The following is a 121,041-nucleotide window of genomic DNA, read 5'->3' on the forward strand; positions in this document are numbered from 1 at the left end:
ATAGCCATATCTAGGAAAACCAAAGTTCCAAAGGCTGGGCCAAATATAGTGCATAAGAGGACATATACATAAAGTTTTGTAGTGATTCATATGTTGATGATGTAAAGAATATTTGCTGGTCTGTGGTGTGTAAGGAGCAACCAGGTGCGGCACTTGACTCATTTATGAAACTACTTATTCCAGTTACTAATAAGCATGCACCCATTAAGAAAATGACTGTAAAAACTGTTAAATCCCATTGGATTGATGCGGAATTGAAAAATTGTATGATTGAGAGGGATGAGGTAAAAGGTATGGCAATTAAGTCTGGCAGCCCAACTGATTGGCAAACGTACTGCAAATTAAGAAATCATGTGACTAAATTAAATTTAAAAAATAAAAAAATAAACTACACTATGAAACAAAGATAAAATATATAAAGAATGATGGTAAAAAGCTTTGGAGCACCTTAAATGATATTTTCGGAAAAAAAAGCTAACCCGGCTCCTTCATGTATTGAATCAGATGGCTCATTCATCACAAAGCCCACTGATATTGCAAACTACTTTAATGACTTTTTAATTGGCAAAATAAGCTAACTTAGGGATGACATGCCAGCAACAAACGCTGACACTACACATCCGAGTATATCGGACCAAATTATGAAAGACAAGAATTGTACTTTTGAATTCCGTAAAGTCAGTGTGGAAGAGGTGAAAAAATGATTGCGGTCTATCAACAATGACAAGACACCAGGTTCTGACAATCTAGATGGAAAGTTACTGAGGATAATAGCAGACAATATTGCCACTTTCCAAATGTTCAATTTAAGCCTACTAGAGAGTGTGTGCCCTCAGGCCTAGAGGGAAGCTAAAGTCATTCCACTTCCCATTAATAGTAAAGCCCCCTTTACTGGCTCAAACAGCCGACCAAACAGCCTGTTACCAACCCTTAGTAAACTTCTGGAAAAAATTGTGTTTGACCAGATACAATGCTATTTTACAGTAAACAAATTGACAACAGCATTTCAGCATGCTTATAGGGAAGGACACTCAACAAGCACAGCACTTACACAAATGGCTGATGATTGGCTGAGATAAATTGATGATAAAATGATTGTGGGGGCTGTCTTGTTAGATTTCAGTGCAGCTTTTGACATTGTTGATCATAGTCTGCTGCTGGAAAAAACATATGTGTTATAGCTTTACACCCCCTGCTACAATGTGGATAAAGAGTTACTTGTCTAACAGAACACAGAGGGTGTTCTTTAATGGAAGCTTATCAAATATAATCCAGTTAGAATCAGATGTTTTCAATTAAGTTAAACATCAAATGAATAACTGTATGTTTATCAGTTTGTTTTGACCAATTCAATTTGTCATATTGTATTTCTAGAAATATTGATAGTGGATTAAGTGTGCGTGGGGAATAGAGTGGCAATGCTGCAGTGCAACAGAGGTAACTCTGGGTGGCGGTCCTTATGACAGCCAGTTTCATCATAGCGCTTGATGATTTTTGCCACTGCACTTGAAGAAACTTTCAAAGTTCTTGACATTTTCCAAATTGACTGACCTTCATGTCTTAAAGTAATGATGCTGTCGTTTCTCTTTGCTTATTTGAGCTGTTCTTGCCATAATATGGACATGGTCTTACCTTGTCACAACACAACTGCTTGGCTCAAACGCATTAAGAATGAAATAAATTCCTCAAATGAACTTTTAACAAGGCACACCTGTTAATTGAATTGCATTCCAGGTGGCTACGTCATAAAGCTGGTTGAGAAAATACCAATAGTGTGCAAAGCTGTCATTAAGGCAAAGGGTGGCTATTTTGAAGAATTTCAAATATAAAATATATTTTCATTTGATAACACTTTTTTGGTTACTACATGATTCCAAATGTGTTATTTCATAGTTTTGATGTCTTCACTATTATTCTACTATGTAGTGTTATGACCATATTATAACAGGTTATGACTGTGAAGTGTCTGTCCTATATCTGAGAGATATAAGAAAGCTCAGGAGTTTTTCCCCCCGAGAAAATACCTGTATACCTTTGACGTGGAAATGCCCTATTCACTTCCATTCCTTTTTGGGCCCGGTACCATGTTACCTTCAGACGAGTCCTGTGACACTTGTGACACACCATTTGGGCGCGGCAGACATTTCAGTGAGAAGACCGATTTTCGAGATGTCTCCTGGTCTGACAAACACCACTGTAGCTTTGTCACCTTCCACCACAGATGCAGAAGGCCCAAATCGGTGGATGCAGTGGATTTTGATGCAGCCCATGCAAAAAAATATATATATCTAGCTTTAACAGATGGATTTTGATGGGTTTTCTTTTTTTTTCATGCATTTTGCCTCGAGCGGAGCATGGGGGGGCTCAAGCTGAGAAATTACTTTTTTTTATGGCCAGCTCATGAGACCCCTTCATGATGTGAGGCCTAAGGCAATCGCCTCTTCTGCCTAATGGTAAGTTTGCCAGTGAGCACAGCAACACTGTCATTTGAAATCTGTTATTCAATTGAACCTTCGCTTTCTATTTATAAAATCAATGCAGTGTGTTGTTTTACAGTTATTCTGCACTGATTCCAATACAGACAAGCTGGTATCGCAGCTTAATCACACAACAAATATTAATGTGTTGTGTAAGGAGTTTATTTCCACAATGGGAGTGAATCCATGTAAGGAGAAGAAACATGAACTGAGCCATATGGAACTGATGCTCATATTCCCGGTGTTATCCCTTGTTTTTGTGATATTTCATTATTATGTCATGTACAATACAGCTGTGGCTGTTGTATATCCTATTCTCTGTTGTGTAGTGTGGGTTAACCCTGAGGAGGTTCTAAGGGCCTCTGCAGCCTGAGTGTGCCTACTGGGCACAGTTCAACATCTAGTTTTGATTTACATTTGGTTCAGGTGTCAACTAATGTGAACTCAATGTGAAATCAACAACAAATGAAGGTTAAAATGTGGGTGAAAAAAAGATGAAATGCCCTTATGTTGATGACTTTTTACAGATCTAATCAGTTTTCCACTTTGATTCAACATCATTGCATAGATTTTGTGGGTTGAAATTACATGGAAACAAAGTTGATTCAACCAGTTTTTGCCCAGTGGGTGAGGTCTTGTCATGCATCTCTAATGGACTATATAGCTTTACTATCCCCAGGTTGTCATGGGGCCATGAAGATGTGTCTGGGGCTGATATGGGATTGGGCTTGAGTCTCAAAAGTCCTCCCTATCTTCCTTGACCTTCCCACATCTCCTTTGTGACGATGAACTAAATGTCTCCATTTGCTTTGGAGGTTGCATTATATTCTATTCAGTCCTTTCACCTTTAAATTGAGCTAAAGATCAAGCATGTCCTGTTAAAACTCACACAGAGAAGGAGTGGTGTCACCTATAAGAGCATGAACAACAGTAGGCTTGCGTTCCAAATGACACCCTATTGCCTATGTAGTGCACTACTTTTGACCTGGGCTCCTAGGGCTCTGGTCAAAAGTAGTGCACTATATAGGGAATAGGGTGCCATTTGGAATATGATGGCATTTGGGAGGCCCCCTATGGAAAATCACATGAATTTCACATGTGAACACGTGATCTCGTGTGATATCAAGTGATTTAATGTGAAGTTAATGTGATAACATGTAAAAACATGTGAAGCAACATGTGATAACCTAAAAATACACGTGACAACATGTGAGCATGTGAGATTAATGTGAAATAAATATGACAACATGGGGATGCAAAATTTCAACATGTGATGCATGACACTACACATGCCAACATTTGAACACGTGAAAACCCAAATGTCTTTTAGAATATTTTAGTTTGAAAGGCATAATTTACATTAATTCAATTTAAACAGTAATGGTCCCATGCAGGTTTTGTCTAGTTCCCAGTTTGTTCCAGGGGCGTACTCAAGGAAGCTTTTAGAATGTTGTGTCATGGTCCCCTGGAGGTTATGGTCCAGTTGCGGTTAAAATATGGGAAATCTAGCCTAGTGGTTAGAGGGTTGGACTACTAACCGGAAGGCTGCAAGTTCAAACCCCCGAGCTGACAAGGTACAAAACTGTCGTTCTGCCCCTGAACAGGCAGTTCCTAGGCTGTCATTGAAAATAAGAATTTGTTCTTAAATCTGACTTGCCTAGTTAAATAAAACATTTAAAAAAAAGTTACAGCAGTTAATGTTAAGACAGTGTGCTGCTTACTTAGGATTTGAATTCACAACCTCTTGGTTGCTACCTGAAGTGCATGCTGTAGCACCAGGTATGTGGTCTATCAGAAATGAGTATTCAACAATGGTATAAAGTATACTACCACACTCAAAAAACAAGGGCAGGATTAGGGTACACTACAGTTTGGTACCTTGTAGGTATACCAGAACATTTTTCCACACAATATTTTAAATATAAGGTAGGATCATCACTGCACTTTGATACGTGGGTGCAATGTATTGGTGGGACTCATTAGCATATTTGGGGGCTTGGTCAAATATGCAGTGTGTGTATTTGTGCCAACCGTCAGTGGAAGTGTTGCAGCAGTTTAAGTGTTTGATGCTTACTCCGATGCAAGTAGAGGACCTCCTTTGACACCGTTTGTTCTGTCAACTTTGTAAGAGAATCTGCCAGTAATGAGTTGCACTCTGAAGAGGTTATTGTGCATTTCCCAGTAGCTTAGCAGCAACTTGTTGCTGTGAACTTGTAATTTCTTAACTGGAAACTACTGGTCAGTAAGTTATTGTAAAAGTCACAATAACTTACTGGCAACATTTTATTTTTGTACACCAGGGAACAACACTGTACCATAACCGTACACTTATTTTTGAGTGTTTGGATATATGTTCTTGGTAACAAATAACCATATGGTGGCACTGCTGCTTAATGTCAAGTGTCCCTGAGCACTGCTTCTTTTTAGTTGGTGTTGTCAAATAATCACACAATTATTGACTTGATTCCAGGCAACTTTCTGCAGAAATGTATTCTTGTCAATAATTCTGTGGCCGATCTCTGTCACAGCCATAGACCTTGCGTCGAAGCAGGAAATTCAGGTTGCTGTCATCTAATGACAGCCTAGATGACAGCCTTTTCTTAAAGTATGGGTTGCGACCTGTTAATAGGGGGTCGCAACGTGCCAGAGTAAATGTGATAATTATTTTATTAATTACTGGAATTGATTTGGCACATGCGCTCTCTGCTTAAGCAGCGGTCTCTGTTTAGTTTGGACATGCCCGTGTGCTTCGCAGTTTACCGGATATTTTTACTTCCGTTTTCTTAAAGATCACTCCGCGACACACACGCTGCAGCGCTGTCCTTCAGCAGCAGATGATGCGCTGTCTGCCACTAACTTGACATTCCCACTTGCCATCACTCACCGCTGTCATCAAATGGACTCATGCTAGCCACAAGTTCTGACTGCGCTCAATTGTCATGAAACGCATATACAGCGATGAGTTTCTCTCTCTTTCATACAAACGTATAACGAGGAGCGCCCACAATGTGTTTTGTGTGTGGAAGTGCTTAGTAATGAGTCTCTCATTACGAATAACTGAATTAAACGACACGTCCTGACAAAACATCCACAGCATGATGGTAAACCCAGGGAGTTCTTTCAGAACAGGGCAGAATGCTCCAGGTAACAGTGCTTCGACAGTGGAAAAGTAAGTCAGCTTGCAAGGCATTGTTGTCATTTTATAACAGGTGATGGATGATAAGCAGAAGTAAGGGAGTACTAACTAACTCTCATAGTAGTAGATGTGAGTTTCTCTTTCAAACAATCCCCTGGCCTTGTACACAGCAAATATTAGCTAACATTCGCCAAAGCAAGCTAGCTACTGATAGTGTAACCCGAGTAACAGTACAGATGAAGATGAAAATTATCAGGCCTACTGTACATCTTACTGTATAAATTATTGTTGAAAACTAGTCTAGGTTGGAACTGTTGCTATTAAAATACAATAATAATTGTTATTTTTAACTGGAATAAACTGATTGAAGCAAGATGTTTTTTGAGGCAAACACTCAACAGCAGGAAGCGGTCTCCTGCCTGACTGAGGAAGCACATACATATACGAGTCAGGGTTCTCAACTCTGACATACTTAAAAAACAAGTACAGAAACCATTTCAAAGCTGAGCATAACCTCAGTGTTGTACTGTCAAAAACGGAGCCCAGAATAGACATGCTCTCATTAGGATTGAGTGTGTTTTTCTGGTCTACATCTGTGATGTGATCGGTCAGAATAGAAAATATGTATTGTATTTTAACAGCAACAGTTCCAACCTAGACAGATATGTAAGTGTTTTAAATGGGGGAAAATAAACATTAATATATATTTATATGGATATTTTATTTAATTGTTATTTGTTTTTGTCTATATTGCATTTGTTTTAGGCATAAGGGCAATGAAATCTACCAATATTTATGTACAGTTGCATATTTTCCTAAACTTGGGTACCAGGAAAACACAGAATTTCTCATTTAGCTCCCAGGCTGAAAAAGTTTAAGAACCACTGATCTAAGAGGTTGTAAGTTCAAATCCCATGGGGGGGGTTGCATCCCAAGTGTGCTAACCAATGTTGAGGTCAATTCCATTTAAGTTCCAGTCAGTTCAGAAAGTGAACCCAATTGTATTTTACAGGTATAATAATTGAATTATAATTGTAATTTCTGTTGTATATTCACAGACAAAATACAGTTCAGCTGTAGAAATACATTAAAACTTGCTTCCACTATTTTCACCACAACTTAGTAGCCGGTAACTTACTTTGACTTACGTTTCACGTGTGAATTCATGTGATTGTCCACATGTGAAATCAAGGGAAAACGTTTTTGGAACACCACGTGACATTTCACAGGTGAAAACATGTGATCACGTTTTCAACTGTGCAATTCCACGTGTTATTGCTGTTCAGCTAAAATAGGACCAGGCCTGGGATTTGAATTTACAACCTGGATTTGAGATCTTTCTGCTGCGCCACAAAGTCTGTAGATTTTCCCTAAACATTCATTACCTACTGTATAATACATCTCTGCATTTAGCAAAAGAGAGCCACTGCTATTTTTCTATTTCTTATTGTTTACTAAAGTTTATTTACTAAATACTTTCTTAACATGTATTTTTTTCTTAAAACTGCATTGTTGGTTAAGGGCTTGTAAGTAAGTGGAACAATGTGCGCTGAGAGTTGGGAAGCAAGTTCAGGGAGTGTTTCAATAAATAAACGCAACATAAAACAAAACAAGAAACATGAACAACGCACAGACTTAACACTGGAACAGAAACAATAATGCCTGGGGAAGGAACCAAAGGGAGAGACATATATAGGGAAGGTAATCAGGGATGTGATGGAGTCCAGGTGAGTCTGATGACGTGCAGGTGCACATAACGATGGTGTGCACCATAACGAGCAGCCTGATGACCTAGAGTCCAGCGAGGGAGCACACATGACAGTAAGCATTTCACTGTAAGTATTTGTTGTATTCGGACATAAAATGTGATTTGTTTTGATTTGAACTGTCATTTATGTTATGGGCTATTCGGACTATTCTCTCATCATTGATTTCATATACTTATTTCAGCAATTTGAGGGTTTTCTCTATAGTTGTCTAATGTTGTGGGCATATTATTCTGTTTTCACATTAGTCCTAAGCCACTGTGATAAATATAATTGTTTTTCTTGAGTGTATTTTTTAACAAAGCTGAGATTTACTTTGAAGAATAAAGTGTATTAATACAGATAAAATCAGTTGCTGACACAGGCATGGTGTCATAGCAGGAAGATGGGAATGTTGTAAATGCAGAGGATGTGAGTTCAACTCCCAGGAAAGGACATGTTAAATAATAATTACTGAACAAATAACCATGCACAATGTAGTCAAAGTATGTCAAATATGTCAGCTGAAAACCCTGTGTATTCTAATGATTAACTTTTGTCTGCAGGGCATCGCCTATGAAATATCGTGAAAATTTGAATCCACGTGTGAAACCTTATATTTTCACACGTAAAAATCCACATTATCACAATTGAAGTGTTCCAAAAACACATGGATTCACATGTGTAAAACAAGAGGAAATGTTACGTGAAATCTTCTGGCAATGAAAACATTTGATTTTCCACATGTGAAATCATGTTGTTTTTCCAGAAGGGGCACACTGAAGGGGCTATAACATGTAAAGTTCCTATATGCACACACTGATGTCTTCAATTAAATTAAACATCAAATTAATAACTGCATGTTTATCAGTTTGACCAATTCAATTTGTCATATTGTCTTTCTATAAATATTGATAGTGGATTATGTGTAAGTAGGGAATAGAGTGGCAATGCTGCAACGCAGACACATTACAGAATGGATTCATCCCTTTTTAATATGGAAAGGCCATGCAGACTAAAGTTTCATTAGCCTACATAATAACTGGGAACTGGCAGTACAGCTCTGTTAGTGTGAGTCCGTTTCAGTGGCTTGCTTCGGGTGACAGCGGGAGATGTCCGGGCATACTGTATGTTGAAAGCAGTGGAGGCTGGTGACTTGGTATAGACGAGGAACGCACAGAGATGATAAAGTGTATTTCAAAAATCGTCAAAGACTAATTATTTTAACCTAAAGCATTTAATAAAGACATTTAAGGTACAATATTATGGGGAATGGGAATGAGAGGGCTACTTACACCGTGTTGAAAAGGGATCACAGCAGTGATTGAATGAGGCATGAGTTGAGGTGTTCAGAGGCTTGACCAGTGCAGTACAGGATTTGACTGGTAAGACAAAAAAACTACAAGACAACACAGTACACAGTTTGACAAAAGAGCTAAGAATGAGTTAGTCCAAGCAAGGAGGAAAATCATTGATGTGTAATAATGTGAGTGTAAGTAATTGACTCTACATACAGTAATGAGAGAAAATTGATAGGGGGTACTCAGTGATTGGAGGGGAAACATTCAATGTGCCAGTGGATGAGCAGGCACATGAGATGTGGCTTCAGTTCATGTCAGGAGAAAGTTGACAATTGTAGTGGAGTCGAGTACTCATCACCTCCTAATCAGGGAACAGGAGGGGACTTCCCTGTAAATACAAATAGCAGATACATTCCATTACATAGTAGGTTTGGACAACAAGTTTCTCTATGAACTTCAACTAAGACACCTCAAAATTCACGAGGTCAAACACAGACTGCGCATCTTGTCCACTTGACACATTAAAGTAGCCCTGTCACGCTCGTCGATGGAAGGATTGGACCACGGTTCCACGTGTTTCATAAATATGAAACTCACCAAAAAACAATCTAGACCGTGACGTTCTGGGCTGCTCACAGGCAGCTACACAAAAACAAGATCCCACAAACAACAGGGGGGAAAAGGCTGCCTAAATATGATCCCCAATCAGAGACAACGATAGACAGCTGCCTCTGATTGGGAACCATACCAGGCCAACAAAGAAATAGAAAACATAGTTTGCCCACCCTAGTCACACCCTAACCAAATAGAGAATTAAAAGGATCTCTAAGGTCAGGGCGTGACAAGCCCAAGAAAAGTTCCTGACTAAAGCCCTGATCTAATGATCTAGATGTCCAATGTTTAGGTGTAGCCTAGGCTGTTGCAACATTTCTGTCATGAGTTTTTGCTTGTGTCTGTCCGGAGTGATTATGTGTTATCATCTTTGCTAAATAAATACCGGAGGAAAGTGGAAAGCCTGAGCGCACGCTAAAAAAATCTGCTGCGTCAACCTCTCTCTTTAATATAACTTTTCATGGATGAGGCGATGGAAGCTATCAAATAATTCGGAATTGTTTTTAACATCCCAGAAGAGACAGTTGAAAGTTCCATATGTTCAGCAAGTAAAGCATCATAACGGGCAATTACCTCTACAAGCTCCTTGTAGTTGCCCTTGTTAATGGAACTTTCCCTCTAGTCTTGTCCTCCTAAAAGCAAATTCTTACATGCCCTGCTTTTGTTTTTTCATTTAGCTGAACGATCGTTGTTCTTCAGGTCACTGCACCCACCTTTCGAGCAAGGCTCAGACGTTACAAAAAGCAGGTAAGGCCAGCAATAGCCTGATGAAAGGCTCCCTGTTAACCAGCTACACTTTTGATTCAAGTTTGTATTGAACGCCCTCACATTTTCATGAAGCTGGTCGACCCTCGCTTTTAATTTGCACCTTTTCCATGTATCCCAGAGAATGAAAGAGGTTCTTCAACAAAAAAGTCCACAACATTTTCGGCAGCGTTAGCCATTCTGGCGTACAAAACTGCACACTTGTGCTGGTAGCTAGCTAGCTACTGAAGTTAGCAAAGCAAAATTAAATAAATTGCACTAACTGAACACAAAAATAAAGTTCTAAAACGAAGAAAACTATTTATAATATACCTCCTCCATCTCATGTAATTTGAAAAAACGATTTAATAAATTTAATAATATCCCAAAAATGCTAAACTATCGCTCTTCACTCATAATCTCTATCCAACAATCTCACCAAGCCTCTCAACACATAGAACCCCCATAATGATCTGTTGGAAAATGGGAAGATTGTTCCTTCTCACTAACTCACTAGGTTCATTCTCTGATCCTAATACTATGATTGGATGGACAACATGTCAGTTCATACTGCAAAAGCTTTGATTGGTTGGAGGACGTCCTCTGGAAGTGGTCAGAATTACCATGTATGTCTATGGAAGGGGGTGAGGCCTACGAGCCTCCTAGGTTTTGTATTGAAGTCAAGGTAGCCAGAAGAGGACAGAAGCTAACACCAGGGTTCTACCCCAGACAGTGCTGTTGAAGTTACTGTAGACCTTCATTGCAAAGTATTTTAATACTTTTTTATGTTTCACAATTTTTATTTTTATGAAATTTCACTGAGGAGGATGGTCCTCCCCTTCCTCCTCTGAGGAGCACCATAACCCTTACCTAACTCCAGCTAGCAATGAGGAATTGGCCCAGAAGCGCCCCACTTCAAAATTAATGACTGCCCAGAATCGGCCCAAGTACATTGGGCCGTTTCTGTCTACCAAAATTCAGCCGACTTTCTCAGCTACTTACCAGAATCCCTCCAGAAGCGGCCCGATGCTAATTTAAATAAATGTATACAAAATTACCTGATTTAGTCATTTTAAATATTACTATTATACATTTTATACATCCACAAAAAAACAAACATTTAGTCTTGGAGGAAACAGTATACACTTGGTGACCGTGTCAGCGGCATGCGCCTAGCCCGACACAGGAGTTGCTACAGTGCGATGGGACAAGGACATCCCGGCCGGCCAAACCCTCCCCTAACTCTCCCGGCCGGCTAAACCCTCCCCTAACTCTGATGACGCTGAGCCCATTGTGCGTCGCCTCATGGGGCGGCAGGGTAGCCTAGTGGTTAGAGCGTTGGACTAGTAACCGGAAGGTTGCGAGTTCAAACCCCCGAGCTGACAAGGTACAAATCTGTCGTTCTGCCCCTGAACAGGCAGTTAACCCACTGTTCCCAGGCCGTCATTGAAAATAAGAATTTGTTCTTAACTGACTTGCCTGGCTAAATAAAGGTAAAATAAAAATAAAAATAAATAAATGGGTCTCGAACCAGCCTCTGTTGAAACAGTTTTCACTGTGACGCAGTGTCTTAGACCGCTGCGCTCCTCGGGAAGTTTCATCCACAAAGTTTTTAATGCTTATCAATTGCCTTGCACAAAGCATGAAAATACTAAAATACTACACAGGACGCCTAAAGAATTTCATTTAAATGTTAATTGTATTTTTTGATCACAGAAACAATGAGAAAATATGAAAAAATAAACAACTAAATGTTAATTATATAAAGCAGCCCATGTAATCATCTGCCAGAGAGTAGCCCCAATCTGCCCGAGCCCCAGGTAATACATTTGGGCCAGATAACTCACACCGGAATCGGTCCGAGCTCAATCCCCGCATCTTAGCAATAAGTAATACTGCAGTAAGTGGCCCAGACTCGGGCCATATGACATCGGCCAAGTCTGACTCTCAACCGAGTGCCCCTACTCTCAGCCGGAATCGGCCAAGATCCACTGTGCTAGCTGGGGACCCTTTTAACCCTCCGGTTGTGTTCGTTTCATGTTAATTAATTCTGTGTTCTCGGTCCAAAATGACCACCCCATCATAATACATACGTATTTTATCACCTAATGTTGTGTTATATATTTTTATTAACTTAAGTTAAATATAAGTTTTGAACTTCTATTAGCTATTATGGTCTGTAGGCCTCATTGACCTGAGCTCATACAACTTGTTTTTGAGTAAAAAAAAAGCATTATGTATGGATTATTTTTACTATAACAAATACTAAGATTAAACATATTGTGCTATTTATCACAGACTACTTCACTGTCAGTTTCCTGGCCTCTCTCTTCCTCACCAGTGTCATGATCAAAGATCTGATCAAGAGCCTCACATACAGTATATCGTTTGGTCATTGTGCTGCCACTGCCACGGACGTTGGAAGAACTGGACCAAGGTGCAGCGTGGTTAGCGTACATTTTCTTTGGAAAAATGACGCCGAACATTACAATAAACACTACAAAAACAAACCGTGAAGCTAAAGGCTATGTGCACTAAACAAAGTCAACTTCCCACAAAGACAGGTGGAAAAAAGGGCTACCTAAGTATGGTTCTTATGGAGAACCCTACCCAGCCAAAACATAGAAATACAAATAATAGAATATAGAATACCCACCAGAACTCACACCCTGACCAAACCAAAATAGAGACATAAACAGGATCTCTAAGGCCAGGGCGCGACAGTACCCCCCCCCCCCCCCAAAGGTGCGGACTCCGGCCACAAAACCTAAACGGGAGGGTCTGGGTGCGCATCTATCCACGGTGGCGGCTCAGGTGCGGGACGCAGACCCCGCTCCACCACTGGCTCACCCCACTTTGGTGGCACCTCTGGTGCGGGGACCCTCGTCATCCGACCCCGGACTGGGGACCCTCGTAGTGGGCCCCGAACTGGGGACCCCCGCAGTGGGCCCCGGACTGGGCGCCCCCACTGCGGGTCCCGGACTGGAGGCCGTCTCTGGAGGCTCCGGGCTGGAGACCGTCTCTGGATGCTCCGGACTGGAGGCCGTCGCTGGAGACTCCGGACTGGAGGCTGTCGCTGGAAGCTCCGGACTGGAGGCCTTCTTTGGAGGCTTCGTGCCATGACTCCTCACTGGAGGCTTCGTGCCATGGATCATCACTGGAGGCTTCTTGCCATGGATCATCACTGGAGGCTTCGTGCCATGGATCATCACTGGAGGCTTCTTGCCATGGATCATCACTGGAGGCTTCGTGCTATGGATCATCACTGGAGGCTTCTTGCCATGGATCACCACTGGAGGCTTCTTGCCATGGATCATCACTGGAGGCTTTGTGCCATGGATCATCACTGGAGGCTTTGTGCCATGGATCATCACTGGAGGCTTCTTGCCATGGATCATCACTGGAGGCTTCTTGCCATGGATCATCACTGGAGTGGAGAGACAAACAGGAGGCCTGGCTCTGGGAGCAGGCACAGGACTCACCAGGCTGGGGAGACATACAAGAGGCTTAGTTCTAGGCGCATGCACAGGACTCACCAGGCTGGGGAGACATACAGGAGGCTTCTTCCTTGGCCGAGGCACCTGATACACTGGGCCGTGGAGGCGGTCTCGAGCGCAGAGCTAGCACAACCCGTTCTGGCTGGATGCCCGCTTCCACCCGGTAAATGCTGGACGCTGGCACAGAGCACACTGGCCTGTGAATGCTCAACCGAAACACTGTGCGCATCACCCCATAACACGGTGCCTGACCAGTCACATGCTCGCCACGGTAAGCACGGGGAGATGGCTCAGGTCTGAATCCTGACTGCCACACTCCCCGTTCCCCCCCCAAATGTTTTTGGAGTGGCCTCCCGTTCTTTAGTGCCAGCCGTGACCCTGTGTAAACCTGAGCCCTCTTTCTCGCTGCCTCCGCCGTCCTCTCTGCTTCCAGCTGCTCCCACGGCAGGCGATCCTTTCCCGCCAGGATCTCCTCCCGTGTCCAGGATCCTTTGCCATTTAGGATGTCCTCCCATGTCCAGTCCTCCTGAACACGCTGCTCCTCCTTACCACGACTCTTGGTCCGTTTGTGGTGGGAGGTTCTGTCACGGCGTTGGAAGAACTGGACCAAGGTGCAGTGTGGTGAGCTTACATTTTCTCTTTATTTGGAAAAAAGACACCGAACAAAACAATAAACACTACAAAAACAAACCGTGAAGCTAAAGGCTATGTGCCCTAAACAAAGTCAACTTCCCACAAAGACAGGTGGAAGAAAGGGTATGGTTCTCAAGCAGAGACAACGATAGACAGCTGTCCCTGATTGAGAACCCTACCCGGCCAAAACATAGAAATACAAATAATAGAATATAGAATACCCACCCCAACTCACACCCTGACCAAACCAAAATTGAGACATAAACAGGATCTCTAAGGTCAGGGCGTGACAGCCACAGAATGAATTGTGAGCAAGGCCTCCAAAAAGCTTTATATACCAGAGCTGCAAGAAAAGTTCTATATATTATTGAAACAATGTTGAGATTGTTTGTGAGAATGCCAACAGGTGAAAGGTTCCCGTGGGGGTTGACATGGAAGCCAAGAAGGGGAGTGAGGTGCGTGTGTGTTTTCTCAAACACACATGCATGTGGGGGTCTGGGAGAGGAAGTGTGTCCATCTGATGAATGGGCATGTGCCTGAACTAAATTTTATTCACTAATTGTAGTCTCACCAGTTCATTTTTATTGACCGGTCAAAAAGTAACACCACAGGTGTACAAAAGTTAAATAAAACACCCAAAATGTTACAAAAATCATCAACATGTATTTTGCGTGCTCAGATGCCCTGCGTGGACAAAGTAATGAACCGTATGACAATCAGATTGAATGAACTACATCTGTCAGAGAGAAAACGTGTAAATTGGTCCAATTCGACCGGAACACAACAGGAGAGTTAAATGACAACGTCAATGGGGTAGGGACGTCCCAAGGATCCCAAATAGCACCGATCGGGAAGAATTGCACTGAAATCCAGATAATATGTGTTTCAGGTGGCTGGAGCAGAGTGAGAGCTGAGTGGGCGACGACAAAACACGTAACAAAAAGCCGCGCGCCATCTGCTGTTGATGTTGCTGCTTCTCCGCGCCGCGGCAGGGACCGGAGGTACCCCAGGGACCCTGGTGCCTCTTACCCCCCTGCGGATCTGAGAGCCAGGTCCCAGCGTGGAGCCCAGGTCCCCCCAGAGACTGGCCCTTATCATCTCAACTTGAGAGGAAGGAGGAATCACAGAGAGAATACTAATGGACCTGCCGTTGCACAGCGCAGCGCAACTTTGAACTGTGAAAATTTGGAAACAAGTGATGCATAATAGCGCTGCTCTTTTCTTATTCTACACGTGCACTTTTCACTTAACTGTACGGCACAACGAGAATCTTAAAGTGGGCATAATCTATCCCTATAAATAGTGTTTGTATGTTTTGTCCACACATTCCGCAACCTCAGTATCTCCACTCAAAAACGAATCAGACCAAGATTAGTTGTAGCAATCCCTCTCTGCGCCCCCGTACATTGGAGGTTGTGTTATTATTAGGTTACATACCTATTCCCGGGTTTTATCAAGCATGTTAAAAATGACAGCTGTGTAGACCCGGAGCTCCCTGCCTGCGTTTTCGCTGCGACGATGACCAACGGTGACTGGGGGCACTGGGCATCAAAACAGCTGTGCAGTTGCTAACCAATGACAATCGGAAGAATCCTCTCGGAGTATAGATTCCCAAGCGGCCGTATTCAAACACAACCTACACATTATCAAACCATCGCAGTTGCAATGCAATGCCTGTCTGAACGCTTGGTTTCCCGTGAGCGAGGAGATGCGTACAAAGCCGTGTGCCTGTAGGTCAACTTAACGAGGCTTTTGGAGTAACTTGTGGAATTTTAGACTTGCACGCATAACGATGCCTTATCTGACTAAATCGCTATTTTTATTCTTCTGTCTGGTGGTTACCGGGGAATGCCGTAATCACGGACACCGAGTACGGAGATGGACGGGTACCGTGGAGACGGCAAAGCATGGCACAGAGACAGCAAATCATGGCACGTAAGTTTGTACTCGATACTGCTCACCCAGGGGTGGTTCTGTGGTGTGCAGTGGTTCAAGATCCGTTGTCTTCTTCTTCATCATCATCATTGAAATTCACAAAACTTGATATGCAAAATTGGACATGGAAAAACGATCTAATAACTAATTATAAAGGACAGAGGGGCGGTGAAAATCCAACAAGACCCAGACAGACAGTGGTAGAAGACACGCAACCTGGTCTCAGAGCATTTCGTATTATTCTGTATGTAAATCCGTGACTCCATTTAGTATGAAATGTTAAGTTTGGTGTGGTTACATAAGACAATGGTTACTTGGGGCAAAAACTATAATGCGAATGTCTAGCTACACAAAGGTTGTGAGTTCAAATCTCATCACGGACAACTATAGCATTTTAGCTAATTAGCACCTTTTCAACTACTTGCTACTTTGCAACTACTTAGGATGTTAGATAACCTTTCTCCTAATCCTAACCTTAACCCTTTTATCTAACTCTTCCCCCAACACTAACCTTAACCCATCATAAGTTTTGCAAATTAGTAACATAAAATATGCTTTGCAATTTCGTAACATATTGTAGGTTTGTAAATTCGTAACATAAAACACGTATTGCTAATTATTAACATATAATACAAATTGTAATTCATAACATATCATACAAAATGGGTGATGGACATCCACAAATGATTACATTCTATACGAAACATAACATATCATACTAAATGGAGTGTCTCTGATTTACATACAGGATAATGTGAAATGCTGTGAGAAAAGGTTGCAACACTAGACATTCAGTGAAGACCCTAGGTATAGCCTACTTGTTGTGCCCACTCATCAATTACAGTTTAGCGGCTGGCTGCCAGTGCCATGAGTAAGATCAGCATGACCACGTGTCTCAAAGCCATCTGTCAAAGCCATCAGGGAGGGAAGCACAGTTATCTGGATGTCACCCAATAGGGGTTGAGAACTGCAGCTACTGTTTTCATTTAATAAGGCAAAGCAACATGAATTTCCATTCCACTTTGATTGTGCTTTATGTTATAGCGAACGTCAGGGCATGAACGTGAACACGGGTCGCTGGTGTAAAAGGCAAACACCCTATGCATTGCGCAAATAGGGTTAGCCCACTTAGCGGCAATTGTAAAGTGGCTCATATAGCGAGGAAAGCACGTCCCCTGTGCTTTGACTACTTAGATGATGGCCTCACAGTCCGCCATCCCACTTCGGACGCCAATGTAGCGAACTGGGCGGTAACTGGCTTGAAAGGCAAGCACCCTACACATCGCGCCAATAGGGTTAACCCACTCGCTACAATATGAATAGGCTCAGAGAGACCAAAGTGAGATATTCTCCACTCATTTAGAGTTGTATTTAATCTCATTCCAGATGTGCTTGTGTCGAGTTAGAAATGAATTATTCCGCCAGACAGTCGTTGTGACTTATTATGGTGTTGTCTTGTGTTGTCTTATACCAGCTCCTTGACAAAGAAGCCTCCGGATGTGACCAAAAATCGCAAGCTGAAGACAGAGCAGCTTCTGAAAGTAGATGATCATGATTTCACCATGAGGCCAGCATTCGGAGGTAGGGGGGATTGCACGCACGCACGCACACACACACACACACACACACACACACACACACACTGGCCGAATGGTAATGCTTTAGTGCTAGTTGACTTCACTCAGTTACTGAGTTCAATGGTTTAGCTGTAAGCCCATTCACAGTCCTGTAACAACTGCAGTCCAACATGACAGGTCAATTAAACACATTAGGTAAAGTGAGAGAACATGATCTCAACTTTTATCCTCCAATTACACACCTTCTCCTGCTTGTTAGAAAAGCAAAACACAAAGTGAGGCTCTTACATCCTGTAAACTATAAATATTTTTGTATAGATACAGTACCTGTGTGTTGGTTAAACAATTAGATTGGCTGAGTTTTAAGCATTTCATATACTTAGAATGATTAGAACGGACATCTCCATTTAAGTCAATGATGCCATAATGGGTGGACTGATTCTATGCCCATTCTACTCTATTCTAATTCTATGGTTGTAAGCCTCTGTTTCGGTACCTCCAAATAACCAAATGTCTTACACCCAGCTACCACACTCTAAAGCATCTGAAGAGGATTTTTAAAAGCCGTCTACTTAGTTTTCAGTTACATACTGTACTCTAGCTTGTTATAGCCTACTAACCTGACTCACCATGTTCTTTGTGCAGCAGCATATTGAGAACAATTCATGAGATGTTTCATGGATTTCCTATGAGTGAACCTAGAGATAATTTCTTAGTGCTTTGAGTAGCAACGCGCAAGGATCTGTCTTTTTCAGCCACAGTGCAGATAGGGTACGGTTAGGTTTTGCAACCACCTAAACCCATGCTCTGTCTACCCTACCTGCACTGTGGCTGAAAAAGACAGATCCATGGGCGTTGCTACTCAAAGCACAAAGAAATTATCTCTGGTGAGTCAGCCCTGTTCCACTTCTTCTTTTTCTTCTTCGATATAATGGCGGTCCGCAAGCAAATATTAAAGGTGCATTCCGCTACCTACTGTATTAGCTGTGTATCAGCCTACTATTCTGTAGTATGAATTCATTACACTTTGTGAAAAAATGGCCCTACCAACTAACTCTGCACCCATTAAAACCTCACCACTATTCCACTACTTTGGCCCTATCTGACCCTACACCAGGCCATCAGCCTGGGAGGACAAGACATTATCATTCAAAACATCTTGTAACTGTGCTGCAGTAAAATCTCATACACCCAAGTACTTCTATGCAGCTGCTACCTTAACATCAATCCTCTGTGATTTACATTCAATACCTGCGGTACAATTATCAACCATGGTCATGAACGCCAAAAAAACAACCTTACTGAAGCACATGTTATTCCTATCACTCTCTATTGGCCTCAGCCTATTCACAGGGATCCTTTTAGGATTCCTCACCCTGGAGCCATCTTCCTCTACTACTCTCTTTACTGCCTCAATATACGACACCTTCTGCACTACTCTGATCCTGGCAACCTCAACATGCCTTTCTCTCAGCAGACACCTCTAATCTCCAGCACCATGGGTACACCTACAGTTGACACACAACTTTTCCCACTGATACTACACATTCCTTTGTCTCATGTCCTTCTGCACACTTCTCACATCTAGACATCTCCCTCCTACACACTGCTGCCACATGACCATAAGCTTGACACCTAAAACACTGTAATGGGTTCGGGACAAAAGCTCTAACGAGATAAGTGACACATTCTAAATTTATTTTATCTGGTAAAGACACTGCATCAAAACTCAGTTGTATAGAAAGTGTCTTCTCTGTTTCACCACGCTCTCCACCAGGTCTGCGTCACACCAAATGGTGGGTGTTACAGACACCGGGAATCTTCAACTTCAATTGATCCTCCTCAACACTTAACGCCACTCCAGTAATCACTCCTTTTAACGGCGCTCTGCTCCAGAGAAGAAAGTATGGGATGTTATGGGATGCATTTTATCCATTGTTTTTGATGGCAGGCCACTCTGGTAGGGCCACAGTATGATGAAACAGCCACAGTAGCCTACTTGGCCACTGTTAAAACTGTCATTTAAAGTGGGTACAGACTCAGTGTTCACAGTAAACTGGAAGTTGCATAGAATTTTCACAACGTTCAAGTTGGCACTCAGCAGAGCTGACATTTGCTCAGTGCCGAAAATAATTAGAGGGAACATTGCTCCTGACCCCAGATCCTCTCAAGCTCTGTCAGGCTGGGTGGGGAGCGTCGCTGTATAGCTATTTTCAGGTCTCTCCAGAGATGTTCAATCGGGTTCAAGTCCGGGCTCTGGCTGGGCCACTCAAGGACATTCAGAGACTTGTCCCGAAGCCACTCCTGTGTTGTCTTAGCTGTGTGCTTTGGGTTGTTGTCCTGTTGGGAGGTGAACCTTCGCCCCAGTCTGAGATCCTGAGCGCGCTGGAGTAGGTTTTCATCAAGGATCTCTCTGTACTTTGCTCTGTTCATCTATCCCCCTGACAAGTCTCCCAGTCCCTGCCACTGAAAAACATCCCTACAGCATGATACTGCTACCACCATGCTTCACTGTAGGGATGGTGCCAGGTTTCCTCCAGACGTGATGCTTGGCATTCAGGCCAAAGAGTTCAATCTTGGTATTATCAGACCAGAGAATCTTGTCTCTCATGGTTCGCGAGTCCTTTAGGTGCCTTTTGGCAAACTCCAAGAGGGCTGTCGTGCCTTTTATTTAGGAGTGGCTTCCGATTGGCCACTCTACCATAAAGGCCTGATTGGTGGAGTGCTGCAGGTTGTCCTTCGGGAAGGTTCTCCCAAAACTCTGGAGCTCTGTCAGGGTGACCATCGATTTATTTGTCACCTCCCTGACCAAGGCCCTTCTCCCACGATTGCTCAGTTTGGCCAGGCGGCCAGCTCTAGGAAAAGTCTTGGTTCCAAACTTCTTTCATATAAGAATGATGGAGGCCACTGTGTTCTTGGGGACCTTCAATGCTGCAGACATTTTTCGGGTTCCCTTCCCCAGATCTGTGCCTCGACAAAATCCTACAGACAATTCCTTTGACATCATGGCTTGGTTTTTGCTCTGACATGCACTGTCAACTGTGGGACCTTATATAGACAGGTGTGTGCCTTTCCACTCAATTTAATTTACCACAGGTGGACTCCAATCAAGTTGTAGAAACATCTTAAGAATGATCAATGGAAACAGAATGCACCTGAGCTCAATTTCCAGTCTCATAGCAAAGGCTCTGAATTCATATTCATAAGGTATTTCTGTTTTTATTTTTTATAAATTTGCAAAAATTTGTCATTATGGGGCATTGTGTTTAGATTGATTAAGATTTTATTGTATATATACATATACATTTTTGAATAAGGCTGTAACATAACAAAATGTGGAAACATGGAAATGTGTCTGAATACTTTCCGAATGTTATACCTTTCTTTATTTTAACACAAAATAGTGTTTAAATGCCTGATACAATAAGAGAGAGTGCATTATAAGAAAATAAAGTCCATTTTGACAATAAACTGAATACCTGAATTACAACCAAAATTCCTGAACTCTATGTCCGTGCCAGTGAAATGTTTAATGTGCTAGAATTCAGTCAATATCTGATGGATTATATCATTCCAAAAGTTGGAGTATCTTCGTCCGTTCAACTGTTGCATTTATTAGAATTGTTTTAAAAAATGACCGTTGCTACCTTTAATGTGTGAAATCTAAGCAGACTTGTATTATTGGATGGGTTCAGATGAGACTTGCTCAGGGCTAGTCTTTGTGTTGACGTACATAAAAGTTTGCTTCGTTTGTTGCAACCGAGAAATCTACCAACTTAAACTTTAGGATTGTTTTCTTCGTGACAAAGGTAGCTTTTTTTTAACAATGTTTGGAGATGCTGCATTTGAAAATGAGAAAAAATATGGAAGAGAGAGAAAGAGCATGAACAAGTTTTCTTTTCTTTTGATGTTTTCATCTCAACTTGTTTCTTGTTTGGAGCTGATCTGATGAAAGTAGGGGGGCTTGTACTGCAGGGGAACGGAGGGGAACATTGATCAGCAGGGGGTCACACACACATACACATGCTGTACACACACACACACACACACACACACACACACACACACACACACACACACCATTCAGCAGGGCGTCACAGTGTCATGCAGAGCTGGAAATAGCCTGAGTACAATCATCCCCAACATCCCAACAGAGGGTACATGGATCTAATCACACTACAATGGGAACTGACTAACTCAGGCTCATACAGTTACAGTCTCCTCTCCTCTCCTTGAAGAGAAACATGTATGTGGAGTTACACAGGACTCGTACAGATGAACTAGTGGTGTGTAACTTTCTGTATGCAAATGGCCCAGTAAAGGAGCTTTCCTTGGACAGGCTTGGCTTATTTTAGTCCCTCCATGCATTTTCAAAGTCTGTGCTTTGTGGGAAGTTTAAAGTGAACGTATGCATGTCGGAACACTGACTTGTAGTGTCACACCCTGACCATAGTTTACTTTGTATATTTCTATGTTTTGGTTGGTCAGGGTGTGATCTGAGTGGGCATTCTATGTTACATGTCTAGTTTGTCCAGTTCTATGTTCGGCCTGATATGGTTCTCAATCAGAGGCAGGTGTTCGTCATTGTCTCTGATTGGGAACCATATTTAGGTAGCCTGGGTTTCACTGTGTGTTTGTGGGTGATTGTTCCTGTCTATGTGTTTTCACCAGATAGGGCTGTTTAGGTTTTTCGTTACGTTCTTTATTTTGTAGTGTTTGTATTGATTCGTGTTTTACGTTTGTTTATTAAAACATGGATCGCGATCGACACGCTGCATTTTGGTCCGACTCTCCTTCTCATATAGAAAATCGTTACAGAATCACCCACCACCAACGGACCAAGCAGCGTGTCAACAGGCAGCAACAGCAGCGAAAAGAGGAGATACATAGTAAGGATTTCTGGACATGGGAGGAAATCCTCGACGGGAGAGGACCCTGGGCTAAACCAGGGGAGTGTAGCCGCATCAAGGTGCAGCAGGAGAAGGAACAGAGGCAGCAGCAGCAGGAGCAGCTGCAGTGGGAGAGGCTGCACCACCTGGAGAAATGGACATGGGAGGAGGAACTGGACGGTAAAGGACCCTGGGCTCAGCCTGGAGAATATCGCCGCCCCAAGGAAGAACTGGAGGCGGCGAAAGCTGAGAGGCGCAGATATGAGGAGGCAGCACGACGTAGCGGATGGAAGCCTGAGAGGCAGCCCCAAAACAGGGGCTGGGGGGGGGGCTAACAGGGAGTATGGCTACGCCAGGTAGGAAACCTGGGCAGACTCCCTGTGCTTACCGGGGGGCTAGAGAGACCGGACAGGCACCGTGTTATGCAGTGGTGCGCACGGTGTCTCCAGTGCGGGTGCATAGCCCGGTGCGGTATATTCCAGCTCCGCGTGTCGGCCGGGCTAGATTGAGCGTCGAGCCTAATGCCATGAAGCCGGCTCTACGCAGCTGGTCCCCAGTGCGTCTCCTTGGGCCGGCTTACATGGCACCAGCCTTGCGCTCGGTGTCTCCGGTTCGCCTGCATAACCCAGTGCGGGCTATTCCACCTCGCCGCACTGGCAGGGCGACCGTGAGCATTCAACCAGGTAAGGTTGGGCAGGCTCGGTGCTCAAGAGCTCCAGTGCGCCTGCCCCGTCCGGTTTTTCCAGTACCACCTCCACACCCCAGCCCTCCGGTAGCAGCTCCCCGCACCAGGCTTCCTGTGCGTGTCCTTGGCCCAGTACCACCAGTGCCAGCACCACGCATCAGGCCTACAGTGCGCCTCGCCTGTCCAGCGCTGTCGGAGCCCTCCTCCTCTCCAGCGCTGTCGGAGTCTCCCGCCTGTTTAGCGCTGTCAGAGCTTTCCGCCTCTACAGCGCTGCCGGAGTCTCCCGCCTGTTCAGAACTGCCAGTCTGCAAGGAGCTGCCAGTCTGCAAGGAGCTGCCAGTCTGCATGGAGCTGCCAGTCTGCATGGAGCTGCCAGTCTGCAAGGAGCTGCCAGTCTGCATGGAGCTGCCAGTCAGCATAGAGCTGCCAGTCTGCATAAACCTGCCAGTCTGCAAGGAGCTGCCAGTCTGCAAGGAGCTGCCAGTCTGCATAGAGCTGCCAGTCTGCAAGGAGCTGCCAGTCTGCATAAACCTGCCAGTCTGCAAGGAGCTGCCAGTCTGCAAGGAGCCGCCAGAGCTGCCAGTCTGCAGGATGCCGTCAAAGCTGCCAGTCTGCAAGGAGCCGCCAGAGCTGCCAGTCTGCAAGGAGCCGCCAGAGCTGGCAGTTAGCATGGAGCAGCCAGAGCCGCCAGTCAGCATGGAGCAGCCAGGGCCGCCAGTCAGCATGGAGCAGCCAGGGCCGCCAGTCAGCATGGAGCAGCCAGGCAGCATGGAGCAGCCAGAGCAGCCAGTCAGCATGGAGCAGCCAGTCAGCATGGAGCAGCCAGAGCAGCCAGTCAGCATGGAGCAGCCAGAGCTGCCAGTCAGCATGGAGCTGCCAGTCAGCATGGAGCAGCCAGAGCTGCCAGTCAGCATGGAGCAGCCAGTCAGCATGGAGCAGCCAGAGCTGCCAGTCAGCATGGAGCAGCCAGTCAGCATGGAGCAGCCAGAGCTGCCAGTCGACCAGACTCTTCCAGATCTGCCAGTCGACCAGACTCTTCCAGATCTGCCAGTCGACCAGACTCTTCCAGATCTGCCAGTCGACCAGACTCTTCCAGATCTGCCAGTCGACCAGACTCTTCCAGATCTGCCAGTCGACCAGACTCTTCCAGATCTGCCAGTCGACCAGACTCTTCCGGATCTGCCAGTCGACCAGACTCTTCCGGATCTGCCAGTCGACCAGACTCTTCCGGATCTGCCAGTTGACCAGACTCTTCCAGATCTGCCAGTTGACCAGACTCTTCCAGATCTGCCAGTCGACCAGACTCTTCCAGATTCTCCAGTCAGCCAGGATCTGCTAGATCCAACTACCTGCCTGGGCTTCCTCTCAGTGCTGAGCTTCCTCTCAGTGCTGAGCTTCCTCTTAGTGCTGAGCTACCCATCAGTCCCGAGCTACCCATCAGTCCCGAGCTACCTCTGTCCCGAGCTGCCCCTCTGTCCCGAGCGGTCATTAAGGAGGGTAACCTATCTAGGGACGCTAAGGAGGTGGACTAAAACTATTATGGAGTGGGGTCCACGTCCAGCGCCAGAGCCGCCACCGCGGACAGATGCCCACCCAGACCCTCCCCTATAGGTTCAGGTTTTGCGGCCGGAGTCCGCACCTTGGGGGGGGGGTACTGTCACACCCTGACCATAGTTTACTTTGTATATTTCTATGTTTTGGTTGGTCAGGGTGTGATCTGAGTGGGCATTCTATGTTACATGTCTAGTTTGTCCAGTTCTATGTTCGGCCTGATATGGTTCTCAATCAGAGGCAGGTGTTCGTCATTGTCTCTGATTGGGAACCATATTTAGGTAGCCTGGGTTTCACTGTGTGTTTGTGGGTGATTGTTCCTGTCTATGTGTTTTCACCAGATAGGGCTGTTTAGGTTTTTCGTTACGTTCTTTATTTTGTAGTGTTTGTATTGATTCGTGTTTTACGTTTGTTTATTAAAACATGGATCGCAATCGACACGCTGCATTTTGGTCCGACTCTCCTTCTCATATAGAAAATCGTTACATGTAGGCTGCATGCAGTTTGTAGACTTACATTATGTATTTGCTTTGCCCTCTCCTAACAATTTTTTTTTTTTCACTATTAAATTGTTTTCCACCACTTCTAGCTACATCTAGTTTCCCATACAGGAACCGAGCAAGCCCGACCCTGCTTAGCTTCAGAGGCAAACCAGTAGTAGTATGCAGGGTGCGATGTGGCTGGAATGAAAGTGCCAAGAATTGTAGCTGGATAAAAGGCAGCAAAAGCAAAAGCCATTGTCACGCCCTGACCTTAGAGATCCTGTTTATGTTTCTATTTTGGTTTGGTCAGGGTGTGAGTTCTGGTGGGTATTCTATATTCTATTATTTGTATTTCTATGTTTTGGCCGGGTAGGGTTCTCAATCAGGGACAGCTGTCTATTGTTGTCTCTGATTGAGAACCATACTTAGGTAGCCCTTTTTTTCCATCTGTCTTTGTGGGAAGTTGACTTTGTTTAGGGCACATAGCCTTTAGCTTCACGGTTTGTTTTTGTAGTGTTTATTGTTTTGTTCGGCGTCATTTTCCAAATAAAGAGAAAATGTACGCTCACCACACTGCACCTTGGTCCTCTTCTTTTAATGTCCGTGACAGCCATGGTAACGTAACCGAATATAGGGAAAATTGCAGGAAAAAGGGGGCCGTTTTATTTAATCGTGTTATTGTTTTACGTGCTCTTAACCAAATGTGTTTGTTTTTTTTGCGTTGTTTGTAACTTAAAAAAAAACGTATTCTGTACATAATATTGCTGCTACCATCTCTTATGACCAAAAATAACTTCTGGACATCAGAAGTGGCAGAAGCTTTTTTTTCCTTTAACGAGTCCAACGAGCCTGACGTGAAGGACATACTGCTTTCCCGGGAACAGGCTCAAATCCCTGTAATTTGCGTGAAGATGGAGAAAAAGAGGATGGAGGTCAGGCTGCCTTCTGAGAATTCGTAGGCGATCGAACAAACCCCCACTGCCTTCCGTTTTACTAGCTAACAAGCAGTCATTGAAAAATAAAATTGACGACCTACGAGGAAGATTAAACTACCAACGGGACATTACAAACTGTAATATCTTGTGCTTCACAGAGTCGTGGCTGAACAACGACATTATCAACATACAGCTGGCTGGTTATACGCTGTTTCGGCAGGATAGAACAGCGGCGTCTGGTAAGACAAGGGGGGTGGACAATGCATATTTGTAAACAACAGCTGGTGCACAATATCTAAGGAAGTATCTCATGATAAGCTGTAAACCACACTATCTACCTAGAGAGTTTATCTGTATTTTTCGTAGCTGTCTACATACCACCACAGACCGATGCTGGCACTTAGACTGCACTCAATGAGATGATTCCGCCATAAGCAAACAGGAAAACGCTCATCCAGAGGCGGCGCTCCTAGTGGCCGAGGACTATAATGCAGGGAAACTTAAATCAGTTTTACCAAATTTCTATCAGCATGTTAAATGTGCAACCAGAGGGAAAAGAACTCTAGACCACCTTTACTCCACACACAGAGACGCGTACAAAGCTCTCCCTGACCCTCCATTTGGCAAATCTGACCATAATTATATCTTCCTGATTCCTGCTTACAAGCAAAAATTAAAGTAGGAAGCAACAGTGACTCGGTCAATAAAAAAGTGTTCATATGAAGCAGATGCTAAGCTACAGGACTGTTTTTCTAGCACAGACTGGAATATGTTCCGGGATTCTTCCGATGGCATTGAGGAATACACCACATCAGTCACTAGCTTTATCAATAAGTGCATTGAGGACGTCGTCCCCACAGTGACTGTACGTACATACCCCAACCAGAAGCCATGGATTAAGGCAACATCTGCACTGAGCTAAAGGCTAGAGCTGCCGTTTTCAAGGAGCGGGACTCTAACCCGGAAAGTTATAAGAAATCCCGCTATGCCCTCAGACGAACCATCAAACATGCAAAGCATCAATACAGGACTAAGATCGAATCGTACTACACCTGCTCCAACGCTCGTCCGATGTACCAGGGCTTGCCAACCATTACAGACTAGAAAGGGAAGCACAGCCGAGAGCTGCCCGGTGACACGAGCCTACCAGACGAGCTAAACTACTTCTATACTCGCTTCGAGGCAAATAACACTGAAACATGCATGAGAGCACCAGCTGTTCCGGACAACTGTGTGATCACATTCTCTGCTACTGATGTGAGTAAGACCTTTAAACAGGTCAACATTCACAAGACAGATTACCAGGACGTGTTCTACAAGCATGCGCTGACTAACTGGGAAGTGTCTTTACTGACTTCTTCAACCTCTCACATGTCCGAGTCTGTAATACCAATATGTTTTAAGCAGACCACCATAGTCCCTGTGCCCAAGAACACTAAGGTAACCTCCCTAAATGACTACCGACCCGTAGCACTCACGTCTGTAGCCATGAAGTGCTTTGAAAGGTTGGTCATGGCTCACATCAACACCATTATCCCAGAAACCCTAGACCCACTCCAATTTGCATACCGCCCTAATAGATCCACAGATGATGCAATCTCTATTGCACTCCACACTGCCCTTTCCCACCTGGACAAAAGATACACCTATGTGAGAATGCTGTTCATTGACTACAGCTCAGCATTCAACACCATAGTGCCCTCAAAGCTCATCACTAAGCTAAGGACCCTGGGACTAAACACCTCCCTCTGCAACTGGATTCTGGACTTCCTGACGGGCCGTCCCCAGGTGGTAAGGGTAGGTAACAACACATCCACCACGCTGATCCTCAACACAGAGTCCCCTTAGGGGTGTTCATTCATGACTGTACGACCAGGCACGACTCCAATACCATCATTAAGTTTGCCGATGACACTACAGTGGTAGGCCTGATCACCGACAACGATGAGACAGCCTATAGGGAGCAGGTCAGAGACCTGGCCGTGTGGTGCCAGGACAACAACCTCTCCCTCAACGTGATCATGACAAAGAAGATGATTGTGGACTACAGGAAAAGGAGGACCGACCACGTCCCCATTCTCATCGACGGGGCTGTAGTAGAGCAGGTTGAGCGCTTCAAGTTCCTTGGTGTCCACATCATCAGAGGACGGCCCTAAAAATTGTCAAAGACCCCAGCCACACTAGTCATAGACTGTTCTCTCTGCTATCGCACGGCAAGCGGTACCAGAGTGCCAAGTTTAGATCCAAGAGGCTTCTAAACAGCTTCTACCCCCAAGCCATAAGACTCCTGAACATCTAATCAAATGGCTACCCAGATATTTGCATTGCCCCCCCCCCCCCGCTTTTACTTAGCTGCTACTCTCTGTTATTATCTATGCATAGTCACTTTAATAAGTCTACCTACATGTACATATTACCTCATTTACCGTGACCAAACTGTTCCCCCGCACATTGACCCTGTTCCTGTACCCCCCGTATATAGTCTCGTATATTGTTATTTTACTGATACTCTTTAATTACCTGTTCCTTTTATTTCTTATTCTTATTCATATTTTTTAAACTGCATTGTTGGTTAGGGCCTTGTAAGTAAGCATTTCACTGTATAGTCTACACCTGTTGTGTTCGGTGCATGTGACTAATACAATTTGATTTGCTACTGTGTACACAGATACATTACTCCTCTATGGCTGGAATATGGCTCTGCTATGACATTCATCTGCCAACTCGGAAATGTCTCGAACAGCAGTGGTCGCTGACATAATGCTGAACCACCCAAGTTGTATGCTATCCTGCATATGTGTGCCCTGTCCTGTGTGTGTGTATTTTTGTGTGCGTATTTGTGCGTCCTGTCCCATGTTTATAGTGTGTCCACTCCTTTGGGAGGAACGCTAGAGTAATCGCCACCCCCAATGGGATGTTTTTGATTAGCGACAAAATAATTTGTCGCCAAGGCTAAGCAATACTCACTGACGGCTGGCTTAACCCGTAGCCATCTGCTGTATACTTAACCCTAGCCTAGCCATCACATCTAGATTTGTATTAGCTGCTGTAGCTAGCTGCTAGCCTTAGCTTACCCTAGCCAGTGATACCTATCCGGCGATGCTAACGATCATGACCAGATTAAACTGGCAGGGGATCCTCCTGCTGACCGTGTGGATTAGCACATAATGCACTAGAGACTTCTGCTGACAGCTGTTTACCATCCATAACACTGTCTCAACAGACAGACCAGATGTGCTGCCAGGCTGGCTCAGTTGGGCACTAAAGGACACAGACAGTACTGAGTAGTACTAAATACTTACAGTACTGAGTAGTACTAAGAACATTACTGTAACATACATTATACTAGCAGTGACATCGTCTTGCTGAACAACAGTTTTGGGGTGATCAGTAGATTTTGTCTGAATCCCAAGTGGCACCTTGTTTCCTACATAATTTATTTGTTTATAGGGGACAATGCACATTAATCAACATCAATATTACAATAATGCAACATCCATGTAAATGTGCCGGGGTTAGCCAAAGCTCATTTGCACCTGTAGTCCCCAGGCAGGTAAGGGCCTTTACACAGCCACTATACAAATACTCACAAAAACAATACAACATACAAATACATTACATCCAATAATATATTATTCTGTTGGGTTCTGAAGGTAGGAAATATACTTATTCATGTCACTGAGGGAGAGAGGGTAATGTATAACATTTACGTTATGTCAGGATATGTTATTGTTAGCCATCAGGGATCCTCTGGGAGGAGAAGAGACAGTCTGGTACCAGTCACCATGACAGCCATGAGTTGGGGAGGAGTGAGCACTTTGGGGCAGAGGTCAGGTCATATGAAGTGAGGAAGAACCGATATCACTAAAGGTTCTGTCTAGCAACAGAGATGCATTGGCTGTTCAGGTGTGTCAGAGGAGACTCAGCATAGGAGAAAGGGTTAAATACTAGTGCTCGTGTGAATATGTTTGATCTTTTGGGAAGAATAGACTTGGTTTAAGCTTTCACAGTGTCCGTCGAGTTCTTACTCTAATAATTAGAATCTAACAATTCTAACAACAACAATAACATTATCATCAAATGTCGTCTTGCATATGAGGAACCATAGATAACTCATGTGTACAGGTTTGGATAGATTTGAGCCATGTTTTCAATTTAAATTAAAAAATACAATGATCAGTGCAGCTTCTCAAGTCCATGGGCATTGCATTCCAGTATATTGTAGCTCTAACAGAGAAGGCAGATTGACCAATTTTACTGTGTGGAAAAGGGACACCAATCCCCTCTAGTTACTGCCCTTGTTATCCTGGAGGGGCTTTCCTTGAGCATGATATTCTGGTATAGGGGTGGAGGGGCAAGACCATGCAGGATCTTAAAGACAAGGCTTGCATCTACATAATGTTTAAAGCTATGCAGACTAAATAAATTATGTTTGTAAATTATATGACAATGGTGGTAGCCGTTTGGTTTGTTATCAAAAATCTTAAGTGTTTGTTTGTATAGTGATTCAATTGGTTTCAGAATATTAGCTCCTGCTTGTGACGAGCATGTGAGGCAATATCTCAGATGTCAGAAGATCATAGCATGCCTATATAGTTTGGCGGCTTCCAGAGGAAGGTCTTATAAACCTAAAGTTGGATAATCCAAACTTGACTGTGTTATAACCACCTTTGTTCACATGTTTCTTAAATGTCAAGTTGGAGTACAAAATGACGCCAAGATACCTGAAGTTAGACACATTAACAAGAACAGCTCATTGGGAATAATCAATGGATTTCTTAGAGAAGTACATACAAACAGTCTTATTTAAATATTTAAATGCAGGCAAGAATTAGTCATCCATTTAGAAACATGTACCATAGCTTCAGTTAACTTGTTAACAACTAGTTGTCTATTTTCTGAGTGTATATACAGAACTGTATCGTCTGCATACATCTACATGTTAACTTGTGGGCAAGCAAGTGGGAGATCATTTATATAGATGGTAAACATAAGGGGGCCTAATATTGACCCTTGTGGGACCCCAATGTTATAGTAAAGAGAGTCTGACTGAGTGTCCCCTAGACGAACCCTTTGACTTCTGTTTGTCAGATAGGAATACATCCAACTAATAACTTCAGTGGACACATTAAGGGAGTATAGTTTGGATAGGAGGACCTCATGATTCACAGTATCAAAGGCCTTTTTAAGATCCAAAAAGACTGACTTCACCACCTATGTCCAGTTTAGATTTAGTGCATTTCAGAAAATAGCAATTGGCTGTTTCGGTAGATTGGTTAGTTCTGAATCCAAATTGCATTTGATGTATGGAGTTGCCCTGATTGAGGTGATCAGTCAGATGATCAGCCACCCATCTTTCAGCTACTTTTGATAGCACTGGAAGAATGCTTATAGGTTGGTAATTTTCCACCAGAGTTGGGTCACCAGATTTTATAACAGGTATGACTGCAGCAGACTTTCAAGCATTGGGGAAGAGCCCATATTTGATGGACAGATTAACTAGATGTACAAGAGGGGCAATCAGAGAATATTTGTGTCTCTTCAAGAATACAGTGCCTAGACCAAATAGATATTTAGTTCTCGAGCTCTTGAAGAAGCTAGTAATACTGCCCACTGCTGACGCTGAGATTTCAGGAATTCTGAATATTGGTTTATTATTATCTATGGGAGTGAGAACTGTAGTCTTGGTTGAAAATCTTTAAGTCAGTTCGCTGACAGTCAACCCCAAAAATTGTTAAAGGTGGTGGATTTGAATATATTTAAAGCGCCCATGAAGATGATCTCCTTCTTTTGATCGTGTTCTTTAAGCATGGAATTTAGATGGTCATAAAACGAGATATCAGATGTTGGTGGTCGATATAATCCAATAATAGTGAGTGATATATGAGGTGAGAGGAAGACATTCAGCCCCATACATTCAAGGTCATTGGCATGTTTCCATATGATACGATTGCATTTAAAGTTAGATTTCATGTACATAAGCAATCCACCCCCTCTGCACTCATTGAAGTCAGAAAAAGGAGAACATTTCTTCAGCCATGTCTCAGAGAAACAGAAAAAAAATCTAGATTAGAGTCATTCAATAAATGTTCTACCTGTTCACTCTTAGAAATAATTCTAAGAATATTCAATTGACATCCCAATATTCCTCTAGGCTTGGAACGAGGGTCCCAGAGTATTTTGGCCTGATTAACGGTTTGAAAAGTTTCATGGTACATTGTTTTCTAATACCTGGCTTAAGGGAAATTAGATTATGGCTCGAACGTGGGTTTTGTTTGGGACATGTATCAAGAGTTGGCATTAAAATGTAATTATCTGCAGATTGCTAATTATTTTGAAAAGCCATGTTAGCGACAGAGGTTATGCTCACATACATAGATGTCCTTCTCTGAACCAGATAATATAGGCTACTCAATGCAAACATAATGCACTACTTGGGAATAGGGTACCATTTGGGATGTAGCCTGAAGACATGACCAGTTTGCAATGCATTTTTGCATGTCTGTAGGTCGACTTGACCTCAATTTTGCTCCACAAAGCACTAGAAGAGGGCAACATGAAGTCGTTTAACAGAAGTGCATGGAGTTTGCATAAAGACATCACTCCGGGATGTCTTTAAAAACCTTTGATATGCAATATGCTGCCAAGTTTTTTTTTTAAGGGGATTTGGAATATTATTTATAATATATCAATATTATTCATTAGTTCATACTATTAAATAATTCAATACAAATTGACTCCAGACAGCTTCTGACTGTAGACAATATAATTATCCTTATAATGACATCTAGGCTGTTGCACTGTTACATTCACCACTTAGTTCAATGAGTTGAGATGTCAATGTAAATTGACTGTAAATCGCCATGTGTTGATTTATCGCAAGTTGTAAAAAGAGAACATTGCATTGATGGCTACTATGCAGAAACAGTCAGAAACTATTGATCTCCTGGGTCTCTTTTAGGCCAAATGTCAGACCGAACTGGGACAAAGTTGGGGCAAATCGAACCAAGGTCAGAGTGACAGAATGCAGATACATACATACATACACACACGCGCACACGCACACACAAACAATAGGCTTATTAATAGGCCTGGGTGTGTTTTTTCGAACATGTACCAGCATTGTTTACCCAATGGACATTAATCTAATCCGATCACAGATGCCCCAGGATAGATAAGTAGATAAATGTTAACAAATGACCAACAGGTTGTAGGATGTGTTGCTGTGTGATATGCAGTAGTATCTCAAGTATGGAGGCGTGAAACCACAATGCATGCAGCTCTAGATTTAGATTCAGATCTTTCCTCTGGCTAAATTTATGCAGTTTATCCACATTATGTTAATGTATGTAACTTAGGTTAGTTATTGTCTATGCAAGTTATCCCAATTAACCAAAGCCTTTATTGCACCCAGTGATGCAAACAGAAATTGGAAATTGCATCATGTAATAGCAAATTAAAAAAAATCTATAATTGTTTCCACAGACAAGCTAATAACTATGCATCTTAAAAGGGAGCGGAGAGCCACTTTGATATCCAGTAAATGGTACCCTATTCTCTATATAGGGCACTGCATACTATATTCTAGTCTATATAATGCCCTATGGGTCCTGGTCAAAAGTAGTGCACTATGAAGGGAATGGGGCGCCATTTGGGATGCAACCCTCATCTTATTCTCAGCTCAGAGACTCTTGATTGAGAATCGAAGACCGATTCAGAAGCAAAACCGTGAAGACGTTCTGCATTAAGTGATTTTGAATCACAGACAATCAAAAAGCAGCTTGCAGGCCAATCCAAATCACAACCTCTTCTGAAATAACATGTCAGCTATGACTCCTAATAATGTCTTCGCTGCAGTGAATCTGTCTCCATACATGGGCATTCTACAGAAGTGGTACAAATTGTAGTCCCACCCCAAAATACTATTTAAAAAAAAAAACAGTTAAGTCTCCAAATTTAGGACATTTATTTACATCATATGTTTTATTTCAATCCAAGGCAACAACAAACATATTATAAAATTAACATTGTACATACTGTATATAGTACATTGTTTATGCACTTATTTCTATTGAGATGTGTTTGAAAATAAAGCATTTCATGAATTTTTAAAACACTATTATTTCAATAGAACATCTTGTAGTTTACTTGTAGATTTTTAACAAATCTTAAAAAAAATAAAAAATGCTGTCCCCTCCGTTGATGTCACTATCGAAACACACACATTGAAAGACTGTAGAATGAATGTGCCTTAAGCCACACCCATACAAATATCACCAGGTGATGGGATTGCACTCCTCTCCAGCATGGCCACATGGTGAGTAGTCTGTTTGCAAACATTTTTGAGAAAATGAGTTAGCAAGTTGATAAATCTTCATGTATTTTTAAGTGTCACTACCGAACACCTAATATACGGCAGTGTTATCGCCATTCTAAAGTTGAATGCACCGTGCTATACCAACTGAACTACAGAGGACTACCATGTGGGTAGTGGACAAGTGCACACTTCAGGAAAAAGTGGAGCCAGCAGTGGGGCTCCAATGCTCCAAGAGCCCAAACATTTACATATATTTGGCAGAAACATAGGTGTCTTTAATGCGCTATACTGTACTGTAATGTACTGGGTTCTACTGTACTGTTTACTTGAGTTTCTTACAATTGAAGAAAAGGCCCATGGACACTTGATCGAGTGGTCTTGGTGTTGGGCCACTCAAGACCACATAAATTCGGTCTTTAATAATCTTTTACTGCAGTGGGTTAAATCAGGGTCACACAGAGTGTTTCTTGGTAGTCTTAAGTCTTAAACAAAGTATTAAAAGTATACACCTCACACACATGGTTATGGGCTTAAAAAAAAGACACCTGTACCATGTCAGAGATGTATATGTATTACATTTTGAGTTTGCATACAAATATTACACTTTATATACATCACAGAAGACTGAAATTTAACAAAACCATTTGACATAGAAACACCAGATTTTCAGTCATTTGACCTCAGGAAAGGGGGACCATGTCATGGCCTCAACTCACTGGGTCTGGATCTTGGGACCAATCCTAACTTCACTTTGTCGGGCAAAGACTCAACTTCAAAACTCAAAAGAAGAGACAATGACTCTTCTGTTTACCCACTCTCGCCACCCTGTCTGTGTCACATCAAACGACGAGCATCACATACACCGGGAATCTTTTCCCCCACAGCTGGTCAACATTTATATCTACTGCTACCCCAGTTATCACTCCTTTAATTTGTGCCCTTTTCTTGAGAACGAAACAATGAACTTTTCTTCCCCCCCATTCGTTTTACTCCAAGCGCATTCCACCTCTGACCAACAGAAACACAAACAATTATCACTAGACCACTTCTGGTTACCCTCACCGATTCCACATTACCCAACTCTTTTTTTCACCCACTGTGAAACCACAAATGGATCAGACAAAAGGCAAGGGTCAAATTTTTCTAAAATAATTTGGAGAAGGGAAAGGTGAAAACAATATACTTCTAACATTCAAAAGTAAACTAAAAACTAAAACTGTACTCCTTCAGTCATATTCAAATGTCTATTTAGATCCCTAAACAGGCCCAGGAACCTGGGAGGGGGAACCTCTTTATTCAGTATTCCCTGAATAAAGAGTTCTGTTTAGGGATCCAGGTGGCCGTTTGAATAATTGTTTATGTCTTGGGGTGGAAGCTGTTAAGGAGACTTTTGAACCTAGACTTGGCGCTCTGGTGCTGCTTGCCATGCGGTAGCAGGGAGAACAGTCTAAGACTTGGGTGACTGGAGTCTGACAATTTTTTTGTACTTTTTCTGACACAGCCGAGTATGTATGTCCTGGATGGCAGGAAGCTTGACCCCAGTGATGTACTGGGCCGTACGCACTACCCTCTGTAGCGTCTTACGGTCGGATTCCGAGCAGTTGCCATACCAGGCGGTGATGCAACCGGTCAGGATTATCTCGATAGTGCAGCTGTAGAACTTTTTGAGGATCTGGGACCAGGCCAAATCTTTTCAGTCTCCTGAGGGGGAAAAGGTGTTGTCGTGCCCTCTTCACAACTGTCTTGGTGTGTTTGTTGGTGATGTGGACACCAAAGAACTTAACTCTCGACCCGCTCCACTACAGCCCTGTCAATGTGAATGGGGGGCGCTTTCAGCCATCCTTTTCCTGTAGTCCACGATCAGCTCCTTTGTCTTGCTCATGTTGAGGGAGAGGTGGTTGTCCTGGCACCACACTCCAAGGCTTGAGAACCTGTTGTGCTTGAGAACCTGTCGAGCAAGCCGAGGCAAGGAAGCCTGATGAGCCAGCTGAGGCATCCCTGTTGCTTCGGCAGTGACACTTGGACCCAAAGTCATCAGTAAAAATATTATTAATCCCTGTTGGTTCCCCTTGGTGAGTTGTTATTCTGTAACGTATACGCTGGGAGTCGGGAAGAAAGTACAGGGAGTGAATTTAATAATAAATGAAACAAAACAAGAAACACAAGTAGCGTACAGAATCAGAGTCAACAACTGAGGAAATAACCAAGGGGAGTGACAGATATAGGGGAGGTAATCAGGAATGTGATGGAGTCCAGGTGAGTGTCATGAGGCACAGGTGCGTGTAACGAGGGTGGCAGGTGAGCATAATGATGAGACAACTGGCGACGTAGAGCACCGGAGAGGGGGAGTGGGAGTAAACGTGACAAAAACTGATTTAAGTTTGCCTACATTAAAGTCCCCGGCCGCTAGGAGTGCCGCATCTGGTTGAGCATTTTCTTGTTTGCTTATGGCCGTATACAGTTCGTTGAGGTCTTAGTGCCAGCATTAGTTTGTGGTGGTAAATAGATGGCTAAAGAAAATCTAAATGAAAACTCTCTTTGTAGATAGTGTGGTCTACAGCTTATTGTTTAAGGAGGTACTCCACCTGAGGCGAGCAATATCTCAAGACTGATCTTGTACTGGTATATAGCTCCATTCTTGTGTATTTTATTTAATTCCTTGTTACAATTTAATTTTTAATTTTTAAACACTGCATCGTTGGTAATCGCTCGTAAGCAAGCATTTTATGATAGTCTACACCAGTTATATTCGGCGCATATGACAAATTTAAGTTGAATATAGGCCTTCGTCCTCTATTGAATTACACAGATTTAAGTGTTACTCACTGCTTGCCACTGTGGGTGGAACAGAGGTACTGCAAGGCCATTACATGAAAGACAGTACAGTCAGAGGTTTTTCGGGTACTTGCCCTACTTTTAGTACCAGAATGCAGTTGCGTAATTTGACCAGCGGAATTTGTACTAAACCCCAACGTTTCCGCTCCCATTTACAGTACCAGTCAAAAGTTTGGACACACCAACTCATTCAAGGTTTTTCTTTCTTTATTTGTACTATTTTCTACATTGTTGAATAATAGTGAAGACATCAAACTATGAAATAACATGAAATCATTTAGTAACCAAAAAAGTGTGAAACAAATCAAAATATACTACCATTCAAAAGCTTGGGGTCACTTAGAAATGTCCTTGTTTTTGAAAGAAAAGCTCATTTTTTGTCCATTAAAATAACATCACATTGATCAGAAATACAATGTAGACACTGTAAATGTTGTAAATGACTATTGTAGCTGGAAACAGCTGATTTTTAATGGAATATCTACATAGGCGTACAGAGGCCCATTATCAGCAACCATTACTCCTGTGTTCCAATGGCACGTTGTGTTAGCTAATCCATCTTTATAATTTTAAAAGGCTAATTGATCATTAGAAAACCCTTTTGCAATTATGTTAGCACAGTTGAAAACTGTTGTTCTGATTAAATAAGCAATACAACTGGCCTTAGACTTGTTGAGTATCTGGAGCATCAGCATTTGTGGGTTCAATCACAGGCTCAAAATGGCCAGAAACAAAGACCTTTCTTCTGAAACTCGTCAGTCTAAACTTGTTGTGAGAAAAGAAGGCTATTATATGCAAGAAATTGCCAAGAAACTAAAGCTTTCGTACAACACTGTGTCCTACTCCCTTCACAGAACAGAGCAAACTAGCTTTAACCAGAATGGAAAGAGGAGTGGGAGGCCCCGGTGCACAACTGAGCAAGGGGACAAGTACATTAGAGTGTCTAGTTTGAGAAACAGATGCCTCACAAGTCCTCAACTGGCAGCTTCATTAAATAGTACCCACAAAACACCAGTCTCAACGTCAACACCGAAGAGGCGACTCCGGGATGCTGGCCTTCTAGGCAGAGTTCCTCTGTCCAGTGTCTGTTCTTTTGCCCATCTTAATCTTTTCTTTTTATTGGCCAGTCGGATGGATTTTTTTCTTTGCAACTCTGCCTATTAGGCCAGCATCCCAGATTTGCCTCTTCACTGTTGACGTAGGGTCAGGTAATGCAACGACAAAGCAATGATTTTGCTTTGAAGTTCAACGCGGATCATTCTCCTAATTGCCTGTGGGAGAATCCAGCTCAATCACTGTAACCAGGTATCACCATCTTTGTGCCACCTGACATGCCATACTGTAGTTTGTAGGAAGCAAAAGAGACTAAGAAATAATACTGAGATATAGGAATGAGAGGCCTGCACAACGAATATTGCTTCTCCCCAGCGCTTTATTTCTGCACCCGAGTATACAAAAGTCTTCATCTTTTTGTATAAATATGTTTTTCTATGTGGTTTCTTTTGTTTTCCAGGCCCGGCTATTCCTGTTGGAGTGGACGTACAAGTGGAAAGCTTGGACAGCATCTCAGAAGTAGACATGGTGGGTTAAGGCTAACCAATTTTTGTACTACCAAGTTATGACACAAACATTTCCAACTGCGCATTGTGGAAATAAACTTATAGTAAATTACCCACATCATTAACACTTATGCCATTTCTTCCTGAATCCAAATGGACACGTTTTGTTTGTATTTTTTTGTCCTGGTAAATCCCTTATGTAACAGACTAACATTTGGATTGTCTTTATTTACCATTGCAGATGGTCATCATAATGATGGGTACTCCCAACTGTTGCAAGTCATTACATGAGGGAGAGGGGTGAAATAGGGAGTGAGAGAGGGATGATCTCTACTTTAGGGGTTTTGTGAGGAGTTGGAGTACACGGAGGGAGATGAGGAGTAGGAAGGGGTAAAAGCTGAGGAGGAGATTTGAGTCTTTTTGTAGTGGAGCTCAACCCCAGAGGCATGAGAGGTTGCAGAGAAATGAAAGAGACTGCTTTGACCATTGACTTTCAGGCTACACTTAATTTCACCCCCAACAGGATTTCAACCCAAAGTGCTGTAAGCACTGACAGCTGGGTTGATTTCTATTTACATGTATAAACTGTAGCACTTTTCTCAAAGTCAAAGCTCCACATAGATTTGTGTAACTTACTCATTGGGATGATTACGATTGGATATATTTTTGCACAATCACTGGGCACTTTCATTTTGGATCATAAAGTTTCTACCTTTTAGACCATTCTATTGGTTCACTCACCCTGGGTACTGGGCAATGCATAACTTTCCCCTTCTCTGTTCCAATAGGACTTCACCATGACTCTGTACCTGAGACACTATTGGAAGGATGAGCGTCTGACCTTCACCAGCTCCACCAATAAGAGCATGACATTTGACGGGCGTCTGGTGAAGAAGATCTGGGTGCCAGATGTGTTCTTTGTCCACTCCAAGAGATCCTTCATCCACGACACCACCACAGACAACATCATGCTCAGGGTCTTTCCCGACGGACACGTCCTCTACAGCCTGAGGTGGGTCTGGGATGCTTTGGGGACTAGGGTTGAAAAATTCCGGTCACTTTTCCAAAATACCCATGATTTCTGGAATGAGATGGAAATAAGCAGGAAATCCAGAATCCTGGAATTTCTGGAAACCTGGGCATTTTTGTAAAGTTACCGGAATTTCACAACCTTATGGTATGGATGGAATGGGATGGAGCAAAAGCATTCACACACTGGGGCCTTCCATTGCCACGATTCGCCTCCCCTGCTACAAAGTGATCGACTCCTAAAATTCTCAATACTGGGATTATGTATTTAGCTGTTGACATGTAAGAACGAAATTTAATCAGTTTAGAATGTTAATAGTATCCTACATTTTAATATTAAAAATAACATGGTTCTGTGCAGGATGTATGATGACATCTAGACAAAAAGATTAATTTGCATTTTGCTTCTGTTTGTTAAGATTTGAAATGTGCTTCTGGCTGATTATTTTTTTTTAAATCAGTTTTTGAAAACTAGGCCAAAATGTGAAGGTGCTACTAAGTTGTTGGTTATGCCAGATTGTTCTATTATGCTTCCAAAAGTCATTCACCAGACATTGGATGCACAAATTGTGTTCTAATGGGTTGAGAACATGTTTATTGTTATTCATGAAAGTGGCCCTGTTTTTTCAGACCATCTACAAAACTCAGCAAAAAAAGACACATCCATTTTTCAGGACTCTGTTGTTTCAAAGATCATTGCAAAAATCCAAATAACTTCACAGATCTTCATTGTAAAGGGGTTAAACACTGTTTCCCATGCTTGTTCAATGAACCATGAACAATTAATGAATATGCACCTGTGGAACGGTCGTTAAGACACTAACAACTTACAGACGGTAGGCAATTAATAAGGTCACAGTTATGAAAACTTAGGCCACTAAAGAGGCCTTTCTACTGACTCTGAAAAACACAAAAAGAAAGATGCCCAGGGTCCCTGCTCATCCGCGTGAACGTGCTTTAGGCATGCTGCAAGGAGGCATGAGGACTGCAGATGTGGCCAGGGCAATAAATTGCAATGTCCGTACTGTGAGACGCCTAAGGCAGCGCTACAGGGAGACAGGACGGACAGCTGATCGTCCTCGCAGTGGCAGACCACGTGTAACAACACCTGCACAGGATCGGTACATCCAAACATCACACCTGCGGTACAGGAAAGCAACTGCCCGAGTTACACCAGGAAAGCACAATCCCTCCATCAGTGCTCAGACTGTCCACAATAGGCTGAGAGAGGCTGGACTGAGGGCTTGTAGGCCTGTTGTAGGGCAGGTCCTCACCAGACATCAACGGGAACAACGTCACCTATGGGCACAAACTCACCGTCGCTGGACCAGACAGGACTGGCAAAAAGTGCTCTTCACTGACAGGTCGTGGTTTTGTCTCACCAGGGGTGATGGTCGGATTCACGTTTATCGTAGACGGAGTGAGCGTTACAGTGAGGCCTGTACTCTTGAGCGGGATCGATTTGGTGGTGGAGAGTCCGTCATGGTCTGGGGCGGTGTGTAACAGTATCATCGGACTGAGCTTGTTGTCATTGCAAGCAATCTCAACGCTGTGCGTTACAGGGAAGACATCCTCCTCCCTCATGTGGTACCCTTCTTGCATGACCCTCCAGCATGACAATGCCACGAGCCATACTGCTCATTCTGTGCATGATTTCCTGCAAGACAGGAATGTCAGTGTTCTGCCATGGCCAGCGAAGAGCCCGGATCTCAATCCCATTGAGCATGTCTGGGACCGGAGGGTGAGGGCTAGGGCCATTCCCCCCAGAAATGTCCAGGAACTTGCAGGTGCCTTGGTGGAAGAGTGGGGTAACATCTCACAGCAAGAACTGGCAAATCTGGTGCAGTTCATGAGGAGGAGATGCACTGCAGTACTTAATGCAGCTGGTGGCCACACCAGATACTGACTGTTACTTTTGAATTTGACCCCCCCTTTGTTCTGGGACACATTATTCCATTTCTGTTAGTCACGTCTGTGGAACTTGTTCAGTTTGTCTCAGTCGTTGAATCTTATGTTCATACAAATATTTACATGTTAAGTTTGCTGAAAATAAACACAGTTGACAGTGAGATTACGTTTCTTTTTCTGCTGAGTTTACATAGTTATAATCAGTATGGAATTGGTTGTATGGAATAATAAGGACAACAGAAAGTACCAACTTCATTTGGTGTTGTAAATAGGTGATGGTGTATGTAGTGAGTCCGCACTCAAAAAATGTGATTTTCAAAGTTATGTCATGCTATTTATTTATTACAAAAGGCAAAAAGAGAAAGTACCATACAACTTTGAAAATCTTGTGCTAGAATACAATAACTTTTTTGAGTGCGGACCCTCTACAAGAATCTTATGTGTTGCAAACAGGCTCATAGGGGAATCTTAGGTTAGTTGATGTCACATCATGGATCTGTGTTGTCCTTACTGTACAGGGTGACAGTGACCGCAGCCTGTAACATGGACTTCAGCCGCTTTCCTCTGGACACCCAGACCTGCTCACTGGAGCTGGAGAGCTGTGAGTAACTGTCATCAACTACTATTAAGGCTGATACTGTCATAACTTCACACAATTTTAATAAGGGGATGAATCCTAACTTAGATACACACAGAAATCTCCATTTGACATCAAAAGATGATGTATTCAAATGCCTACGATATCTCTAGTTAGGATTTTTCCCACTGGGCACAACATTTTGTATTTTTCACTAAAGTAAATACACAAACAGAACAATATTATGGAGAATATATCTAATGTTTGTGCTCCCCAGATGCCTATACGGATGAGGATCTGATGCTGTACTGGAAGAGTGGGGATGAGTCCTTGAGTACGGACGACCGTATCTCCCTTTCTCAGTTCCTCATCCAGAAGTTCCACACCACCTCTCACCTGGCGTTCTACAGCAGCACAGGTACACTAAACTACATTACAGTGCAGTACAGTTAAGACGGCAGATCAACATTACGGACAAATAGGGTAATTTTGGTTGAGCTAAAGGTATTGACTAAGATTAGGGATCACGATCAGTGGTCAATTAGGTATTGGCACAGGGATCAACCACACTACATGATTTGAGTTAAAAACGCAGTCATTTAATACACAGTCGTTTAAGTCATCATCACAATAACCACATGGAGGGAATCATAAGCATTGACATTCCCATGATATTATTGACCCATACTTTCCTTTGGTTTTGTGTCCTCCGGTACAGGCTGGTACAATCGTCTGTACATAAACTTCACCCTGCGGAGACACATCTTCTTCTTCCTGCTTCAGACCTACTTCCCTGCCACCCTCATGGTCATGCTGTCCTGGGTGTCCTTCTGGATCGACCGCAGGGCCGTCCCAGCCCGCGTCTCGCTGGGTAAAATTATGGTGGTGCTACCAATAGCTCAGAAGTCTTACAGTTTGTCGTCTCTAGCGCTGCTTATTCCCCTCATTGTCAAATTTCCGGCATTTGGTGGTATTGTGTAAGTATCACAATGGTTTTCAGCATCGAGCCTTGAACAATAAAGCCCTCTTTGTCAGACCTAATGAAGATATATTGGTGTTGTACGATTACAAGAAAGAATACATATTCTAAAATACTCAGATACTTATAGAAATGTCTGAACTCTATTTTGGTAGCCCCCATTCCATATATAGTTGAAGTCAGAAGTTTACATGCACTTTAGCCAAATACATTTAAACTCAGTTTTTCACAATCCCTGACATTTAATCCTAGTAAAAAATTCCCTGTTTTAGGTCAGTTAGGATCACCACTTTATTTTAAGAATGTGAAATGTAATAGAGAATTATTCATTTCAGCTCTTATTTCTTTCATCACATTCCCAGTGCGTCAGAAGTTTACATACACTCAATTAGTATTTGGTAACATTGCCTTTAAATTGTTTAACTTGGGTCAAATGTTTCAGGTAGCTTTCCACAAGCTTCCCAAAATAATTTGGGTGAATTTTGGCCCATTCCTCCTGACAGAGCTGGTGTAACTGAGTCAGGTTTGTAGGCTACCTTGCTCACACACACTTTTTCAGTTCTGCCCACACCTTTTCTATAGGATTGAGGTCTGGGCTTTGTGATACCACTCCAAAACCTTGACTTTGTTGTCCTTGAGCCATTTTGCTTCAACTTTGGAAGTATATGCTTGGGGTCATTGTCCATTTGGAAGACCCATTTGCGACCAAGCTTTAACTTCCTGACTGATGTCTTGAGATGTTGCTTCAATATATCCACATAATTTTCCTACCTCATGATGCTGTCTATTTTGGGAAGTACACCGGTCCCTCCTGCAGCAAAGCACCCCCACAACATGATGCTGCCACTCCCATGCTTCACGGTTGGGATGGTGTTTTTCGGCTTGCAAGCCTTCTCCTTTTTCCTCCAAACATAACGATAGTCATTATGGCCAAACAGTTATATTTTTGTTTCATCAGACCAGAGGACATTTCTCCAAAATGTACCATCTTTGTCCCCATGTGCAGTTGCAAACCGTAGTCTGGCTTTTTTATGGAGGTTTTGGAGCATTGTTATGTCGATATAGGACTCATTTTACTGTGGATATTGATACTTTTGTACCCGTTTCCTCCAGCATCTTCAAGGTCCTTTGCTGTTGTTCTCGGTTTTATTTGCACATTTCGCACCAAAGTACGTTAATCTCTAGGAGACGACTGCGTCTCCTTCCTGAGCAGTATGACGGCTGTGTGGTCCCATGGTGTTTATACTTGCGTACTATCATTTGTACAGATGAACGTGGTACCTTCAGGCATTTGTAAATTGCTCCCAAGGATGAAACAGACTTGTGAAGGTCTACAATTAGTTTCACTGAGGTCTTGGCTGATTTCTTTCGATTTTCCCATGATGTCAAGCAAAGAGGCACGGAGTTTGAAGGTAGGCCTTGAAATTCATCCACAGGTACACCTCCAATTGACTCAAATGATGTCAATTAGCCTATCAAAAGCTGCTAAAGCCATGTCATCATTTTCTGGAATTTTCCAAGCTGTTTAAAGGCACAGTCAACTTAGTGTATATAAACTCCTGACCCACTGGAATTATACAGTGAATTATAAGTGAAATAATCTGTCTGTAAACAATTGTTGGAATAATTACTTGTGTCATGCACACGTCCTAACCGTCTTGCAAAACTATAGTTCGTTAACAAGAAATTTGTTGAGTGGTTGAAAAATGAGTTTTCATGACTCCAACCTAAGTGTATGTACACTTCCGACACTAACTGTATATATTTTTAATCCAACAGACTTGAGCTTTTGCTATTTCCTTCTTTTTTTCCACTGCAGGTATCACCACAGTGCTCACCATGTCCACCATCATTACTGGAGTGAACGCCTCCATGCCCAGAGTGTCCTACATCAAGGCTGTGGACATCTACCTGTGGGTCAGCTTTGTGTTTGTCTTCCTATCCGTGCTGGAGTACGCTGCCGTCAACTACCTGTCCACCGTGCAGGACCGCAGGGAACGTAAGATGAGAGACGAGATAAGAGAAAGGGCCAGGTCACAGGTAATGAGATGCTACCATAGTACTGTGCATATAAGACAATTTTCAAAGAGTAACTGAATATCTCTTGTGAATACAGTGTGCTCTTAATTTCATGCAACTCGGTTGGACTGCGAGACACTGCTGACACATTACTTCCTCTTCTTTCTTAAGGGCTAACTTAATACATGCTAACACATGAATGTTTGGTCAAATGTCTCATTGACATGCATGATTTAAAAAAATGACAGGCATGCATCTCAAGTTAGTTTAGATCCATTTTTCCTGCCATAACCTCGGTCTTCCCCTTACCTTCTCTCCTTTCCTGCAGTCGCTGCCCTGCACCTGTGGCATGTCCCAGTCCAGGACCATGATATTAGACGGGAACTACAGCGAGGCGGACACCAACAGCCTGGCCGGCTACACCTCGGGAACTATGGTGTCCGAGGAGGATGTGGAGATGCCACATGAGGTGATGAACGAGAAGCAGACTCCTGGGGAGCACATGGTGGTCCACCTGTCTGTCAGTAGCGAGTCCACAACCACCAAGAAGAAAGGTATCCGGGCCCTCAAAATTATCCAGAATACACATGCCATCGACAAGTACTCCAGGATGTTATTCCCTGGCTCCTATATCCTATTCAACTTCATCTACTGGTGTTCATACTGTATAGGAGCGTAGGGTCTACTGTATAGGTGCAGTATGGGCCCTGGTCAAAAGTAATGCACTATGTATTGAATAGGGTGCCATTTTGGGACACAGACTATGTTTATCATACGACTGTGTTTAACACACTCGCCATGGACAAGAGAAAGGCTAAGAGAGACTGCTATATGGGTTTACATGGACATTTTGATACTAATGGCCCATATTTGGATGGACTGCTAACTGGTTTGACTTGGGTACTGGCCCATATGAGACCGATCTATATGGGTTTATGTTTATTATGTATATTAAGGTAAGTGTGACTCACTCACGAATGACGAGGGAGATTGCGAAAGTCTGAGAGACGGAGACTGAGTTCTATGTGGATATTTGCCACTGATGGACAAAGAGAAAAGCCCCAGAGAGAGAGACCGAGACAGTCTTCATCATCCCACTGTAGTTTGTGAATTTCTGTCAATCGATTCCACAGGTTGATTAATAGTTCTGTAAGTACGCATCAGCTGTTGTTTAAAAACTCTTTTGTCCAAATAACTATCATTTCAAGTATTTTGTACTCTGGGCTTGGCATTTGACAACAGAGGTGGTTCTACAATGTTGTTAGCTTTTCATTCAGGTCTATTTGGCATTCAGGTCTAAGTACCAGTTCAGTCTGTTGAAACAGCTCAGTGTTTAACAGAGTTGAGTTTAATGGTTGCGTACAAAATGGCACCCTATACTCTTTATAATGGACTACTCTGGGCAAAAGTAGTGCACTATATAGGAAATAGGGTGCCATTTGGGATGGACATGATGCTTTGAATTAGAGAATCTGCTACATACATATGTGAAATGTTATGATGCAATATACTACAGTGTGTATATATATGTATATATATATATATATATATATATATATATATAATGGTTTGTGGTTCAAGTGAGGTCTTAGTGGTGCTAAAACAGCTGTGAAGTCATTAAAGCACAACAGTAACAATAATGTAGAGCATTTCAAGCTGTGAACAACAGTTACTGGGATATTTGTAGCTTACTGTGTAAAGGAACTGAGGAATTGTGTATAGATATGTATTTTCCTTTCTCTGATACCTCTCATATGGTCATTATTGTATGGTTATATGCCATTGTAAAAAAAGAATGTAGGCCTACAATGTAAATATATAAATCTAAAAACAAATACCTTGTATCGTGCCACTGTAGCACTTAATAAGACTTGTGTAATGAATTACATGTTTAAAAACATCTAAGGTGTCCCATGCCATCGTACCTTAACAAGCTACAGCCACAAAAGGCAGCACATGGCTTTGCTTGAGATATTGACCTTAAATGTACAGTATAGAAGATTTTTGCCTAAAACTAAATATACTTTTATTTTGAGCACTAGAGGCTTTAATAGTCCGGTGAGAAGCTGCAACCCTAAAATTAGATGAACGATTCTATTCTCATTCTAAATACGTGGCTGGAACAGCTTTTAGTAAACACTTTTTTTTTGTCAATTGTGTGAGCAGAAATTGGCTTTAAGTAAATGCAGCTGTAGGCTTTCGTCACTAGACAAGTTCGCATTAGTTTTGTGAAACCATAATACTACTTTAGCCATTCCATTTTAAATAGGGAGTCACTACAGGAAACTATTTTCCTGTATCACCATGTAGATATTTTTCATTATGAAAATAAAATGTATTGTATAATTTGGTGGTATTAAAATATTATTGGTGAAATGTGTTTTATATGTTGCTGTTAGCATTTCTGTTCTGTTTGTTGCAAGCATTACAACTGTTCAGACTATTAAACGTCCCCCCTCCCTTGGCTCCTGCATCCTATTTAATTTACTGGTGTTCCTACTGTATGGCTATGGGAGCCTGGTGGATTGTGTGCCATTTGGGACGCTGACTATGTTGTTCATACTAGTGTGTTTAACACACAGCCAAGGACAAGAGGGACTGAAATTGGTGTCCCCTTCTCTCTCTCTCACACACACACACACACACACACACACACACACACACACACACACACACACACACACTTGCTCTGTCAATCAGACTGAGTCCAGAAGAACACGGTATCTGTCTAGCTCTTCAGCGCGCGCCTTTCCGTTTGAATTGTTGACGTAATACGCTCACGCCCCACGATTATCAATTGCTCTGCGGATTTGCTGCTCTCGTCTGGCTAAATCCGCTAAGGTTAGGCTATGCAGCTATCGCAGAGGCCTCTCCTACACTTCCTGCGTTATGCTAGAAGTTTACAGTGCATATTAGGTCATTTGTGGACAGGAATGCTAGCTGTTACTTTCACCAAATGCGCAGGAATCGGTAAGTCATTTCATATCGTCTATTTCAGTTATTGGTAGGGCTGTTCATGTTATGGTTATTTGTACCTTAAATAGCATGATGACAAAACGTATTATGGACTCCATCGTCACAATGTCACGTTGTCAGACTTCAGTAGTATCATATTATGGATAGACATTTCCCTTTTGTAGACCTATATCCCAATATATTTGAAGTCGAAGTCTCTATTAATATAGGTTTGAAAACGTCCCGAAATAGCTTGCCGTTTCAGTCGTAGGGCTATTTCCATAAAATAGATTTGGATACAGGCAAATTATCAAGTCTTGGGGCAAAGCAACTGGGGAGCGATGCAATGTAACGTTAGTGAGGGCGTGAAAGATATCAATCATGTTGCAAGTCCGTTTACGAAGCGTGAGCTGTCAAAAAAACAGATGGCGGGGCGGGGAGTAATTTACCCGTAAACTCTGAAAGTACATTTTTTAAGTTTTGTCTATTCGACTATTATTGGCTTTGAAACGTAGGTAAAGTTGACTTTCTCCATTAATATAGCGCTTACATTTTTACTATATGTGTTCTTTCCATTTTTCTGTTACTCTATATTGTGGCTCGTTAGAGAACATACAAGAGGCACAGTTTAGTATAACTTCCCTAAAAGGGGGATACGTGGGGAGTTTTGATCTGTCGGGGAAAATGAGTCACTCAGAAAAAATGAGTTTGGCTTCATTTTCTGACCCGTGGAGAAAAAAAGAAAGAGCTGTGGTGCCCATGTGCCTTCAGACCACCCCTCCTTTCCTTCCTAACATTGCGTTATCATGACAAGGCCTACAATTCACTCTATTCTAGTCAAGGATTTCAATCCCCTTGAGAGAGGAGCCTAGTAGAAACAGATTTGAGCCTAGTAGAAACAAAGATTTCTGTGTTTTTAAAAGCACATTTTTTTTACAGACATCACAAGGACAAGGTCTGCAGCGAGACTGAGTTAAGCCATCGTGACAAATACACCTTATTACACTACAAGTATCATTGATATGTAAACACACACTCAACAAGTATGCAAATACATACATATGCTATATTGTCTGGTGAGTGCAATAACATAACACCCTCATTCCATCAAACCAGGAGTCAACAGTGCACCACTGAAGTATGAGGATTACATCAGTTCAATGATTTATTTTGTGGTGGTGTCTCCTTGAAACAGATATGTTGTGGTAGATCCTCCCTAGTAAGGTATTGCCAATCTTCTCTAAAGAAACCGACAAACCAAGAAGTAGGCCTAGACCTATTGTTGTTGTGTAGTTTTACTCACAGAAAAACATGAAGCAGTATAATTTCTCTTCTGTGTTGTGGCCATGTTGAGAGTATAGATTATTTGATGAATTGTGGGTAAATTGTGACTGACTGATCTACAAATAATGAGTAGGTATTTATGATGCAAGGTGATTTGTTGATCAGTCAATCTTCAGTCTCCGATTTCGGCTGCCATGCCAAACAAGCCCATCTCCAGTCCATCACCTGACTAACCTTCGGTTACCAATGCACTATATACAGACTAAACCTCTCTCTCCTCTCTGTGTTTCGCCTCAGTCTGGCTCCCACATGACTGAGCAGGAGCAGCAGGAGTTTATTGATAGCCTGGAGGCAGTTCAGTCCTGGATACATGTCGTTCAGGAGAGGCTCCGGGTCAATGACAACACCCAGGGCCCCCGAGCAGCCCTGCAGGCCAGGCTCAGAGAGACAGAGGTGAAACCTAACCACTGACACAGAACTCTAACCAGGGATGGGAATAAATGACAGTTACAAAATATAACTACAAAATACCTGAAAGACCAATGTATCAAAATATAAGATACTTTTGTATTTAATTCAAATGCATGTATTTTAAAATACAAAATAGATTTGCAAGTAGCTGGCCGAACAGCAACATTCTTAGTAACAGTTAGAGAAAAGTTTTGCTCTGACTAATATGTAGTTTATCTACCTTAGTTGAATGCACTGTCACTCTGGATAAGATTGGCCTTGTTTCTGGGCGGAGCTCATTAGAGTAAAACTCAGAATGCTTTGACATTTTTACATATAGTTACAGTGCATTCAAAGTGTTCAGACCCCTTGACTTTTTCCACATTTTGTTATGTTACAGCCTTATTCTTAAGTTGATTAAATCGTTTTCTACCCCTCAATCTACACACAATACCCCATAATGACAAAGCAAAAACAGGTTTTTAGATTTTCAAATGTAAATGTGATATTAAAAAAAAAAAATGTATACATAAGTATTCAGACACTTTACTCAGTACTTTGTTGAAGCAACTTTGTCAGCGATTGCAGTCTTGAGTCTTCTTGGCACACCTGTATTTGGGGAGTTTCTCCCATTCTTCTGTGCAGATCTTCTCAAGCTCTGTCAGGTTGGATGGGGAGCATCTCTGCACAGCTATTTTCAGGTCTCTCCAGAGATGTTTGATCAGGTTCAAGTCTGGGCTCTGGCTGGGCCATTCAAGGACATTCAGAGACTTGTCCCGAAACCACTCCTGCATTGTGTTGGCTGTGTGCTTAGGGTTGTTGTCCTCTTTGAAGGTGAACCGTTGCCCCCAGTCTGAGGTCCTGAGCGCTCTGGAGCAGGTTTTTATCAAGGATTTCTCTGTACTTTGCTCCGTTAATTTCCCCCTCTATCCCGACTAGTCTCCCAGACCCTGAAAATGAAAAACATTCCCACAGCTTAATGCTGCCACCACCATGCTTCACGGTATTGATGGTATTGGCAAGGTTATGAGCGGTGCCTGCTTTCTTCCAGATGTGACGCTTGATATTCAGGCCGAAGAGTTCAATCTTGGTTTCATCACAATAGAGAATCGTGTTTCTCATGGTCTGAGAGTCCTTTAGGTGCCCTTTGGCAAACTCCAAGTGGGCTGTCATGTGGCTTTTTACTCAGAGTGGCCAGATGGCAGCTACTCCTATCATAAAGGGCTGATTGGTGGAGTGCTGCAGAGATGGTTGTCCTTCTGGAAGGTTCTCCCATCTCCACAGAGGATCTTGTCCAATCAATTGAATTTACCACAGGTGGACTCCAATCAAGTTGTAGAAACAGCTCAAGGGTGATTAATGGAACAGGATGCACCTGAGCTCAATTTCAAGTCTCATAGCAAGGGTCTGAAATACTGAAGTAAATAAGGTATTTCTATTATTTATTTATTTTGAATACATTTGCAAACATTCCTAAAAAAACAGTTTTTGTTTTGTTATTATGGGGTTTTGTGTGTAGATTAAATCAATCTATTTTTAGAACAAGACCATAATCAGTGGAGGCTGCTGAGGGGAGAACGGCTCATAATAATGGCTGTAACGGAGCAAATGGAATGGCATCGAAACCATAAGATTGATGTATTTGATACCATTCCACTGATTCTGCTCCAGTCATTCCATGAGCTGTTTTCCCCAATTAAGGTGCCACCAACCTCCTGTGGCTGTAACGTAACATAATGTGGAAAAAAGTGAACGGGTCTGAATACTTTCCAAATGCACTGTAATGTACCAGATGCTCTTATCACAACATACTGCGATCAGACATTTGATACCAATGCAGGCTGAAAGGGGGCCACAAAATTGTGAACCACTATAGGGGGAAAAAATGGTATAGAAAATTATTTTTTATTTTGAAAATGCATATTACAGCTTTTGAAAGTATTTTGCATTGGAGATACAAAATGCATTGGAGTGTAGTTCAGCCCAGTGTAATTCAACATACAAAATACTCCCAGTCTCTGACCCCAACTAACCACTGACACGGTCTTAGGAGATGATGTAAGCAAAACTCAGCCCTAACTAACCAGTCATACTTACTCAGAGGGGAAAGAGGTGAGACCAAACCCTAACTTCTGAACGAGGGTCAAAGACGTGTTTCACACTATTCAGCCAGTCTGAACCATTCTGTGCAGGCTCAGATAAGTCTTTTCAAATTGTCCTTTCCAACATGGCTGATATGACTGCCCTCAACCGATCCCTCACCTTTAACTCCTGTAATACAGTAGGACACTGGTATGTGACACCAGAGTCCAGTTTTCCTTTTTCGTTCAGATTCTTCCACCACTCACTCAGTTTCATTGCCCCCGAGGGACGCTTCTGTATACTTTTATAATTGTTTTATATATATATATATATATATATATATATATATATATACATACATACATACATACATACAGTTGAAGTCGTAAGTTTACATACACTTAGTTTGGAGTCATGAAAACTCGTTTTTCAACCACTCCACAAATCTCTTGTTAGCAAACTATAGTTTTGGCAAGTTGGTTAGGATATCTACTTTGTGGATGACACAAGTCATTTTTCCAACAAATGTTTACAGACCGATTATTTCACTCATAATGCACTGTATCACAATTCCAGTGTGTCAGAAGTTTACATACACTAAGTTGACTGTGCATTTAAACAGCTTGGAAATTTCCAGAAAATGATGTAATGGCTTTAGAAGCTTCTGATAGGCTAATTGACATAATTTGAGTCAATTGAGGTGTACTTGTGGATGTATTTCAAGGCCTACCTTCAAACTCAGTGCCTCTTTGCTTGACATCATGGGAAAATCTAAAGAAATCAGCTAAGACTTCAGAAAAAAATGGTATACCTCCGCAACTATGATTCATCCTTGGGAGCAATTTCCAAATGCCTGAAGGTACCACGTTCATCTGTACAAACGATAGTACGCAAATATAAACACCATGGGACCATGTAGACGTCATACCGCTCAGGAAGGAGACGCAGTCTGTCTCCTAGAGATTAACGTACTTGGGTGCGAGAAGTGCAAATCAATCCCAGAACAACAGCAAAGGACCTTGTGGAGATGTTGGAGGAAACGGGTACAAAAGTATCAATATCCACAGTAAAACAAGTCCTATATCGACAACCTGAAAGGCCACTCAGCAAGGAAGAAGCCACTGCTTCAAAACCTCCATTAAAAAAAGCCAGACTACAGTTTGCAACTGCACTGCATGCGGACAAAGATGGTACTCTTCGGAGAAATGTCCTCTGGTCTGATGAAACAAAAATAGAACTGTTTGGCCATAATGAGTATCGATATGTTTGGAGGAAAAAGGGGGACACTTGCAAGCCGAAGAACATCATCCCAACCGTGAAGCACGGGGGTGGCAGCATCATGTTGTGGGGGTGCTTTGCTGCAGTAGGGACTGATGCACGTCGCAAAATAGATGGCATCATGAGGAGGGGAAATGATGTGGATATATTGAAGCAACATCTCCAGACATCAGTCAGGAAGTTAAAGCTTGGTCACAAATGGGTCTTCCAAATGGACAATGACCCCAAGCATACTTCCAAAGTTGTGGCAAAATGGCTCAAGGACTACAAAGTCAAGGTATTGGAGTGGCCATCACAAAGCTCTGACCTCATCCTATAGACCATTTGTGGGCAGAACTGAAAAAGTGTGTGCGAGCCAAGAGGCCTACAATCCTGACTCAGTTACAAACCTTTTTCTTTATTTTTACAATTTTTTTTACATTGTAGAATAATAGTGAAGACATCAAAACTATGAAATAACACAAATGGAATCATGTAGTAACCAAAAAATGTAATCCAAATGTATTTGAGTCTTCAAATAGCCACCCTTTGCCTTCATGACAGCTTTGCACACTCTTGGCATTCTCTCAACCAGCTTCCATGAGGTAGTCACCTGGAATGCATTTCAATTAAAGTTTGTAAAAAGTTAATGTGTGGAATTCCGTTCCTCAAATCCAATTGGCTGTGTTGTGACAAGGTAGGGGAGATATACAACATATCGCCGCCGTATTTGGTAAAAGTCCAAGTCCATATTATGGGAAGAACAGCTCAAATAAGCAAAGAGAAATGACAGTCCATCATTACTTTAAGACACGAAGGTCAGTCAATCCAGAAAATGTCAAGAACTTTGAAAGTTTCTTCAAATGCAGTTGCAAAAACCACCAAGTGCTATGATGAAACTGGCTCTCATGAGGACCTCCACAGGAGTGGAAGACCCAGAGTTACCTGTGCTGGAGAGGATAAGTTCAGTAGAGTTATTAGCCTCAGAAATTGCAGCCCAAATAAATGCTTCACAGAGTTCAAATAACAGACACATCTCAACATCAACTGTTCAGAGGAGACTGCTTTAATCAGGCCTTCATGGTCAAATTGCTGCAAAGAAAACACTACTAAAGAACACCAATAAGGAGAAGAGACTTGCTTTGGCCAAGAAACACGAGCAATGAAAATTAGACCGGTGGAAATCTGTCCTTTGGTGTGATTAGTCGAAATATGAGATTTTTGGTTCCAAGCGCCATGTCTTTGTGAGATGTGGTGTGGGTGAACGGATGATCTTCGCATATATATTTCCCACCGTGAAGCATGGAGGAGGAGGTGTGATGGTGTGGGGGTGCTTTGCTGGTGACACTGTCGGTGATTTATTTAGAATTCAAGGCACACTTAACCAGCATGGCTACCACAGCATTCTGCAGCGATACGCCATCCTATCTGGTTTGCGCTTAGTCCCATTATCATTTGTTTTTCAACAGGACAATGACCCAACACACCTCCAGGCGGTGTAAGGGCTATTTTACGAAGGAGAGTGACGGAGTGCTGCATCAGATGACCTGGCCTCCACAATCCCCTGACCTCAGCCCATTTTGAGATGGTTTGGGATGAGTCGGACTGCAGAGTGAAGGAAAAGCAGCCAACAAGTTCTCAGCATATATGGGAACTCCTTCAAGACTGTTGAAAAAGCATTCCAGCTGAAGCTGGTTGAGAGAATGCCAAGGGTGTGCAATGCTGTCATCAAGGCAATGTGTGGCTATTTGACGAATCTCAAATATAAAATATAGTTAAATCAAACTTCTTTCTTTGGATACTACATGATTCCATATGTGTTATTTAATAGTTTTGACGTCTTCACTATTATTCTACAAAGTAGAAAATAGTAAAAATATGGAAAACCTCTTGCATGAGTAGATTTTCTAAAACTTTTGGCTGGTAGTGTATATAGTTAGGGTTTCAAAGAGCCGTAAACCTTCCGAAATTTTCCATGGGAAGTTAAGCCCTGGAATTTGGGGAATTTTGTTTAATTCATAAAAAGTTAGCATTTAACAGTGAACCTTTTTTGTGGGATACAGATGAGGCAATTCTAGGTCTTGTGGCATATTTTGGTTAAACTATCCCCAATTCAATGGTATTTCATCCTTCTGCATGCACAGTGCATGCTTCCATCACATGTACAGCTGTTTCTCAAGATCTTGCACACTAATGAGATGCTATTGAGCCCACACTACTACACTGTCCGAGCCAAGGTTTACATTCTTGCTGGTAAGTTGTGATTACAATACTGGATGGGGTGAAAATATTTTATGACGTACATAATTTTTTTGTTAACTTGTAAATCGTAGCCTACAGCAAAGTGTGATTAAATAATTTCTAACTTGTTAACAATTTCTGTAAGTTAGTTTTTGCCACAATGTAGGTTTTAGCTTGCTTGTAGGTTTTAGCTTGCCTGCTAACTGTGTTAAGTGTTAATTCACCTGTTTCCATACATGTTTCATTTGAAAACATGTATCTTACAGAGGAGTTGTTTAATCTAACTGCTTAACTATTTATCTGTACATGGATTTGTGTGTGTATGTGTATATATATATATATATATATATATTTTTTTTTTATATATATTTTATATATATATATATATATATATTTTTATATATATATATATATATATATTTTATATATATATATATTTTATATATATTTATATATATATTTTATATATTTTTTTTTTATATATATATTTTATATATATATATATATATTTTTATATATATATATATATATATATATAATATATATATTTTATATATATATATTTTATATATATATATATATATATATATATATATATATATATATATATATATATATATATATATATATATATATATATATATATATATATATATATATATATATATATATATATATATATTTTTTTTTAATGCCACAGGCAGTATCTGATGTGTGGACACATTTCACTGCAGCTAATATAGAAGGAAAAGCTGTGTACATTTGCAAATACTGTGCCAAATCATATGTGAAGAATGCAACAAAGATGCAGAATCATCTGGTCAAGTGCACAAAGTTTCCTCAGCACTCACAACATGCAACATCTGACAAAAGTCCCTCTACTTCTATTCGAAGTGAAAATGATGAATCAGACACCTTATCGATAGTGACCGCTCATGGTCCTCCTGAAATCAGAAGTTTTTTTTGACTCAATGGAGGAACAGTCAGAGAAATGCTGATGAATGTCTTGCTTGAGTTGTGTATGCAACTGCTTCACCTCTGATGCTCACAGGCAATGTGGATTGGAAGATATTTCTGAATGTTCTTGGCCCAGCATACACCCCTCCAACCAGACATGCTTTATCTACTCATTTGCTGGATGCAGAGTTCAACAGAGTTCAAGTGAAGGTCAAGCAAATCATAGTGAAAGCAGACTGTATTGCAATCATCGCTGATTGCTACATCTCAACCCCTCAACCTGTATTCTACAAGAGCACAGACACAAGGGTCAACAGACACACTGGTCTCTACATTGCAGATGAGCTGAAGGCAGTCATCAATGACCTTGGACCACAGAAGGTATTTGCACTGCTGACAGACAATGCTGCGAACTTCAAGGCTGCTTGATCTGAAGTGGAAGAATCCTACCCTCACATCACACCCATTGGCTGTGCTGCTCATGCTCATGAAAACAATGAATACACTCTACAAGAGAGGCAAGGAAATGGTTAGGTGTGTGACGGGTCATCAAGATATAGCAGCAATCTACCTCACCAGGCAAAGTGAGAAGAATAAGAGCACCATATTGAAGCTGCCCTGCAACACCCGTTGAGGTGGTTTTGTCATCATGTTTGACAGTCTCCTGGAGGGGAGGAGTCTCTCCAAGAAATGGCCATATCACAGTCTGCTGATATGGACAGCCCCATCAAGAGGATCCTCCTGGATTATGTATTTTGGGAGAGAGTGGTAAGCAGCCTGAAACTCCTGATACCTATAGCGGTAGTCATTGCATGGATTGAGTGTGAAAATGCCATCCTTTCTGATGTTCAGACTCTGCTTGCAGATGTAAGAGAAGAAATCCGTACTGCCCTGCCCACTTCACTGTTGCTCCAAGCAGAGGAAACTGCAGTTCTGAAATACATCAAAAGCGTTAAGACATCTGCCTGAAGCCCATACATGCCGCAGCGTACATGTTGAACCCCATGTATGCTGGCAAGAGCATCCTGTCTGGTGCAGAGATCAACAAGGCCTATGGTGTCATCACTACCGTGGCCTGGATCAGGGCAAGGTTCTTGACAGTCTGGCAAAGTACACTTCCAAGCAAGGGCTTTGGGATGGAGATGTAATATGGCAGTCGTGCCAACATATCTCATCAGCCACCTGGTGGAATGGACTTTGTGGATCTGAGGTTCTTTTCCCTGTTGCCTCCATCATCCTCCAAATCCCACCAACATCAGCTGCCTCAGAGCGCAACTGGTCCTTGTTTGGGAACACACGCACCAAAGCATGCAACAGGCTGACCAATACAAGGGTTGAAAAATTGGTGGCCATCCAGGCAAATTTGAGGCTTTTTGAGCCAGACAGCGAGCCATCCTCAAGGTTGGTAAGTGACAGTGAAGATGAGGCCTCAGAGACTGATGTTCAAGAGGTGGACATTGAGGAGGTCCCGGGAGAAGACATCGAAGCCAACCAACAACTGTCCCAGACTGTTTGGAATATGTATTTCTTGCACAGAATTGAATAGGTCGACTTTTGTACTATGGGGGGATAGTAGATTGACATAGGCTACTTCTTTTGCTGTTTGTTAGGCCTACTCATCTTGTTGGCTGATGAAAAGTAAATGTGGACAGTTCTTCCAATATCTTCAATATGCACCTTGGAATTGGATAAGGACGCACGCAGTTGCGTCCCCGATGTGTCTGTCTTCACTTGTAGCCTGTGAGAAAGACCCGATCACGTGATTGAGAGTCTTGTGAGAGATGCTTCAGATTGCACAGCACACTCGGGAAGAAAGGCAACGCAGCACTCCGGGCCGCAAAATACATGGATTTTTTTAGGATTCATTGTAGACACAAAGGGGATGCCGCTGGGAAATTCGAGGCATTATCAAATGCTTCTCAAATTGTGAATGAGAGACTATTGGAGTATGTACAGCCTGCGCAAAAAAAACAAAGCAGAGCTCATACCTTTTCAAGATACTTTTTTCAAATCATCATTAGTCTCATCATGCAGCCTTACAATGTATTAAAATCTAAATATATAGCCCAATGTTTGTAGAACACCTAAAATTACATAACTATGAATTAAGCATATAGGAGTACCTATTTGTTAACCGCTCAACACAGAATGTGCGCACTCAAATCATTTGGACAAAATATATTTTATTGAGCTTTATTATCTTTTTATACTTATAGTTATAAGCAAATCTTGTCTGCTAAATTAACTACTGTAGTGTAGCACACAGCCATTTGGCATTGCCAGATCAGGACCTAACATAAGGACAACTTAGAGTATGCTATTATTTTCTTCTGAAATAGACTACATTTACTTCATTTCATGTTTCTTTAGACCTGTCTAAAATAAATAATGGATTTATTGTGAAGTTGTAGGCTATATTACATGGATGTATTATACTTTTTTAAATGCCTTGTCTGTGTGGAAACCAGAAGATGCTTAACGTTTGTTTATTTGCTTGACAATCACCGGCTGACAATTTCATGATCGCCATAACCCTATGCTTGACCACATTATCTGTCAGGCCAAAATTCATGATCTCATCAAGCATCTCCTGTGTTACTGGTGGACAGAAAATCCACGAGTCTGAGCATGAGGGTCGCGTGAAGATGGACATGGTGCTGGTGGCTGCTGAGGTCTTACTGCAGAACGGAGACCAGGAGACCAGGAGCAAAACCCACGCCAAACTCAAAGAGCTCAAAGCATCATGGGAGGAGACCTGCACCTTCATAATCCACTGCCACAGGTAGCTAACCCACGACTCCTCTGTGACTTTCTATGACCTCCAATGACTTCTGTGGCAGCTGAAAAGGGCAGGTCAATTACTATGTCTCCTTTTAAAAAGGAATTGCCATCAGTTTTATTGTCTGTCACATGAGCTAATATTACACACCCATGGATAATGTATGCATGAGGGAATACATTCTATTCGTTCAGTAAAAAATATTTGATTGTTAATGGCATGGCAGAAGGCCTTGTTTTTGTTTGGGCCATATCAACACAATTTTCTAAGGTCTTTGTTTTTCTATGGTCGATATTTACTCTTCAACCCACCCTACTACTCTCTTTCCCAGCCGGATAGAGTGGGTGTGGCTGCACTGGAGTGAGTACCTGAAGGCGCACGAGGAGGTTGAGATGTGGCTGGTCCGCATGCGTCGCAGTCTGGAGCCGGAGGTGGAACTACAGCTGGGGGTGAAGGAGAAACTGTGGCAGGTGAGCAAACACACCTGACACTGGCCTGGGTGTCAACAATGGTAATGTCTATGTTTAGCCAGTCTGGAAACTCTCTAGTGTGAGTGAAGAGGGTGGGCCGTGGTTCCAGCGGATACTGAATATAAAGTAATACTACTGATACCATATCAGAAGCCCAACTGTACTGCCATATTTTGAGTCTGGCTGTTTGGTCATAAGAAATAATAAACCTAGCTACATCAAGCTAGCCTTCAAATGCTGCCAATCATTTCTATAGAATGACCACAGTAGCTAACTTGTATGTCTTCCAGGTAGAAAGTATATAATGTAATCTAATGTGTGTGTTCCAGGTGGACCACCAGCATGTCTTGCTGAGTGACGTGCAGAGCCAGGCACTGCTGTTGGAGAGGCTGTTGGATGAGGCTGCAGCGCTGCACAACCGTACCCAGGACCCCAGTGTGGACCAGGAGGCACAGGAGAGACTGCAAGAGGCATACAACAGCATACGGGACAGTGCTGAGGTGTGTGTGTGTGCAGTATAATGGAGGCTTTCTGATGACTTGTTCAAAATCTCCATCTATTCCCTCGAATTCTCTGCACAAAACTCAAGCTAGCATTCTTGTAATGAGCTTAGAGGCCTTAACGGGTCCAAAAAGTAGGACCCATTCCCGAAATGGACCTGGTGCTTTCTCACTCGGAACGAATATGCATGAGTAAATATAGAGACCCGTTCCGAACGGACCCGAAGAAAACTAGACCTGGTCGGATCCAGACCCGGGCCGATCAGAGTGAGGGAAGCAGCGGAAAAGTTCATTTTTAAGATACTTTATTAACCAGAGCTGATAAAGCGTGAGGGAGAGGAGGTAGAGAGAGCAGGGGCCGTGCTGTGTATGTAGGCTACTGTGAGTGTGAGCAAGTGACATGGTGAGCAGGGAGGACGGAGAGAGAGACGAGAGCCAGCAACCAACCAAGCCGACTCGCGCTATAGGAGACTAATAGCTGCCATAGCTAGGTTATTTATAATCAAATATGATTACCTAATACCTGTCTTGACTGCATTAAAATTGGAGAAGCTAGCTAATGTTAGCGAGCTAGGCTAATGGAGGCATGCGCTTTCTCGTCCTACACAGTTACAAACAAGAATAACGCCATTCAAAATATTAAGTAGCAGTCTACCTGTTGGCTCTTGGTTGTTGTAGCCTATCCTTCTTCCTTTTAACTTTTAATTGTCATTTTAATTCCATTTTCCATTGATTAGATATCTAACACTTGCCACACATGTAGGCTCTATGACTGTAGCCTATTGCCACTTTGATGATTAGCCAACAACAACAAGCTACACGTGCCACTGTCATGAAAAGCAAGAGCAGCAGCAAAAATGATTACATCTATTTTTCTCTACTGCAGCAGTCGCGTTCGGACCTGTACTAGTCCACCCGGACAAGTCAATTAAAATTACACATACCCGAGATCCTTGACTGTCATATCTGACCCAGACCCGAGATATTATTTAGAATTTTGGATCTGGACTGGATCTGTAAGCTATATAGCGAACACAATAGAATGATCGAAACCGTGTCGCTGTTATTGAGTGGTATTATTTCCATCCAGACAGACAGGCTGCAGGGTACAGTAACTAACTTCTAGGTTCTCAGAGTCGAGTAACTTGAGTCTCTGAGCGTTGTTGGTGAATACTCTTCAATTTGTGCCGAGCTTCTTTTGTTGTGTACGTCCTTTTTTATTTTTCTGTAGTCACACAATCAAGGCAATGCCGTTCCTGTTTCTTTCTGTTTCATCTAGGTCTTTGAAACATCTAACAGTCCACAACGGTCCTCTCCTCTCCCTGTCTGTCTCTACTTTCAAAGGGAACAGTCTTTTGGTGCTCCTCGCCCGTTTGAACATGCTTAGCTCATGGCAGAGCTGTGCGTTTGGTCCAAAGGGGGAATATCATTCTAATGATTTATATTCTCTTTCATATGGAGTTTGTTGCTCAAAAGAGGAGAACATTTGTTCCCCTACTCTTTGAAAGGAGCTAGAACTAGCTAGTTCTACAGTGCCTTCAGAAAGTATTCACACCCCTTGACGTTTCTACATTTTGTTGTTACAAAGCGGGATTACAATGGATTTAATTGTCACTTTTTGTCAACTATCTACACAACATACTCTGTCAAATTGGATTAAAAAAAGCATTTTGTAAAGAATTCATGAAAAATATAACACTAATAGATCTTGACTAGATATAAGTATTCAAACCCTCTGAGTCAATACATGTTAGAATCACCTGTGGCAGCGATTACAGCTGTGAGTCATTCTGGGTAAGTCTCTCTAAGAGCTTTCCACACCTGGGTTGTGAAACATTTGCCCGTTTTATTATTTTCAAAATTGTTCAATCTCTGTCAATTTGATTGTTGATCATTGCTAGACAACCTTTTTCAGGTCTTGATTTTCAAGTAGATTTCAGTCAAAACTCTAACTAGGCCACTCAGGAACATTCACTGACTTCTTGGTAAGAAACTTCAGTGTAGGTGAATTAATCTCCCAGTGTCTGGTGGAAAGCAGACTGAACCAGATTTTCCTATAGGATTTTGCCTGTGCTTACCCTCTTTGCATCTTTTTTTTTTATCCTGAAAAACTAACCAATCCTTAATGATTACAAATATACCCATAACATGATGCAACCACCACTACTGTGCTAGAAAATATAGAGCGTGGTACTGTTGTAATGTGTTGTATTGGATTTGCTCTAAACATAACGCTTTTTATTCTGAAAAAAAGTACATTTCTTTGCCACATTTAAAAAAAAATCTGTTTATTAAGTTTTACACACACACAGACAAGACAAAGCAATATAAATAATATACTCAACTAGAAAAAAAATACAAATAAAAAAATAGCTTTAAAGATACCATACTTTAGACAAGTTAAACACACCATGCAGAAGGCTACAGAGGTTAAAGGGCAATCTATAGTACAGGGACAGCGCAAACACCTCAACATTGTTCCTGTGAACAGTCAAGGGTGGAGAAATGCAACCACTCACAGAGAGTCATGGCCACAGACCGACCCTCCACTGGACCAAAAATAAAGTTTACAATGCTTTAAAATAAACAATAAAAAAAATAGAATGATTATTCATGTAGGCGTGAACAAAATGTAAAAATAACTGGGAAAAACAAGCTCACACTTCAGTCTCTGCCCGGGCAAGATGAACAAGGCATCTGCGGATCACAATCAATAAGCACATGGACCTTAATGCCCCCCCCCCCCCCAGCAAATACACAGAGAGAAGCTCCTCCAACCCTTAAGTCACAGACTTATTTTAGTATTAATTGGAATGCCATCAGAGGATGGACTGTTTAAAGTAAGACCGGAATGGAGACCAAGCCTCATTAAACAGTTTGGGGTTCCCACGTGAGTTGAATTAAATTTTTTCTAGTTTCAGAGAGCACAACACATCCCTCACCCAATATTTATAAGATGTTGGAGCTGCCATCTTCCAGTTCTGTAGTATTAGCCGTCTAGCTAAAAGAGTTGTATAAGCAACAGTGTCCGACTGGATTCTTGGTAGGGGGGTACCCATGGGCAGTACTCCAAAAAGGGCTGTAAGGGGAGACGGATCTATAACAGTGTCATATATATCAGAGAAACATTTAAATATTAATTCCCAGAAACCTGACAGTTTATGACAGCCCCAAAACATATGCAACAGTGTGGCTGGTTCCACTTTACATCTGACACAGGTAGGATCAAAATCAGAGAATATTCTTCCAAGTTTGGCCCCCGACCAGTGGATACGGTGAACCACCTTGAATTGAATGAGGCTGTGTCTAGTGCTAAAAGAGGACGAGTGCACCCTGTGCAGCACAGATTACCAGGCGTCCTCCCCAAGTTCCTCCCCCAAATCCTTTTCCCATCGAGTCTTTAAAGGCACCAAAGAAGGGTTCTGTAAGTCATGAATGATTGCATATACATCTGAAATTGCGCCCCTAGGAAGCTTGTTCAGCTTCAAGATGCTCTCTATAGCTGTATTCGCAGGCCTATTGGGAAATCCAGGTGTGTTAGCTCTGACAAAGTTTATAGTCTGGAGATAGCGGAAAAAGTGGGATTGGGGGAGATTGAACTTTTCCTGCAGCTGAGAAAAAGAGGCAAATGTATCATCAAAGAATAATTGGGCTAGCGAGGAAAGGCCTAGTGAGTGCCAAATGCCAAAAGCCCCATCATTCAAAGATGGAGGAAATAAAATGTTTTGATTGGGCCTGATAGAGAAAAGCCTCGGAGGCTAAAGGCTAAGCGGAACTGATTCCAAATTTTAAGAGACTGCTTTACAATTGGGTTGACACACCTTTTGCCTAGGGACACTGGGAGAGACGAGCACAGCACAGAGAAAAGTGCTGCAGGTTTACACGATTCAGACTCCATCTGGACCCAGAGTGGTCTAGGGCCAGTAGGATCAGTCTGCAGCCAGTACAGAACAGCTCTGAAATTTGCAGCCCAGTAGTATGTCTGGAAATTTGGTAGAGCTAAACCCCCCAATGACCTAGGCTTCTGTAAATGTTTTCTACCAATCCTTGGTACCTTGCCATCCCAAATAAAATGCATGAATGTTTGATCCAGTGAAATAAAAAAAGATTTTGGAATAAAAATGGGTAAACATTGAAATAAATATGAAAAATTTGGGCAACACATTCATTTTAATGACAATAATCCTTCCGATAAGAGAAAGGGGTAGCGAATTCCAAAAAGTAAAAGATTGTTTCAATCTGTCTGCTAGAGCAACAAAGTTTTCCTGAAACAAATTTGAATATTTCCTTGTCACTTTTACTCCCAAGTAGGTGAATTGATCCCGGACAATCCTAAACTGAGAACTTGTAAAAGAGCACTTTAAAGCAGCCTTGTTTACCGGAAAAAGCTCACTCTTTCCTAGATTCAGCTTGTACACTGAGATTGATCCAAACTTTTTAAGAACAGATAGGGCACGTGGCAATGAGGTATCGGGCTTGGAGATAAACAAAAGGAGGTTGTCAGCATATAGCGAGACTTTCTGCTCCCAGCCCGCCCTGATTATGCCTTGAATGGCATCATTAGAGCGTAGTGCAATGGCGAGAGGCTCGATTGCCAAAGCAAACAACAAGGGGGAGAGTGGGCAACCCTGTCTGGATCCGCGGTGCAAGGGAAAATAGTCAGAGGACAAGTTATTAGTCCGTACCGAAGCCATGGGGGAAAAATAAATAATCTTTATCCACGCAATGAATTTGGGGCCAAAGCCAAATCTATAAAGGGCAGCTGTTAGGTAATCCCACTCAACGCGGTCAAACCCTTTTTCGGCATCAAGTGAGACCACCACCTCCGGGTCCCCCGACGCTGGGGAGTACAGTATATTCATAAGGCGCCTAATATTGAAAAATAAATGCCTATTTCTCACAAAGCCAGTCTGGTCAGAGTGTATTACTTGGTGTAGCAAGCCTTCCATACGGATGGCTAAAAGCTTAGCTAGGATTTTGTAATCACAGTTTAAAAGCGAGATTGGGCGATAGGATCCACATTCCAGGGGGTCTTTGTTTTTCTTTAGTAGTAATGAAATTGAAGCCTGATAAAGACTAGGCGGTAGCTTTGAAGTATTAAGGCACTCTGCAAATAGTCGAGACAAGAATGGACAAAGCAGACCAGAAAACGTCCTGTAGAATTCGGTAGGAAAACCGTCCGGACCCGGTGATTTACCACTTTTCATTGCGGACACTGCTGTTGCAATCTCCTCAAGCGTAAATTCTTCTTCTAGACAGTCATGGGAGTCTGTATCAATTGAAGGCATATTCAAGCCATTAAAGAAGGAGTCAATCAGCAAAGGGTCTTGAGGGGATTCAGGTGTATAGCGCAGAGTAAAATTGTTTAAATTGATCATTGATCTCTTTATGTATAACTGTGGTGGCACCAGACGGGGCCCTTATTTGTGGGATTAAACGTGAGGCCTCAGATTTACGGATCTGATGCGCAAGGAGTTTACTGGCCTTGTCGCCTTGTTCATAGACTTTGTATCGAGCTCGCAAGAGTAACTGTTCAGCTTGCCTGGTAGAAAGCTCATCAAATTCAGATTGGAGTAGTTGGCGCTCTTTATGCAGATCAGAGGAAGGATCCGTAGCATACTTCTCATCCAATGTGGCTATGGACTCGCTCAGGTCCCGAAGTCGCTGGGAGCAAACTCTGTTTTGGTTGGCTGTAGAAATAATTTGGCCACGTAGGTATGCTTTGAGAGACTCCCATATGGTAGAGCAGGACATACCTGGTGTTGAATTAGTTTCTAGGAATAAGGTGATTTCAGAAGAAATGAAATTGACAAACTCCTTATCTGAGAGTAAAATGGGGTTGAGACGCCATTGATAACACATAGGAGGTCGCTGGGGAAACTCTAGTTCAAGCACTAATGGTGAATGGTCAGAGATAACAATACTCTCGTAAGTACACTGCCGAAGGTTAGGCAGAAGTTTTTTGTCCAAAAATAAGTAATCAATCCGGGAGTATGTTTGATGAACATGAGAATAAAAGGAATACTGTCTATCTGTAGGATGTAGGAAACGCCAGGCCTCAAACATAGCACATTTCTGAAGAAAGGTTTGAATAAGTAGGGCACATTTAGATGGGCCTGTATTTGTTTGTGAGGACTTGTCAAGAACAGGGGACATTTTACAGTTGAAATCCCCCCCTAAAATCAACAAATGAGAATCTAAATTGGGAATAGCAGACAGAAAGGAAGAAATGAAACTTGTGTCATCCCAATTGGGAGCATAAACACTAGCCAAAACAAGAGGGGTAGAAAACAGTTCACCGGTTACTATGACGTATCGTCCCTTAGGATCAGCAATAACCTCAGAAGCTACAAAGGGAGTAGCTTTATCAACCAGAATAGCAGCACCTCTTGATTTACTATGAAAGTTCGAGTGGAACACTTGACCAACCCAGTCCTTACGCATCCTAAAATGCTCACCAGTCCTTAAGTGAGTCTCTTGTAGAAATGCAATATTTGCATTCAAACCCTTTAAGTGTGTCAACACCCTCTTACGCTTCACCGGATTGTTAACCCCTTTCGTGTTCCATGAAATGTACTTGATCGGCCCCTCTGGGCATTCCCGTTATTCAACCCCCCCCCCCCCCCCCCCCCCCCATCCCAGACAATACCTCCCCTAACGAGGTACAAGCCTAAATAGAACATGTTCTCTTCGCACAGTATGTCTGTGAGAGTGCGGTCTTAAACCTAAACCCACAGTCCCGCTCTTTAAAGTCGCGTTTTGTTAGTGGATCAAGCAGCAAAAAGAAAGATTTGTATGTATTTTTTTCAAATAAAAAAAAGGCGAATCCCTTGTGCAAACGGAATGACAAAAGCACCGCTTGTAGATGTATATAATTGTATTCCCAGTCTTATAACAGGCATTGAGAGAGAAAATAAATCAAATGTATAAAGGCTCTCAGCCAAAAATCTAATTTGAAGTAAGGAAATCGTAGTAAGACAATCAAAAATAATAGTAATTATAATAGTAGTCTAGTTGACGCTGAGACAGCTTACAACCAATACCAAAAAACTACGTGTGCGCAACGTTGAACGTTTGCTGGGCATAAATCAGCCTAGAGACACAGGAGTTAAGTAAAACCTTAATACAATTAAATTAAAATGACTGAATGCTTGTAAGGCACGCACACTAGATGATCAAAACATTAGATCACATCAAATAAGCCTGAATAGTTTTGCCAACTATACAAGACTAGCCTGTTATATCTAAACATAATTGTACCACAGGTGGGTTACTTACTATCCACAGTTCGCAAGCAACAGTTGCTGAACTGTGAGCATATTCAAGACTTCCTCATCCGGAGATTCAAATGTGTAGTCTTTACCCTCATGAGATATCCATAAACGGGCCGGGAATCGCAGTCCATACTTCACACTTGGATGGTCCTGAAGCACTCGTTTGGCCTGTCCGAAAGCTGCGCGCTGCCTGGAAACAGTGGGGGAGTAGTCCTGGTAGATGGAGAAGCTCTGTCCTTGAAAGCTCAGAGTGGTATTGCGGGCTCGTCGGAGGATCTCCATCTTCTCATGAAAAAAGTGCACTCGAAGAATTATGTCACGAGGCCTCTCCCCATCCCGGGGCTTTGGGCGCAGCGACCGGTGGGCTCGATCAATCAGGAGCTTTTCATCTAAGGCAAGAACATCCTTCAGCAGCCCTGAAACGAAATCCGTGGCGCGATACATTTCCGCTGACTCTGGGACCGATACAAGTCTCAGATTAGAGGGATTCTCTCGCCGCAATAAACTCACACAGCTCTCCTTCACCTTTTTCAAATCCGCAGCTAGGCGTTTAACTTCAGCCTCCAGGGATGTAGTTAAATCGGAGACATTAGTAGCGGAGGTCTCCAGTGCTGCAATCGTTGTAGTGTGTGACGCAGTTGTTGTTGTTTTGAGTAATGTGATTGATGGCACAGTCTCGTTCCGCAGGATGGTTAAATCTGCTTTTAAAGTATCAGAAACCTCCTGTATTCTGGCCTCAATCGTAGCAACCACCTGTGTTTTCATTTCAACTATCTCAGAGCGTAGTAGTTTGATGGCCTCGAGAATGTTCATTTCAGCGCCGCCAGGCCAAGCCGCACCCCCGGGTAAAGTGTGCGTCCCTGGGCCCTCAGACTCAGGAGAGGGCAGTGATGAGAGCGGGTCTTGTAGGCCGGGTTTTCTCAAAGTCATGCTTTTGGCCTTATGTTTGGTCGACATGCTGACATTCGGAAGCAAAGTAGTCTTGGTTTTTACGGAAAGGGATCACCAAATTAATATTTGAAAATAAATACGGTTCTGCTGCAAAATTCACATAAACTTTAAGAATACCACGGGAGCAAACGGAAAACACGTCAGTCGCACATGGCGTCCCCTACCACCCCCCCCCCTTTGCCACATTTTTTGCAGTATTACTTTAGTGCCTTGTTGCATGTTTTGGAATAGTTTTATCTGTACAAGCGTCCTTCTTTTCACTCTGTCAATTAGGTTAGTATTGTGAAGTAACTACAATTTTGTTGATCCATCCTCAGTTTTCTCTTATCACAGCTATTAAACTCTTAACTGTTTTAATCCCTGAGCAGTCTCCTTCCGCTCTGGTGACTGAGTTAGGAAGGATGCCTGTATGTTTGTAGTGGCTGGGTGTATTAATACACCATCCACAGTGTAATGAATAACTTCACCACGCTCAAAGGGATATTCAATGTGTTTTTTTGTGTTTTTTTACACATCTACCAATCGGTGCCCTCTCTTTGTGAGGCATTGGAAAACCTCCCTGATCTTTGAGGTTGAGTCTGTGTTTGAAATTCATTGCTCGACTGAGGGACCTTACAATTATCTTTATGTGTGGGGTACAGATATCCCACGTGGCGCAGTGGTCTAAGGCACTGCATCTCAGTGCTAGAGGTCACTACAGACCCTGGTTTGATTCCAGGCTGTATCACAACCGGCCGTGACTGGGAGTCCCATAGTGCGGTGCACAATTGGCCCAGCATAGTCTGGGTTTGTTCGGCCTGTAGGCCATTATTGTCAAGAGTTTGTTCTTAACTGACTTAAATAAAGGTTAAATACCTCTTCTTTTTTTATCATTCAAAAATCATTTTAAACACTTATCATCCACAGAGTGAGTCCATGCAACTTATTATGTAAATTGTTACTCCTGAACTTATTTAGGCTTGCAATAAGTGGAATACTTGACTCCAGACATTTTTAGCTTTTTATTTTTAATGAATTTGTAAAAATGTCAAACATAATTCCACATTAACATCATGGGTTATTGTGTGTAAACCAGTGACATAAAATCTCAATTTAATCCATTTAAAATTCAGGCTGTAACACAACAAAATGTGGAAAAAGTCAAGGGGTGTGAATACTTTCTGAAGGCACTGTAAGCTAATAGGCCCTCACTGAATACAATTCTATTCTACTATTCACCAAGTACACCAATGGGGTTTCCTTTTTTCAAAGCAATATGCGTGTTCTGTATCTACTACATATTGATACGGTTTTCTTTCATTTTATTATTATCCCTGTCTGTAGCTCTGTTTATTATAGAGCATTTGCTGTTGCTTTTTCTAAAAGTTTTCTTGCAATGTTTAACCTTTTTTAACCTCTCTAGGGTATGTGGGACGCTAGCGTCCCACCTGGCCAACATTCAGTGAGATTGCAGAGCGCCAAATTCAAATACAGAAATACTCACTATAAAAATTCAGAGAAGATACAACTATTTTACATAGGTTTAAAGATTAACTTCTTGTGAATCCAACCACTGTCAGAGTTCAAAAATGCTTTACGGCGAAAGCATACCTTACAATATTTGAGAACATAGCCCAGCAGACAAATCATTACAAACAGTAACCAGCCAAGTAGAAGAGTTACACAAGTCAGAAATAGAGATGAAACTGAATCACTTACCTTTGATGATCTTCATATGTTTGCACTCAGAAGACATTCATTTATTCAATAAATGTTCCTATTGTTCGATAAAGTCTTATATCCGAAAACCTCCGTTTTGTTCGCGTGTTTCCTTCTGTAATCTACAGGCTCAAACGCAGTCACAACAGGCAGACAAAAAAATCCAAGTTGTATCCGTAAAGTTCATAGAAACATGTCAAACAATGTTTAAATTCAATCCTCAGATTGTTTTTAGCCTAAATAATCGATAATATTTAAACCGGACAATAACGTTGTCAATATAAAAGGTAAACAAGAAAGGCACTCTCTCGGTCGCGCGCATGAAAAAGCTCTGTGACACGGCAGGGTCCACTCATTCAGACTGCTCTTACCCCCTCATTTTTCAAAATACAATCCTGAAACAATTTCTAAAGACTGTTGACGTCTAGTGGAAGGAAAAGGAACTGCAATTTGAGTCCTAAGTCAATGGATACTGTAATGGCATTAAATAGAAAACTACAACAAAAAACATCCTACTTCCTGAATGGATTTTTCTCAGGTTTTCGCCTGCCAAATCAGTTCTTATACTCACATACATTATTTTAACAGTTTTCTATCCAAATCTACTAGTTATATGCATATCCTATCTTCTGGGCCTGAGTAGAAGGCAGTTTAATTTGGGCATGCTTTTCATCCAAAATTCCAAATGTTGCCCCCTACCCTAGAGAAGTTAAACTACAGAATGTAGGAACATGTCATTTTCACTTACTGTATGTAGACCCTGGTATGGTGCTGGAGATGATGAATATGTGTAAAAAGTGGTGGATTTCCCCTTCAACAGGAGAGGCTGTCAGTGCTGCAGAAGATAGCTGAAGAGCACCAGATTTACCAGAGCTACGTCCTAAAGTTCCAGGCCTGGCTGGTGTCCAAAGCTAAGGAGCTGAACACACTTACTGAGTCAGAGGACACAGCTGAGAACAATCTCCAAGCCCTACAGGTGGAAGTAGTACACCCTGGTTATACGACTCCTGGGAGGGACAGATGAGCGTCCCCCTAGTCACATCACTGTTCTTTTTTTATTTTTGCTGTAAAAAAATAAATAAAAATAAAACATTGTTTTACTGTAAAGTTAGTTATTTTAATTGCACTTTGAATTAAGTTTGAGAAGGGTGGAAAATCGTGACACATCGTAACTCTCCTCTCCCCTCTGTCAGACGCTGGACGACAGTGTGGCCAGTGAGGAGCGGACTCTGCAGCACATCGAGGGCATGGTGGAGGCAGTGCGGGCCAACACGTCGCCCGGGGGGGTGGAGGTGGTGGAAGAGGAGGTGGAGGAGCTTCGTCTGGCCTGGCAGAGGCTCCGACAGAGCCTGTGTGAGGCTGGGGAGGGCCTAAGGAGCAGCCTAGACTCCCAGAGTCAGTACCAGAGCCACTGCCAGCGCCTGGGGGAGGACATAGCGCAGCTCCAGGCCCTGCTTCACAGACTGACCAGAGACCTGGAGACAGCCAGGGAGGGAGACAGGACCGAGGAACAGATGGTTGGGCAGTGGAGGAAGTACATGGTGGGCTTTATACACACTCTGTCTCTCTTTCGTTCTCATTTTCTCTCTCTCGCTAGCTCTCTTCCTAATTTAATTTCCTTGTTGTCTACCTCTCTCTCTCTCTCCAGTCTGCCTTCCTTTTTTACCCTTCTCTCTTCCACTCTTATCTCCTTCCCCTTACTTGTTCTTTGCTTTCTTTTTCTCTTTCAGTGTCTCACTGTCAATTTAACTCCTCAACTAAAGCTTAGAGCTTTAGTTACTAGCTAAAATAAGAGTCTGACACAGCATGGGCAGTTGCTCTAACTATTACCTTGCAGGAATTGGCCCTCTGGCTACATGCCTGGGAGATGTCTGGTGGAGATGACATAGAAGATAATGGTTGTGGGATGGTATTGTATCCTCACAGTCAAATCGTACCTGTTGTGGGGCAGGCTCCCACAGTCTATGGATTTGTATTGATTGTCTGAAGTGGCTTCATTGCTCTTCTAATCTCCTTCAATTCACTGATGTCAATGAATTGGACACATGCAAGGAAATGCCTACATAGGCTTTCAATACATTGCTTTTACCTGTCCTGTGTTTTCAGATCAGAGGGTTTTGGTGAAAAGTAGTGCACTATGTAGGGAATAGGGTTCCATTTAGGACTGTAGATGATGGAGAGGACATAAGGCTCGGAAGCTATAGTAGACTATTGAGGTCAGTTTGAGAAACAAAAGCTAGCAGAAGAGTGATAAGATTCGTCAGAGGCTAAAACAATTAGTATAGTCATTTTATCCGAGTGTCTAGACCAGGGTCCAGATTCACAAAACCTTCTTAACCTGTTGCGACGAGCAAACCCGGATCCGGGATCCTATTTATAGCCTCAAGCTCATTACCATAACGCAACGTTAACTATTCATGAAAATCGCAAATGAAATGAAATAAATATATTAGCTCTCAAGCTAAGCCTTTTGTTAACAACACTGTCATCTCAGATTTTCAAAATATGCTTTTGAACCATAGCTAAACAAGCATTTGTGTAAGGGTATTGATAGCTAGCATACCATTAAGCCTGGCATTCAGCATGCAACATTTTCACAAAAACAAGAAAAGCATTAAAATAAAATAATTTACCTTTTGAAGAACTTCAGATGTTTTCAATGAGGAGACTCTCAGTTAGATAGCAAATGTTCAGTTTTTCCAAAAATATTATTTGTGTAGGAGAAATCGCTCCGTTTTGTTCTTCACGTTTGGCTGCGAAAACCCCCCGAAAATTCAGTCATAACAACGCAAACTTTTTTCCAAATTAACTCCATAATATCGACAGAAACATGGCAAACGTTGTTTAGAATCAATCCTCAAGGTGTTTTTCACATATCTATTCGATGATAAGTCACTCCTGGCAGTTTGGTTTCTCCTCTGTTCAAAATGGAAAAAATGCGCGCACCTGGAGATTGCGCAATAATTTCGACGGAGGACACCCAGCGGACACCTGGTAAATGTAGTCTCTTATGGTCAATTTTCCAATGATATGCCTACAAATACGTCACAATGCTGCAAACACCTTGGGGAAACGACAGAAAGTGTAGGCTCTCTCCGTGCGCATTCACAGCCATATAAGGAGACATTGGTGCACAGCGCCTCAAAGATCTGGCTGACTTCCTGTATGAAATTTCATCTTGGTTTCACCTGTAGCATTAGTTCTGTGGCACTCACAGACAATATCTTTGCAGTTTTGGAAGCGTCAGAGTGTTTTCTTTCCAAAGCTGTCAATTATATGCATAGTCGAGCATCTTTTCGTGACAAAATATCTTGTTTAAAACGGGAACGTTTTTTATCCAAAAATTAAAAGAGCGCCCCCTATCTCGAAGAAGTTAAGAAGAAAGGTCTTAACTGCCATTTTTTCCCCTTAACTATAGATTTAAGAAGAAAGTTAAGCAAAGTTGTTGTTTCTCAAAAAGGTTATTGAAAAATGTATTGCGCTATTTCTTACAGTATGTTTCTCATTTAGCAAAAAAGTTAAGAAGAAAATAGATTTAGAAAATAAAGTTATTGGAAGTGTTTTAATTCCAATATAGCTAAACCCTCAGGGCAGTGAGAGGAAAACGCTCATGAAAGCAATTCACTGTTTAATTCACTAAATCTTAAGTAAAATGCAAATGAATTACTTAAAAATCATACAATGTGATTTTCTGGATTTTTGTTTTATATTCCATCTCTCACAGTTGAAGTGTACCTATGATAAAAAAAATACAGACCTCTACATGCTTTGTAAATAGGAAAACCTGCAAAATCAGCAGTGTATCAAATACTTGTTCTCCCCACTGTATACTGTTACACTGGCAATACTAAAGTGCCTATAAGAACATCCAATAGTCAAAGGTATATGAAATACAAATCGTATAGAGAGAAATATTCCTATAATAACTACAACCTAAAACTTCTTACCTGGGAATATTGAAGACTCATGTTAAAAGCAACCACCAGTTTTCATATGTTCTCATGTTCTGAGCAAGGAACTTTTAAACGTTAGCTAAAACCAAATTGAACATGTTTCATTATTTCTAAGTGTTCATTCATTTAAAATAAGTGTTCATTCAGTAATTGTTGTAATTGTCATTATTACAAATAAATATTTAAAAAATTGTCCGATTTTAATCGGTATCTGCTTTTTTTGGTGCTCCAATAATCGGTATCGGCGTTGAAAAAACATAATCGGTCGACCTCTACCAAGGACCCATGGAAGAGTAGTGGAGAAAATATGATTTTATTTTATTTTAAAATAAGTAGCTCGCAAAGTAGCTCTCATCCTAGAAAAGGTGAGAGACCCCTGGACTAGAAAAATCCACTTAACCAATTACAGCATGAGAGGCCACTTTGTGCCTGCTGCCTTCATTCTACTGAGGCGAATTCCACCCTTGTCAACGAGGATTGCAATAGTGGTTTAAAATTGCTTGACATTAATGTGAATTACGTTAAGTTTAAACATTTTCTCTTCTATGGGAGAAAGATCTTGTATAACAGTTTAACTCTGGCACTAAGGAGGAAATTAAGTTAGCGTTTATCACATTTGGTTGTTGGTGTATGTTTTGTGTGCAGAGAGCGAGTTGCCTGGTGCCCAGGCTGGTCTCTGTGATAGGTTTTTAAACAATTTGTTCTTATTTTCCCTTTTGGTATTCCCCTCTCAGAATGTTCGGAATACTCTGTCAGCAGAGGAATCCCAGGTGGAGAACCTCAAGGCCCAGCTTAAAGAACTCTTCCGCTTTTCCCAAGATTCCCGGCATCTCTCTGACGACGTCCTGGCTGTGGTGAAGGAGCACCAGAGGTGAGTGGACAATCAGAGCACATCAGTGTAGAAGAAGAGCGACGATGGAGAGGAAGATGCTTTTTAAGATTTAACACAAATGGAATCATATAGTAACCAAAACGGTGTGAAACAAATCAAAATATATTTCAGATTCTTCAAAGTAGCCACACTTTGCCTTGATGACAGCTTTGCACCCTCTTGGCATTTTCTCAACCAGCTTCACCTGGGATGCTTTTCCAACAGTCTTGAAGGAGTTCCCACATATGCTGAGCACTTGTTGGCTGCTTTTCCTTTACTCTGCGGTCCAACTCATCCCAAACCATCTCAATTTGGTTGAGGTCGGGGGATTGTGGAGGCCAGGTCATCTGATGCTGCACTCCATCACTATCTTCTTGGTCAAATAGCCCTTACACAACCTGGTTAAGTGTGCCTTGAATAATAAAAAATCACCGACAGTGTCACCAGCAAAGCACCATCACACCACCTCCTCCATGCTTCACAGTGGGAACCACACATGCGTAGATCATCCGTTCACATACTCTGCGTCTCACAAAGACACGGCCCTTGGAACCAAAAATCTCACATTTGGATTCATCATACCAAAGGACAGATTTCCACCGGTCTAATGTCCATTGCTCGTGTTTCTTGGCCAAAGCAAGTCTCTTCTTATTATTGGTGTCCTTTAGTAGTGTTTTCTTTGTAGCAATTTGACCATGAAGGCCTGATTCACGCAGTCTCCTCTGAACAGTTGATGTTGAGATGTCTGTTACTTGAACTCTATGAAGCATTTATTTGGGCTGCAATCTGAGGTGCAGTTAACTCTAATTAACTTTTCCTCTGCAGCAGAGGTAACTCTGGGTCTTCCTTTCCTTTGGCGGTCCTCATGAGAGCCAGTTTCATCATAGTGCTTGATGGTTTTTGTGACTGCACTTGAAGAGCGTTCAAAGTTCTTGACATTTTCCGAATTGACTGACCTTCATGTCTTAAAGTAAATTTTGCTTATTTGAGCTGTTCTTGCCATAATATGGACTTGGACTTTTACCGACTAAGGCGATCTTCTGTATATCACCCCTACCTTGTCACAACACAGCCGATTATGCTCAAACGCATTAAGGAAAGAAATTCCACAAATTAACTTTTAACAAGGCACACCTGTTAATTGAAATGCATTCCAGGTGACTACCTCATGAAGCTGGTTGAGAGAATGCCAAGAGTGTGCAAAGCTGTCATCAAGTCAAAGGGTGGCTACATTGAAGAATCTCAAATATAACATATATTTTGATTTGTTTAACACTTTTTTGGGGGGGTTACAACATGATCTGTTCATGATGTTGATGTTTTCACTTATTATTATTATTATTATTCTTATTATTATTATTATACAATGTAGGAAATAATAATTTTTTTAAATAAAAAATAAAGAAAAACCCTTGAATGAGTTGTTGTCCACACTTTTGACGGTACTCTAAATACAAAAGTATGTGGACACCCCTTCAAATTAGTGGATTCCACTATTTCAGCCATACCCATTGCTGACAGGTGTATAAAATCGAGCACACAGCCATGCAATCTTCGTAGACACACATTGGCAGTAGAATGGCTTTACTGAAGAGCTCAGTGACTTTCAGTGTGGCACAGACATAGGATGCCACCTTTCCAATTAGCAGTTAGTCAAATTCCTGCCCTGCTAGAGCTGTGCCTGTCAACTCGAAGTGCTGTTATTGTGAAGTGGAACTGTCTAGGAGCAGCAATGGCTCAGCCGCGAAGTAGTAGGCCACACAAGCTCACAGAACAGGACCACCGAGTGCTGAAGCACGTTGCGGGTAATAATCTATCCTCTGTTGCAACACTCACTACCGATTTTCAAACTGCCTCTGGAAGCAAAGTCAACACTAACTGTTTGTCGGGAGCTTCATGAAATTAGTTTCCATGGCTGAGCAGCCATACACAAGCATAAGATCACCATACGCAATGCCAAGCATCAGCTAGAGTGGTGTAAAGCTCGGTGGCATTGGACTCTGGAGCAGTGGAAACGTGCTCTCTGGAGTGATGAATCACGCTTCACAATCTGGTAGTCCGGTGGAATAATCTGGGTTTGGCAGATGCTAGTAAACGCTACCTGCCCGAATGCATAGTGCCAACTGTTGGTGGAGTAGGAATAATGGTCTTGGGCTGTTTTTCATGGTTTGGGCTAGGCCCCTTAGTTCCAGTGAAGGGAAATCTTAACTCTACAGCATATATTGAGTTTCTAGACAATTCTATGCTTCCAACATTGTGGCAACAGTTTTGGGAAGGCCCTTTCCTGTTTCAGCATGAAAATGCCCCCTTGCACAAAGCGAGGTCCATGCAGAAATGGTTTGTCGAGATTGGTGTGGAAGAACTTGACTGGCCTGCACAGAGCACTGTCCTCAACCCCATCGGACGTCTTTGGGATGAATTGGACCACCGACTAATTGCCCAACATCATCTTTGTTAGAAAGAATACTATATTCCCCTTGACAGAGTGATGGTGAATGTAAAAACATGGCTCAATTTATTCCACTTTCCATTACTGATTAACTTTTGATGTTGTATGATAATTCATGCAAACAGTCTTTGCTCTCTCTATAGGAAAAGACAGGATGTCTATGCTGTTCTATAACATAATAACTTACTGAAACGTACAGTGATTACTTGGTCTTAGTGTAACAGGCTAAATGTATAAGCTGCATTTTTCCTCTGACTTTTTACTGTGTTTAAATATATACAGTACATTTTGTCTTTTGCATGCAATGCACCATATCTAGCCTGTTTGAAGCCCGTCTCCTCTCCCCTGTCTGCCTATAGTGTGAAGTGTCGCGCAATGAAGCTATGTGTGGAGTCAGAGACCGGGCTGAGACTGGTGCTGCAGGACCCTCTGCATGGCTTCTCTCAGTGGAGCCAGCTGGTCTCTCAGGTGCTGGAGGCCTCAGCAGAGGTGTCTGAGTTCTCCCACATCGCCTTGCTAGTGCAGAACATCGAGGTATAAACACCACTCCACACTGCACTGCAGGCTGCTACTGATTTGACTACTATTATTCCACCATGGGAAATGTTTTTGGTCATGTGCTTAAAAGGGATGTAGCAGGACATGATACAGAAAACATACAATGCAGCTAATTCAACACTGTAAAATGCATCGAGAAAAGGTGACCTTCAATCCCATCAATCAAGCAGCTAAACCAGGATTGTATTCGTAAGGTAACCCGTTGATGGCTGAGAAACCAAACTTGTAGTCGCTGTGGCACTCAAGGACTGGAGACCTCCACTGTAATAATTATATACTGTAGTCATGGTACCTTAATTAGGTCAGCTATGGAAATCCATTCAGCCCTACAGACAGACAGTACTTGACAGAGATTGGCTTGGGCCGTGTCCGAAATGGCACCCTATTCCCTGTTTAGTGCACTACTTTTGATCAGGGCCCATAGGGCTGTGGTCAAAAGTAGTGAACTATATATGGAATAGGGTGTCAAAAGTAGTGTACTATATATGGAAGAGACTGCCATTTGAGCCTTCTCCATCATTAAATTGAATCTATGGCTTTCCCTATATAACCTCCTCCCCTCCAGACATGGGAATACTGAAAGCACAGGTCAGGGAGTTCAATCATTTCCTGATCTATGAAAAAGAGACATCTGAGGATCATGCTTGCTTTTCGTTGACACAGAGGAATGTGTGATTTAGATGCCCCGAGGCACATATTTCTATTTTTTTTTCTGTCTTTGTTTCCTCTATTTCTTTCTATCCCCCTACAGAGGTTGATGATGCAAAGTCTACAGCTGCAAGAGCGGTTGAGTCTGCTGCAGGTGAAGAGAGATCTGCTGGTTTCAGTGTTTGGCTCTGACAGAGCAGAGAGTCTACTGACGGAGCTCAACGCCGCCGTGAAGAACCGAGAGCTACTGCACAGCAAGCTTCTGCAGAGAAAGGGAAGACTGCAGGTGTGTGAGTGCGTTCGTGTGTCATTGGGCTCTGGTCATATGTAGGTCATTAATAGAGAATGGGGTGCCATTTGGGATGGAATGTTATTTTTGTTATAAACTGGGTGGTTTGAGCCCTGAATGCTGATTGGCTGACAGCTGTGGTATATCAGACCGTATACCACGGGTATGAGAAAAATCTGTATTTTTTTTCTAATTATGTTGGTAACCAGTTTATAATAGCAATAAGATACCTCGGGGCTTTGTAGTATATGGCCAATATACCACGGCTAAGGGGTGTATCCAGGCACTCCGCGTTGCGTCGTACAGCCCTTAAACGTGCTATATTGGCCATATACCACACCCCCTCGTGCCTTATTGCTTACGTATTTCCTTAGGGTTTGATCTCGAGGACGAAGGACTTTGGCGATGCCTACGAGTCAATCAGGAGCAAGCTGACCCTCCTGAGAGACAGACTGATCTCAGCAGACATCCTCCAACCAGACATACTGGCCAAGAAGAGCCAGTCAGACCAGCTACGGGTGGGTCACTTACTACATTCTTAACCTGTGGCTCATTCTCAATTAATCTTTCCTTGCATCCTCTCTCCTCACCTCCTTCTCAAAGGCATTGGAGAAGGTTCGAGTGGAGTGACCTTCTCCTCCAATATGGTTGGCAAGGAGGCAAGGAGATAGGATGCAAGGAATTGAGGAAAGATGAATTGAGATTGAGCCTGTGTCCAGGGGGTCCTATGAGACTCATTTAGAACATATACGCATCTATAAAGCATTTATAAAGTTGCTTTGTGTCTCTCAGGGGATCAAGAAGGACTTGGAGGACTGTGAGGCCCACATCACAGCTCTGGAGACTCTGGTGTCATCCAGCTCCACTAACAAGACCCGGTCTGAGAGACTGTATGGGGACTGGAGGAACCTATACAAGGCAGTCCGGGTAAGAATGGAAGGATTTGACTAAGCAGAAGTTTTGAAAAAGATGATACTTTAGTGGCAAAAAATTGCTTTTGAAATTAATAACATTTCCTGTTCATCAATCTGCGTATTTGTGAAGTAATATTTTAGCATGTGATTTCATTTGCATTTCATGTGTTGTGTATCCCTGTGTTCATTTGGCTATGTGTGAGTTTTGTTATACACTCACCTTCAGACAGTGAGTCATGTGACTTGCTATATAAAGCAGGCAGGCATTGAGGCATTCAGTTACTGTTCGATTGAACGTTAGAATGGGCAAAAAGAGTGACCTAAGCGACTTTGGGCGTGGTACGATCGTCAATGTCAGGCACGCCGCATCCATTATCTCAGAAACGGCCGACCTCCTGGGCTTTTCACGCGTGACCGTGTTTAGGGTTTACTGAGAATGGTGCGAAAAACAAAAAAACATCCAGTCAGCGGCAACAGCTCGTTAATGAGAGAGGTCGATGGAGAATGGCAAGAATCGTGCAAGCTAACAGGCAGGCCACAAACAGACAAATAACGGCGCAGAACAGCATCTCGGAAGGCACAACTCGTCAATCCTTGTCATGGATGGGCTATTGCAGCAGACGACCACACTGTGTTCCACTCTTGTCAGCTAAAAACAAGAAGAAGCGGCTCCAGTGGGCACACGATCACCAACACTGGACAAATGAGGAGTGGAAAAACATTGTCTGGAACATTGACAGTGACTTCAGTTTACTTGGGTGGCCTTCGCAGTCCCCAGACCTCAAATGAACAGAGCATCTTTGGGATGAGATGGAATGGGCTGTTAGCAGCATGAATGTACCGCCGTCCGATCTGCAGCAACTGTGTGATTCTGTTGCGTCAGCATGGACCAACATCCCTGTAGAATATTTATGACACCTTGTAGAATGCCCCAAATAATTCAGGCTGTTCTGGAGGCAAAGGGCGGGGTCCACCCCGGTACTAGATGGGTGTACCTAATAAACCGGCACTGAGTGTATATCTTTGATATTAACGTGTGCGTGTGTGTGTGTGTGGCAGGTGAAGGGGAACGAGAGTGAGGAGAGCATCAGGGAGCACGAGAGTTTCCATGAGAGCCTGCTGAATGTAGAGAAGTGGCTGATGATTATGAGGCAGAAGCTGGAGTCCTACCGCAGTTCTGCTGGGGAGTGGAGCGTGGACAACAGACAGCATGAAGCTGAGGTACTGACATACCACACATCTGTTATGTGGCACTGATTATGGAGGTTTTGATGAAGATAGACAAACATGACTAGGCACTGGACTACTATGGAGAGGATATCCTGTGTTTAATTTTTTTAAATAAAATGTTCTCTACTGACAAAGAGTTATGGGAAATAAACTGTGACTCTGTCCAGTGCTGAACTTGCATGTAGTTAATATGTCACGTCCCATCCTGTGTTATTCCTCCTCCGGTCCTGTAGAGGGCACTAGGTGAGTTCCCAGAGAAGGAGCTGCAGCTGCACCAGACAGAGGTGGAGGGCCAGGGGGTGCTGAAGAGGACCTCTGAGGAGGGACGAGTACACATCCTCAGGGACATGAAGCGCCTGAGAGAGTCCTGGATGGCCCTGCATGACCTCAGCCTCAACCTCTTCAGGTACATTACGCTATAGCGGGCTTGACGGAAAACTCTTAGAATTAGATATAGAACTTTGGAATCAACAACTATGCTTGACAAAGATGGCTGCTATTATCATCACATTCTAGAGCTTTGCACATGTATCGAATCATCCACCCTTGTGAATGATAGTGTCTCTATGGGAGGACTACTCTAGTACCATTACCACTAATGCTACTTCATCTCTAGTTTAGTGTGTTTCAGTGGAGGTTCTCGACAACCTCATATGGCTTGTGCACATCTATCTCCAAAAACTTTACCAACCATAGCCTTCTACAAGGAAGTCAATATGTTGCACATGCTGTCCCTGCATCTGGGTGAAAAGTATTTAATGCGGCCAATTACACACCAATCCTAAGAGATTCCTTCAGTTACTGACTGTCTGCTGTTCCATTCCCAGGCTGCTGAATGGGCACAGCTCCTCTGAGGACCATGACTTAGACATCCAGAGGGTGAGAGGTCAGGCTGGGGAGTTGACATGCCCAGCTAGGGAGCTCTTCCCTGGGGAGGGAGGAGACCTGATCAAAGGAAGAGGCTCCAGCAGCAGGATTGAGGGTGCTCCAGAGGGATCCCCAGGAGAGGACCACGGTGTCTATGTCTCTCAGAGCTATAGATCAGGGTCTGGGAGAGGGGGAAGAACAGGGTCAGGGGCAAGGATGGAGCAAAGCGAAGGGGCAAGTTTTAGAGCAGAAGAGGGTGTGTGGGTCGAGGAAGGGTTCGAGAGCAGTGTGGAGGATATAGATCTCTCTGAACATGGGGAGAGACAGGGCAGTGGTCAACAGGGTCCAATGGCGTTAAGCCAAGGAAGCAGTCAGAGACCGGGACAGGGCAGTGGGGTTGAAAGCAGTGGCAATTGCAGGGAGAAGGGTGGCGGTGAGCACAGTTTTGGTGTTGAGGAGGTGGACTCCATTGCCTGGAGAGGGGGGTATGGTCAGGGAGGAGAGGGGGAGACCAGAGGGGGAACCACAGGGATAAACTCCTCAGGCCACACAGGAGGCAGAAACCCCCAGTGTGGAGTGGTGGGGGGCTCTGGGTCCAGGAGTAGCGGAGTGGTGGGGGGCTCTGGGTCCAGGAGTAGCGGAGTGGTGGGGGGTTCTGATTTTACAGGTAGCGGTGTGATGGAGGGATCAGGCTCTAGGAGTAGCGGAGTGGTGGTAGTCGGGGCGTCTGGGTCCAGCAGTAGCGGGCGGACAGAGGAGTGGGTGGATGAGCAGAGGTCCAGAGGTGTGGCTGAACCTGTGGTCATGGAGGTAGATGTGGGGTTAGGGCAAGGTCATAGTCAGGGCAGCATAAGCAGCTATAGAGAGGGAACAAGTGAAATGGGAGACCAGAGTGGAAGTGGAGGGGGACACCCGCGACACAGAGGGTCCTTCACCCTGATCAAGACAAAGATGGAGGATCCAGTCATGGACCAAGGCTTTGCTAGAAAAACTTCTGGAGGGCTACAGAGCTCAAGTCAACACACCACGGTACGGTTTACTATCTACAATGATTCAATTAACTCACAATCACATACTCATTATTTTCTAGTTAATAAAATAATTTCAACTTCAAATGGGCATGGTATAATTACAGTGGGGCAATTTTTAATGAATTTATTTGCAAATTATGGTGGAAAATAAGTATTTGGTCAATAACAGAAGTTTATCTCAATACTTTGTTATATACCCTTTGTTGGCAATGACAGAGGTCAAAAGTCTTCACAAGGTTTTCACACACTGTTGCTGGCATTTTGGCCCATTTCTCCATGCAGATCTCCTCTAGAGCAGTGATGTTTTGGGGCTGTTGCTGGGCAACACAGACTTTCAACTCCCTCCAAAGATTTTCTATGGGGTTGAGATCTGGACACTGGCTAGGCCACTCCAGGACCTTGAAATGCTTCTTACGAAGCCACTCCATTGCCCGGGCGGTGTGTTTGGGATCATTGTCATGCTGAAAGACCCAGCCACGTTTCATCTTCAATGCCCTTGCTGATGGAAGGAGGTTTTCACTCAAAATCTCACGATACATGGCCCCATTCATTCTTTCGTTTACACGGATCAGTCGTCCTGGTCCCTTTGCAGAAAAACAGCCCCAAAGCATGATGTTTCCACCCCCATGCTTCACAGTAAGTATGGTGTTCTTTGGATGCAACTCAGCATTCTTTGTCCTCCAAACACGACGAGTTGAGTTTTTACCAAAAAGTTTTATATTTTGGTGTCATATGACATTCTCCCATATGACATTCTCCCAATCTTCTTCTGGATCATCCAAATGCTCTCTAGCAAACTTCAGACGGGCCTGGACATGTACTGGCTTAAGCAGGGCGACACGTCTGGCACTCTAGGATTTGAGTCCCTGGCGGCGTAGTGTGTTACTGATGGTAGGCTTTGTTACTTTGGTCCCAGCTCTCTGCAGGTCATTCACTAGGTCCCCCCGTGTGGTTCTGGGATTTTTGCTCACCGTTCTTGTGATCATTTTGACCCCACGGGGTGAGATCTTGCGTGGAGCCCCAGATCGAGGGAGATTATCAGTGGTCTTGTATGTCTTCCATTTCCTAAAAATTGCTCCCACAGTTGATTTCTTCAAACCAAGCTGCTTACCTATTGCAGATCCAGTCTTCCCTGCCTGGTGCAGGTCTACAATTTTGTTTCTGGTGTCCTTTGACAGCTCTTTGGTCTTGGCCATAGTGGAGTTTGGAGTGTGACTGTTTGAGGTTGTGGACAGGTGTCTTTTATACTGATAACAAGTTCAAACAGGTGCCATTAATAACAGGTAACGAGTGGAGGACAGAGGAGCCTCTTAAAGAAGAAGTTAGAGGTCTGTGAGAGCCAGAAATCTTGCTTGTTTGTAGGTGACTAAATACTTATTTTCCACCATAATTTGCAAATAAATTCATAAAAAATCCTACAATGTGATTTTCTGGATTTTTTTTCTTCTCATTTTGTCTGTCATAGTTGAAGTGTACCTATGATGAAAATTACAGGCCTCTCATCTTTTTAAGTGGGAGAACTTACTGACTAAATACTTTTTTGCCCCACTGTAAGCAATAAGGCATGAGGGGGTGTGGTATATGGCCAATATACCATGGCTAAGGGCTGTTCTTATGGATGACGCAATGCGGATACAGGATGCAGTCGTTAGTCGTGGTATATTGGCCATATACCACAAACCCCCAAGGTTCCTTATTGCTTTTATAAACTGGTTACCAACATAATTAGAACAGTAAAAATCTTTTTTTGGTTGTCATACCTGTGTATACGGTCTGACATAACACCGCTTTAAGCCAATCAGCATTTAGGGCTCGAACACCCCAGTTTATAACAACATTTGACATTTTAGTCATTTAGCAGACGCTGCTATCCAGAGTGACTTAGTTAGTGCATTCATCTTAAGATAGCTAGGTGAGACAACCACATATCACAGTCGTATTAGCACATTTTTCCTCAATACAGAAGTTATCAGCAAAGTCAGTGCTATTAGGAAAAGACAAATTTAAGTTTTGTTTTTTGGACGGGGGGGATTTCTTATTTAAGATACTCTTTGAAGATGTACGTTTCAGACGTTTTCAGGAATATGGGAAGGGACTCTGCTGTCCTAGCATCAGAGAGAAGCTGGTTCCACTATTGGGGGACCAGGACAGAGAAGAGCTTTGACTGGGCTAGGCAGGAGCTGACCTCCTGTAGGGGTGGGACGGCCAACAGACCGGAGGTGGCAGACTGGAGTGCTCGGGTTGAGATGTGAGGTTTGAGCATAGTTCGCCTTGCTGCTCTGTAGGCACGCACCATAGTCCTCTCCATGCCACCTGACAGGCGCGACCTGCCAGGTTGAATGCAACCCAGGAGTGTGCAGAGCCTGAGATGTACGCACAGCCCTGAGAAGGTGGAGGGGAGGATTTGATGTTTCACGGTGTCGGAAGGCAGAGGATAGATCTAGGAGGATGAGAACAGAGGAGAAAGTCAGCTTTGGCAGAGCAGAGAGCCTCTGTGACACAGAGGAGAGAGCAGTCTCAGTTGAGTGACCCAATTTGAAGCCAGACTGGTTAGGATGAAGATCGTTCTGAGAGAGATAACAAGTTGGTCAGTGACAGTATGCTCAAGTGTTTTGGGAAGAAAATAAAGAAGGGATATCTGTCTGTAGTTTTTGACATCAGAAGGGTCGAGTGTTGGTCTCTTGGGAGAGGAGCGGCTCTGGCCATCTTGAAGTTGCAGGGGACGCAGCCAGTGTTCAGGGATGAGTTGATGAGGGAAGTGAGGAATGGGAGAAGGTCTCCAGAGATGGTCTGGAGGAGGGGATGTTGTCGAGTGGCTGGACATCACTAGTCGTAGGATGGAAAAAGATGTTAGTTCTGTCTAAGTGGGACCAGTGGACTCAATAGGCTGAGTGAATGAAGAGCGGAGGTCGTCAACCTTTTCTTAAAAGTAATTGACTCATCACTCAATATTCTCATTAACTGATATTACACTGCCGTTATAAACCAGAATATTTAGAAAATTAGCTAACTGATTCTCTTTTGTGAAATATCACCTCAAGTAAGTTGTGGTTGTGGTCCTTCAGGCAGATCCAGGGTCAGCTCTGAGTGCAGCGGAGTACGAGGACAGGAGGAGGATTTTTGAGGCCTGGCTACAGAAGGAAAACGATACTCTTTCAGGGATTCTCAACACCAAGGGACCACTGAGCACCAGAGAACTCAAGATCAGGCAGAAAACACTCAAGGTTGGTGCTAATGAATTCTCTCAGAAATATACAGTATTCCACTCCTGTTTATATTCACACAGAAATAATGAGGTACTCAAGTGCTGTGGCCATCTTATGGTTAGACTTTAATATTTTTTAAAACATTTATTTCAACTTTATTTAACCAGGTAGGCCAGTTGAGAACAAGTTCTCATTTACAACTGCGACCTGGCCAAGATTAAGCAAAGCAGTGCAACAAAAACAACAGAGTTACACCTGGGATAAACAAATGTACAGTCAGTAACACAATAGAAAATCTATATACAGTGTGTACAAATGACAATGGCAATAAACAGGCCAATAGTGGCAAAGTATTTACAATTTAGCTATTTACACTGGAGTGATATATGTGCAGATGAGGATGTGCAAGTAGAAATACTGGTGTGCAAAAGAGCAGAAAAACAAATAGTGGGGTGAGGAAGGTAGTTGGTTGGATGGGCTATTTACAGATGGGTTGTGTACAGCTGCAGCGATTGGTAAGCTGCTCTGACAGCTAACGCTTAAAGTTAGTGAGGGAGATATGTCTCCAACTGTTTTTTTCTTTGGGGGGGGTTTGCAAGTCGTTCCAGTCATTGGCAGCAGAAAACTGGAAGGAAAGGTGTTGGCTTTGGGGATGACCAATGAAATATACCTGCTGGAGCATGTGCTATGGGTGGGTGTTGCTATGGTGACCAGTGAGCTGATGTAGGCGGAGCTTTACGTAGCAAAGACTTATAGATGACCTGGAGCCAGTGGGTTTGGTGATGAATATGTAGCGAGGACCAGCCAACGAGAGCATACAGGTCGCAGTGGTAGGTAGTATATGGGGCTTTGGTGACAAAATGGATGGCACTGTGATAGACTACATCCAGTTTGCTGAGGAGAGTGTTTGATGCTTGTAAATGTCATTGCCCGAAGTCAAGGATTGGCAGGATAGTCAGTTTTACGATGGTATGTTTGGTAGCATGAGTGAAGGAGGCTTTGTTGCGAAATAGGAAGCCAATTCTAGATTTAACTTTGGATTAGAGATGCTTAATGTGAGTCTGGTAGGAGAGTTTACAGTCTAGCCAGACACCTAGGTATGTATAGTTGTCCACATATTCTAAGTCAGAACTGTCCTCAGTAGTGATGCTAGTCGGGTGGGTGGGTATGGGCAGCGATCGGTTGAAGCACATACATTTAGTTTGACTAGCATTTAAGAGCAGTTGGAAGCCACGGAAAGAGTATTGTATGGCGTTGAAGCTCGTTTGGAGGTTTGTTAACACAATGTCCAAAGAAGGGCCAGATGTATACACAATGGTGTCATCTGTGTAGAGGTGGATCAAAGAATCACCCGCAGAAAGAGCGTCATCATTGATAAATACAGAGGAAAGAGTCGGCCTGAGAATTGAACCCTGTGGCACCCCCATAGAGACTGCCAGAGGTCTGGACAACAGGCCCTCCAATTTGACACACTGAACTCTATCTGAGAAGTAGTTGGTGAACCAGGTGAGGCAGTCATTAGAGAAACCAAGGCTGTTGAGTCTGCTGATAAGAATGCGGTGATTGACAGAGTCGAAGGCCCTGGCCAGGTCGATGAAGACGGCTGCACAGTACTGGGGGGGTTTGGGCCAGTTGCAGCGGGGGTTGCAGAGCTGTTGGCCAGGATGGAAAGGTGGAAGGCATGGCCAGCCGTAGAGAAATGTTTATTGAAATTATTGTGGATTCATCAGTGGTGACAGTGTTTCCTAGTCTCAGTGCAGATGGCATCTGGGAGGAGGTACTCTTATTTTCCATGGACTTTAGAGTCCCAAAACTATTTGGAATTAGTGCTGCAGGATACAAATTTCTGTTTGAAAAAGCTAGCCATTGCTTTCCTAACTGACTGTGTGTATTGGTTCCTGACTTCCCTGAAAGGTTGCATATCGCGGGGGCTATTCGAAGCTAGTGCAGTACGCCACAGGGTGTTTTTGTGCGAGTCAAGGTCAGTCAAGTCTGGAGTGAACCAAGTGCTATATCTGTTCTTAGTTCTACTTTGTAAGGGGCATGCTTATTTGAAGATGGTGAAGAAAGCACTTTTAAATAGCAACCAGGCATCCTCTACTGACGGGATGAGGTCAATATCTTTCCAGGATACCTGGGCCAGGTCAATTAGAAAGGCCTGCTTACAGAAGTGTTTTAGGGAGCGTTTGACAGTAATGAGGTGGTCATTTGACTGCAGACCCATAACGGGCGCAGGCAATGAGGCAGTGATCGTTAAGATCCTGGTTGAAAACAGCAGAGGTGTATTTAGACGGCAAGTTGGTCAGGATGATATCTATGAGGGTGCCCATGGTTACGGATTTGGCGTTGTTCCTTGATCATTTGTGTGAGATTGAGGGCATCTAGCTTAGATTGTAGGACAGCAAGGGTGTTAAGCATATCCCAATTTAGGTCACCTAGCAGTACGAACTCTGACGATAGATGGGGGGGGCATTCAATTCACATATGGTGCCCAGGGCACAGCTGGGGGCTGAGGGGGGTCTATAACAAGCAGCAACAGTGAGGGACTTATTTCTGGAGAAATGGATCTTTAAAAGGAGAAGCTTGAACTGTTTGGGCATAGACCTGGATGGTATGACAGAACTCTGCAGGCTATCTCTGCAGTAGATTGCAATTCCGCTCCCTTTTAGCAGTTCGAAACATGTTGTAATTGGGGTTGGAAATTTCAGAATTTTTGGTGGCCTTCCTATGCCAGGATTCAGACACGGCTAGGACATCAGGGTTGGCTTAAAACAAGTTACTTTGTCAGTAATATACATGCTTTGTGAGAACTTCTGGAGGATGTTATGTTCAGAGTGCACCAAACAAAGCTCTAGGATGGTCGAAAATAATCTTCTGGCCGGCGGAGTTTCTTTAAGAGCCCCGATCGATCACTTCCTGTACGGTTTTGGAAACATAGCATCTTTCATATTAGCGATAAATATTTTTTTTTAAACAAAAGGTTAAATTACTACATCCTTATAGGGCTGATTGGGGTTCCCACGTCCATATTTCCATGTTACAGCGCTTGTTACAGCGCTTGTTTACTGAAAACAGATGGAAGACCGAGGCATACCTCAGGAATACCTGACATGATGACTCCTTGCTGTCCCCAGTCCACCTGACTGTGCTGCTGCTCCAGTTTCAACTATTCTGCCTTATTATAATTCGACCATGCTGGTCATTTATGAACATTTGAACATCTTGACCATGTTTTGTTATAATCTCCACCCGGCACAGCCAGAAGAGGACTGGCCACCCCACATAGCCTGGTTCCTCTCTAGGTTTCTTCCTAGGTTTTGGCCTTTCTAGGGAGTTTTTCCTAGCCACCGTGCTTCTACACCTGCATTGCTTGCTGTTTGGGGTTTTAGGCTGGGTTTCTGTACAGCACTTTGAGATATCAGCTGATGTACGAAGGGCTATATAAATAAATTTGATTTGATTTGATACCTCTGCTAATTAGTTATAAACGTTGTTATATACGTCTGTGTGTAAACAGAAGGCGGATGCCGCAAACGTGTTGTCACTGAAAAATACTGTCGGCTGCAACTGTGTTAAAGCTGGTTGAAACAGTGTACAGTAAGTGTCTATTTGTGAAATTATTTTGATGTGATAAGAAAGTAGAAGGCTTTATTTCTAGAACCGTACCGCAGTTGAGAATCATTTTACGTTTCAGAGGTTTTGGCTGTTTTATCTGCCAGAGCCAATTTGCCTCTAAACAGAGCATGTAAGGTCCTTGGACTATAAGGAGTTGTGTTAGGCTCCTTTAGTTTATTACTGGGCTAGGTAGAAACATACCTTACAGCAAGGACCTAACAAATACACACCCCAGATACACACTGCAAACCTTCAAGCGTTCCTCTAGACGGCTAAAATAACTTTTGGCAGCTGAACTGACGGCCAGTACACTTACATCCCAACCAGAAGCTGCCTGACAGTCAGACAGGTTGTGTCCTAAATGCCACCCTACCCACTTGGCACACACTGGTTGAATCAGCGTTTCTACGTCATTTCATTTCAATGAAATTTCCAACGTGAAATAGACATTGAATTGTCATCTGGGTGTATTCTCTATATATACTTTTGATATAGGGCACTGGCCCAAAATAGTGCACTATATAGTAAATAGGGTGCCATTTGGGATGCTAGCAGGCCATGTTAGTGGTTGGAATGTTTTTGTCAGGATAGGATAACAGAGCACAAAGCATGCCTTAATGTCAGCAGACATTGAATCAATGCAGAAAGGGGATTGAAGATGTTTGCTTCTTTGTTTGGGGATATACAGTATGCATGTGCTGCTGTGGTTTCAGTAGAGAAAAAGGGTTAAGTATTCCTTCAGTATTTACTGCTGTAGCTATTCTTCTGTGCAAATATCCTGTGTAGACATTACACACATACACACTGCTTATTGTTATTACTTTATGCAACAATTGCTCTGCTTACCCCTCAGCCATATGCAACTGTTTAGTCTTCTTCATTCTCCATCCCCCTGTTGTTCACTTGCCTCTTCTCTCCTCCTCCTCCTCCTCCTCCTCTCTCTCTCCCTCTCTCTTTCCCACAGACTTTGCGGTCCAGTCTGGGCTGGGGTCAGGAGCAGTTCCAGCTACTGCTGATGTCTGGGGCGGCTGCATCCGGATCCGGGGACGGGGCTGACCATTGGGCTGAGGATGTGGGTATGGAGGAGATACGTTATCGCTGGATGCTCTACAAGTCCAAACTGAAGGATGTAGGAGACCTCAAGGCTCTGTTGAATGTCAAGGTAAGAGCTGCTGTATACATTGTATTGTGCCTCCCAAATGGCACCCTATTCCCTTTATAGTGCACTATTTTTGACCAGGATCTATATGGTTCTCGTCAAAAGTAGTGCACTATATAGGGCAGTGGTCACCAACTCCAAGGATTTCCTAGTCGATCACCAAACATTTCTGTTAATAAAACAACGATAGGGCCTCCCGAGTGGCGCAGCGGTATAAGGCACTGCGTCACTACAGATCCGGGTTTGGGAGCCCCATGAGCTCTAGTGGCTCCTTGTGGTGGGCACATGCACGCTGACTTCAGTCGGCAGCTGTATGGTGTTTCCTGTGTCGGCTGGCTTTCGGGTTAACCGGGCAGTGTGTGAAGATGCAGTGCAGCTTGGTGGTGTCGTGTTTCGGAGGACGCATGGCTCTCGACCTTCGCCTCCTTATTACTACTCCCATAACACAAAAAGGGGTAAAAGTACCCTAAAACAATTGGTGTGTGTGTGTACAATGTAGAACATAGTACAAGTAACAGAAACCCTTGGAATGATAGACCATCAGATGCAGGCCATCGTCCAGTAAAAATAAAGTATGTATATTTTATGCGCACTCAGCTGTGCATCACAATTAATACAACAAATGATCTATTACCAGTTTGATCATATACCAAAACATTTTTTAAAATATAATTTCAAAATGGTCTGAGAAGAACAACACTGGCAGGGCAATTCAAGCATAGCCATGCATTGGGCCTATAACCTACTGCACAAACCTTGTTGTGACAGAGCTCTTTTCAATTGGTTAATGTTGCATAGGCTTACATTTTTCAAGTCATGTTTTTAAACAATCTGAGTGGTAGGTCACGGTTTGCATTTTAACTCGAAAGTGATCTTGACTTAAGGAAAGGTTGGTGACCTCTGATATAGGGAATTAGGGTGCTGTGTAAAATGTCCATGCAGCAGAGCGCGTTGAAGAGTATCCCATAATAAAGGGATGATACATTGGTCTACCACAAGGGTGCAGTGTATCATCATTGTTAGGTCATGGTCTGACTGAACTGTACTGTATAAAGCGTGGTTTTACAGTATTTTTTTCACAGTATAGTTTTCTGGGTTTATTTCCATTAGGGTGCAAGTGCTGCTGGACAGGAGGAACACACCAGAACAGCTAAGGTACAGTTATCAATCCAGCTCAGAGCTTGTGTCATGGTCAAACATTCCTTTTAATATTCAGTGTAGTTCAAACTGGAAAAACGTGTGGTCTGGTGGTCCAAGCTGCGGCCATTGGAACACATATATTGCTACAGCATGGGTTTGTCTGTCTTTGTCCTATTAAGAAAGAAAACATGCCAGGAGTGGGACTGCTCCAGAGAGTTTAAAAGCAGTAAAGGTCCCTCTTCAGGGGAGTCTTTGAGCCTCCCCACTCCTCTGGGCTTAGAAAACACAGCTCTAGGGCCACTTGTCTGACCACCCAAGACTGGCACCAAGTCAAGCCTGCTGTCTCCAACAAACCCCAAGTTAATTTGGCAGCCCAGTGGGGTGGAGCAACCTGGTCTCAGAGCATTCTGTGTTATTCTGTATGTAAATTCAGGACACTACATTTACTATATGTTTCGTATGGTATATCTACATTTTTGGATGTCCATCATCCATTTCGTATGGTATGTTATGAATTACAATTCTTATGATTCTTATGAATTTGCAAAATGTACCATATATTTTGAATTCACAAACGTAAAATATTTTACGAATTCCAATTTGTTGTGGCTAGCATTAGCTAGGTGGCAAAAGTTAGATAGGGTAAAGGTTAGGAGTTAGGTTAAAGGGTTAGGGGAAGGGTTAGCTAAAATGATTAGGGTTCGTGGAAGGGTTAGCTAACATGCTAAATAGTTGCAAAGTAGCTAAAAGGGTCATGTAGTCCTGATGGTATACGAACACGCAACCTTTGGTTTGCTAGATGTTTGCGTTATATGCCCACCCCGATCAACCACCCTCCTTTTGTTTTTACCTTAAGTAACCTTCTGTGTTATGTAACCATATCAAACGTAACATATTTTACTAATTTGAGTGTCCCGGATTTACATTTACTTAGTTACATCTAGTCTTTGAGACCAGACTGGGTGGAGAAGAGATTAAGCAATGCCATGCTCCGTCACTCCCTCCCTCGACCCCCATCAGGTCTCTCTTTCTCTCTCTTTCTCTCTCTTTTTCTCTCCCTTTGGTGGAGCGTGGGGGCCCTCGAAATTACACAAAATTCCAGAGGATTTGCACCATGTTTCGCGTAGGTAGATGTAGTTCTGAGGTCAGTTTAAGGGCAACTTGTACCTGGAGCCTTGGTTTCAAACCTTGTCCTCCTCTCCATCTGTTGATGGCTAAGTTAGTGGACAGCCTCATCCCAGTCCTCTCTGCTCTAGGTATAAGTTTCCTTTTGGCACAGATCTAGGATCAGCATACCCTTCTACAATCATCACCTTAACCATTTGGAGGAAGGGGGGAATGGATAACAAATCCTTGTCTAGGAGCAACCTCATTCTACTCTGTCTTCAGCTGGTCTCTTGTCACTCGCTCTCTCTCTCTCTTGCTCTCTCTCTCTCTCTTGCTCTCTCTCTCTCTCTCTTGCTCTCTCTATCTTGCTCTCTCTATCTTGCTCTCTCTCTCTTTCTTTCGCTCTCTCTCTCGCGCTCTCACTCTCTCGCTCTCGCTCTCTCTCTTGCTCTCGCTCTCTCTTGCTCTCTCTGTCGCTATCATATAGCTGTGAACGCAGCAGGTGCATGGATGGTAAAAAATAAGCAGAGTAGCTCACCGAGTTTACCCCCAGGTTGTTGATATGAGTAAAACAGCAGACACAGATGAAAGACAAATATGGTAGTGTGACTCACAGCAAAGACAAAAAGTACATGCCTAAAGTACCCCAATGACAAACATCAGTGCACTGCAGCATCTGCGCTAAGACACGGAAACTCATCCATCCACAAATCACTGTATAGGAATTGTGGTTGCTAGTTTTGCGGGCTCTACATCTGTCATAACTTGGATTTTCACGCTGTATAGACGACTGTTATTACTTCCCTTAGTTATTTTAGTCATGTTTTAAAGGAGCTTGTTAGCATTCTTAATACACACTATCCTATGATTGTAGATATGGCTCCTGTACCTCACACATGCCTTTGTCCCACGTACACACACCTATGGAGATAACAAGGGAGATAACTCTTCAGGTCTCATTCGCTAGTTTCAGTTCCTCTCTGACCTGTCATTACTTTGGAGTATAAACATAGGGTTGTTTACATAATCGCGCCCCCTGGCCTACAACCTTCCTATCTACTGAAAAAGGCAAACCCAACAACAACTTCCTGGTCAACTTTAACACAAACATGCAGAGGATGGCATGAGAGATTGCAGAGGACCCCTCCAATTTACTAAACTCAGAGTTCACACACCACCTGGCCTGCATTATACCTCTCCACTGCCCAACAAACTCAAACCCCCTGGCCAACAGCAATCTCCTTCACTGGCTACACACAATCCTCACTTACACCAGATAATGAATTACCCCAAAATTAATCACCAGTCTCATTTATAATTGAAGTGCATAAAAATGATAAAATAATCCTCTTCATCACCCCTATTCCCATTAGAACAGCTCTGAGCAATTTTCACTCTGAACATAGCTATCTATAGGTCTGTCAGGCAGGGGGTTGAGTTTAACGGTGCTTGACTAGCTTAGCGCTTGTATACAATGATTGATTGATTGATCTCTTTAAGGGCGCTTAACACCTGTCTGTCAAATGGATTGCTATTGGGACTGTTTAGTTTGAGTATCTGGGACTGAGGTGTTAGTAGTTGTTGTTCTTCAATAACACAGACCCCAAAGGAAATCGTGGGGAGAAAATATATTTATTCAAAGAGGACAAATCATCGTTTTTATGCTGGGAAGTAGATGGTAGATTCTTCCCTGTCTGCAGTGTTTTCTTCACCTGAATAAAGAGCCATGATGCAGTTTATACCCAAGCCTAGCCTGTGGTTGACCAATATAATTGGGCCAATAGCCAAATGCCAAGTATCCCGTTTCAGGCACAATGTATAGATAATTTGGACCAATGAGAACTTGCCACATTTAGCTATGAGTCCTGGACTGAAACCCCTCCTGTGTCCCTGACCCGTTAATCTTCAGTTCCCCGTTACAGAAAAACAACTATTTCCATTGATAGTTTATTCCCTCTTGACCTCTGCGTTGTGTATTTATCTTTGAATATTCTTAGAGGGGATGGGAGTTTGGATATAGATGTAGAACGAGGAAAGGTGCAGGCCTGTTGAGAGGCTTTCTCTTGCCCTTCCTCGTCTTCCTCCTCTCTCCATCCTAGGTGCTCTGGAAAGTAGTTTGAGAGAAGGAGGGAGAGGGGGTTGATGGAACTGAGTGAGTGAGCATGAAGGTGGAGTGCAGAGAGGACAGAGTGGGCGAGGATTTACTCTCTTCACTTGGAAGAGCACTCTGCTCTGTGGTGTGTGTTAATGCTCTGTGTGTGCCATCACAACCCTGATTATATTGAAAGGGCTGTGAGCCTTTACTGTTTGTTTACTTAGCGAGCGAACACTGACCCTACTGTATGAGTCATCTTAAAAGTGACTTAGTTTAACACTCCCTGGGATATCTGGGAAATGTACATCAAACTTGTACATAAAACTAGAATTGTACTATAATGGATTGTCAGTCCATAATTCTGTCTATGAATTTGAGTGGTGACATTTCTCAAGCCTAGCCGACTACCAACAAAATGTAGCTGAGCAGTCGTTTTGTTGTTGTTGGAATCCCAGATTTACCCCTTTTTAGACATTGGCACGCTGTTTCATTATGAACCAGTCAAATGTGGCGTCATTACCTAGCAAGTATGAGAAGCATTTATTTACATTTCAGCATCACAGAATGTTCCTCCACGTTGAGATGAGAGGCAGATGTACAGGGAGTCTGGTGCATTGGATTAACATTCAGTTGGATGGGAGACAGAAATACTCTGAGAGTGAAACACCTAATTTTGTATTAGTTTTGATGTCATTTGGGGTTGAATTTGAGGCATTTCTGTTTCCCATATAATTACATGGCCCCTCTAAAAGGGTTTACGGTTTATCCTCAATCACTGGTTATTTACTTGTGCGCTTAATGGTATAGACAAGGAATGTACAACAGTATGTGCATTTGAGAGAAAGTATGAGAATGGGATTTGATGGGTTCAATTACCATACTCACAACTATTGATGTCTGTGAGTGTTTGTTTAAATGGATATATACACACAGTGTATGTGTTAACATCTCTATATTGTCTCCCTGTAGGGGAAGACTCCAGGCCTGCTGTACCGTGTGTGTCGGGTGGCCCTGCCCCTCTGGCTCCTGCTGTTGGCCTTACTCCTCTTCGCCTTCTTCCTGCCCTGGATGGACGAAGGCTCCAGCTGCTCTCTGTCCAACAACTTTGCCCGCTCCTTCAACATCATGCTACGCTACGACGGACCTCCACCCACATAGAAGAATCATATAAGTTGATTCCTCTTCATCCTCAATCCATTGTGTGTCTGTGTGTGTGTGTTAAGGCATCCGCATGCTTCCCAGCCGAAACAGTTCGGAGAAGTTTTTGCATATATTATGACGACATTTTGTGACATTTTTGTTAGTTTTGGGCTTTTTCGGCTGTTCGGGCACACGCATTTCTTTTCTGGATGCAGGCTGAAGTTCGGAGCCAAAGTCTACGCCTCTTCGTCGGTGATTGGTCAGCAATAGGGATTCTTCAATAAAGTCTTTGTTGTCATTCAACGAGGCGACTCGTTTTCATGCAAATTCTTTCATTGAGAAATACTGCACCAAGCATCTTAGTTAGATGTAAAATTGTGCGACTAAGATCTCTGCAAAAAAAAAAACGTCAAAATGAATGACAGAGTTCTTGGGTTATCTTGAATTAGTTCTTACTATTTTGCGGAAGTGTATACTGGCTACGGCGTTTCAAATCGACACACAGTAATGTTGCTGTTTTTTTTCTAATTTTTCAAGCGAATGTCTTTTTAACGGAGTATGCGAGAACACTCGTTCGGCTAGGCGCCAGTCGAACCGAAGCACGCTGACGCCTTTAGTGTGTGAATGTGTGTCTGTGCTGGATGTGTCACTGTGTGGGCGGGTAGCCTCGGCTCTTTCCACCTGTTCCTCTTGACTCAAGCTGTTCTCCACTCTGCAACCCACACGATCAAGCCAATTCACCCAGGCTGGCAACACTTCCATCCATCCACAGAGTAGAGTGCTCCACTCCCTCTCCTTTTCACAGTACTACAGTAGCTACAACAATGGCCACCAAGCACTTTAGGAGAGGATGAGGATGTGTATTTTTATTTCCTCTATTTGGAGGGATTTGATGTCTTAGAAAATGACTGCGTATGATCATACACTCCCCAAAAATATCATGGTTCACTACCCCTTTAAAGACGGGTGTATAACAGAGATGTGAATACTTTTAAACTGCTTTTAAACTGCACAAATAGCGTTATGCTTTTTTCTATTTTTGTGTAATTGTAAGCTTTATTTTTTACCTGTACGTAATGCCTTTTGCATACAGTACCCGTATCAATTTTAGCACTGTGTTCATAAGTCTCTAGGCTGGCTTCAATTTTAGATGCAGGATGGGCTCACATCCCAAAACACAACGTCTGAGGTGTATTCATTACATCTTGCAACGGAAACCCTTTACCGTGTTCAACAACCAAAAAGAAGCAAACCTACCTGAAATTGTCAAGTAGGAACTCTCGTTTTCGTTATTTGGCGTAAACGGACGTAATGTTTTGCAACAGAATCAGCGTAATGACTACACCCCTGTTCTATCATGTGTCAATTCAAATTAATCCATTTGACATGTTTTGTTCCAGTGTTAATACAAAACAGTCCATTTGTGATACTGACCATACAGAAAATCAGTCAGTGCTGGTATACATGATGTACCTACTTTTGACTGTTTAAGTATATTGTATTTGTACTGAACTGTAGGTATGTTTGAACAATGTGCTTTTCTTTCCTAAAGGTGCTATGCTATATTTGAACACTGTCATAATGATCCCTTCGCACAGTTTAACTTCTATCTTGGCCCCTGACGTTTTCTTGGACCACAGAGTACTTTAGATGCTAAGTTTACTTTCTTTATAATACATCATGTTCAGCAGGGCCCAGATTATATCATGGAAATAGCTCCTGTTATGGGAGAATATCCTTTTTTGAGCAGACTCTTAAAACGACGCAATGACCCAGTCAACCTTTTCTCTCTTTCCTCTCTCTTGCATCCCCCTCTCTTCTCTCATTCACTTTTGTACTTTTCCCTCCCGCACATGTTTGTTTTACAGACCCGAGGGTTGCTAGGGCAACGGAAACCAAATCACATTATATCTATTAGTGTCCTATCACACAGCACAGATATTTTTGTTACGACAGCAAAATTAGGTTATAACCCACAAATAGTTTGATGTTTTTTTTTTTTTGTTTACATTTGATTAAAGTTGAACTGTTAGCTTTTGTTCAGAATGAGGGAGAGTGTGTGTTTTAGTTTTAGTTTGACTGTCTTTGTCTCAGAATGTTGCACAATCTGTATCTGTTTTCTCCGTCAGGGAAGGTTTCAGAGGGCTGTCTTAGTCTGTCATCATGAATGTTGACAAACTGAATTTTAATGAAAAAATTGAAGGAAACCCGCATGCCTGCCCTACCTGTACAAAGCAGACTTGAACTGAAATATTTATACCATTCTACTGTTATCTATACACAAGTTATGCAATGCTCTTATTCAGTCTTCATACATATTAATGAAACATATCTAGCTCTTTTAAATGTGATAATATTAAACGTAAATGCTAAACTAAATACAGAGTACTAAACATCACCATAATATGTGGCATTCATTTGAGTAGCAATTAGCTACAGTAGGCCTACCTGGCAGTCTGGCACCTCTGCTTCTTGCACTGCTAGTGAGTTGGATGTGTATGCAGACCTTTACAATCAACGCAGGTTCAAATGCATACCCTGCCAGGAACCTTACTGTATGTGTGTAGCCATACATGTGGAGCATCCATGTGAACCTTTTTCAGAAGTGCTCCTCTTGAAAGGATCTGCAGTGGAACTGGGAATCTAGGATAGGTGAGAGATAGTGATGGAGAATGAAGGGAATCTCATGGAATACTGTATCAGATTACTCCGCAGTGTGCAAAGGAATTAGGGTTGAAGAATTCAGCTTTTTTTTTTTTTTAACAGATCTCCAGGTTGGAATATTTCAGATACCTCCTGATTCCGGGAATATTCCAACCAGGATTTATGGAAAACTTTTCCAAAATTCCCAGGTTATCAACATTTTCCAACCCTAATCAGATTCCTCTGGGTGTTTTACAAGGAGTTTGATACATTTAGCAGAGCACTTAGTAGACAATATAATACAAATGGACATTAGATTAGATTGGTATAGCTTGTCCTGCAAATGAGTATCTGCTTTGCAATTTTTTAAAACTTTTAAACGCACATGCATGCAGGAATGAAGATTCAAAGCTTTTGTAAAACGGTACAATATTATGCTCTATTTTATTACTATATTTTGAAATGAATGAAATGCTTATAATGTATCAACAGGGCCTAACCAATATTTTTGTATTGTACTCAAAACTGGCAATAAAATATGCAGTGTGTATAGTTGATATCTGAGTCTGTATGGTGTTGCTCATGGTTGAGCTACTGTTGTTGGGAATTACTGGATCAGCATGAGTAAAATGCCTGAGTTACCAGGCCTTCATCTCAAATGGCACCCGATTCCCTACATATTGCGCAATTTTTGACCAGAGCAGGTCTCTGGTGAAACCTAGCTAGCCATGTGTATGTGACAAATACATTTGATTTGATTTGATTTTTGATTTTATGTAGGGAATTCGATTTGATTTTATTTGGATCTCTTTTAGTCCCCATTTGGACTAATCTTCCAAGAGTCCTTAAACATTAAAATAAAATTTATAATACAAACACACGTTCACATATAACGCACTATTACAAACATACATAATATACTAACATAGTGACCCAATAAATACTCAATCTAAAAAATATTGACTCTTCATCTACTATAGTCCCACAACATTTCTATGTATTATATTTAAATAGTTTTAAAATAATGTTTAAATTTATATATTGAAAGGTTTCTAGTTTGCTCAGTTAATTTATTCAATTTCTTTATTGCTCTAAATCGAAATTTTATTTTGCCTATTTCTCTTTTCTGTCTGGATAGCGCATAATGGTGGACAATCTATTCCTAGTATTTACGGAATGTCTGTCTCTTACCAACTGAATACCGTTGTGAATAGAACTTGGCCGTTTTATATGGTGCCATTTGGGATGCACACAGGTTTAGTGTAGCAGGCTGTTTAGTTTAACAAGCCTCTGGTTAGTCAATGATTTGAAAGGCTATGAGCATGTCTTGGAGTAAGCACACATTTCCTTATCACATACCAGGATGTTAGGTGAGGTTGTGAACTTGTTCCTATACATGTCAAAAAAAGACTTAATGGCGGCCAGTATGATATAGCAAAAATTGTGAATGATTCACAAAAATATGAACACAAATAAACATAGATCCGCATATTATATTACAACAGGTTGCATACTAATACACATACTAGGTTGCACCTCTAAAGGTCATTATTTAATTCCAAAAAATATCTTTCCTCCTTTCTGCCCTTTTTGGATGTGAGATGACTGAACAGCTGTACGCATTCGCTTCTACACCTACTTTCCACCATCTTGCTTTCACCTTTCCAGTTGTATCAGTTCGGGGGAAGGGGGGTGAGCAAAGGGCAGAAGGGAGGGGACAACATTTTGGAATGAAATACAGCCCAGCTAGTAATATCTGATATGTGCAGATAGGTTTTCCTTAACCTGTGTTGAATAGAGGGTTAGGATTGAACGGGTCTAACAAGGTGGACACCACTGAACAAACCAGACACACTGACACCCAAAACCTGACACACAGCCACAGCCTCAGTCAAATATGAAGCATTTACTAGCTTTTCTACTGCTTGCCTTGCCATTTCTCTCTCTTTCTGCAAAACAGCTCACGAGATGTGCAGTTGTATCGCAGTATGACATTCTCAGTAAATTAATTTGGCTGTGATTTAGGCCACCAGTGAAGCAAGAGCATCTCATCCGAGGAAGACACAGTAGCTGCCCTGCCAAAACATCTGATTTGTTAGTTACAGATGAGCTCCCAATTCTACACACACACACACACACACACACACACACACAACCTCTTGGTAAACAGGCAATATTTATGTCTGGTGCTTGTGCATGACAAGCACTCTGTTGCAACACTCAGGTGACCGTTTGCCTTCCAGGTGTGTGTGTGTGTGTGTGTGCCAGCCACTAGGGGCAACAGTGAGTACTATTACCATCAAGTAGGCTTGGGTTTGCTTGGGCGTTGTGGACGGGGGTGGCAGATGGCCGTAATCCCATGACTGGATCCGAATTCATTACGAATGGATCCAAAGGTCATGACTGGATCCGAATGCATTACGAATGGATCCAAAGGTCATGGCTGGATCTGAAGGTCTCGTGTTCAATCCCACACATTTTTTTGTTTTAACCCAATCCCAAACCTTAGCCCTTGACCATTCAGAATGAATTTCGTAACATACTGTTTTAACCCTATCCCACACCTTAATCCTTAACTTAAAAACACGTCGACATTTGGTTTGGAGAAATGGAACGACGCTGCGCTGGAGGAGCAGGGTGTCAAAAATAATTAGACATTTAACTTTGGAGCAACTTCGAAACTTGCCGTTTGGATAAACGTGGATAAACGTCAGAATCTGTAGTCAAATTGGTCAATCTTGTTGGTCTGTATGGACTCTGCCCTACCTGGCAGAGGCTGAAAGCGACAGTGGCACACTTTGCTATGTGCACAAGCCCTTGTTTGGCCTAATTACATCAAGTGGAATTCCCTCTTGGTGTAGTGGGACTGTTTTCTCTTCTCTCTCTGTTCCATGTGTGCGGAATACCACAATCCCACTCACTGATATGGGTAGTAGAGTTCAAATCACTGTGTCCCTGTGAATGTGGGTATGTGTACTCCTGTGATTTTTTATGTGTTTTCCTACTACCCACGTACACTACAGATCACAAACTCTTACCTAATACATCTCTTGTGTGTGTGTGTGCGTGTTGCACTGATTGTTTCCTCAAACCCACGTACACAGTACCTCACCACACTCTCGATCAGTGTGCATGTACATTTCACTGCCTCTACCCATCCACCCACTCTCTGCAAACTGCATCCTCACTCACACACAACCCTGCTTTTCTCAGCTACACCACTGAGACTCAATCTGGCATGTTAAATAATCTGTGATAGAAATACTCTACTCCTTCCTACTCACAAAGCCTTCCTATAGGATATTTAGCACTTCCCAGAGAATATATATAGAGAGACACAGTATTACACAACAGTGGTCTGTGCCATTTTTTTTCATGAGCATGGCCTTATTTCTATTACAGCAAATTGGATGACTCTCATTCATATTCCATACACCCAGCTCAATGTAACATTGATAGGTTTAGGCTACTACATGTTACTCAAATTTTCCCTACACCCATCATGAGGTTGCTGCAACCTAGCCTATGAAGGAAAGTTTACAACAGATGCACATGTCGAGATACATTTTTGTAACTAAGGAGACATTGTGTAAGGCAGTATTGAATGTGTCAATCTTGCCTGCACCTAGCTGATATACTGTAGGATGTCATCATTAGTCTAACAGTTGCAAACAAGAGTTCAAGTATGTTTATCTCTGTTCCGTTTGCTTCCGTTTAAGAAACATTTTTCAACAGAATTGGCAGAATGAATACACCCCTCATCACACGCAAACACAGTTAACTTTTATATCAGCCACACACAAGCAGCGTGGTCCCTTTCATCGTTCAATAATTCCATCTCGCATCTACACACTCTCCTCCTCTTACCATTTCCCTTCGCTTGTGGACTTCAGTGCACAACACATCAGCTGTGTGACCAGGCCAAAAAACCTAAGGCACAGCCTACTTCGTTGACACCATATTAGCTAATGTCAAGTCAACATAGCTACTAGAACTAACATGTTAGCAAACCCGCTACAATCGTGCAATACAGTGTACAGTCAGCAGGCAGATTAGCAGTTAAACCGGCGGGCCCCAGTGGCAAAAAATTTATTAAACCAAACCTTGACTTGGAAGAGTTCCCGTGTTGGATAGCCATAGCCAGCTAGCTAACATAGCATCCCTCTCTCTGTTTCAGCCATGTGTTTGAGTAGGCTAAACTAGATAGCTGCATTGGCTAGCTAAGTAAGTGAAAAAAATATGAAATATAGTTAGATCTCTCTCTTGCTTCTCCTTCATTTTGAAGAAATTTATTTGTTCAAAACTGTTCAACTATTGACCTTCTCTCTCTTTGAGTCAACTACTCACCACATTTTATGCACTGCAGTGCTAGGTAGATGTAGCTTGTGCTTTCAGTACTAGATGTATTCTCTGATCCTTTGATTGGGTGGACAACATGTCAGTCCATGCTGCAAGAGCTCTGATAGGTTGGAGGACAACCTCCGGAAGTTGTCATAATTACTGTGTAAGTCTATGGAAGGGAGTGAGAACCATGAGCCTCCTAGGTTTTGTATTGAAGTGAATGTACCCAGAGGAGGATGGAAGCTAGCTGTCCTCCGGCTACATCGTGGTGCTACCCTACAGAGTACTGTTGAAGCTACTGTAGACCTTCATTGCAAAACAGTGCGTTTTAATCAGTTATTTAGTGAAATGTGAATGTATTTAGTATATTTTTATCTAAAAAGGATCCCTTTTTTAATGTTTCACTATTTTATTTTTATGAAATTCACTGAGGAGGATGGTCCTCCCCTTCCTCCTCTGAGGAGCCTACACACACACACACACACACATACACACACAGCATCTTCAAAGCCTGGCTAAATGATATTATACAATGAATTATCCTCTTTCTCTATAAGGGGTGATTTGTCATCATACATGATACACCATTCTTTATATAGTAAGATGGGAGAGAGTAAAGCCAAAGCAATGAATGGTCTGTCATTTACAGTGCATTCAGAAAATGATTCAGACCCCTTACCTTTTTACACATTTTGTTACATCAGAGCATTCTTCTAAAATTGATTTGAAAAAGTATTCCTTAATCAATCTACCCACCATAATGACAAAGCAAAATCAGGTTTATAGAAGTGTTTGCAAATTTATAAAAAATGAACAGAAATATCTTTACATAAGTATTCAGACCCTTTGCTATGAGATTCGAAATTGAGCTCAGGTGAATTCCATTGATTGGACATGATTTGGAAAGGCACACACCTGTCTATATAAGGTCCCACAGTTGACAGTGCATGTCAGAGCAAAAACCAAGCCGTGGGGTCGAAGGAATTTTCCGTAAAGCTCAGAGACAGGAATGTGTTGAGGCACAGGTCTGGGGAAGGGTACCAAAACATTTTCTGCAGCATTGAAGGTCCCCAAAAATACAGTGGCCTCCATCATTCTTAAATGGAAAAAGCCTCGAACCACCAAGACTCTCCCTAGAGCTGGTCGCCTGGCCAAACTGAGCAATCGGGGGAAAAGGGCCTTGGTCAGGGAGGTGACCAAGCACCTGATGGTCACTCTGACAGACCTCCAGAGTTCCTCTGTGAAGATGGGGAAACCTTCCAGAAGGACAACCATCTCTGCAGCACTCCACCAACAGGCCTTTATGGTAGAGTGGCCAGACGGAAGGCACTCTTCAGAATAAGGCACATGAAAGCCCACTTGGAGTTTGCCAAAAGGCACCTAAAGGACTCTCAGTCCATGAGAAACAAGATTCTCTGGTCTGATGAAACCAATATTGAATGTCTCTGAATGTCCTTGAGGGGCCCAGCCAGAGCCCGGACTTGAACCCGATCGACCATCTCTGGAGAGACCTGAAAATAGCTGTGCAGCAGCGCTCCCCATCCAACCTGACAGAGCTTGAGAGGATCTGCAGAGAAGAATGGGAGAAACTCCCCAAATACAGGTGCGCCAAGCTTGTAGCGTCATACCCAAGAAGACTCAAGGCTGTAATCGCTGCCAAAGGTGCTTCAACAAAGTACTGAGTAAAGGGTCTGAATACTTATGTAAATGTGATATTTCAGTAGTTTTTTTTATTCTTTATTTGTAAAAATGTCTACTAATCTGTTTTTGCCTTGTCATTATGGGGTATTGTGTGCAGATTGATGAGGAAAAAATACAATACAGCCTGTAATGTAACAAAACGTCAAAGGGTCTAAATAGTTTCAGAATGCACTGCATGATGCCTGAAGGGCACATGTTCTGTAGATAGTGCATGAACACCCACACACACACATTTGTCCTTTCCATTCTCCAGATGATCAATCATGATTCCACGTAACCACCATGCAACAGTATGTCCCCTGTCGGCTGAGAGAGCACAGCAGCATACTCACTGCTGTTTACACACTCCAAATGTTCCTCCCTCATTCACTTTGGTCACATCCATTCACTTTAGAGATATCTCCTCAAAGCAAGACTACTAACACAATTACTGTTAAAGGCATGACTGGCATGACTTTCCCCCCAATCCTATCACTACCCAATAATAATCATATTATACAATATATGCAAAAGTATGTGGACACCCCTTCAAATTAGTGGATTCTGCTATTTCAGCCACACCTGTTGCTGACAGGTGTCAGGTGTGACAAACATTGTCAGTAGAATGGCCTTACTAAAGAGCTCAGTGACTTTCAACGTGGCACCATAATAGGATGCCACCTTTCCAACAAGTCAGTTTGTCAAATTTCATCCCTGCTAGAGCTGCCCCAGTCAACTGCAAGTGATGTTATTGTGAAGTGGAAACATCTAGGAGCAACAATGGCTCGGTGCCCAACCTTACTAATGCTCTTGTGGATGAATGGAAGCAAGTCCCCGCAGCAATGTTCCTAAATCTAGTGGAAAGCCTTTCCCAGAAGAGTGGAGGCTGTTATAGCAGCATGAGCCCATGATTTGGGAATGAGAAGTTCGATGAGCGGGTGTCCACATACTTTTGGTCATGTAGTGTATTTCATTTAATCTTTTTTTGTGACCTTGGTCAGTGGTTTATGTATATTTCTGCTATGCGTTTTTCTAATGACCTAGATGAAACGGGGGAAATGCTAGCGGAAGGTTGAAAGGCTACCACTGTTTGCATTCCAAATGGAACGCTATTCCCTATTTTTTGCACTACTTTTGACCAGGACCCATATCTCTGGTCAAAAGTAGTGCACTAGTTAGGGAATAGTGTTTCAGATGTATGACCTGTGGCTGGACAAATGACTAGTGAGCTAGCTGCCTGCCTTCCGGAACAGTAGGTTGCTGATTTTATTATGGTAACCGGATTCAGACAATTCTCATTAGACTGCAGAGTAAACAGAGGAGAGAGCTGTATTCAGGGGGCGGAGGGTAGACAGAGAATCAAGGTAAACACCCAGCTAGCACATTTGGTTCATTGGGAGTTGTGGGAACGTATGTTTTGGGTTCCACTTTGGTTGTGGGAACGAAGCCATACGTTTTCTGACCAGTAAAACTGAACTTTTTTCTTTTTAAATTAACATTTTGCCTGTTCTGGGAACGTTAGGTTGCAGGTGGGCGGGGACACAGACACACACACACACACACACACACATACTGCTATTAGCCCATACAAAATCATTGAATAACAGATTCACTACATGGGACAAGATAGTACCTCAAAAAAATCTAAAGGAAGTTTGTTCCGAAGTGTCTTTCCTATATGTGCGAGACATAAGAAAGATCAGGAAAATTATATTTTTTTAACATGTATTTAACCCCTTAAATATATGTTATACTAAGCTATATGAAATTATTTTAAGGTCATACCAAGGACCATTTTGCTGTTTGATTTGTAATTTTAAGACACATTGACCTATGAAATAAAATATATGCAAAAATAGTTTGATCAAAATGTTAATTTGGCCTTACTGCTATTAGCCCATACAAACGCATTGAATAACATAGTGCAGTAGTCCTTGCACAGTCAGAGCTCTCTCTCAGCTCAAAGGTGCTCCACAGCAGTATAGTCCCATTATCACTTAACCTGTAAACAACTCTTAGGAACTCCAATTTCCCTCTTCCTGCACCTGGCCCCTTTGTCTTGCTGCGGCTGTCTGCTGACCACCTCCATTTTGTAGTTTGATTAACTGACCGACACTTCACCACCCACATGGGTAAATATTTAATCCTTTCACTACGTTGCCATAGCAGCCGCTGCTTGCTGGGTTCCCACTAGTTACCACAGCCACAAAGTCAACATTGGCTATATCGTACAAATGTATGATATCAACAATTAGCTTTTTTACATTCCTCTATGGTTAGGCTTAGGCATTCACATTTGAATAAGATACATTTTAGAAATAGGCGAGGTTTATGACTTTGTGACTGGTAGCTAGTAAAAAACACATTGCTGTCACAAGGTGTTGACCTCGGGATGACCTCATAAATCTTGATGTGATGACCCTGTAAAGCTACACTAGTCTAGGTTTGGAAAATGGAATATCTTTCTCTCCTCTTTCTTCTCTTCTCACCAGGTTAAGCACTAATGCTGAGGCCTCTTTATAGTCTAAGTCGGTCTGAGTATGTTTTTGTTTTAACTGTGTGATCTTTGGAAAACAAAACATTCATTTAAAGGTGAGGTGCTAGTCCAGTGGATGTGCTGTGTTCTGTCTCTGTGTGTGTGTGTAGACAGAGTCCTGTCATGGAATGTGACCTGCCATCAATCTGTCCGAGTAGATTTACAGCTCCCTCTCTGATAGGTTGCTTTCACCTTACTGTCCCCGCCCTCGGGCCATCCTTGTTTTTTCTTATTTTTTAACTCCTATACATTCATCTCAGTTCAGCCATGATGATAACTGATCGTTATCTAATCACATTGTAAGAAGATAAATTGTAGAAATAGGGAGAGACTTTGTGTCTGTGGTAAGTAGTGACAACCGTGTTGCTGTCACAGGGTCTTGACTTCGGGGATGACCTTGTGACACTGTAAAGTTACACTAATCTAGGTTTTGAAAATTGAATATCTTCCTTGTAAGCAACTCCAGTGTAGATTTGGCCTTGTGTTTTAGATTATTGTCCTGATAAAAGGTGAATTCAACTCCCAGTGTCAGGTTGAAATCAGACTGAACCAATTGTTTCTCTAGGAATTTGCCTGTCCTTAGCTCCATTCTGTTTATTTTTTATCCTGAAAAACTCACTAGTCCTTAACGATTACAAGCATACCCATAACATGATGCAGCCCCCATTATGCTTGAAAATATGGAGAGTGGTACTCAGTAATGTGTTGTATTGGATTTGCCCCGAACATAACACTTTGTATTCAGGACAAAGAGTTAATTGCCTTGCCACAAACCCGATGCATGTTTTGGAATATGTTTTTGTATTTTTTACAAGCTTCCTTCTTTTCACTCTGTTAAGTATGTTAGTATTGTGGAGTAACTACAATGTTGTTGTCCATCCTATCACAGCCATTACACTCTGTGACTGTTTTAAAGACACCATTGGCCTCATGGTGAAATCCCTGAGCGGTTAATTCTTCTCCGGCAACTGAGTTAAGAAGGATGCTTATATCTTTGTAGTGACTGGGTGTATTGATACACCATCCAACGTGTAATTCATATCTTCACCATGCTCAAAGGGATATTGAATGTCTGCTTTTTTATACCAATCTACCAATACCAACCCTTCTTTACGATGCATTGGAAAACCTCCCTGGTCTTTGTGGTTGAATCTGTGTTTGAAATTCACTGCTCGACTGAGGGACCTTACAGATAATTGTATGTGTGGGGTACAGAGATGAGGTAGTCATTCAAAAAGTATGGTAACACTATTATTGCACACAGAGTGAGTCCATGTAACTTATTATGTGACTTGTTAAGCAAATTTTCACGACTGAACTTATTTTATTTAGGCTTGCCATAACAAATGGGTTGAATACTTATTGACTCAAGACATTTCAGCTTTTAATTAACTTGTAAAATAAATATATATTTTTTTAAATGCATAATTCCACTTTAACATTATGGGGTATTGTGTTTAAGCCAATGACAAAAATCTCAATTTAATCGATTTTAAATCCGGGCTATAATACAACACAATGTGGAAAAAGTCAAAGGGGTGTGAAAACCGGGGCGGCAGGGTAGCCTAGTGGTTAGAGCGTTGGACTAGTAACCGGAAGGTTGCAAGTTCATATCCCCGAGCTGACGAGGTACAAATCTGTCGTTCTGCCCCTGAACAGGCAGTTATCCCACTGTTCCTAGGCCGTCATTGAAAATAAGAATTTGTTCTTAACTGACTTGCCTAGTTAAATAAAATAAAAATACTTTCTGAAGGCACTGTCTATGAAAGGGAAAGAGTCAGCCTTCAACTGAAATGTGTCTTCCGCATTTAACCCAACCTCTGAATCAGAGAGGTGCGGGGGGCTGCCTTAATCGACATTCACGTCTTCGGCGCCTGGTAGGTTAACTGCCTTGCTCTGTGGCAGAATGACAGATTTTTACATTGTCAGCTCAGTAACCTTTCTGGTTACAGGCCCAACACTGTCTACGAACATACAGTACCAGTCAAAGTCTGGACACACCTACTCATTCAAGGGTTTTTCTTTATTTTTACTATTTTCTACATTGTAGAGTAATAGTGAAGACAAGAAATAACTTATATGGAATCATGTAGAAACCAAAAAAGTGTTAATCAAATCAAAATACATTTAATATTTTTGATTCTTCAAAGTAGCCACCCTTTGCCTTGATGACAGCTTTGCACACTCTTGGCAATCTCTTGGCAATCTCTCAACCAGCTTCATGAGGAATGCTTTTCTTACTGTCTTGAAGGAGTTCCCACATATGCTGAGCACTTGTTGGCTGCTTTTCTTTCACTCTGCGGTCCAACTCATACCAAACCATCTCAATTGGGTTGAGGTCGGGTGATTGTGGAGACAAGGTCATCTGATGCAGCACTCCATCACTCTCCTTCTTGGTCAAGTAGCCCTTACACAGCCTGGATGTGTGTTTAATAGTCCCACTAAGCACAAACCAGATAGGATGGCGTATCGCTGCAGAATGCAGTGTGACTTGAATTCTAAATAAATCACTGACCGTGTCAACAGCAAAGCATCCCCACACCATGACACTTCCTCCTACATGCTGAACAGTGGGAACCACACATACGGAGATCATCCGTTCACCTACTCTGCATCTCACAAAAACAGGGTGTTTGGAACCAGAAATCGCAAATTTGGACTCATCAGACCAAAGGACAGCTTTCCACCGGTCTTATGTCCATTACTCATGTTTCTTGGCCCATGCAAGTCTCTTCTTATTATTGGTGTCCTTTAGTAGTAGTTCCTTTGCAACAAGTTGACATGAAGGCCTGATTCACACAGTCTCCTCTGAACAGTTTATGGTTTTATTTTTATTTAACCTTTATTTAACTAGGCAAGTGAGTTAAGAACAAATTCTTATTTACAATGACACCCTAGGAACTGCCTTAACTGAGTTTTACCTTGTCAGCTCAGGGATTTAATCTAGCAACCTTTTGTTTACTGGCCCAGGACTCTATCCACTAGGTGACCTGCCACCCCTGAGAGATGTGTCTGTTACTTGAATTCTGTAAAGCATTTATTTTGGCTGCAATCTGAGGTCCAGTTAACTCTAATGAACTTATCTTCTGCAGCAGAGGTAACTCTGGGTCTTCCTTTCCTGTGGAGGTCCTCACGAGAGCCAGTTTCATCATAGCGCTTGATGGTTTTTGCGACTGCACTTGAAGAAACGTTAAAAGTTCTTGAAATGTTCCAGACTTAAAGTAGTGATGGACTGTCGTTTCTCTTTGCTCATTTGAGCTGTTCTTGCCATAATATGGACTTGGGTCTTTTACCAAATAGGGCTATCTTCTGTATACCACCCCTACCTTGTCACAACACAACTGATTGGCTCAAACGCATTAAGAAGGAAAGACATTTCACAAATTAACTTTTAACAAGGCACATCTGTTAATAGAAATGCATTCCAGGTGACTTCCTCATGGAGCTGGTTGAGAGAATGCCAAGAGTGTGCAAAGCTGTCATCAAGGCGAAGGGTGGCTGCTTTGAAGAATCTAAAAAATAAAATAGATTTTGATTTGTTTAACACTTTTTTGGTTACTACATTATTCCATATGTGTTATTTCATAGTTTTGATGTCTTCACTATTATTATACAATGTAGAAAATTGTAAAATAAAATTAATTAAAAATAAAAACTTCAGTAGGTATGTCCAAACTTTTGAATGCTCCTGTATGTGTTTTAAAAAAAAAGTTATTCAAGTATAATTTACAAAAGTTACAATAGGTTTCCATGTTTCCATGTTAATTACTAAAATTACTGAAGATTCTGGTAACTTTGGTAAATTATCGGTATCTTTTCAACCCTATTCATTACAAAAACAAACCAAAAAAATGTGACAGTTTTGTGAGTGTTGTGAGGAGCTGTGACGAACCAGTGTGGTTTGGGTGATTTGGATTGGGCAGTGACAATTGATTATTGGTAAGAAAGCTTTCAGGAGAGCGGTAAATCGCTGTCACCAAAGATGTCCCAGACTATTATACTGTAGGCCTATAAGGTTATATTATATCGTTACAGTTGATCCACTCAGAATCTTGGTCTTTTTTTTCTTGTTCACTGTCCGCTTTAGTGCTTGTTTAGTCCATGATTCACCAACACCCTTTTTTAGCACTGAAATGCTGAATTGTTTCAATGAGCACTTTGTATCATCTGGTAGGCTGTTTGATTCAGTGTCCTCTGTCTCTGTACAACCCTGTGTGGATGAACCAGTGTGAGGAGGAGGAGGTACAGTGTGTGTGAACAGCTAAAATAGTTTTTATTTACTAACTCTATTTTATCAATGTACCAATCAGGCTTCAGGAAGAAGCATAGCACAATTACAGCAGCCATGAAGGTTTTAAATGATATCACTGAAGCCCTTGACAAAAAACAGCACTGTGTCTCACTTTTTATTGATCTCTCTAAGGCTTTTGATACAGTTGATCATGCTATATATACTAAGGCATAGATTGTTGAGTGTAGGTCTTTCAGAGCATGCAGTTGCATGGTTTGCTAACTATCTGTCTGATAGATCTCAGTGCACTCAATTTGATGGGCTTATGTCTGTTAAATTGTCTGTCTTTAATGGTGTGCCCCAAGGCTCTGTACTTGGTCCTCTCTTATTCACTATTTATATAAATGATTTAGACAAAAATGTCAAAAATACACAACTTCATTTTTATGCTGATGATACTGTTATTTACTGTTGTGCCTCATCTCTTACATAAGCTTTCCAGAACTTGCAAACTGCTTTTTATACTATTCAACATACCTTGTGTCAATTGAAGCTTATCCTCAATACTGACAAAACTAAACTAATAGTGTTTTCTAAAGCAAGACATAGACCTCTGAACCTTTAACCCATTATTACTACCCGTCAGGGCAAGGAGATTGAGGTTGTAACCTCATATAAATATCTTGGAATTTTAATTGATGATGGCCTCTCTTTTAAATCGGATATTCAACAACTTACAATTTTTTTTACATGAAATTGGGATTTTATTTTAGGAATAAGGCCTGTTTTTCTTTTGAAGCCAGAAGGAGGCTAGTATCAGCTACATTTATACCTTTACTAGACTATGGGGATATTTTATATATGAATGCTTCCGCTCAGTGTTTGAGATCAATTGACACCCTTTACCATGGCACTTTGAGATTTATTTTAAACTGCAAAACCCTTACGCACCACTGCACTTTGTATACCAGGGTTGGCTGGCCTTCTCTAGTCACTCGTAGGCTCAGGCACGGGTATACTTTTATTTACAAAGCCAATTTGGGTTTACTACCCTTTTATTTGGGCATTTTTATTGGTCAGAAATGCGGTGGGTACTCTCTTCGTTCGCTGGACTTTATCCTGCTAACTCTTCCAAATGTCCGAACTGAATTTGGTAAAAGGGCTTTTATGTACTCTGTGCCATCGTCTTGGAACACCGTACAAAATACTTTTAAACTGGAAGAACTTGTCCCGATTGGTATTTTTAAATCACTGATGAATGATCTTGAGACTGATTCCCTGACCTGTCAATGTTTTTAATTTGATATTTTTGATTTTGTTATACTCTTGTGAATTCTATGGATTTTACTAGATTACTTGTAGTTTTTCATGTTGTTTTTCTGTAACTTTTGTAATGACTTGGTGCTGCCTATCTTGGCCAGGACACTCTTGAAAAATACATTTTAAATCTCAATGAGCCCTTCCTGGTTAAATAAAAAATAAAAAATAACATTTTTATCTGCAATTTTATGGCACATCTGTATATTCCTAATCCGCACACATTTTGTGATGACTAATCCAGACAGATCATCGGTAAGTGTCACACAAATCGTGTTTCTATCTGCTCATCAGGACCTACCAGTTGTGTCAAATGAAACTTCTACACACTTGCTGACTGTAGAACTATACACAGGGAATCTAGGTCTAGAAAATTAAGTCTCCGTGTGGTGAAACTATGTCACAACAGGGTGAGAGTGGGAGAGGATGTTTTCACACCTGACACCTCCATTCATATTGTATTTGTATCATGTATTTGGCCCTGCTGCTGTAATACATTAGAGTCTAGACTGATGCATAAGATTGTGTGTAGACTAGAGTAGTGTCTGTGTACTGACAGTGTGGTTGACGCATGCTCAGTGTGTCTATGGTTAAAGGCCTGTTCTCCCTCTGACCATCTAAGCTCCATATCCAGCCAATCAGGAGGACAGAGAGATGGACGCTGAGCTACTGGAGTGACTGGAGGGGTGGGGGTGAGAGGAGCTGTTTATTTGTTTATGTTTGTGAGCATGTGAGCTAGGCTCTATGGTTTTGCATGTGTGGCTGTTTGCTATGCACAGTAGTACTACTGCATGTACAGTTGAAGTCGGAAGCTTACATACACCATTGCCAAATACATTTAAACTCAGTTTTTCCACAATTCCTGACATTTAATCCTAGTAAAATTCCCTGTCTTAGGTCAGTTAGGATCACCACTTTATTTTAAGAATGTGAAATGTCAGAATAATAGTAGAGAGAATGATTTATTTCAGCTTTTATTTCATCACATTCCCAGTGGGTCAGAAGTTTGCATACACTACATTAGTATTTGGTAGCATTGCCATTAAATGGTTTAACTTGGGTCAAACATTTCAGGTAGCCTTCCAGAAGCTTCACACTACAATTTTGGTGAATTTTGGCCCATTCCTCATGACAGAGCTTGTGTAACTGGGTCAGGTTTGTAGGCCTCCTTGCTCGCACATGCTTTTTCAGTTCTGCCCACACATTTTCTATAGGATGAGGTCAGGGCTTTGTGATGGCCACTCCAATACCTTGACTTTGTTGTCCTTAAGCCATTATGGCCAAACATTTATATTTTTGTTTCATCAGACCAGAGGACATTTCACCAAAAAAGTATGATCCTTGTCCCCATCTGCAGTTGCAAACCGTAGTCTGGCTTTTTGACGGCGGTTTTGAAGCAGTGGCTTCTTCCTTGCTGCGCGGCCTTTCAGGTTATGTCGATATAGGACTCATTTTACTGTTGATATAGATACTTGTGTACCTGTTTCCTCCAGCATCTTCACAAGGTCCTTTGCTGTTGTTCTGGGATCGATTTGCACTTTTCGCACCAAAGTACATTCATCTCTAGGAGACAGAACGCGTCTCCTTCCTGAGCGGTATGACGGCTCCATGGTCCCATGGTGTTTATACTTGCATACTATTGTTTGTACAGATGAACGTGGTACCTTCAGGCATTTGGAAATTGCTCCCAAGGATGAACTAGACTTGTGGAGGTCTACAATTTTTTTTCTGAGATCTTGGCTGATTTCTTTTGATTTTCCCATGATGTCAAGCAAAGAGACACTGAGTTTGAAGGTAGGTCTTGAAATACATCCACAGGTACACCTCCAATTGACTCAAATTATGTCAATTAGCCTATCAGAAGCTTCTAAAGCCTTGACATAATTTTCTGGAATTTTCCAAGCTGTTTCAAGGCACAGTCAACTTAGTGTGTGTAAATATCTGACCCACTGCAGTTGTGATACAGCGAATTATAAGTGAAATAATCTGTCTGTAAACAATTGTTGGAAAAATTACTTGTGTCATGCACAAAGTAGATGTCCTAATTGATTTGCCAAAACTATAGTTTGCGGAGTGGTTGAGAATGAGTTTTAATGACTCCAACCTAAGTGTATTTAAACTCCCGACTTCAACTGTTACACCTGTCCACTGTTACACCTGCTTTTCTAGATGGAGTACAGTGGTCCATGTTCGTTACATGCACAGAAATAGAGTCATCCTATTTATATTGTTAAAACCTCAGAGCCTCTATCTCCTCCAAAGCTTTTCTCTGCATTCCTTATTTTTTCCCCTCAAAGGACACACTCCAAGTTTACTTACAGCTTCATTACAAGCCAGTATCCATTATTGCCAAGCACAGAGTGACTAATGAGTCACACTCATCCCACGCTAGTCCCTCCACCACATTAGCAACCCCACTGGGGATTCATCAACATTCCCAGCTTTCTCTTATAACAACAAGACAGGAAATAGAGGTGTCACATCTCCCAGAAATAAGGAAGTGTCCCTGCCTTATGAAGTCACAGGACTGTCCCAAATAGCACCCACTGTGTTCCCTGGTCAGAAGAAGCACAATTTTAGGGAATAGGGTGCCATTTGGGACAAAGACACACAGACAGTTTAAATAGGCTGAGCTGCCGCCACTTGTCATCTGTGTCCAGAAACATCAAACCCCTGCAGATAAATTAACCGGGCCTAATCTATGGATTTCACATAACTGGGAATACAGATATGCATATGTTGGTCACAGATACCTTTAAAAAAAAGTAGGGGCTTGGATCAGAAAACCAGTCAGTATTGAGGCTCCCGAGTGGCGCAGCGGTCTAAGGCACTGCATCTTAGTGCTTGAGGTGTTACTACAGACGCCCTAGTTTGAATCCAGGCTGTACCACAAGAGTGATTTGGGAGTCCCATAGGGTGGCACACAATTGGTCCAGCGTCGTCCGGGTTTGTCCGGCGTAGGCCGTCATTGTAAATGAGAATTTGTTCTAAACTGACTTGCCTAGTTAAATAAAGGTGAAATATTTATTTATTTGTTTTTAATCAGGTGTGACTACCATTTGCCTCATGCAATGCGACACATCTCCTTCTCATAGAGTTGTTCAGGCTGTGGCTTGTTGAATGTTGTCCTCCTTTTCAATGTGCGAAGTTACTGTGTGTAGTTACTGGATATTAGCGGGAACTGGAACACGCTGTCGTACACTTCGATCCAGAGCATCCCAAACATGTTCAATGAGTGACATGTCTGGTGAGTATGCAGGCCATGTAAGAACTGGGACATTTCCAGCTTCCAGGAATTGTGTACAGATTCTTGCAACATGGGCCCGTGCATTATCATTCTGAAACATGAGGTGATGGCGGCGGATTAATGGTACGACTATGGACCTTAGGATCTCGTCATGGTATCTCTCTGCATTCAAATTGCCATCGATAAAATGCAATTGTGTTCGTTGTCTGTAGCTTATGCCTGCCCATACCACAACCCCACCGCCACCATGGGGCACTATGTTCACGATGTTGACATCAGCAAACCGCTCGCCCACACGATGCCATACACGCTGTCTGCCATCTGCCCGGTTGAAACCAGCATTAATCTGTGAAGAGCACACGTCTCCAGCGTGCCAGTGGCCATCAAAGGTGAGCATTTCCCCACTGAAGTTGGTTACGACGTCGAACTGCAGTCAGGTCAATGGAAGAGAAATTAACATTCAACTCTCTGGCAACAGCTCTGGTAGACATTCCTACAGTCAGCATGCCAATTGCACGCTCCCTCAAAACTTGAGACATCTGTGTTGTGACAAAACTGCACATTTTGCACATGCCTTTCAACTGAATTGTAGAGTTACCACCCACGACTGTATTTGTTCATTTAAAAAGGCCTTATTTTGAGGGCCTAGTTTTACAATAGTACAGTGGCAAACTCAAGGTTTACAGGCCTGCAAGTCACATTATGATGGCTTGCAAAGTGATTTGTAATTCCTACTGGAATCCAGCCAAAGTGGGGATATCCAGCATTTGGAATTATTATTCACCCATAACCATTCAGAATGATATGAGACTACCTAAACCATCTAAACTGGAACAACCATTTCAGTAACTGGTGCAATAAGTCCACGTAACAGATTGGATTAAAAAATTGAAAATATATATATTATTTATATTTGAGTAGCATAAGACTAATTAATAAATCAATGCACATGAAAAAACAAAGATATTGAAACAAACCGTAAAAAAACAAATCTACCTGCAATACAGCATGCTGGGGAACACCCTGACCTACCAAATAGAGAATTTAAAGGATCTCTAAGGTCAGGGCGTGACACACTGGGGTTCTTTTACACCTATGACTGTTAATTTAACACTTACAGAATTAATTTAACACCTGAATCAACACTAGAAATGTCACACTGAAAAATCAACACTAGGTAACACTGCCAATTTGCTGTGTAGTTAGCAATGTTAAGAATTCAACTCCATACTGCTGTCAACATCAGGATATGACTTGAGAGCACTAATTGGCTCCAAAAGTGTCTATAGCTTTGACTGCATGCTAACAGTGAATTCAGAGCCATTCAGTGGCTAGCTACAACAAACATAATTTTCCCAGGTTCCCGTGAAGCAATTGTAATGACAGTCCATCACGACAGACCCAAGAGTTTCTTAATTATCAAGGGGTAGTCTGTGTTTAATTTAATTGTGTATTACAAACACAGTTTGAGCTCATTGTGAGGAGTTTTCGCCAATGGTTGCATGGGGAATTAGGCTTCCCGGGAAAATGGCAGAGGTTGTAATGGTAAGCAAGGAAACGGGTCTTAGCATAGGGTCAATTATGTACCTTAGGGTGTTTTCACATACAGTCCTCTTTAAAATAACTAATCTCAGTCCTCTTTAAAGTGAACTCTGGGATGAAAAAAGCTAAATAATTAAATTATCTTTGTATTCACACTGCTCTTGCTTTTTAAATGACGACTCAACTCTTTTGCCAGTTCACTTCACCTATTTTGAGTCCTCTTTGCATTCACATTTCTATGTTTAGAAAGGAACCAAGATCTTTTTCCGACATTCACTCAATGCACTCTGGGTTTTTAGCAATTTCAAAGTATTATTCCAACCACATAGCGTGGAAATATACACTACCGTTCAAAAGTTTGGGGTCACTTCGAAATTTCCTTGTTTTAGAAAGAAAAGTACATTTTTTGTCCATTAAAATAACATCAAATTGATCATAAATACAGTGTAGACATTGTTAATGTTGTAAATGACTATTGTAGCTGGAAACGGCTGATTTTTTATGGAATATCTACATAAAGAGGCCCATTATCAGCAACCATCACTCCTGTGTTCCAATGGCACGTTGTATTAGCTAATCCAAGTTTATCATTTTAAAAGACTAATTGATCATTAGAAAACCTTTTTGCAATTATGTTAGCACAGCTGAAAACTGTTGTTCTAATTAAAGAAGCAATAAAACTGTCCGTCTTTAGACTTTCTGAGTATCTGGAGCATCAGCATTTTCTGGGTTCGATTACAGTCTCAAAATGGCCAGAAACAAATAACTTTCATCTGAAACTTGTCTGTCTATTCTTGTTCTAAGAAATTAAGGCTATTCCATGTGAGAAATTGCCAAGGAACTGAAGATCTGGTACAATGCTGTGTCCTACTCCCTTCACAGAACAGCGCAAACTGGCGCTAACCAGAATAGAAAGAGGAGTGGGAGGCACCGGTGATCAACTGAGCAAGAGGACAAGTACATTAGAGTGTCTAGTTTGAGAAACAGACGCCTCACAAGTCCTCAACTGGCAGCTTCATTAAATAGTACCCACAAAACACCAGTCTCAACTGTGATTTTTTGCCCATCTTAATCTTTTATTTTTATTGGCCAGTCTGAGATATGGCTTTTTCTTTGCAGCTCTGCCTAGAAGGCCAGCATCCCAGAGTCGCCTCTTCACTGTTGACATTGAGACGTTTGATTTTATTGAAAAAACAAGGACATTTCTAAGTGACCGCAAACTTTTGAACGGTAGTGTTTATAAAACACGGTCATGTTTTTGACTGCACTGGGCCTTTAAAGAGATTATGTATTATGAAGCACTGTAGAGTACTATTTAGATGTAGCTAAGTGATGGAGTTGATTTGGGTTTATTTCTCTGAAATTCAACCACTTTCTGTGGGAGTAAAATCCCTTTCAGCTTTGTGCTGTGTTATACAACAGCTGCCTCCGCATGGTACTCAGAGTGGGCTGGGGAGCATTGACCCAACGCTTCATACATATGACTGTACTGATCGGTTCTGAGCAAAGCAGACCCTGAGATAGAGAGAGAGAGGCTCTCTTATTTTAACTACAGCTCTGAGAAAAACAAAACAAAAATGTACTTCTATTCTCGCTTTTGGGACTGGGCTGTTTTTCAGCACTGCACTCTCTCATTTTCTTTGTTTCTCTGTCTTCCCCACCTGTCTCTCTCTTTCTCTCTCTCTCTGTCTTGCCCACCTGTTTCTCTCTCCCTCTATCTCCCCCATCTCTCTCTCTCTCTCTCTAGCTCTCTTACGCTTCTTCTTTAAATTTATATTGGCGGATCGCAATCAACTGAAAGGTACATATACCGGCCACCTACAGTGCTGTACTGGAGTGTGAGGCTGGCCATGGCCTCCCTATTTATCTACTTCTCTTACCTAGCCCTGTGTTTCTGCCTACTGTTCTGGAGTGTGAATTCATTACACTTTGTGACACAAAAAGGGAAGGGACAAAGGATGGGGGAAAGGGAAGAGGGAAGAAAAACCTATTAAAACCTCCCCACTATTCCACTACTTGGCTCTATCTGATCCTACACCATGCCAGCAGACTCGGAGGACATGACACTATCGTTCAACGCACCTTGTAACTCTTCTGCAGTAAAATCTCGTACACCCAAGTATTTCCCTGCAGCTGCCACTCTTTTCTGTGATTTACATTCCATTTCTGCCATACAGTTGATAACCATGGCTATGAACTCTAAGAAACCAACCTTACTGAAGTACATGTCATTCCCATCACTCTTTATTGACCCTCGGCCTGCTCACAGGGAGCCTCTTAGGATCCTTTGCCCTGGACCCGTCTTCCTCTAATTCTCTATTCACATCCTCAGCATACGACACCTTCTGTACTACTCTGACCCTGGCATCCTCAACATGCCTTTCTCTCCCCGGACACCTCTGATCTCCAGCACCATGGGTACCCCTACAGTTAGCACACACCGATACTACACATTCCTTTGTCTCATGCCCTCCAGTACACTTCTCACAACTAGGAATCTCCCTCCTACACACTTGGGGAACAGGACAGGAGGAGGGTAGTTTTCTCACCTGCCCTCATCCCTCAAGACAACAACAAATTCTGCAAAAGATGTCAGGTTGAAGAGGAGAAAGGTCATTAAGAAGGGTTCCTTATACCCAACCTAGCCTCAATATAGTACTGTGTGTGTGTGTGTGTGTGTGTGTGTGTGTGCGTGCGTGCGTGCGTGCGTGCGTGCGTGCGTGCTTGCGTGCGTGCGTACACTAAGCCTATCGGCTACTCTGAGGAGGTGACAAATGATTAATTCCGCAGGGCATTCTATACTGCTGTTGAGAGCTGAGTCGCTATGTTTCTGTGCTTCTGACTTTGCTGCCCTATTTGTCTGCTCAAGACTCCTCTCTACACATCTGTCTAACTGCCTGTCTGTCCTCTCT

At 42.3% G+C, this 121,041-nt stretch overlaps 2 protein-coding genes across 2 annotated transcripts; both read left to right on the forward strand.

The window, feature by feature from the left end:
- The first annotated feature begins 15,867 nt into the window (after nucleotides 1-15,867).
- LOC139374200 (gamma-aminobutyric acid receptor subunit rho-2-like) lies at nucleotides 15,868-47,887 on the forward strand. Its single transcript, XM_071115219.1, has 9 exons — nucleotides 15,868-16,080; nucleotides 17,555-17,661; nucleotides 38,865-38,932; nucleotides 39,699-39,922; nucleotides 42,366-42,448; nucleotides 42,702-42,842; nucleotides 43,143-43,295; nucleotides 45,223-45,443; nucleotides 45,751-47,887. The coding sequence occupies exons 1-9, from the start codon at nucleotides 15,938-15,940 to the stop codon at nucleotides 46,099-46,101; spliced, it is 1,491 nt and encodes a 496-aa protein (XP_070971320.1). The 5' UTR covers nucleotides 15,868-15,937; the 3' UTR covers nucleotides 46,102-47,887.
- Nucleotides 47,888-48,238: 351 nt separating this feature from the next.
- LOC139375016 (nesprin-3-like) lies at nucleotides 48,239-99,792 on the forward strand. Its single transcript, XM_071116377.1, has 19 exons — nucleotides 48,239-48,392; nucleotides 49,959-50,114; nucleotides 59,258-59,430; nucleotides 59,759-59,897; nucleotides 60,227-60,397; nucleotides 71,141-71,296; nucleotides 71,514-71,861; nucleotides 75,008-75,144; nucleotides 77,953-78,127; nucleotides 78,903-79,085; nucleotides 79,463-79,606; nucleotides 79,881-80,015; nucleotides 81,062-81,223; nucleotides 81,466-81,638; nucleotides 82,060-83,128; nucleotides 86,196-86,354; nucleotides 90,916-91,113; nucleotides 92,221-92,265; nucleotides 96,422-99,792. Exons 2-19 carry the CDS (start codon nucleotides 49,971-49,973, stop codon nucleotides 96,608-96,610), a joined length of 3,900 nt encoding a protein of 1,299 aa, XP_070972478.1. The 5' UTR covers nucleotides 48,239-48,392; nucleotides 49,959-49,970; the 3' UTR covers nucleotides 96,611-99,792.
- Nucleotides 99,793-121,041: the final 21,249 nt, after the last annotated feature.

Source organism: Oncorhynchus clarkii, chromosome 19 (genome assembly GCF_045791955.1).
Source record: "Oncorhynchus clarkii lewisi isolate Uvic-CL-2024 chromosome 19, UVic_Ocla_1.0, whole genome shotgun sequence".
Classification (NCBI taxonomy): Eukaryota; Metazoa; Chordata; class Actinopteri; order Salmoniformes; family Salmonidae; genus Oncorhynchus; species Oncorhynchus clarkii.

Excerpts from the sequence above, each read along its gene's own strand:
- LOC139374200 (XM_071115219.1), top strand. The coding sequence starts at position 15,938 with ATGCCTTATCTGACTAAATCGCTATTTTTATTCTTCTGTCTGGTGGTT. Across the intron at positions 42,449-42,701 it reads CTCACTGGAGCTGGAGAGCT|ATGCCTATACGGATGAGGAT; the intron begins GTGAGTAACTGT and ends TGTGCTCCCCAG. Across the intron at positions 42,843-43,142 it reads GGCGTTCTACAGCAGCACAG|GCTGGTACAATCGTCTGTAC; the intron begins GTACACTAAACT and ends CCTCCGGTACAG.
- LOC139375016 (XM_071116377.1), top strand. The coding sequence starts at position 49,971 with ATGACTGAGCAGGAGCAGCAGGAGTTTATTGATAGCCTGGAGGCAGTT. Across the intron at positions 71,297-71,513 it reads ACAATCTCCAAGCCCTACAG|ACGCTGGACGACAGTGTGGC; the intron begins GTGGAAGTAGTA and ends CCCCTCTGTCAG. Across the intron at positions 80,016-81,061 it reads ACCTATACAAGGCAGTCCGG|GTGAAGGGGAACGAGAGTGA; the intron begins GTAAGAATGGAA and ends TGTGTGTGGCAG.